Source organism: Cricetulus griseus, chromosome 9 (genome assembly GCF_003668045.3).
Source record: "Cricetulus griseus strain 17A/GY chromosome 9, alternate assembly CriGri-PICRH-1.0, whole genome shotgun sequence".
Taxonomy (NCBI): domain Eukaryota; kingdom Metazoa; phylum Chordata; class Mammalia; order Rodentia; family Cricetidae; genus Cricetulus; species Cricetulus griseus.
Genome location: NC_048602.1, coordinates 7,536,406 through 7,667,118, shown reverse-complemented (window position 1 = coordinate 7,667,118; position 130,713 = coordinate 7,536,406). Strand labels below are relative to the sequence as shown.

Below are 130,713 nucleotides of genomic sequence, written 5' to 3'. Positions count from 1 at the left end.
GGGCCCTTCCCCATGTGTCCAGGGCCAGAGTGTAACCCTTTACGTGGAATGGGCTCTCAAAGTACCTTCTTGCACCAGAGAAAAATACTAATCTACCTCCAGAGGCTCCCTGAAGTGCAGAGGCCTCCTTACTGACATCCATGTTCAGGGGTCTGGATCAGTCTTGTACTGGTCTCCCTGACAGCATCTGGGGCACATGTGCTCTCCCATGTTCAGGTCAACTGTTCCTGTGGGTTTCTCCAACCTGGTACAGACCCCTTCGTTCTTCTTTCCTCCCTCTCTTCAACTAAATTCCCGATTTCGGCTCATTTAATATCTGTGGATGACTGTCTCTGTTTCCATCAGCCACTAGATGAGGGCTCTAGGATGGCATAAAGAGAAGTCATCAATCTCATTTTAGGGGGAGGGTTTTTAGGTTATCCTCTCCACCATTGCCTGGATTGTCAGATCGTGTCATCCTTGTAGGTCTCTGAAGATCTCCCTGGTTCCAGATCCCTTCTCTAGCCTATAGTGGCTCCCTCTGATATTGTATCTCTCATCCTATTCTCTTTCCTCTATTCTTCCCCCAACTCAATGTTTCTGCCCCTCCATTTCCTCTCCTCTTCTCCTCTTCTCTTGCTCTTATTGTAGCAGCTCTTGCCCCCCCTCATACCCCCAATTAGTTCAGGAGTTCATGCCACTTCCATTCCTGGGACCATTTATCCCTTAGAGTCCTTCATGTTTCCTAGTTTCTTTGGTGAAGAACATGATAGACTGGTAATCTTTTGCTCTATGTCTAAAATTCATATATCAGTGAGTACATACCATGTTTGTCTTTTTGTGACTGGGTTACCTCACTCAGGATGGTTTCCTCTAGTTCCATCCATTTGCCTGCGAATTTCAAGATTCCATTGTTTTTTTCTGCTGAGTAGTACTCCATTGTATAGATGTGCCACATTTTCTCAATCCATTCTTCAGTAGAGGGGCATCTAGGTTGCTTCCAGGTTCTGGCTATGACAAACAATGCTGCTATGAACATGGTTGAACATATGTCCTTGTTGTAAGTACATGCCCTATTTGGGTATATACCCAAGAGAGGAATGGCTGGATCTTGAGGTAGACTGATTCCCATTTTTCTGAGCAACCGCCATACTGATTTCCAGAGTGGTCTTACAAGTTCGCACTCCCACCAGCAATGGAGGAGTGTTCCTTTTTCTCCACATCCTCTCCAGCATAGATTGTCATTGGTATTTTTTATTTTAGCCATTCTGACAGGCGTGAGATGGTATCTCAGAGTTGTTTTGAGTTGCATTTCTCTGATGGCCAATGATTTTGAGCACTTTGTTAAGTGTCTTTCAGCCATTTCAGATTCCTCTGTTGAGAATTCCCTATTTAGTTCTGCACCCCACTTTTTAATTTCATTGTTTGGTGTTTTGGTGGCTAGCTTCTTGAGCTCCTTATATATTTTGGAAATCAGTCCTCTGTCAGATGTGGGATCGGTGAAGATCTTTTCCCATTCTGTGGGTGGTCGTTTTATCCTACTGACTGTTTCCTTTGCCTTGCAGAAGCTTCTCAGTTTCAGGAGGTCCCATTTATTAATTGCAGACCTCAGTGTCTGTGCTACTGGCGTAATGTTCAGGAAGTGGTCTCTTGTGCAAATTTGTTCAAGGGTAGTTCCCACTTTCTCTTCTAGAAGATTCAGTGTGGCTGGGTTTATGCTGAGATCTTTGATCCATTTGCACTTAAGTTTTGTGCATGGTGACAGGTATGGATCTATCTGCAATTTTCTGCATGTCCGAATCCAATTGTACCAGCACCATTTGTTGAAGATGCTATCTTTTTTCCATTGTATAGATTTAGCACCTTTGTCAAAAATAAGGTATCCATAGGTGCGTGGGTCGATATCAGGGTTTTCAATTCGATTCCATTGGTCTATCAGTCTATTTTTGTGCCAATACCAAGCTGTTTTCAGAACTATGGCTCTATAGTAGAGCTTGAAGTTGGGGATGGTGATGCCTCCAGAAGATCCTTTATTGTAAAGAGTTGTTTTGGCTATCCTGGGCTTTTTATTTTTCCATATAAAGTTGAGTATTGTTCTTTCAATGTCGGTGAAAAACTGGGTTGGGATTTTGATAGGGATTGCATTGAATCTGTAGATTGCTTTTGGCAGGATTGCCATTTTTACTATGTTCATTCTACCTATCCAAGAACATGGGAGATCTTTCCATTTTCTGGTATCTTCTTTAATTTCTTTCTTTAAAGTATCAAAGTTCTTATTGTACAGGTCTTTCACTTTTTTGGTTAGTGTTACCCCAAGATATTTTATGTTGCTTGTGAATATTGTGAAAGGTGATGTTTCCCTGATTTCTTTCTCATTGGATTTATCATCTGTATATAGTAGGGCTACTGATTTTTTTTAGTTAATTTTGATTCCTGCTACCTTGCTGAAGGTGTTTATCAGCCGTAGGAGTTCCCTGGTAGAGTTTTTCGGGTCACTAATGTAGACTATCATGTCGTCTGCAAATAGTGAAAGTTTTACTTCATCCTTTCCAATTTGTATCCCTTTGATCCCCTTTTCTTGTCTTATTGCTATAGCCAGAACTTCAAGTACAATATTGAAGAGATATGGAGAGAGTGGACAGCCTTGTCTTGTTCCTGATTTTAGAGGAAACGCTTTGAGTTTCTCTCCATTTAGTTTGATGTTGGCTATTGGTTTGGTGTATATTGCGTTTATCATGTTTAGATATGTTCCTGTTATTCCTGTTCTCTCCAAGATCTTTATCATGAAGGGATGTTGGATTTTGTCAAAGGCTTTTTCAGCATCTAGTGAGATGATCATGTGGTTTTTCTTTTTCAGTTTGTTTATATGGTGGATTACATTGATGGATTTTCATATGTTGAACCATCCTTGCATCCCTGGGATGAAGCCTACTTGATCATGGTGGATGATTTTTCTGATATGTTCTTGGATTCGGTTGGCCAATATTTTATTGAGTATTTTAGCATCGATGTTCATGAGGGATATCGGTCTGTAGTTCTCTTTCTTAGTCCTATCTTTGTGTGGCTTGGGTATCAAAGTGATTGTAGCCTCGTAGAAAGAGTTTGGCAATATCCCATCTGCTTCTATTGTGTGGAACAGTTTGAGGAGTACTGGAATTAGCTCTTGTTTGAATTTCTGGTAGAATTCTGCAGTGAAGCCATCTGGCCCTGGCTTTTTTTGGTTGGGAGGCTTTTGATTACTGCTTCTATCTCATTAGGGGTTATAGTTCGATTTAAACTGTTTATCTGATCTTGATTTAATTTTGGTAAGTGATATTTATCCAGAAAGCTGTCCATTCCCTTCAGATTTTCCAATTTTGTGGAATACAGGTTTTCAAAGTATGACCTAAAGATTCTCTGGATTTCCTCAGTGTCCGTTGTTATATCTCCCTTTTCATTTCTGATTTTGTTAATTAGCATGCTCTCTCTCTGCCTTTTGGTTAGGTTGGCTAGAGGTTTGTCTATCTTATTGATCTTCTCAAAGAACCAACTCTTTGTTTCATTGATTTTTTGTACTGTTTTCCTAGTTTCTACTTTGTTGATTTCGGCTCTCAGGTTGATTATTTCCTGGCGTCTACTCCTCCTTGGTGAGTTTACTTCTTTGCTCTAAAGCTTTCAGTTGTTCTGTCAATTCTCTAATGTGACTTTCCTCCAGTTTCTTCATGTGGGCACTTAGTGCTATGAACTTCCCTCTTAGCACTGCTTTCAGGGTGTCCCATAAGTTCGGGTATGTTGTGTCTACATTCTCATTAAATTCTAGGAAGTCTTTAATTTCCTTTTTATTTCTTCCTCAACCCAGGAATGGTGCAATTGGGTATTATTCATTTTCCACGCAAATGTAGGTTTTCTGCAATTCGTATTGCTGTTGAATTCTAGCTTTAATGCATAGTAGTCTGATAAGATACAGGGGGTTATTTCAATACTTTCATACCTGTGGAGGTTTTCTTTGCTGCCAACTATGTGGTCAATTTTTGAGAAGGTTCCATGTGGCGCTGAGAAGAAGGTATATTCTTTTGTGTTTGGATGGAATGTTCTATAGATATCTGTTAAACCCAGTTGTGTCATAACTTCTTTCAGATCCTTTGTTTCTTTGTTAAGTTTCTGTCTAGTAGTTCTGTCCAGTGGTTAATGGGGGTGTTGAAGTCTCCTACTATAAGTGTGTGTGGTTTTATGTGTGGTTTAAGCTTTAGTAATGTTTCTTTTACAAAAGTGGGTGCTTTCGTATTAGGGGCATAGATGTTCAGGATTGAGACTTCATCTTGATGGACTTTTCCTGTGATGAGTATGAAATGCCCTTCTTTATCACTTTTGATTGCTTTCAGTTTAAAGTCTAATTTGTTAGATATTAGGATTGCTACCCCAGCTTGTTTCTTGAGCCCATTTGATTGGAAAATTTTTTCCCATCCTTTTACTCTGAGGTATTGCCTGTCTTTGAAGTTGAGGTGTTTTCTTGTAAACAGCAGAAGGATGGATTCTGTCTTTGTATCCATTCTGTTAGCCTATATCTTTTTATGGGTAAGTTAAGACCATTGACATTTAGGGATATTAATGTCCATTGTTCATTGGTTCTTCTTTGTTTTGGATTTATTGTTGGTGGTATCATTGCGTGTGGATTTTGCCCTCCTGTTTCTTTTTGTGTTTGGTGAAATTAGATTAACTACTGCCAGTGTTTTTGTGAGTGTAGTTATGTTCGTTGGGTTGGAATTTTCCTTCCAGAGCCTTCTGTAGTGCTGGATTTGTGGATATGAATTGTTTAAATCTGTTTTTGTTGTGGAATATCTTGTTTTCTCCATCTATAGTGATTGAAAGTTTTGCTGGGTACAGTAGTCTGGGTTGATATCCATGCTCCCTTAGTGCTTGTAGGGTATCTATCCAAGACCTTCTGGCTTTCAGAGTTTCCATTGAGAAGTCGGGTGTGATTCTGATATGTTACTTGGCCTTTTTCCTTTGCTGCTCTTACTATTTTCTCTTTATTCTGTAGATTTGGTGTTTTGATTATTATGTGTCGGGGCGACTTCTTTTTGTGGTCTAGTCTGTTTGGTGTCCTGTAAGCTTCTTGTACTTTCATAGGCCTATCCTTCTGTAGGTTGGGGAAGTTTTCTTCTATGATTTTGTTGAGTGTGTTTTCTGTACCTTTGAGCAGTGTTTCTTCACCTTCTTCTACCCCTATTATTCTTAGGTTTGGCCTTTTTACGGTGTCCCATATTTCCTGGATATTTTGTGTTAGGGTTTTGTTGGACTTGAGGTTCTCTTTGGTGGATGAATGTATATCCTCTAGCGAGTCTTCAGTAGCTGAGATTCTTTCTTCCATCTCTTGAATCCTGTTGGATATACTTACATCTTTAGTTCCTGATCGTTTATCCAACCTTTCCATTTCCAACATGGTCTCATTCTGTGTTTTCTTTATTGTGTGTATTTCAGCTTTCATGCTTTGAACTATTTCACTTGCTTGGATGTTTTTTCTTGGCTTTCTTTAGATTCTTTAAGAGATTTCTTTATTTCTTGATTTTTTTGGTTTGTCTTTTCCTCCAAATCGTTTAATTTTTTGTTTGCTTTCTCTTCTATTTCTTTAAGGGATTTTCTTGTTTCCTCTTTAAAGGTCTCTATCAACTCGCTGAGATAATTTTTAAGGTCCATCTCATCTTCATGCTCTGTGTTGGGCTTTTCAGCTCTTGCTGGAGTGGAGTCCCTAGATTCTGGTGGTGTCATATTGGGTTTCTGTTGTTGGGTGAAATCTTATTCTGTCTTCTCCCCATATCTTCTTTTAGTGGGTTCTCTCTATCTTCTCTTGTGGCCCAGTGGTGCGTGGGGGCTAGGAATTCAATGTCCACAACTCTAGATGATCTTGACGCTCCTGGAGGTCTCCTCACTAGTTCCTAGTTCCTCGGTCGTTCAGCGGAATGGAAGAGTGGGGTGCTAGCAGATTTGGGACGCAGGGAGCTCCTCCATGCCTGGGCGTGTCTGGCCCAAGCCCGCAGGCACAAGCGGGGGTGGGGGGATGGGGGTGGTCGGGGTGTATGCTGTTCTGACCTGGGGTCGGGAGCGGGCAGAAACTCACTCACCTAGTTCCAGGTCTGTCGGCGGCGGAATGGAAGAATGGGGTGCTAGCAGATTGGGGCGCAGGGAGCTCCTAGAACACTAGCTTTCAATTTATATTTTTCCTGTGCTGAGGCTAAATTTCAAGGCCTCTAGCATGCTAGACATGGGAATGCTATGTTGAGATATACAAACCCCCAGCTCTTGTGGTGATGTCCTTCTGTGGGGTGTGAATATATGTTTCCATCATTGGTTGAGGAATAAAGCTGTTTTGGCCAATGGACAGGCAGGATGTGGCAAGGCAGAAGCATAGGCGGGGTGCCCACACTAGCAGAAGGCTGACAAAAGGAACACAGATTCACCAGAGAGAGGAACACAGAGTCACCAGAGAGATGCCATGTAGCTGCTGAGGAAGAAAGAGGCCCAGCATCACTGGTAAACCAAGACCAAGTTAGGATACATAGATTAATAGAAACAGATTATTGGGTGGTGGTGGTGCTGGTGCTGGCCTTTAATCCCAGCACCAGGGAGGCAGAGGGAGGTGGACCTCTGTGACTTTGAGAGCATCCTGGTCTACAAGAGCTAGCTCCAGGACAGCCTCCAAGCCACAGATAAACCCTTTCTCAAATTAAAATAAGAAACAGGTTAATAATTAAGAGAGAGCTAGCCAAATAAGCCTGAGCCATCAGCCAAACAGGTCATAATTAAAACAAACCTCTGGGTGTTTATTTGGCACTAAACTGCTGTTGGACCAGGTGGAACAGAAACTTCATCCACATAGCTCCTCATGGGGGGTCTAGGCAGGGGCTCTACCACTGAGCCATGACTCCAATATCCATTCAGTATTCCTGGAAGGAGTTTGTTTCTGAGTGTCCTGACATTTATAGCTTCTATTTGAGAGACTAAACCTAGATCTGAAAGTGGATAGTGTAACTATTACAGCTTGGATTGAAAGGTATCCTGGCAGTTGGGAGCCAAGAAATCCCACAAAACCACCCTGAACAACAAACCACACACGAGATTTATTGGGAGGGAAAGTCCCAGGAGGGTGGTTATAGAGAGAAACCCTGTTTTGAGGTCCCACTGGTTACACCCCCTTGGGCATGGTCCAGCTTACCTAACAAGGGTTTAGGAAAGAGAAAGGAGGCCAGAACTGTTAACTGACTTTTACAAAGACTATCCAGGGCTGTAGAGTTACCGATAGCAGATTCCAACTCTAGAAAAATACTCATACCATCTCTGGATTATGAAAATGCAAATTCATTTTGCAAAAGGATACTATTGCCTTTAAAGATCAGATCAGCACCACTGGAAGAGTGGGTCTTGCATACAACTAATCTCAAATATAATGCCCAAGATACAGAAGCTTGGGTAGGAGAGGCAATCTCAAAAGGTTTAAAAAGACACCAAGAGGCCAAATGTCTTAAAGGTGATGACACAGAAGCTTGGGAAGCAGAAGCAAACCCCAAAGTCGTAAAAAGACACCAATAGGCCAGATGCTCTGACTGTAACAAACCAGAATCTTGGGTAGGAAGAGCAATCCCACAGGCTTCGGTCAAGAAGGCATCAGGATGTTTTAACTGTGGCAGAATAGGACACATAGGAGAAATTGTAGGCAAGTAAACTCCAACAATGTCTCATATAGAAGGCCTCCACCTCCTGGATTATGCAGGAGATGTGGTAAGGGCAGACACTGGACCAATGAATGTAGATAGGCCAGAGACATACAAGGAAACATGTTACAATTGGAAAACTCCCTGAGGGATCTCTCGAAAGCCCCCAAGTCCAGAAAGATCCTGTCATTCCCAATCACTGTGGAGGATAATCTCTCACAAGACAAATACCTAGTACATTGCTTATTGTAGAGAATAGTACCACTCTAGATGGTAGTTTAGTTAGTGAGGAGGAATCAAACGTGACTGGAGGAGACAAAAAACACATATTTTTGGCAAACTTCTGTAAAGGAACAGATGCCTCATGAAAGTAAGAATAAACAATAAAGTTATTACTGGTTTGGCGGACACTGGGGCAGAAGTGACTATTATAACCCAAAAGTCCTGGCCTCAGAGATGGCCCCTAAAAGAGGTGAATGTTCAATTTTAGGGACTGGAACTCTATCTAGAGTATGCCAGAGGGTTAGGTGGGTTGTCTGCATTGGACCTGAAGGACAGAGAGGAAGATTGAAGCCATATGTAGCAGATATCAAAATATATCTCTGGGGTCATTGCCTTTTAAAGCATGGAATACCCAGATTAACATTGCTCAATTATCAGATGCAAATCATATACAACCTCTAGATGGTAGACAAAATATAGTAAGACATTTGAGGTTTTTGGGTTTTTTTTTTTTTTTTTGGTTTTTTCGAGACAGGGTTTCTCTGTGGCTTTGGAGCCTGTCCTGGAACTAGCTCTTGTAGACCAGCCTGGTCTTGAACTCACAGAGATCTACCTGCCTCTGTCTCTGCCTCCTGAGTGCTGGGATTAAAGGCAAGTGCCACCAACTTCCGGCTAGTAAGGCATTTGAAAAACAGATACCAACCATCCAGGCTGTGCATAGACAAAGTACAAATGGTAAACCTTCAGAGAAAGCCAAAACACTAACCTTAAAATGGCTTTCAGATGAACTTGCCTGGGTAGGACAATGGTCTATGACCTCTGAAAAGCTAGAGGCTTTAGAAAAGTTAAGGCAGGAACAGCTACGTGCTAGGCATATAGAAGGATCTACCAGCCCTTAGAAGCCTCTTGTATTTGTTATCAAAAAGAAGTTTGGTAAATGGAGGATGCTGGCAGACCTGAGAGCCATCAATAAAGTGATTCAGCCTATGGGCACTCTACAACCTGGAATGACTTTGCCTTCCTTGATTCCTAAAGGATGGACTGTAATGATAAGTCTTTACACTAAAGCTGCCCAAGCCCTGCTGCCTCAGGGGCATTTTCCGACAGGCTGCCCGAGTTCTGCCCACCGACAAATAAAGGCTCCAAATAACACACAGAGACTTATATTAGTTACAGTGCTGCTGGCCAATGACTAGGATTTCTCATCTGCTAGCTCACTCTTAAATATCAACCATAATCATAAGATTATGGAGGATGCCAGCAGAAGGTGTCCTGTCTTCCTGGGCTCACATGACAGCTCCACAGAGAGGAGGAGGAAGAGCAAGAGCAAGAGAGCAGTAGGATGAAGAAGAGAGTGACTTCCTGTTTGTTCCTGCTTATATATGAGACTGCCTGCCATGTCACTTCCTGCTTGTACTACATTTCCCAGAATCCTCCTTGACTCCTAGTCCTGCCTAACTTGCTTCTTCATTGGCCAACAGAACTTTATTTTTTTAAGATTTTATTTATTTATTATATATACAGTCTTCTCATTCAAGGCGGTTGTGAGCCACGATGTGGTTGCAGAAAATTGAACTCAGGACCCCTGGAAGAAGAGTCAGTGCTCTTAACCACTGAGCCATCTCTCCAGCCCCAACAATACTATATTTATCAACCAATAAGACAAACATATACACAGAAGGACCTCCCCCATCAATGGCCAATCATAGTCATTGATCTAAAGGATTGCTTCTTCACTATATCATCACAAGAAAAGGATAGGGAAAATTTGCATTCACAGTGCCCACTTATAATAATTCACAGCCAGTTAAGAGATTTCAGTGGAAGATTATGCCACAGGGGATGTTAAATTGTCCCACCTTGTGTCAGGACTGTGTACAAAATCCTTTGGAGATAATTCATAAGAAATGTCCACACAACACAATATATCATTATATAGATGACATATTATTGTCTGATTCTAAGAAGGAAACATTAGAACGGATTTTTGAGACAGGGAAGGAAGTTCTCCCTTGTTGGGAATACAGATTGACCCAGAAAAGATATAAAGAAGAGATTCTACTAAATATTTAGGTTATAAAATAGACTTATAAAATCAGGTTGCAAAAAGTACAAATTAGAAGAGATTGTTATCAAACTCTTAATGACCTACAGAAATTGCTGGGGGAAATTTCTCAACTACAGACAACAATTGGAATAGAAGGACATGACTTAAAGAATTTAAAAATGCCCCAACAAGGCAACAATGTTTTAAATAGTCCACACATATTATCAGCTGGAGCAGAAAAAGAATTACAATGGGTGGAAAGGAGAATAGGGGATGTGCATGTAGACAGTGTGGACCCTAATTTAGACTGTAATCTTGTTATTTTACCATCCAGAGAATACCTTTCAGGGGTAGGTATTCAGAGGGGAGATATTATATTAGAATGGATATTTCTGCCACATAAACAGAATAAAAAGCTAAAGACATACATAGGAAAGTTTTCTGATTTGATTCTAAAAGGCAAATTAAGACTTTGTCAACTGACTGGAAGGGACCCAGCAGAAATTATATGATCTTTAAATAATGAGGAAATTTCCTCCTTATGGAAGGACAATGAATACTTCCAGACAGCTTTTACTAACTTTTTGGAAAAAATTATCAACAATTATCCCAAAACTGACAGAATTAAAATCATAAAAAAAGACAATCTGGATCCTTCCATGTATTGTAAGAAAAACACCTATTCCTGGAGTTCTTACCTTCTACACTGATGCCAACAAATCAGGTAAGGCAGGATATAAATCAGGAGAGATAAGTAAAGTAGTTCAAAGTCCATATAACTCTTTACAGAAATCAGAATTATAGGCAATTCTTATGGTACTTATGGATTTCACCGAGCCTCTCAATATAGTTTCTGATTCTCAATATGGAGAGAGAGTCGTTTTACACATCGAGACTGCTGAATTTAATCCTGAGGATATAGAATTAACTTCACTGTTTATACAATTACAAGAAACAATTAATTGGTGGCCCATACCTTTAATCCCAGCACTCGGGATTCAGAGGCAGGCAGGAACTCTGTGAGTTTCAGGTCAGTCTGGTCACCAGAGTGAGTGCAAGGATAGGATCCAAAGATAAACAGATAAACCCTATCTTAAAAAAACAAAAACAAAAACAAAAACAAAAAAGAAAACACAAAGAAAAAAAACCGAAACAATCATGAACAGGACCAATCTGACATATATAACACACATCATATCCCATACCGGTGTGCCAGGCCCAATAGCACAAGACAATAATGAGATTGATCATTTATTAATAGGAAGTGTGCTAGAAGCCTCAGAATTCATAAGAAACACCATGTAAATAGCAAAGGCTTAAAAAAGGGTTTTTCCATCACTTGCCAACAAGTCAAGGAGACAGTGAGAAACTGTCTTACCTGTTTGTTCTATAATCAAGCTCCATTGCCAGCAGGGTATAATCCTAAGGGCATTTGGAGGACAGCAAGGGTTTTTTCATAATTCTTTTGGAGACAAGCAGAGAAACTTTGGGAACTCCATCTGGATATTGGGTGTTTGTAATCCTCCAAGTGTTCTGGGATTTCTGCGAGTTTGGCTTCACTAACAAATATGTTTACCAGCAATAAAGACCTACAGAATATGGCATTTAAAATGGTTTATTAGGGTTTTTCATGACAATGAGACACAACAGTTCCTGGCAACACCAATTACATCAGAGAGGAAGAAAGACTTTGAGGAGAAACATTATGGAGAGTTTGCCTTCAATATGATAGAAATCGCCATTTGGGCAAGAAACTGCTCTTCCCTGGACTGTTTGACATTATGCTGTATAAAATGGACAGGAAGGACCCACAGGAAAGTGACTGCTGAACTTGAAAAAACAAGATGGGGCAGTTCTGCAGGGTTCCTGCTTCATGGAAGAATCTGCCAGACATTCTGCAGGACACAGAGACAAATGACTGACAAATTGCCAATCTGCCAATACAGGTGGGGCAGTTTCAAATTTCCTACTTCCCTGAGAAGTCTGATCGACACCCTAGACCTATAGGCTGAAGATGGATGCCCCAATGTTACACAATAACTTTGGGTGACTGCCCAGGCAGTGAGATGTCTCTGTCAATTCTAGAGTTTATAAATTATCCTTCAGTGGTCTTTGATGGAATTGAAGACAGATAGCTATGGTTTTCCTTAGTTATGATAAATGATAACTTACACATAAAACTTTAGACTCACAAAGATAGGATGGATGATAGGAGATTTTCTATAAATTTTGCTAAATGTTAATGGACTAAATATTGTTAACTATAGTTCTTGCTAGATAACTATTTTGTTACATATAATTTTACTATGTTAAGGTTAAAAGCTTTATTTAGACATAAAAGAGGAGATTATGGGGGAATGTCCTCCTGTATATGTTTCTCTTATTGGTTGATTAATAAAACTCTGTCCAGTAGCCAGCCAGGAAGTATATATAGGTGGGCCTACCAGAGGAGGAGAATTCTGAGAGAAAATGGAGAGAGAACCCACCAGGGAGACACCAAGTAGCTATTGGGAAGATAGGACCATTGGCATTCTCTGGTAAGATAAGGCCATGTACAAATACACAGATTAAAGGTTATGAGTTAATAATTCAGACACAGATAGACAGTAAGAATCCCAAGCCATTGACCAAACAGTTAATAATTAACTTAAGTCTCTGTGTGTTTATTGGGGGCAAATGGTTTGGGACCAGGCAGAACAGAAATTGGGTCTACACATATCAAGTTGTATGATCTTGTGTTTTCCCTCCCTGACTGGTTGACATAGAAGCAAGGTAACCCCTGAGGAACAGACAAAGACCACCTCTTTCTGCTTTAAGTAAACCTAATCCTCACTGACTTTCTAGCACTTATGTTGGCCCCAAAGTCTGTTTGGCCCTGGAGGGTAAGGATGGTCTGAGCCACCTGTTGGAGACCCTGAATGAACTGAGAAGAAAACCAGTGGGAAATAGCTTGGGAGGTATTCAGTCCAGCCTCTCCAGTGGCAACACCGGCGTTTACACCCAGGACTGGTAGGAAGGTTCTGATGGCAATTGATCCTTTGTCATGCTGCTATAAACCCTGTAATGGGAATCAGGTCCCACCCCCTAGTTTTGGGAAAAGGCACACTAGTACACATATCCCAGACCACCCAGCAGGTAGGTAGTGATAAACTTGAGTGCCACAGAGAATTGAGGCATTGAGAATGATTTGGACATAGGGGGCTGGGTGGTAGTATTAAGGGTATGGTATTATTGCAGTCTGCAGAATCCAGGGTGTCCACAAGGTGTCTCCTGAGGAGTTAAAGCAGTCTGTGATACCAAAGAGAGGTGTGGGAGAAATAAGGGGTGATGTGCTATTTGGTTTAGAGCAATCAATGAGAGCCGAGGAGAGAGTGTCTAAGCAGACAACAGTTGAGGTCACAAATGATGGTATTGAGTTTGACCCAGAGACACACAACCAGCAGCATTCTCCAAAGTAGTCAGGCAGAGAGGTACTCAATAGCTGAGATGCAGGGTTGAAGTCTGAAATAAGGGCTGGTAAGGGAGGTGTGATCAATATCCTCTAAAAGAGGTGATACTAGGGATGTAAGGACCACAGCCTCTACTGTGCCTGTATCTAGAGCTGTGCTTGTGCCTGATGATCAGCTGTGAAATTGCCACAGGAAAGTTGACCACTGGCCCTCCTCTCTCATCTAGGGTGCCATACTATGTTTGTCTTTCTGTATATGGGTTACTTTACTCAGGACAGTTTCTTCCATATCCATCCATTTGCCTTCAAATTTCAAGATGTCATTTTTTTTACTGCTGAGTAGTAAAAAGAAAAATGGGAATTTTTTACTCCATTGGGAATATGTACCACATTTTCTTTATCCATTCTTCAGTTGAGAGGCATTTAGGTTGCTGCTATGAACGTAGTTTAGCAGATGCCCTTGTGTTATGAGTGTGCATCCTTTGGGGATATACCCAAGAATGGAATTGCTAGGTATTGAGGTAGATTGATTCCCAATTTTCTGAGGAACCACCATACTGATTTCCAAAGAGGCTATACAAGTTTTTATTCCCACCAGCAATGGAGGAGTGTTCCCCTTACTCCACATCCTCTCCAACATAAACTGTCAGTGGTGTTTTTGATTTTAGCCATTTTGACATGTGTAAGATGGTATCTCAGAGTTGTTTTGATTTGCATTTGTGCCTGAAAGCTAAGGATGTTGAGCAATTCCTTAAGTGCCTTTTGGCCATTTGAGATTCTTCTGTTGAGAATTCTCTATTTAGATCTATACCCCATTTTAAAATTGTATTTTTTTGGTGTTTTGGTGTCTATTTTCTTGAGTTCATTGTATATTTTGGATATCTGTGAGGTATGTGTCTGTGCTATTGGGGTTATGTTCAGAAGTGGTCTCCAGTACCAATGTATTCAAGGGTAACTCCAACTTTCTCTTATGAGAGGTTCTGTGTGGCTGGATTTATGCTGAGGTCTTTGATCCATTTGGACTTAAGTTTTGTGGCTGGCAGTAGAAAGGGATTTATCTGCAATCTTCTACATGTCAGCATCCAGTTATGCCAGCACCATTTGTTGAAGATGCTTTCTATTTTCCATTGTATAAATTTATCTTCTTTGTCAAAAATCAGGTGTGTGGATTAATATCAGGGTCTTCAATTCGATAACATTCCTCCACCTGTCTGTTTTTGTGCTAATACCAAGCTGTTTTCTTTACTATAGCTCTATAGTAGGGCTTGAAGTCAGGGATGATGATGCCCTTGGATGATCCTTTCTTGTTCAGGACTGTTTTAGCTATACTGAATTTTTTGTTTATCCACATGAAGTTGAGTATTGTTCTTTTGAGGTCTGTGAAGAATTGTGCTGGGATTTTGATGGGGATTGCATTGAATCTGTAGATTGCTTTAGAGAAGATTGCCATTTTACTATGTTGATTCTACGTTTTCTGGTATCTTCTTTATTTTCTTTCTTTAAAGACTTAATGTTCTTGTCATACAAGTCTTTCACTTGTAAGAGTTACCCCAAGATATTTTATGTTGTTTGTGGCTATTGTGAATGGTGATGTTTGTCGAGGGCCAAAAGGGGCCTCATACTGAGTCATGAGTTAATCATTGTTAGATGTCCTGACCAGATCCACTGCGACTACAAGATGTTCTTCCGGATGGTCTGCACAATACATGTTGCAATATGTTCTCCCTTTTTTTCAGAAATAGCTGCGGTTCGCTAACCATGGGACCATGGGCTAAGATTTACCTTGCCTCTATTTCCTCTTGAAAATTTTCCATTCCTCCTGCTCCCTTACCCCGCCCTGAGTAAAAATCCCCTGCATATAAGCAAGCTTTACCTTTCAATAAACGAGACCTTGACATTGCACAGACGGACTCTTGTCCTTTCTTGCACCGCTTGGTCTCCCTCCTCTCTCGCCCCCATTGACCCCCTTTTAGGTGATACCCCCTCGAGACCCACAAATAACCTGGCCTGCTGGACGGGTCAAGTGGCGCCAAACGTGAGGCTCGAGGTACAGTGGTCGCCGGACAGCACCAAGAGAAGAAGAGACTAGTCGACCCAAAGTGGAGACGCCCTGCATCGCTCGTGCACTGCTCCGTCTCGAGGTAAGTACTGCTGTCCCATTATAGTCATGGGCAAAACAGCCTCTAAGGAGGCCCTCTTTATCAGAGAAGTAAAGAGTAGTCTAAAGGAGAGAGGAATAAGAGTTAAAAAGAAAGATAAAAAGGAGTAAGAATTAAAAAGGAGAAGATAAAAAGAAATGAGTTAAAAAGAAAGATTTAGTTCATTTTTTGTTTTATTAATAAAGCTTGTCTATGTTTGATTTTAATGGGACCAGACATAGCTCCCCAGACCTGGGAAAAGTTTGGGAGAGATTTAGGTAAGATGTATGAATTAACCCCCCCAAAAAAAATGTTCCTGAAGTTATTCTTAATTATTGGGCTCTTCTCAGGGACGTCATTCAGAGCCCTGAACTCGTTGGTGAGAGGTCTCGCCTCTTGCTGACTGTTAAAGACTTCCTTCAGAAGTCGTGACCATTGTCATGTACAGAAGCCAATGACTGACCTTCCCCTATTCCCTCAGCCTGTGCTCTCACCCTCCCGGGGCTCTGCATACTTGCAAGCCACGGAGGACTCACTGGTCTGCTCGTTGCTGGCAGCATTTCTTAGAGGCGGTCAAGCTTGGGGGCTGCAACTTACAGCCTTGGGAGATGCCGCCATGGTTGATGGCTAATTAATGTATATAAATGCTATTGATACAGCCAGACAGAAACTGTTTTTGAGACTTATAGAAAAGGCAACATATTTAAACTTAGAATTGTTCAAATTTTGGATGCTCATATTTCAATGATTGACTATAAGCTACTATGTTAAAAATTTCAATTAGGATTTTTTTTTCAACAAGCTGATCATAACCTAAGCAAAAGGAGAAATGTGAGACGTATGCAAGTTATGAATGAACAGTGTGGCCACACCTGGATGTGTGATGTGATTGTGAATTTATGAATGCAGATGAATGGAAATGCCTAAATTGCCTTGGATATGATTAGAGATATTTACATTGCCTTGGATATTGTTTAAAAAAATATCAAAATCACTTTAATAGAGTCAAAAAGAGCATCCAGTTAATGAGTCAATGTCTTAACAGGAAAAATTATGATTTGAGCCTTAGGAGATAGTCAATTAAAAAGTTAGCAAAAGTTTATAGCATTAGCTTGGAGATATGAGGAATCTATGATACTATAAAATTTGGCAGATGAGAGGATGTAGGTCTTACTAAAATTTTATGGTTAAAAAAGGACATCTAGAAAATAAAGGTTGATGCATGATTTTGAGAAGGATTTATGAGAAGCCTCAAAAAAGAGCCAACCTGTTAGATTCACAGCTTGGCAGGTCAGCTAACATGCAAGTGAGGTCTTATCAGCTTGTCAGCCTCAAAGATTAGATTGGAAAAGGCTACTCAAAAACTCTAAATAAATCTAGAGAACTGTTAAAGACATATGTTATATTCTAAAGAAATTGGGGCTTAATAGATAACAATTAGAAAAGATAATTTAAAAATCTTTTAAATGAGTTTTTTAGAAATTGTTATAAAATATTCATTGGTTAAGTATTTTTTTTTTGGGGACATCTAATGATGATTTAAATCCTTTAAGTAAAATTCTATAAGGAGATAATGATCCAGATATACCTAAACAACTAACTAGAAAGGTAGACAAGTTCATATCTCTCACTCCCTGATGGGGACGCTGGAGAGACAACAATTCCATGATTACTCTATGCTGCCCTAAAAGAGGAGTGCTGTTTCTATGTTAACCATTCTGGAGTTATTAGGGATTCCATGACCAAGCTCAGAGAAAGACTCAACCATCGGTGAAAGGAATGGGAGTTCCAACAAGGCTGGTTTAAAGGAATCTCCACCCTCTTAGGACCCCTACTTATTCTTTTACTGCTGCTTACTTTTGGGCTATACATTTTTAATCACCTACTCCGATTTATTAAAGAATGCTTATCCATAACCCAAGCCCTAGTTCTTAATCAGCAATATCAGGCTGTCAGGCAATAAGCAGGACCATGGGTTTTAGGATTAAAACCTCACAAAAAAAAGATGGGGGAATGAAATATTTTAGTTTGCTGAGAAAAAAAGTTTTAAAAGATTTTAGTTCACAGAGAGAAAAAGTTTCCCACAGGCCTTGGCCATTACAAGGGGGTTGGCCCCAACCCCGGGCACATCCTATGGTTTAGACAGGGGGCAATCGCCAAGACAATCCTCTTTGGGTCACACGTGGCTGGCCAACAGACAATCAAGGACTTCCCAGGGTACATTCTATGGTTTTTCCTTTGTAGAAAAGCAGGTCACACCTGGGTGACCACTCTAACATGAGATCATACTTTGTAATCAATCACTTTATGCCCCTTGCCTGTATGCTGATCTGCGGTGTTTTTCTGTATAAGGAGCCTGTAACCCTTGCTGGGGTGTGCAGCTTCCCCGATATTGCTGACACCTTTCTGAACCAATTGAACGCATTCGTTCAATATATTAAAAAGTATTTTAAAAGAGAACCAAGTATGATACATGTCTCCTACTCTAAGCAACAGTTTAATTGATGGTTTCAGAACAATGATTTATGGGTGATTGTCTTTGCTCAGTTTTCAGGAAGAATTAATAATCAGTTTCTAGCTCATGAACTGTTACAATTTGCACTAATGCATTTTTGTATTTCCAAAATTGTAAAAAGCAGTCCTATAAAAATATGCTATGTTAATTTTTTACCAATGGTTCTATTGGGAGAGTCACTTATATAGGTTATTAATAGAAAATAGAAAGAAATAGAGCAGACAGCTCTGGCTTCAGCTCAAATAATTAAACTGCAAGCTGTTATAATGGTCTTTTAAATCCTGGTAAATAATTCATTTAATTTATATACTGACAGTCACTATGTCTTCAAGGATCTTATGGTAATAGAGACAGTTCCATACATAGGGTCCAATATTAGATTAATTTGAGCAAATTCAAAATGTTATTCACCTAAGAGAATTATCATGTTTATGGGTCACAATGGGAACCTATTAAATAGGCCTTTCACTGATTACTGGCCAAATGGAATGAATTAACTGATTAACAAAATCAGTTGATTTGCCTCAAATAGAAAAAGCTTGACAGGCTTGTAACTTTCTTCATCATGACAGCAAGTCTAAGTAAGAAACTTGGCCTAACCAGAGAGACTGTTGGTCAAATCATCAAACAATGTGAAACAGGTCCACAATATGGCTATGGCTAATTTAAGGATGAATCCTCAAGGCCTGCTCCCCAACCATTTATGGCGAATGGATGTGACTCACATTACAGAGTTTGGCAAGTTAAAAATGTGCCACTGCACAAACAGGAGAAGCCACCAGGCATGTTATAAGTCACTGTTTAAGATGTTTTGCTTACATGGGAATGCCAAAAGCTATAAAAACAGATAATGGGTCTGGATATACTAACAAAGCTTTCCAGCAATTTTGTGCTTAATTCCCGAGACCGGTGCTACCACGACAGCCCGTGTGGCCTAGTCCCGCCCACTAGCGTAGCAGCGGGGATGGCTGGGCCTTTGGGGACGCAGCATGCTGCTGACTTGGGGGAGTGAAACGCCTGCCTCCATGCTTCTGTAGCAGCGGCCAGACACGAGGCTAGCCCACAAGCCAGGCAGTGGTGGGGCATGCCTTAATCAGCCGAGGATAGCCTCTGGCATCCATCAATGGCTCAAAATTATACTCAAGCCTTATGGAAAGATCCCCTAACTTACAAATGGCACGGACCAGATCCTGTCCTCATTTGGGGAAAAGGACATGCATGGAATTTTGATACTCAGGCCAATGGTGCTAGATGGTTGCCTAAATGCCTTTTAAAACTATATAATCCACCCAGGGGAAGCCCCTGAGAAGCCTTCTAATTCTGCTTAATTCTAGATAAAAGATGCTGTCTTTTTGGCTACTTGTGTTTCCCACCTTCAATTGCCATTGCCGCTGGAAGCCCTTATCAGATCTACAACTACACCTGGATGATCCTCAACCAAGCCAGTGATGCTGCCAATGCTTCCACAACTATTACGACCACCCCCTCCTATTCCCCCTTGACAGTTGATTTATGTGCTTTAGCCCTAGGGGCCTTTCCAGACTAGGGAACCCCTGACCATTTTTACCTTATTCTCTCCTTAATTAACCCTACTGTTTAGGCCCTTCATCAAGCCAACCACTCCCTTATAGAGGACTGTTGGGTCTGCTATTCTTCCACCCCTCCCCTTTATCAGGGAATTGCAGGCACTTACTAATTCCTACCTTGCCTGTTCTACAAGATTAACTACTTAAATTGTCACCTCTACCTTTTCAAAAACTAACCAGATTCATTAAGTCTCAGATTGATGCCATCCTCGAAAAACTGGTTTTGGTCCACTACCATCTCCTAGAGGCATTAGATTCTGAGCTGCCTGACGACTATAAAAACCCCCACAGTCCTAAAGGACTGGAATTCTCAGGCCTTAAATCCATGGTAAATGCTTCTTTCTGCTTTAGCCTTACAGTCCCTTAATAATTCTCGCTATCAGGAATGCTGGATTTGCTTTTCCCCTAGGCCGCCCTTCTATGAGGACATGCTAACTTTCAAAAATCTTCTCTTCACTAATGAGACTTCCTCACTAAGATGGCATTCCGTGAATCATGAGGGCTTGACCTTAAGTCAGGTCTCAGGCAAAGGCTTCTGTATTAGAGGACCTGAACTCCATTTCCCAGAACCCTTACAGCCAATATGCAACCAAACTGTCATTATTAGCCAGTCATCTACATATGTAGCTGCACTTGATGGAACTTATTTTGCTTGCTCTCAGGGACTCACCACCTTTTTTCCACCTTTCAGTTTCTAGAGAATAAAGATTATTGCGTTTTGGTACAGCTGTTGCCCCGCCTAACAGTACATGCCCCGGAGGAGCTGCTCTCTAGCTGGGAGGAGAGGCCCCGTCACAAGAGAGAGTCCATTTCAGCCATCACCTTAGCTGTCATGCTGGGCTTAAGGGCAGCTGGAGCCGGAACAGGAATAGCTTCCCTAATAACTTCCAAACAGCAATATGCACATTTGACTCACTTGTCCCAAGCAGTAGATAAAGATATAAAAGAACTACAAACAGGACTCCAAAATCTAAAGGACTCTCTGGTCTCCCTGTTAGAAGTGGTACTACAAAACAGGAGAGGACTGGATTTAATTTTCCTCAAAGAAGGCGGACTCTGTGCAGCTCTTAAAGAAGAGTGCTGTTTTTACAAAGATAAAACTGGGTTAGTACAAGATAATATAAAAAATAAAGAAAAATCTAGAAGAGAGAAAGAAACAAAGAGAGCAACAAGAGTCCTGGTATAAAAATTGGTTTTCAACCTCCCCCTGGCTTTCTACTTTGCTACCATTTCTCCTGGGACCTCTTATAGGACTATTGCTTCTTTCTTTTGGCCCATGGGCCCTTTTACGGCTAACCCAGCTTATTAAAAGACAAATCGATTCGGCCTTACCTAAAAATATTTTGGTCCATTACCACAAATTAGCAGCAGCTGATCCGGGGGAGGAGCGAGGGTCGCAGCAAGAGCTCAGGTTCAGTAATCAAGGACTCAGGCTTAATGACTCAACATGCTAAGGCTGATGCAGCAAGGGAGTACTCAATGACGGGAGTATGCATAGGTCCTGGAACAGGGGGCAACAACGTACAGAGGTCGTCAAGACCTGCTCAACAAGGCATGTTGCCTGTCCAGGGGCGCAGCCTATGCAGCCTAAGACAGGGGATCTCTTGATATAAGGTTCAGCGTCCCTTCTTGTATGCAGAAGGGGGAATTGTCGAGGGCCAAAAGGGGCCTCATACTGAGTCATGAGTTAATCATTGTTAGATGTCCTGACCAGAACCGCTGCGACTACAAGATGTTTTTCCGGATAGGCTGCACAATACATGTTGCAAAATGTTCTCCCTTTTCTCAGAAATAGCTGCAGTTCGCTAACCATGGGACCATGGGCTAAGATTTACCTTGCCTCTATTTCCTCTTGAAAATTTTCCATTCCTTCTGCTCCCTTACCCCGCCCTGAGTAAAAATCCCCTGCATATAAGCAAGCTTTACCTTTCAATACACGAGACCTTGACATTGCACAGACGGACTCTTGTCCTTTCTTGCACCGCTTGGTCTCCTATTCTCTCTCGCCCCCATTGACCCCCTTTTAGGTGATACCCCCTCGAGACCCACAAATCACCTGGCCTGCTGGACAGGTCAGATGTTTCCTTGATTTCTATCTCAGCTCATTTATCATTTATGTATAGGAGAGCTACTGATTTTTTGAGTTAATCTTGTGTCCTGCCACTTTACTGAAGGTGTTAATGCGCTCTAGGGGTTCCCTGGTATAATATTCAGATTACTTATGTAAACTATCTTATCACCTGCAACTAGTGAAAGTTTGACTTCCTCCTTTCCAATTTTATCCACTTTGTCTCCTTTTGTTGTCTTTTTGCTCTAGCTAGATCTTCAAGTATAGTATTGAATATATACCAGTGAAGTTTAGAGGAATCAGTTTGAATTTCTCTCCATTTAGTTTGATGTTGGCTGTTGGCTTGTTGAATATTGACATATTATGTTTAGGTATGTTCCCTTTATCCTTAATGTTTTCATCATGAAGGGGTATTAGATTTGGTCAAAGGCTTTTTCAGCATCTAATGAGATGGCCCTGTAGTTTTTTTTTTTTTTTCAGTTTGTTTATATGGTGGATTAGGTTGACAGATTATCGTATGTTGAACTATCCCTGTATCTTTGGGGTGAAGCCTACTTGATCACACTGAATGACTTTTCGAATGTGTTCTTGGATTCAGTTTGCAGGCATTTTACTGAGTATTTTTGCATCTACGATCAAGAGGCAAACTGATTTGTAATTCTCTTTCTTAGTTGTGACTTTGTGTGGTTTGGGTATCAGGGTAACTGTAGCCTTGTAAAATGTGTTTGGCAATGTTCCTTGTGTTTCTATTGCATAGACAATTACAGTATTAGCTCTTCTTTGAATTTCTGGTAGAATTCTGCAGTGAAACTATATGGTCCTGGCCTTTTTTGGTTGGGAGACTTTTGATGACTGTGTGTCTATTTCATTAGGGGTTATAGGTCTATTTAAGTTGTTTATCTGTTCTCGGTTTAATTTTGGTATGTGATACCTATCCAGAAAACGGCCCATTTCCTTTAAATTTTCCAATTTTGTAGAGTACACGTTTTTTGAAGTACAACCTGATTGTTTCTGGATTTCCTCAATATCTTTTGTTATGTCCCCTTTTCATTTCTCATTTTGTTAATTTGGATATTCTCTCTCTGCCTTTTAGTCTATCTTGTTGATGTTCTCAAAGAACCAACTTTTCATTTCATTGATTCTTTGTATGGTTTTCTTTGTTTCTATTTTATTGATTTCAGCCCTCAATTTGATTATTTGCTGGCATCTACTCCTCCTGGGTGGGTTTGCTTCTTTTTGTTCTAGAGCTTTCAGGTGTGCTATTAACTCACCAGTGTGGGAGTTCTGCAGTTTCTTTATGCAGGCATTTAGTGCTGTGAACTTTCCTCTTAACACTGCTTTCAAAGTGTCCCATAAGTTGGGTATGTTGTGTATTCATTTTCACTGAATTCTCGGAAGTCTTTAATTTCTTTATTTTTTCCTTGACCCAGGAATGATGCGATTGAGCATTGTTCAGTTTCCATGATTCTGTAGGCTTTATGCCATTTGTTTTATTGTTGAATTCTAACTTTAAACCATGGCTATCCAATAAGATGAAAAGGGTTATTCCAATTTTATTTATTTTACTTTATTTTTTTTTTGTATCTGTTGAGGTTTGCTTTGCTGCTGAGTATGTGGTAGATTTTAGAGAAGGTTCCATGGGGTGCTGAGAAAAGCTTATCAATTCTGAACAATTCTGAACATCTATGCCCCAAATACAAAAGCACTCACATTTGTAAAAGAAACATCACTAAAATTTAAATCACACTCAAAAACCCATACACTAATAGTGGGAGACTTTAACACCACACTCTCACCACCAGACAGGACGACCAGATGGAAACTTAACAGAGAAATAAAGGAACCAACAGAAGTTATGACTCAGTTGGGTTTAACAGACATCTATAAAACATTCCATCCAAAGGCAACCTCAATTCTTAACCTTATTCCTTAGCCAGCTTTGGGAACCCATGATCACCACTCAGTGAATGCAGATAGAAAATCAGCAGTGTGCAAAAGCAACCACTGGGAGGGAGCAAAGGGCAACACCGGGCCTAGAAGCATGAAGAACTCTCCAAAATGTCCCATTAGACTTCCTATTGATGCTCAGGAAGAATCTAAGGGAAGTGAAAAGAGAGGGATTTGGGACATTGCTAGATGGCAGTGGGTTGTTTGGGATTCTTAAGGATTGTGGGATGGAGCCACAACTGACTGGAGTTTGGCTATAATCCCAGTATTGGGAAGAAGAGGCAGGATTACCAGTTTGGGGCCAATCTGAGCTACAAAGCCAGACAATTTCTCTGGGCTGGAGAGATGGCTCAGCGGTTAAGAGCACCGGCAGCTCTTGCATAAGACCCCGGTTAGATTCCAATGCACACATAGCAGTTTACACCAAGCATTTGTAACTTCAGGAGATCTGACACACTCTTCTGGCCTCTGAGGGTACTGGATGAACATGAGGGCAAAAGACCCGTGCACATAAAATAAATAAATCCTGGTGGGTGGTGGTGGTGCACACAGCACTCATGAGGTAGAGGCAGGTGGATCTCTGTGAGTTCGAGGCCAGCCTGGTCTCCAGAGTGAGTTCCAAGACAGTCAAGGCTACATAGAGAAACCCTATCTTGAAAAAGAAACAAGCAAACAAACAACAACAACAAAAAAAAAGAACTAAAAAAAGAAAACCACCTACACACCAATCAAGGGCTGGAGCTCGGTGTGGTGGTGCATGTCTGTGATCTCAGCACTTGGATGGATGAATTAGAGGACTCACTGTGAGTACCAACAGAAAAGCCAGGGCTACAGAGTCTCAAAAACAAATAAGCTAGCAAGCAAACATAACAAAACAAAGAGCTGAGGGCTGGAGACGTACCTCAGCAGTATTGCATGACTTAGGGTCCCATCTTCACCACCACTCAAAACAACATACAACAAAATGCCGTAACTGGGGGCCCGGAAATGACTTGTTAGGTAAAGTATGCTCTGTAAGCATGAGCTTGGGAGTTTGGAGTCCCACATATGGGGGCGTGGAGTCAGAAGGCTGTTTATCGCCTGCTGGCAAGCTAGGCTAGCTTCATTGGTGACATTTAGCTCCAGTGAGAGACCCTGCCTCGAAAAATAACAGAGATTCCAGAAAGTTCTCAGATGTCCACAGAAGGAGTCATGATTTTCACTGTGGTTATGTACAACACTTGGCAAGTATTGTACATAAAAAGTCACTATATTTGATACTCTAGCTCTAGACTGTGTGATTTCACTGAGGGGAAATGGGCAGAGCAAGGACGACCCACACAGACAATGAGAATACATGGCTTTCAGGCTGGGGTTGGGAATGACTGGTCCAATGAGCCCAGGATTTGTTTTGGGTGAGTGAGGGGTGGTGAGAGAATGGTAACATCTGGAATTACTGCTGAGGGAGGCAAGACTCTAGGACATCTGGAATTTAATGGTGGTGTGTGTGTATGCATGTGGAGGCCAGAAGTATCTTTCATTATTACTCTCTGAAAGACCACATCTCAGTCCTAGAGGTAAGGTGCTGTGATCTAGGGGGACGAGCCAGGCTCCAGCAGATAGGCTGAGGTGCCATGAACATATATGGACATCCCCTCCAGAGTGAGGGACACAGACAGGGCTGCGAGGAGAAGGGTGAGCTTTAGGGAAAGAGCTTCAGTTTGGACTCATCACTGCTAGTGGCAAAATTTGCTTTTTCAGAGTGGGCAAAAGGTCTCATAGTGCTACTGGCTGGGAATTGACTGTGTAGCCCAGGATGGCCTTTGACTCCTGGCAGTCCTCTTGCTTCAGTCCTCTAGATGCTGAAATCTTGGGTGAGTGGTGTATGGCTTTGGGGATGTGTGTGCATGTGTTCATGTGTGCACATGCCTGTGCAATCCATGTATGTGCTCCTGGAGTTGATGGTGAATGTCTTCCACTGCTCTCTACCTTTATATTTGAGACAAGGTCTCTCATTCAACCTGGGGCTCACTAGAGGCTAGGCCTGGCTGGCCACCAGGTTCTAGGAATCCACTTGTCTCTAACCTCCAAGGCTGGGATTACATAGTTGTTCTGCCACCCCTAGTTTTTATTCGGGTGCTGAAAATCCAAACTCAGGCAGCCTTATTTTGTTTTGTTTTGTTTTTTTGGTTTTTTGGTTTTTTTTTTTTTGAGATAGGGTTTCTCTGTGTTACAGCCAGGCTGTCCTGGAACTCTCTCTGTAGAGCAAGCTGGCCTTGAACTCACAGAGATCTGACTGCCTCTGCTTCAGTGCCCGGAACCAGCTATGGCCTTGTGTATTACAAAGCCCTTCCTTCCAACAAAAGCCCATCCCTTCTGTCCATTCTAATTCAGTCCAAAAGCCATTCAGATATTTTTCAGATTGTCTCCAGACCAATTTAACCATCTGTAGCTAATGCTGTGCCACCACACCCGGCCACATGTGCCACCTGTTGGTTAAACACAGTTACTGTGACAGGAAGGGAACTGACACAGGTAAATTTACATTATGGCAGAAAATCTGACAATGCAGACAATTGGGAATATTCTTGCTTCTTAAGTGAATCTGATGTTAGAGCAGGCTTATGACTTATTGGTAACGTACCTATGTACTATGTTAGTGGTCAGCTTCATGGCTCATGTGGTATCTCTAACCAGAGGACTTCGACACAGGGAAAAGGAAAAGGAACCTGTAGGAATTATGGGCAGCTTAGAAAGTTGGAAGCCACAACATAATTCTTCACAGACCTTCAAAGAACAATTCTCAACATTATATGGAGAAATAAGAAGACCCAAGATAGCCAAAACAATTTTTTACAATAAAAGAACCTCTGGAGGCATCACCATCCCTACTTCAAACTCCATTACAGAACCATAGCCCTTAAAACAGCTTGGTATTGGCACAAAAATAGACAGGTAGACCAATGGAATAGAGGTGAAAACCCTGGTGTTAACCCACACACCTACGAACACCTGATTTTTGACAAACAATCCAAATGTATAAGCTGGAACAAAGAGAACATCTTCAACAAATGGTGCTGGCATAACTGGATACAGACATGCAGAAAACTACAGATAGACCCAATCCTATCACCATGTACAAAACATAAGTCAAAATGGATCAAAGACCTCAACATAAACCCAGCCACACTGAACCTACTAGAAGAGAAAGTAGGAAATACCCTTGAATTAATCGGTACAGGAGACCGCTGCCTGAACATTACGCCAGTAGCACAGACATTGAGGTCTATGGGACCTCCTGAAACTGAGAAGCTTCTGTAAGGCAAAGGACACAGTCAGCAAGACAAAACGACAGCCCACAGACTGGGAAAAGATATTCACCTACCCCACCTCTGACACAGGGCTGATCTCCAAATATCCAAATATGTGGGCTGCTCATAATTCCTACAGGTTCTTTTTTCCTTTCCCCTGTGTCTCAGTCCTCTGGTTAGAGATATCACATGAGCTGACCGCTAACATAGTATATAGGTATGTTACTGGCAACTCATAAGCCTCCTCTAACACCGAATTCAGGTAAGAAGCAAGAATATTTCCAATTGTCTGCACTGTCAAATGTTCTGCCATAATGTGAGTTACCTGTGTCCATTCCCTTCCTGACGCAGTAACTGTGTTTGACCAACAGGGGGCTCAGGAGGCCATTTGTGGTGACACGGCGTTGTTGCGGATGGTTAAATTGGTCTCAAGACAATCTGAAAAATATCTGAATGCGTTTTGGACCGAATTAGAATGGACAGAAGGGATGGGCTTTTGTTGGAAGGAAGGGCTTTGTAACACGCAAGGCCATAGCCAGTTCCAGGCACTGATGCGGTATCCGGCGTGACATGGCTACCTGCTGGGCAGTGGCAACGGTGCCTACAGTGGAAGGAGAGGAGCCTCGGCTTGGGAAACCTGCCAAAGGCACCAGGCTGAAACGGGCTGGGAGACAGAACCTGGAGGGATGATATCCCAGGTATCAGCAGAGTGGGAAATCAGGGAGGCCGAGCCCCCAAATGGCTGAAGACTGAAAATGCCAGCAACCACCATGGAGGAATCGGCTCTTCTCAGTGCCAGCAAGCAATGCTGGAAAGACTGCATGGTGATGAGTGTTCAAGGGTGTTTCTCTCAGCAGGGCAGGAGGGAGAGGGCAAGGGTTACGCAGGCACAGAAGCGGCAGGGGGATAAAGCCCACGGGCCACCGGTTAATATTAGTTCCCCAGGTCAAACCCACCCGTGGGTTCAAATTCAGTCCCGAAACTTATGACACCAGATATACATGATTACAAAGTGGACTCAGAGATATGTTGATAAACGGTAGTTTATTGGGGAAAATTGCTCACGAAGGGGAGCCAGTGACCAGGTTTGCACCTGAGCAGGATGGACCCAGAAATGCTTACCAGTCTTCTCAGCCAAGCGAAAGAGAGAGCCGCATGTGCTCCTCTCTCCTCCTTTAATCCTTCTTATGTAAGTCTGACCATCCCCAAGCAGGCGTAGCCAGCGAAACCTCAAATCAGGGTTTCTCCCTATAGCCACCATCCTGGGACTTTCCCTCCCAATAAATCTCGTGTGTGGTTTGCAGTGCAGGGTGGTTTTATGGTATTGCTTGGCTCCCAACTTCCAGGATACCTTTCCATCCAAGCTGTAATAGTTACACTATCCACTTTCAGATCTAGGCTTAGGATTCAGTCTCTCAGACAGAAGCTATAAATGTCAGGACACTCAGAAACAAACTCCTTCCAGGAATAATGAATGGATATTGGAGTCATGACTCAGAGGGAAAGCCCCTGGCTAGCCCCCGCCCCCATGAGGAGCTATGTGGATGAAGTTTCTGTTCCACCTGGTCCAACAGCCATTTAGTCCCAATTAAACACACAGAGGTTTGTATTAATTATGAACTGTTTGGCTGATGGCTCACGCTTATTTGGCTAGCTCTCTCTCTTAATTATTAACCTGTTCTTTTTTTCATTCAAGAAGGGGTTTCTCTGTGGCTTTGGAGGCTGTCCTGGAATTACCTATTGTTGACCAGGCTGGTCTCAAACTCAAAGAGATCCACGTGCCACTGCCTCCCAGGTGCTGGGACTAAAGGCCAGGACCACCACCACCACCACCACCACCACCACCACCACCCAATCATCTGTTTCTATTAATCTATGTATCTTCACTTCGTCTTGGCTTACCAGTGATGCCCGGCCTCTTTCTTTCTCAGCAGCCACATGGTGTCTCACTGGTGACTCTGTTCCTTTTGTCAGCCTTCTGCTAGTATGGGCACCCTGCCTGTGCTCCTGCCTTGCCACATCCTGCCTGTCCATTGGCCAAAACAGCTTTATTACTCAACCAATAAGAGAAACATATATTCACACCCCACAGAAGGACATCACCATCAGAGCTGGGGGTTTGTATATCTCAACAGTAGCATACCCATGTCTAGCATGCTAGAGGCCTTGAAATTTAGCCTCAGCACAGGAAAAAATAAATTGAAGGAATGTATCTTAGTTACTCTTCTATTGATGTGAAGAGACACCACGACCAAGGCAACTCTGAAGAAAGAAAGCATTTTATTGGGGCTTGCTTACACTTTTAGAGGTTAGTCCATAATCATCATAGGGGAAACAGGCAAAGTGCTGGAGCAGGAGCTGAGAGCTTTACATCCTGATCCTCAGGCAGCAGGCAGAGAGAGAAACTGGATGGAATTTGAAACTTCCATGCCCACCCTCAGTGGCACAATCGCAGGAAGGCCACACCTCCTAATCCTTCTCTAACAGTTCCACTAACTGAGGACCAAGCACTCAAACCTAGGAACCTATAGGGGCCATTTTCATTCAACCACCACAGCAGGATCATTCAGTACACCTGTGTCTATGCTTGAGTTGGCCAAGGAAGAAATTCTAGGAATTGTCCAGCACTGCTCACACCTCTGGGGTCTCTACTTCCCCTGCCCTGTTAACTCCCTGAAGAGGCAGTTTGGGAATTCAGACAGAAGAAGAGTGTGAGAGCGGAATTCTGGTAATTTCCCTCTAAAATACAGAGAGCTGTGAATTTTCAGGTCTTTCTTTGAAGCTATGGATGCATTTGTAGGTCAGTCAAGGCACCTGGGGTAAAGGTACTTATCAAATTCATGGGGGTCATCATACCCAGGCAACTCATACACTTTCACTAATGTGTCTATGTCTAAGGGCATAAATGCCCAGGGAGGCTGGACCAGCCCCAGGCTGCTTTGGTAGATGGCCAAATGCTTAGAATGTTCCACATACTTCCCTACAGAGGCACCAGACTCCTCAGGTTGCTTTGCTCCAAATTTCTTCCATGATTCCTGGTAACTGTTGTCTGAGCTACTGTATGAACCCCTGGTACTCAGTAGCTGAGCAGAGTAAGCCTTGGGTGCAAAGACCTCATCATCGTTCAGGGATTTCTCCTGCATCAATGGTACTCCTCTCACTGTCTTGGCCTGGTTGGATGGTGCACCCATCTGTCTTGGTGTCTGGTTGGATGAGGCACCCATCTCTCTCAGTTCCTGGTTGGATGGTGCACCCATGTCTCTTGGTGTTTGGTTGGATGATACATCCATCTCTCTTGGTGTCTGGTTGGATGATGCACCCATCTCTATTGTTGCCTGGTTGGATGATGTACCCATCTCTATTGGTGCCTGGTTGGATGATGCATCCATCTCTCTTGGTTCCTGGTTGGATGAAGCACCCATCTCTCTTGGTGTCTGGTTGAATGATACATCCATCTCTATTGGTGCCTGGTTGTATGATGTACCCATCTCTCTTGGTGTCTGGTTGGATGATGCATCCATCTCTATCATGGCCTGCTTGGATGACACTCTTCTCCCCCACTTGGCATGGTTGGAAGATGGTTTTCTCACTCTCTTGCCCTGGTTGGATGATGCAGCCATCTCTACTGGTGCCTGGTTGGATTCTGCACCCATCTCTCTTGGTACCTGGTTAGATGGTGCACCCATCTCTCTTAGTGCCTGGTTGGATGGTGCACCCATGTCTCTTGGTGTTTGGTTGGATGATACATCCATCTCTCTTGGTGTCTGGTTGGATGATGCACCCATCTCTATTGTTGCCTGGTTGGATGATGTACCCATCTCTCTTGGTGTCTGGTTGGATGATGCATCCATCTCTATCATGGCCTGCTTGGATGACACTCTTCTCCCCCGCTTAGCATGGTTGGAAGATGGTTTTCTCACTCTCTTGCCCTGGTTGGATGATGCAGCCATCTCTCTTGGTAACTGGTTGGATGGTGCACCCATCTCTCTTAGTGCCTGGTTGGATGATGTACCCATCTCTCTCAGTTCCTGGTTGGATGGTGCACCCATGTCTCTTGGTGTTTGGTTGGATGATACATCCATCTCTCTTGGTGTCTGGTTGGATGATGCACCCATCTCTATTGGTGCCTGGTTGAATGATGCATCCATCTCTATCATGGCCTGCTTGGATGACACTCTTCTCCCCCGCTTGGCATGGTTGGAAGATGGTTTTCTCACTCTCTTGCCCTGGTTGGATGATGCAGCCATCTCTATTGGTGCCTGGTTGGATTCTGCACCCATCTCTCTTGGTACCTGGTTGGATGGTGCACCCATCTCTCTTAGTGCCTGGTTGGATGATGTACCCATCTCTCTCAGTTCCTGGTTGGATGGTGCACCCATGTCTCTTGGTGTTTGGTTGGATGATACATTCATCTCTCTTGGTGTCTGGTTGGATGATGCACCCATCTCTATTGGTGCCTGGTTGGATGATGCATCCATCTCTCTTGGTTCCTGGTTGGATACTGCATCTATCTCTATCATGGCCTGCTTGGATGACACTCTTCTCCCCCTCTTGGCATGGTTGGAAGATGGTTTTCTCACTCTCTTGCCCTGGTTGGATGATGCAGCCATCTCTCTTGGTGCCTGGTTGGATTCTGCACCCATCTCTCTTGGTACCTGGTTGGATGGTGCACCCATCTCTCTTAGTGCCTGGTTGGATAGTGCATCCCTATCTATCTTTGCCAGTTTTGATGATGCTCTTTTCACCCTCTTATCTTGGGTGGATGATGGGCTTCTCACCTGTTTGGCCTGCTTGGATGATGATTTTCTCACCCCCTTGGCCTGGTTGGACGATGCACCCATCTCTCTTGGTTCCTGGTTGGATACTGCATACATCTCTATCATGGCCTGCTTGAATGACACTCTTCTCTCCCCCATGGCATGGTTAGATGATGCTTTTCTCACTCTCTTGGCCTGGTTGCATGAGGCACCCATCTCTCTTGGTGCCTGGTTGGATGGTGCACCCATATCTCTTGATGCCTGCTTGAATAATGCATCTATCTCTCTCGGTGCCTGGTTGGATGATGCATTTCTCAGTGTCTTGGCCTGGTTGGATGAGGCACATATCTCTCTTGGTGCCTGGTTGGATGATGCTCTTTTCACTACCTTGACCCAGCTGAATTCTGCCAGAGATGAGCTCCCATGATGGTTTTGCTGCTGTATCTGACATTTGTCTCGTTGATTTCTAAACCACATCTGAGAATAAGAAAGGATGGTTTAGGATCTTTTTTAAAAACCTTTCATTTCTTTTTATAAATTTTATTTAATTTAGAAACAATCTTGGGGTTTTTTGTTTTGCTTTTGGGGTTTTTTGGGATTTTTGAGACAGGGTTTCTCTGTAGGTTTGGAGACTGTCCTGGAACTCTCTTTGAAGACCAGTCTGGTCTGGAACTCACAGACATCCACCTGCCTCTGCCTTTGGCGTGCTGGGATTAAAGGCGTGCGCCACCACTCTCCAGCCTATTTTTGTTGTTGTTTGTTTGTTTGTTTGTGTTGTTTTTGTCTTTGTTTGGAATTAGGAACAATTTTATTTTACTATCAATCCCAGTTCCTTCTCCCTCCCATCCCCCCATTCCCGATTCCATCACTGTGCACTTTTTGTAAGATAGTTTAACATATACAATATAAATCAATATATTTTCTGTGTTGTCCTGTAACTCTGTAGACCAGGATGTCCTGTAAATCACAAAGATCCAACTGCCTCTTCCTACTGGGTGCTGGGATTAAAGATGTGCACTACCATGCCTTGTTTTTTATTGTTATCTTTAATTATGTTTCTGTCCACATGAATGAAGAGTCTATTGAGACCAGAAGAGGGCATTAGATCCCCTCAACCTGGAGTTACAGATGGCCCTGAACCACCTTATGGGTGCTGGGAATTAAACCCATATCTGTTGCAGCAACAGCCAGTACTCTTAACCACTGAACCACGTGTCCAGCCCCAGAAATTCATCTCTTATTCATTTATTTTTTGAGAATGGATGAGTAGATTCTGTGCCAGGGATAGAACTCAAGACTTTGTGCATTCAAGGCAATCACTCTACCAACTGAGCCCATTACCATTCGCCTGACAGCAGGTTAATTGAGGGACAGGTCCAGAGGAGAAATGCAGGATCCTCAGGAATGGGGTGTGGGTATGAGAAGCTAGTTACTAATCACCTCAGGTGTAGCTAAATATGTTCTTTCTAGACTCTCCTATCCTGGATCCTGGAAGGTAGGTGGTATGGGACTCTCAGTGGCCAAAACAGGCAACATTATCCAACCCCAGGTCACAATACACTAAGACAGTTCAGAACATTAAGGACGATATTCTGGGACATATGTGGTAGCACACACCTGTGAGCCCAGCACTTTGGAGGTGGAGCCAGGAAGGTCAGAAGTTCAGTCCTTAGCTATATAAGTTTAAGACCAGCCTGGGCAAAATATATGTTTTATCAACACAACACAGGAGAATATAGAAACCAACTCCTTTAAGAATGGGTCTTTTTTATCTCTGTGGGCTGGGGTCAGAGAAGCTTGGGTTGGAACTGCAGATCTTGTATTTATAATCTTCTAGGAGAGTCTCAGTGTACTACAATAAAATGTGTGCTCTTGAAATAAAACCACCCAGTGTCCAGCATCCATGCCTGGGTAATACCACTGTCAATGAACAGGAACTGTTAAAAAACATTGAAAGATGCCAGACAGTGGTGGTGCATGCCTTTAATCCCAGCACTCAGAAGGCAGAGACAGGCAGATCTCTGTGAGTTCAAGACCAGCCCTGGTCTACAGAGTGAGTTCCAGGACAGGTTCCGAAGCTACTGAGAATCCCCGTCTCAAAAAAATTCAAAAAACATTGAAGGTACTGTTGGGGACCAAGAAAGTTCCATTACGCAATGTCTTAAGGTCCAGCCTCCAGTTTCAGTAAACAGGAGCACTCAGGAGCTCCAGCCTACAATTGTATTGCTAATGTGAGCAAGTCTGCTATTGAATACCATGGCCTCAGTGTAGAAAGCTTCCTAGTTTGCATCTCTATGGGCCTAAGCATTTGAATAGGCCTGCACCTGGAAGGTTAGGTGTGTGAGTAACAAGTGAGGATGGAGAGTTAGCAGCCATCTAGCAGAGAGGAGTCAACTGAAGGAGACAGAAATGGCCTTGTCGCCTTGGAAGCACGGTTAGAAAACATCCAGGAAGATGCTCAATGAACAAGAGACTCCAGTTTTGCAGCATGGAACTCAGAGCTCTCTAAAGATGACAAGATGCCTGTGTTTGGTCTTTATCCCCATTGGGTTGCTAGAAGTTTCCACGTCCATGCTCCCCGACTCAGGCCGAACCTCCTGGCTACCGTGGCTTGGAGCTGAGACCGGCCGGGCCACGACAAGGTACACCTATAATCCCAGCACTTTCGAAAGTGGAAGATCCATCCGGAGATCAAGACTAGCATTAGATACAAGAGATGTTCTCTCATCAAACTGAAAGGGTCAGGTAGTGGTTGTGCACTGGAGAGGCAGTGGCAGGTGGGTCTCTTTGAGTTCAAGACTAAACTGCCCTACAGAGTGAGTTCCAGGACTCCCAGGCCTACACAGAGAAACCCAGTCTCAAAGAAACAAAAACAAGAACAAAAAACTGGAAAGGAAAGGGGTGCAACTGGAGAGATAGCTCAGTGGTTAGGAGGACCTGCTCTTCTTGCAGAGGACTCAGGTTCCACTCCTAGCACCCACCTGTAACTGGCTCTGTGGGATATGACAACCTCTTTTGGCCTCCTCAGGCACCAGGCATACACATGGTGCACACACAAACAAGCGAGCATACACATAAATAAAATAATCTTAAAACTTGAAATGACACCAGGCAGTGGTGGTGCATGCTTTTAATCCCAGCACTCGGGAAGCAGAGGCAGGTGGATCTCTGTGAGTTCGAGACCAGCCTGGTCTACAAGAGCTAGTTCCAGGACAGCCTCCAAAGCCACAGAAAAACCCTGTCTCAAAAAAAGCAAAAAAAAATAAAAAATAAAAACTTGAATTGACAACGGCAAAGCCAACATGACGCCTTTCTTAGCTGACCATGGTGAGCGACGCTTAAACACAAACCTTCACCACCACGTCCTTAAGCTGCAGCCTTGAAGCCAGTTCTTGGCTTTCTTCCCTCGATGGGAACATGTTGCTGTCAAAAGCTTCTTGGAGGACCCTAATTTGTTCCAGGCTGAATATGGTACAATAGTTATGGTCATGATGTATATGTCCTGCTGAAGAGAGAGGTAAGAACAATTGTTTTAAAATGTTTTGTTTGGCTTGTTTTTGTTTGTTTGGTTAGTTGGTTGGTTTGGTTTAATTTTTCAAGACATGTTGGAACTCACAGAGATTCACCTCCCTCTGCCTCTGCATCCCAAGTGTTGGGATTAATGTAAGCACCACTACCACTAGGCACATTTTAAAAATTCTTAAATTAGGAGAGGGGCAGTGTTGGCACATGCCTTTAATTCCAGCACTCAGGAGGCAGAGGAAGGGGATCTGTGTGAGTTTGAGGCCAGCCTGGTCTACAAAGCTACACAGAGCAGCCTTGTCTTGAAATAAATCAAAATAAATAAATCAATAAAATTTCCTAAATTACATTTATTTCTTTATACTTGTGTATGCATACACATACCACTGCACACATGTAAAGGACAGAAGACAACATGCCAAAGTTGGTTCTACCCTTCTACAGTATGAATTCCAAATCCCCAATTCAGGTCACCAGGCTTGGTGGCAACACACTTACTCACAAGTTATCTCGCCCCTTTTATTTTTAAATACCCCGGTGTGGGCAGAGCATGGAGTACATGTCAATATCTACAGCACTTGGGAGGCTGAGGCAGGCATCTCAGATGACCGATATGACCAACAACCAAATGGAAACATAGTCAGCATCTCTAGCCATCAGGAAAATACAAATAAGAATTACAGTGATGGGTTGGAGAGATGGCTCAGTGGTTAGCAATACCTACTTGCACTTAGAGAGGACCAGAGTTCAGCTCCCAGCCCTGACTGGGTGACTCACACTGCCTACCTTTCTCCAGCCTTCATGGGCACCTGCGTTCACACACACTTAGGCACAGACATGCATACTAACATCAAAAGTTTAAAAATAATAAAAATTGGGCCTGGAGAGAGGCAAACCCTCTAGAAACTTTGCTAGTTGCTGCTTGTTCAGAGGACCCCAGTTTGGTTCCCAACACTGGACATGTTGGATCATAGCCATCTACAACTCCGGCTGCAGAAGTTCTGATGCACACGCAGTGCACACACAGATGCAGGCCAACACTCCATACATCACCTGACTGATAATCTTGGTGTTCAACTTGACTACATCTGGAATTAACTAAACTCAAGCAGCTGGGCACACCCATGCGGGATTATTAGAGATACACTCTAAATCCAAATCATTTGAGGTGACAAAAACTCATCCTGCCCAGGCTGTGGTGACTCACACCTCTAATCCCAGCACTTAGGAGGCAGAGAGGAGGAGGGGGGTGTCTCTATGAGTTTGAGGTAGCCTGGTCTACAGAGTGAGTTCCAGGACAGCAAAATCACATACTGAGACTCTGTCTCTGTTTTGTTTTGTTTGAGACAGACCCACTGGAACTCAGGGGTCTGCCTGCCTCTGCCTCCCAAGCACCGGGATTAAAGGTGTGTACCACCAGGACCAGCTAATGAAAATGATTAGGGGAGGGAGAGAGAGAGAGGGAGAGAGAGAGAGAGAGAGAGAGAGAGAGAGAGAGAGAGAGAGAGAGAGAGCAGATTATGGTGAGGACAGGGATAGGGTCTCTACACTATCAGTGGAAATGTAAATCAGTGAGACCACTAAGAAAGCAGTATGGAAGTTCTCAGAACATGAGAACTACTGATTACTGTGTGGTTCAGCTGTATCTTTCCTCCCCACAGGCCAAAGGGATCTACATCAGGATGCTGGAGGGTTATCTGAACAACCTGCTGACTGTGGACCTATTCCCAGTAGCCAAGAGATGCAATCAGCTTAGATGTCTATCAGAGAGTCAGTGGATGAAGGAAACAATTACATTGGATAATCTGGTGTGTGGGCAACTGAGTTGAACTGCAGACCATTCCGATAAGCTAAATAAGCTGAACTCTCAAAAACAGATTCTCTCGGAAGAGAGGAAATAAAAATTTTTTTAAAAAAATTAGAGAAACTAAAAATAATAACGAAACTAAAAATTATGATAAATAAGTGGGATATGGTGGCACACCTTTAATCCTAACACTAGGGGAGGGGCAGAAACAAGAGGCTTGGTCTACAGAGTGAGTTCCAGAAGAGCCAGGACCACACAGAAAAACCCTGTCTTAAAAAACAGGAGAGAGGGGCTGGAGAAATGGCTCAGAGGTTAAGAGCACTGACTGCTCTTCCAAGGGACCTGAGTTCAATTCCCAACAACCACATGGTGGCTCACAACCATCTGTTGTGAGATCTGGTGCCCTCTTCTGGTGTGCAGATAGACATGGAAGCAGAATGTTATATGCATAATAGTAAATTTTTTAAAATCTTAAAAAAAAAAAAAAAAAACAGGAGAGAGAGCCGGGCATTGGTGGCGAACGCCTTTAATCCCAGCACTCGGGAGCCAGAGGGCAGCAAGAGTTACAGAGAGAACCCTGTCTGGAGAAACCAAAATAAATTAATAAAATGTGATGACAGTTGTACACACCCAAGTTCTAACTACCAAGGTGGGGACAAGGCAGGATAGACAGAGTCCAGCATAAGATAACTACTCCTCTCTGGGCGTCGGTGGCGCACGCCTTTAATCCCAGCTCTCGGGAGGCAAAGGCAGGTGGATCTCTGTGAGTTCAAGGCCAGCCTGGTCTCCAGAGCGAGTGCCAGGATAAGCTCCAAAGCTACACAGAGAAACCCTGTCTCAAAAAAAAAGAAGAAAGAAATAATCAAAAGAACTGACATATTATTGGGGGCTGGAGAGATGGCTCAGAGGTTAAGAGCACCGACTGCTCTTCCCCTAATGAGATAGGGCGCCCTCTTCTGGTGTACATATATACATGGAAGCAGAATGTTGTATACATAATAAATAAATAAAATCTTTAAAAAGAGAGAGAGAAAGAGGGAGGGATGGAGAGAGAGAGAGAGAGAGAGAGAGAGAGAGAGAGAGAGAGAGAGAGAGAGAGAGAGAGAGAGAGGGAAGCACCATAGGAAAGAGGTGGGAAAAAAGATGGAAAGTGACTTGGAGACAATATAGGGGAATAAATACGACCCAATGTCTATAAAAATATGAGAATTATTAAGGTTAATACCCACTAATGAATAATACGATTGTTTTTAACTGTAGACCAGGAGATACAAAAATGTATTTTTAAATAAATGTACTTTTAAATATTTTGTAGGGCTGTAGCGACGGCTCTGTGGTTAAGAGCACTTGCTACTCTTACAGAGGATCCAGTTCGGTTCCCAGCACTCACACCAGCTGGTCCACACCCGCCTTTAACTCTAAGGTCACCGGCACAGATGTCACTCCCCTCTTCCAAAGAAGGCCAGTTCGGTTCCCAGCACCCACGACCTCTGACTCACAAGGGATCCCTTGCCCTCTTCTGGCCTCCAGGGACACTTGAAATCACCCCTCACAGACACATACTTGTGATTCATTAAAATGTTTAACAGAAGGCAGGTAGGGACTTCACAGGTGGAATCTAGCTGTGAACTCCAATTTGAACACCTCCCATTGGAAGCAGCCAGGGACGTCCGCACCCCAACCCCCTCTCCCACCGAGGCGCCAACCCTTAGCTTACCTGACATCGAAGCCCTTGGAGCAGGAGACGCATCCCTAGACTGTGCGCACTGCGATGCAGGGCTTGGAAATTTAAACAAAATAATCACAGATCCTCTCCGGGAAGGTAAATCTGCAGACCTGGTTTTGACTTGGGTTGTTCCCTAGGAAGCAGACCAAAAATGTAAACTCTCGAGATCAAGGACCCACTGCTCCAGAGTGGGAGAGCCTGGGTTTTTGGGTTTTTTATACATTATCCATGGAGTTTATTAAAGTGGAGGTGGGGCAAAGAGAGAGAGCAAGAGCTAGCCTGGGTTTTTATGCTGTGATGACGTCTCAAATTTTCTTAAATAAGAACTGGGTAGGGGCGACACGCCTCTAATCCCAACATCCCGGAGGCAGAGGCAAATAGATTTCTGCTTGATTCAGTAGTTACATGGAGAAATCCTTTCCAAAAATGATTGATTAAATGAAGAATATGTTAAAGATAATAATAATAATAATAATAATAATTTTAATTTTAAAAAAACTTCACCAGGGACAGGTACTCACACTATGTACGCCTATGTGACCTGGACCTCTCCTCGTAGCCCAGACTGACCTCAAATTCTCAGATATCCTCCTGCCTCTGCCTCTATAGCGCTGGGATTAAAGGTGTGTGCCACAAGGCCTGGTGTGATGCACATTTTTAAAAATTTCTTTGAGGCCCAGTTGGGTTTTTGTTTGTTTTACCTTGTTTCCGGTGTGCTTAGTGATTTGTTTCATTTTTGTTTGTTTGTTATTGTTATTGTTGTTTTCTAGACAGGGTTTCGCTGTGTAGCTCTGGCTGTCTTGGAACTTGCTGGCTGGCCTGGAATTTAGAAAGATCTGAAGGCCTTTAGTGCGCTTGGATTAAAGGCATAGGCCACCTCCGCCCTGCCTCAACCCACCCCACCCCACCCTACCCCAATCCACCCTACCCCACCCAACCCTGGGAGGTTAGTGCTGTAGCTAAGTAACCACACCCAGTGTTCTAAATCTAGGCTCAGAAAAGCCACAGTTAATATTACATTTAAGGTTTTACTCTCTGGCTGGAAAAATGGCTCAGCGGTTAAGAGCACTAACTGTTCTTCCAGAGGTCCTGAGTTCAATTCCCAGCAACCACATGGTGGCTCCCAACCACCTTGGAGATGTCTTTGCCCCAGAGGGACAAGGGCAGGGGATAAGAGACAAAGATGGGAGACAGGATGAGAGAGAAGGGGAGGGGAACAAGGGAAAGGGAGAAGGGATATTTGTTCCCCAGTGGAGGACACAGAACTGTCTCTGGGTAGAGAGGACACAGAAGTGGCAAATAGACAAATGGCCCTTTATAAAGGGAAAGAGGGAAACTTCCGATTAGGATGAGGTGTTTAATTTTAATTGGGCATGTTAATTAGGGCAGCTATGGGGGCTTTGACTACTCGATTTCAATACTTTGATACCTGGGCCTTGGTAGTCAGCCTCAGGAGGAGGAAGAAGAGGCCAGATAAGGGAACAGACCTTGGTGCCCAGCTTCAGGAATGTAGTCTAATGGTTCTTAGCAGGGCAGAGGGAATGGAGAGAAGGGCAAAGCCTACCAGCCCATACTTGGGCTGGCTACAGCCCCTTCGACATCTCTAATAAGACAAAAATGCCTCTAGTATGTAAAGCCCTAGCTTGTACAAGGCAAACTCGGTCAGCACACTTCCACTTTCCTGGAATTGTTCGGCTATTCTTAAAAACTGTCTAGTCTTGTAAAATCTTTTACTGCCTCAGTTATTCTTACAAGATAAAGGATCTTAGGAGATAACTGAGAGGTCTTCATCTTGCTCAATATAACTGAAGAGAGTCTGCAAACATCCATGGCAAAGTCAAGTCCTGCTTACACAAACAGGATATGAGCTAACCCGACCCCCAAAGCTGTAACTTGGTAGGTTTTGCCTTTATAAACTCCTAACTGACATAGCTAGAGACTTGGTCTTGGGAGCATTCTCAGGTGTAGTCCTGGTACCAGATGCCAGTCAGTCATGGTTCCGATGTCTAAATAAAAGCCTATATTTGTTAAAATTTATTAACGGCAAATCTGAGTGATCTCCTACCCATAACATTGCAAACAATTTTTACCCCCTCCTTATAAAATGGAAGAAATAGAATCAAGCCCCCCCCCCCCCGCTGTGGGCTCAGCTACCCTTCAAGGTTATGAGGAGAAACAGCTTCAAGACCATGGTTGGTGCTTGAACTGGGAAATCACTACAGGGAAAAGAACGGTATATTTTCAAATGGCTCAACTTGACCTTCAGGGAGAGGAGAGGCATCCCTGAAAAGCCTGGAGATCAGCCTCATTCCAAGTGAGAATACAGCACTGGAGATCAGAGTTTGGTTTCCAACACCCACATCAGCGGCTCACAACCATTAGTGACTACAGCTCCAGAGGACACAATGTCTCCAGTGGCCCTCATGGGCACCAATGTGTGTGGGCAAAATACATACATTCATGCACAAGTGCACACACACAAATAATACAGTATTCTAAATTACTTTTATTGTGTGTGTGTGTGTGTGTGTGTGTGTGTGTGTGTGTGTGTGTTCAACCCTGTCTCGAAAAAAAAAAAAACAAGTTGGGCTGGAGGGACTGCTCAGGGGTTAAGAACACTGACTGCTCTTGCAGAGGTTCTGAGTTCAATTCCCAGCAACCACACAGTGGCTCACAACCATCCATAGTAGGATCTGATGCTCTCTTCTGCATAAAGGCATATATACAGATAGAGCATCCATATACATAAAATAAATAAACTTTAAAAATTATTTCAGATCTCTTTCCTTGTCTCTATGCTACTGTCATGGTCCAACCCACTTTCACCCATAGTCAGAATAAATAACCAGTTTCCAGAAAAGACTCCTCCCTTCTCCCTTATTTCCTTCCTAGGAAGGGGTGTCCTTTCCAGAATTGACATGAGTTTTGAAACTCCCGCCCACCTCATGGACAACAGCTTTCTTGACATTCCTTCATTCCTCTTCTGCCGTTCCTCAAAAGTCCCCAAAACTCTCTTGCCCTCTGGCCCCTTCAATATTTCCCAGTGCTCTCTCTCTGCTTCCCATCAATGCCCTCCCTGCTACAGTTCCTCTAGCTGGTGAGGCTTCAGACACCAAGTCCCGATCCCCACTAAGGAACACCTGTCCCTGCCATCTGAGCTTCCCTTTGGGAGCCAAAGATGGATTCTCTCAACCTCTCTACCCACCCTCAAAAATCTGCTCTAGACCATCCCTCTCATCATTTGGCCAAAGCCGCTCCAATTACCTGTGTTTGTGAAATATTTCAATTTCAGAACCTACCTGAACACCCAAGGAAAGGCTATTCTGTTGTAATAAAAACCTCAACACAACCAGACCCTGCTTTCAGATGCCAGTTATTTTAATTTAAATTTTCCTGGTTCCTCTCAAGAACTCTTGAGACTTGAGAGAAGACTCCAGATAAGTATGTGTGACAGCCAACAGTGTAAGTTTTCCTGCCTACTGCCTATTTCTAAGGGTGGGATTTATACCCAGTTCCCCGGTTGGGACTCATTGTCCCAACTACTTAACAGTGAACCTAACATTTTTAAATGTACGGACAAGGTTCTCCCCCACCCCCAAACTCCTTAGCTTCGTCTCTGTCCCTAGTCTACTGGTCCCAACAGATTTCAAATCAACTCCAGACAACTGCATTGCCAACCCTATTTTCTCCTCAAAGACTGCACTTTCCTGGCCTCAGATGGTCCTGCAGAACCTGGATGATGACTGACACAGCCTGATTTTTCAGACCTTGACCAACAACCCAGTTTCCTTGGGTCCCCTAACAACCATGCCCCAACATCAGCAGGAAGCAGACAGAGAATATCACAGCCATTTACCTGATACCCAGCCACCCAGTAATAAAACAAAAAGATGGGCCCTAGCCTACTCAAGCAAGTGACTCTGGCAGGCCTTGCCCTTCTCCTGATTCTCTTTGCCTTATTTTTTTGTTGTTGTTTGTTTGTTTGTTTTCTTGTTTTTTGGGGTTTTTTTTGGTTTTTTTTTTTTTTTTTTTGGTTTTTCGAGACAGAGTTTCTCTGTATAGCTTTGGAGCCTATCCTGGCACTCGCTCTGGAGACCAGGCTGGACTCGAACTCACAGATATCCACCTGCCTCTGCCTCCCAAGTGCTGGGTGTGTGTCACCAACACCCAGCCTCTCTTTGCCTTGTTAAAAAAACCATTAGATTATATTTCTAAAGCTGGCCACGTCCCTTATTTGGCCACTTCCTCCTCCTGAGACTGACTACCAAGGTCCAGCTATGGAAGTATTGAAGTCCAGCAATCAAAAATCCTCTTTGGCTCACCTAATTAACATGCCCAACTAAAATTAAACACCTTTCCGGGTTATATTGACGCGTGCCTTTAATCCCAACATTTTTGGAGGCAGAGGCAAACAGACCTCTGTGAGTTTGAAGCCACCATGGTCTACAGAGAGAGTTCCAGGACAGGCTGCAAAGCTACACAAAGACTCCCTGTCTTGAAAACCCAAATCAGAAAAAAATGGAACACCTCATCCTAACACAGGGTTTCCCTTTGTGCCTTTAGAAACTGTGATTTTCCTGTGTGGCTCATTTGTGTCCTCTCTATTCAGAGTCAGGCCTTTGTCCCTCTGAGACAAAAACCTCTGCTCCCCTCTCCTTGTCCCCTTCCCCTTCTCCCTTGCCCCTGTCTTCTTTACCACTACATCTGAGCCCATTCTCACACAGACCTCTGCTCATTCTCTTAAAAGTCACATCTGCAAGGTCATTGCTTCTGTTTTCTTCCTGAGCCAGAAAGCAGCCACTTTAACTTTTCTTCCCCACTTAATAAAGGATCTCTGTGTAGACAGTGGTTTGTGCCCAATCCAGGGTCAGAGAAGGAGCCCTGATATGCAGGGATCTCCTTCATGTAGGGACTGGGGTATGACTCGGTGGTAGAGTTCTTGCTTAGCATGTATGAGGCATGAATTCTATTCTCACCACTGGAGAAACAAAACCATGGGGACCTCTGTGAGGTGGGGATCTCTATAGAGTGGGGGAGATCACTACAGAGTGGGGAGACCTCTGTAAGATAGAGGATGTATCCCCATGGATATCTTTATGGAGTGGGGAGATCACTCTAAGGTGAAAACCTCTTCGAGTTGTACATGACCTCTATAAATGGAGACCCTTTTATATATTATCTATCTATCTATCCATCTACCTACCTACCTATCATCTGTATGTGTGTGAATGCTTGCATGAGTTTATGGGTACCATATGTGTGGTAGGTGCCCTCAGAGGCCAGAAGATGGCAGTGGATCTGGTTTGAGGCACCTGATATGTATGTTGGGAACTCAACCTGGGTTCTCTGCCAGAGCATGTCTCTAGTCTCTCTCTCTCTCTCTCTCTCTCTCTCTCTCTCTCTCTCTCTCTCTCTCTCTCTCTCTCAGGATTTCTCTGTGTAGCCTTGGATGTTCTGGAACTTGCTCTGTAGGCCAGGCTGGCCTGGAACTCACAGAGATCTGCCTGCCTTTACCTCCCGAATGTTGGGATTCAAGGCGTGGGCCACCACTGATTAGCTGGTTTCCAGCATCTCTTAACTGTAGAACCATGGCTCCAGCCCTTGCTTATGCCTTGGAAGCAGAGGCCTGGCTGCAATGCCAGTCAGCACCATGGACAGCGCCACAGAGGGCTCCCAGTTTGGGAGAGGACTCAGTATATTGTTACAGCAGGACTTACTGTGCAGATTGTACTCTGACCTTCCTGTGTGTGCATGCTCGCACACACTCAGGAACACTGGACGCTGGAGTCAGTAGCTCACACTTTTTTGTTGTTTCTGAGACAGGGTTTCTCTAAGTAGCCCTGGTTTTCTTGGAACACACTATGTTAACAAACTGGCCTCAAACTCAGAGATACGACTGCCTCTTCATCTCCAGTGCTGGAACTAAAAGCCTGCATCACTACATCTGGTTTCTCAGACCATTTTATCTGAGATATAACTTTTGGACATCACCAGCAGAAAACATTTGAAAGAAAGATGCATATAAGGAATAGATCTGGGTGTGACAGGGTACGCCTGTAATCCAGCATCCGGGTCAAGCTTGGTAACAAGGGACTTCACCCACTGACTCATCTCACTGTTCCCTTTTTTTTTTTTTTTTTTTTAGCAAACTTTATTTGAAACTAGCTATGCTGGTTTTTTTTTTTTTTTAATTTATTATGTATACAACATTCTGACTCCATGTATGCCTGCAGGCCAGAAGAGGGCACCAGATCCATTACAGATGGCTGTGAGCCACCATGTGGTCGCTGGGAATTGAACTCAGGACCTCTAGAAGAGCAGTCACTCTTTTTTTTTTTTTTTTTTTTTTTTTTTTGGTTTTTTTTTCGAGACAGGGTTTCTCTGTGGCTTTGGAGACTGTCCTGGAACTAGTTCTTGTAGACCAGGCTGGTCTCGAACTCACAGAGATCCACCTGCCTCTACCTCCCGAGTGCTGGGATTAAAGGCGTGCGCCACCACCGCCCGGTAAGAGCAGTCACTCTTAACCTCTCCAACCTCACTGTTCCCTTTTTATAAAACTTCATTTATTTCCCATATATGTGCCATGTGTGTGTCTGTGTGTCTGTCTGTGTGTGTGTGTGTGTGTGTGTGTGTGTCTGTGTCTGTGTGTCTGTGTGTGTGTGTGTGTGTGTGTGTGTGTGTGTGTGTGTCTGTGTGTGTGTCTGTGTCTGTGTGTCTGTGTGTCTGTGTGTGTGTGTGTGTGTCTGTGTCTGTGTGTCTGTGTGTCTGTGTGTCTGTGTGTGTGTGTGTGTGTGTGTGTGTCTGTGTGTGTGTCTGTGTGTCTGTGTGTCTGTGTGTCTGTGTGTCTGTGTGTGTGTGTGTGTCTGTGTGTCTGTGTGTCTGTGTGTGTGTGTCTGTGTGTGTGTGTGTGTGATTGTGATTGTGAATGTCCATGAAGAAGACATTAGACCTCCCGGAGCAAGAGTTGCAGTGCTCTTACTCCCTGAGTCATCTCTCCAGCTCCTTGTCAACTGACTTTGATACAGTACCAAGACCTTCAGTGGGTGAAGGGATAGTCCGATGAACAAATGGTTCTTCAACTGGATATCCACATGAGCTACAGAAGTCAGTCTTCCAAGCATCTTCGTCACATCAGCCATGCCAGCTTGCAGACCATCACAGCTAGGACCCATTGGAGTGGACCTGTTGACAATGAGGAGCCTTCCTCAGAGGAGGAGGCGTTAGGGAGAGTCACTGGACACTAACCTGAGACAGCACCTGATCCTCCCCGACAGTTGCCTGCCATTCTGCCCTAATTGTGTGTCCTCTAGATCTCAGCGGTTGTGGAGTTTACAGTGTGAAGTTAGTGGAGCTCCGTAAACAAGCCCACTAGATTCAAGGGCTCCCTGGGTTGAATTTTGTTGGAATCGTGACTTGGCTCATGACCAGGGCAACCAGACCTCACAGCCTGAAGAGATCAGGCCACACCCTTTGCCACTCACTTCCTCCCTCGTGGTACATAACTTCATTCCCAGGTCTTGGGAGGCAGAGGCAGGCAGATATCTGGGTTTGAGGTGGTGGTCTACATAGTTGCAAGTCACAGAAAAACCCTGTCTTGAACCCTCCAGTTCCAAAAGTCACCTTCTAGTGGCTAACAGTTCTTCATTTGTGGTACCTAGTAAAAGGGGTAAACTGAACTCAAAGGCTTCAGAACAGACCCTCACTCAGCCCCTGCTTTAGCTGCCATGACAGGCTACAGAAAAAACACATAGGCCTGTGACACAAGGAAACTCCAGATCCTCTGACCTCCTGGAGCCTAGGGCCAAAACTGGACACAAAAACTCCAGACCCCTATCCCCCATCCTCCTAGTTACTTAGTTTCTGGGGACTGTTTGGCCACAAAAGAAACTCGGGGGGGGGGGGGAGACCAAAACCTCCCCTATAGTCTCCAGGATGCACTTCTAAAAACTATTGGTATCTATGTACAACAGGCACCTGCAAGTAACAAGACAAAGCCATAGAAAGCACAGAATGTTCCCTCTCAGCACTGACCAATGAGAATACTTGGTACACAGGTATTTCATGCCAAAATTTGACTTTGAGAAATTTTCCTGATTGTTCCCAAATGTCAACCAATCAGAAACCTGTCCATACCTATTGATGTAATCCTGTGACTTTTGTCTTTAAAACCTAGCAGTAGACAGGGAACTTCACCCCCTCTGGAGGCTGCTGTGTCAGATTGCTAGACAGGGTCCCTCCCTAGGTAGGACAGAACAATCAATAAACATGCTGCATTTGCATTGGTGGTCTGTCTCCCTGGCCTCTTTGGGGATCCTTTTGACTCCAGCACAACACTTAGTTCCTTTTTTTGTTTGTTTATATGTTTTGGTTTTGAGACAGGGTTTATCTGTGTAGCTTTGAAGCCTACCCCTGGTACTTGCTCTGTAGACCAGGCTGGCCTCGAATTCACAGAGATCCACCTGCCTCTGCCTCAGGAGTGCTAGGATTAAAGGTGTGCACCACCAACACCTACTTCCTCTATGCTTTTTATTATTTTGAACTGAACTGCATGGTGAAAAACCTCCTACCAGTCTCCCCAAAACTTAAAACAGTCAGATGTTTCCTTTGGGGGACCTCTCTGAAGGCACTTTTCTGAGTGCCCCCATTCCTCTCATGGTGGTATACACACTCCTATGTTTCAATGTAAAAATATTGTTACTATTGTTTTGTTCTCTGTGTATCCCTGGTTGTCCTGGAACTCACTCTGTAGACCAGGCTGGCCTCGAACTCACAGAGATCCACCTGCTTCTGCCTCCTAAGTGCTGTATTAAAGGCATGCACCACTTCCACCCAGCTAAAAATATTAACTTTTTAGGACTACAGAGATGTCTCAACAGTTTAGAATATAAGTGTTATTCAGGCAGCTTACTCCTGCCTGTAACTCCAGGAGATCCAATACTTGGTGTGCGTGCGTGCGTGCGTGCGTGCGTGCGTGCGTGCGTGCGTGTGTGACCTTGAAGGAGAAAACTGACATCCAAAAGTTGTTCTCTGAACTCTTCCCATGTGCAAACACAAATAAAATAAAGGTTAAGAATGGAGCTGTGCCAGGCATTGTTGGCACACGCCTTTAATCCCAGCACCCGGGAGGCAGAGGCAGGCGGATCTCTGTGAGTTTGAGACCAGCCTTGTACAAGAGCTAGTTCCAGGACAGCCTCCAAAGCTACAGAGAAACCCTGTCTCAGGGAGGGAAAAAAGGATCAAACTGGGTAATAGTGTCCCACACTTTAATCCCAGCAGAAACAGGTGGGTTTCTGTGAGTTTGAGGCCAGTCTGGTCTACAAAGAGAGTTCCAGGACAGCCAGGGAAACCCTGTCTCAAAAACAAACAAACAAACAAAAAACCACAAAGAAACCCTGTCTCAAAAAAGCAAACAAAAATGAAAAAACGGAGCTGGAGAGATGGCTCATGGGCTGGAGAGATGGCTCAGAGGTGAAGAGCACTGACTGCTCTTTCAGAGGTTCTGAGTTCAACTCCCAGCAACCACATGGTGGCTCACAACCATCTATAACGAGGTCTGATGCAGGCAGAACATTGTATACATAATAAATAAAATCTTTAAAAAGAAATGAAAAACGAAGAAAGGAAACAAGCAAACTGAACATTAAGAGAGAGTCGATGTCTCCCAAGAGTCTGCAGCACACTCGTTACTCCAGAACTCTGGTGAAGCTGGGAAAACAATGGCTTGGCATTTTCCTTCACCGACATCACTATTTTCTTAGTTAATTATCTGTTTTCCTTTGTGGACTTTCAAAAATATCATTCTTTCCCAAAGTCAGATCCAAAGTTGAGAAAACACGTTTGGAAACTGCAGGGTTTTTCCGACCCCCAGACTGACTGATGCTTGCCATGTGGTACTTTAATGGCTACATCCAGCCTAGAAGACATAACTCAAGGAATAACACAGATGAAAAAGAGTTAGAGGGGTTAGAAGAACGTGATCCAGGGGATGACATACTGCTCTGTTTCTCCCAAACCATAGGAAGGCTGTCAAGACAGAAGAGGGCATTATATTCGGGGACTTTGGCAGTTTTGTGTATACCCACCCTCCCACAGCAGGGGCTCCCTCTGGGACCCCTGATCAGACACAAACCACACTCAAGCACCTGTTTTCACAGAGCTCCTTTATTAAGCGGAAAGAAAAGTTGTTGGGTTTTTTTGTTGTTTTGGTTTGGTTTGGTTTTGGTTTTGGGAGAAACGGTTTGTTTCTCTGTGACTTTGAACGCTGTCCTGGAACTAGCTCTTGTACCAGGCTGGTCTGTTTTTGGAGAAAGGGTTTGTTTCTCTGTGACTTTGGAGGCTGTCCTGCAACTAGCTCTTGTACCAGGCTGGTCTCAAACTCACAGAGATCCGCCTGCCTCTGCCTCGGGAGTACTGGGATTAAAGGCGTGCGCCACCACCGCCCGGCCCGGCTGGATTCTTTTTTTTTTTTAATTTTTATTTTATTTTATTAGTTCAAATTAGGAACAAGCTTGCTTCAGATGTCAATCCCTTCTCCCTCTCCCTCCCCTCCTTCCCACCCCCACCCACCCACCCACCCCCGCTGGATTCTTAACGTTTATTTTATTGGTGTTTGCACACGGGAAGAGCTCAGAGAACAAGTTTCGGATGTCAGTTTTCTCCTTCAAGATCATCCTTAGCTGTCTGACCAGCTATTTCAAAAACACAACCAAGGAGCTAGGGACAGCGGCTCGCAAGTTAGGAGGAGCACGGGCTACACGGGTGAAGGTTCAGTTCCCTGCACATGGATCCCAGAACTCCCGCTCCAGCGCTCTTTTCGGGCTTCTTCGGGCCTTGTATCTGACAACCATGCAGGCAAAAAAAAAAAAAAAAAAAAAAAAAAAAAAAAAAACACTCAGCGCCCACAAAATAAACAAACACGAACAAACGAATCTCTAAAGACAACGTCGAAACGAAAATTGCAATTAGAAGCCGTGGCTCCCCCACACTCCCCCCCACCCGCCCCCCACCAGGCAACCGACAACCGGCAACCGACAACCGACAGGGGTGCAACGGCTCTCCTGACCGCTAGGTGGCGAGCTCAAGGCTGGAGGAGACGCACGCGCACTGCTCCTCCGGCTTCGCCGTTGGAGCTGCGCCTGCGCGGGCGGGAGGGCGGGGCGCGCGACGCCCTTCCCCGTGCGCATTGCGCCCGTGGCCGCGGTGTCGCTCGCACACTCGCCCGCCCGCCCTCCCGCTCGCTCGATCGCCGGTCCCGAGCCTCTCCTCTGCTGCTCTGCCCTGCTCTGCCCTGCCCTGCCCTGCTCTGCTCGCCGTCCCGTGAGCCCCGGGGTCTCCGCGAGCGACATGTCCCAGCCGCCCGCAGTCAGCAGCGGCCCGCAGACGGGCGCGCCGAGCGGCCACCGCGGGCGATCGCGGCCCGAGGTAGGCGGCGGGCGGCGTGCGCTCCCGGGCCCGGCTCGTCCCGAGGAGATCCGAGGGGGCCCGATGGCGGCGGCCCGGGAAGGCCCCGCAGCCCCGGGAGGGGCGGCGGCCGGGGAGGCCGGGGAACGGCGGCCGGGAAGCCAGCGGCGGAGGCGGCCCGGGGAGGCCCGGACGGCGGCCGTGGAGAAGGCCGCGGCGGCGGCGGCGCGCGTCCGGAAGCCCGGATGGCGGAGGTGGCCCGGCTGCTGGGCGAGCCTCTGGAGGACGAGGCGCCCGATGGCAGGCCCCGGTCCCGGGCTGGCGGCCTGGCGGCGCTGCCCTACCTGCGCCTCCGCCACCCGCTCAGCGTCTTGGGCATCAATTACCAGCAGTTCCTGCGCCACTACCTGGAGAACTACCCGATCGCCCCGGGCCGGATCCAGGAGCTGGAGGAGCGCCGGCGGCGCTTCGTGGAGGCCTGCCGAGCCCGGGAGGCCGCCTTCGACATCGAGTACCTGCGCAACCCCCAGCGGGTAGACTTTGACATTTTGACGTTCACCATAGCCCTGACTGCATCCGAGGTGATCAACCCTCTCATTGAAGAACTGGGTTGCGATAAGTTCATCAACCGAGAGTGAGGGACGGAGGAGGCCGGCCAGGGTGGGCGCCTTGGCATCCTGCAAAGTCAGACCAACCCCCCACCCCACCCCCAGCCTGCCAACTTGGAAGTCCACAAGGATCTTGAGAAGAAAGCAGTGTGTGCATCGTTGGAGGGGGGGGGTTGAGGGTGGTGGGGAGGGGGTGTGGGGCTGGGACAGAAAGCGTCAGAAAATCAGGGGAGGGATTGTCCAAAAGCATCGTTAGACTCTTGTTAGCGTTTCTTGAGTTTTATGATCGGTTGAGAGTTGTTGTGTTCCCGGGGAGGGAAAGAAAAAAAAAAAGACGCCCATCCACGTGGCTTCGTTACTGAGTAAAGAAAGGATGGTTTCTGTAAAGTTTTGAGACTGGAAAGAAGATGTCCAGTAGTAGACTGTACGCCCGCGATGAAGGAAGATCACCGTCCAGAGTTAAAACTGGTTTTAGGACCAAGTTTCTGTCCAGCACTTGACCTTTGCAGAACTCCCGACTTCTCTTCATGTCGGAGTCAACGAAGAGTGGAGAGTGTAAGACTGAGTTTGTGTTTCTGGGACGTTGGGAATGGCAAACAGCATAAATATTGTATATAGTGTAGTGATAAATGTTGTTTTAAACGATATCAGACATCTGGAATGTTGTTTTCCATTTTCCGACATGAGTCCCAAGAATATGAAGATGGAAATCCTTTGTCCTTCCCTCCTTGTGTCTGTACCTAAAGCAGCCTCTGAAGCCAGTTTCCTTCCTAATTTCATTATGTATATACAATCTATTCTTTTTTATTTCGTTACAAAGTTGACATATTTTGGTTTACATATTGTGATTTCATTAAGTATCTTGAAGAACCTCCCCGACCTACTCCTAAAAAGCTCTATTTCTTTGCATTCTGTGGTTATGCTGTAATGAACCAGAAACGTGCTGATGGCCGCTTGGGTAGTTTCAAATCCTTTTCTCCTGGCAGTATAAAGGCCCCTCTCTGGTAGATTGTCTGTACATATCACCTGGCTCTGCTTTGGTTCTGAACGCAAGGCATTTTTCATGTTTACCGTCTCAAGTTGGAATATGTCATACGCATGATGGTGTATGGTGTAATCTTTTTTTTTTTTTCTTTTTCCTTTAGGTTTCCATGAAATTGATGGTGCATCTCACTAGCTCCTTAGGGTTTTTGTTCTTGGTAATATCTGTAGTCTGATTTCTAGAAGTGATACTCCTGGGCCAGAAGTTTGCCTTTGTAACTTTTCAGATACGGCCAACTGGCCTCTTTACAGTCCCACCAGTGATTGGTAAACGGCTAATTTCTGATTGTCTGGCCAGTATACTCAACCATCACATGTATAGTGCTTACCAGCCTGATGGTAGAAAAAAGGATACCAGTTTTAAGGTTTTGGGTTTTTTTTTCTACACAAAGTCCCCTTTTATTTTTTGAAGGTGGTTTTCCTTCTGTCTTCATGAAGCCATCCCTTTTTCTGTTTTTGTTTTTTGGGTTTTCAAGACAGGGTTTCTCTGTGTAGAAAACAGAGCCTGTCCTGGCACTCGCTCTGGCCTCTTAACTCACAGAGATCCACCTGCCTCTGCCTCTGCTTCCCGAGTGCTGGATTAAAGACATGCTCCACCAACGCCCAGCATGAAGCCATCTCTTTACATGGGCTTTGGTGGCAGTCGTGGTGCAGCACCAGCAGGTCTAAATCGTGGTGGGGGTGTTTGGTCCTTCTCTGCTTCCTGAGATGGATTCTTGACTATTTTGCTATGAATAGCACAGCTCACACAGTAATGCAGCTTGACATAGAGTTTAGAAAGCACGTAAGACACTTGCTTCATTTATGTCCCTGATAGCATCCTCTACAGTGTTCCAAATGACAGCCTTCTTAATGGCCTTGTCCTTGGGTACTCACTGGGCCCAGTTCATGCAGTGAATTGGCTGCACATGGCCGAGGCCTTATTTTGGCATGCCTGTTTTTTTGTTTGTTTTTGTTTTTGTCATCTTGGAGCCAAGACCAGAAAGACCAGTTTTTAGGTTTTGTTTTGTTTTTATGGTTTTTCAAGACAGAGTTTCTCTGTGTAGCTTTGGAGCCTTTCCTGGTACTCGCTCTGGAAACCAGGCTGGCCTCTGCCTCCCAAGTGCTAGGATTAAAGGTGTGCGCCACCAAGGCCCGGCCTAGTTTTAAGGTTTTTAATGTAAGCAGTCTTTTTCGTTTAAAAATGAAAAGAGGGCTGGAAATATTTGTCTAATGATAGCACACTCTCCTAGAAGAGCCTAGTGATAGCATGCCAACCCCAGAGAGGGGCTGAGTACATGGCTCAGTGGTAGAGCCCCTGCCTGGAATCCCCCAGAAAGGCTGGGGTGTGGCTCAGTAGTAGAGCCCCTGCCTGGAATCCCCCAGTGAGGGGCTGGGGTGTGGCTCAGTGGTAGAGCCCCTGCCTAGAATCAACCCCATGAGGGGCTAAGGGCATAGCTCAGTGGTAGAGCCCCTGCCTAAAATGCATAAGTAAGTCTCTGGCCCCCAGCACCACAAAAATTTAACTTCTTGACTGTCCACATTCCTTTTTTGTTTTGTTGTTTTTCGAGACAGGGTTTCTCTGTATAGCCCTGGCTGTCGTGGACCTCAATCGGTAGACCAGGATGTCCTCAAACTCAGAAATCTGCCTGCCTCTGCCTCCTGAATGCTGGCATTAAAAGTGTGTGCCGCCACACAGCTAACTGTCCACATTCTTCATCCATTTCTCCCCTCAATAATTCCTTTCATGACTGTAGTAGTTGACTATATGAGTGGCATTAGGTATGACAATGGTTTGTGACATGAGTTACAAATATATTTTTCCAGTTGTTTGGCTAGCTTAAAATTCTATTTTCACCCTTGATGTGGGTGGGTTCAGGGGACCAAATTCAGGTCGCCAGGCTTGTGTAGTAACTAGAGTCAACACATCTGCCTGGATTATTTATCCTATTTTCCCAAAATTTGCAAAATTTTAAATCCCAAAGTTTCCTTGCTGTGTTTGGGATTTCATTTTTTTTTTTTTTTTATTTTGCAGCATTTATTCAGAGAGCAGGGGGTGGGAGGTGAAACCGGTTCTCTGTGTGGCCCTGCCTATCCCAGACCTGAGTCTGTAGACCAGGCTGGCCTCCACCTCAAAGAGCACCTGCCTCTGGCTCTGGAGTGTTGGGATTAAAGGTGAGTACTACCATACCCAGCTAGCCCAGTGGTGATGCCTATAATCCCATAACGTGGAGGATGAGGCAGGAGGATCATGAGAAGTTTGAGGTCAGCTCAGACTAAATATCCTGGCTCAAAAAAATTAGGGCTGGGAGTCAGAACAGCCTGTAAAATGCTTGTTTCCCAAGAATGATGTCCCAGGTTTGTCCCCAAAACCCACCTGGAAAACTACATGAAGTGACATACTTGTAGGCTCAGCACTGGTAATGTAGGGAGAGAATTCCTGAGCTTCCCTGAGGAGCCAGCAATCCTGGGACCAGTGAGAGGCCTGTATCAGAAAACAAGGTGGCACTCTGTCACAAAGAGCACTAAAGGCTGTCCTCTGACTTCCACGTGTGCATGGCATCTGCACACACACGAACACAGGCACACACAAATTTTAAAAACTGCTTTGTAGCCTTGAGTTTATTGGAGAATACTAATATTGGTAAATGAATTTCCCTAAAATCGGTCTTTCATGGGTCTAGACATTTTTGCTAGATATTTTATCTTTTGTCTGCATATATGTCCGTGTACTTGAAAGTGAGGAGGCAGAAGAGGGCTCTGATCCCCTGGAGCTAGAGTTACAAAAGGCTACGAGCTGCCATGTGGGTGCCGAGAATGGAACCTCGGTGCTGTGAAGAGTATCAGTGCTCTCAACCACTGAGGTTACTCTTATCATATATTCTGAAGGCTGCTTTATCTCTTCAAAATGAGTCGTTTCTGCCCACATCTCAGATAGCCTGTCAGGGTACTCCATCATGTTAGTTTGCACTTGGTCACATGATTCTCCATGACTTTGGGGTATATGTGTCTTCTGTGTGGTGTACACACAAGTAGGTATATGTGTCCACGTGCATATATGCAGAGGCCAGAGCAGGGTATCAGGTGTCCTCTATCACTTGCCCTGAGACCGTCTCTCACAGAAACTGGGGCTAGGCTGACCCCCTCCTGTCTCTACCTCCCACAGGGGTGGGGTTATAGATACTTTTTTACAATGATGCTGAGATCTGCATTTCAGACCCTCATGGTTGCGGTGTGTGAAGCAAATCTTGATTGTCAACTTGATTTTCCTGGAGAGAGGGGCCTCAACTGAGGAATGACCTCCAGCGTATTGGCCCATGGGTAAGCCTATGAGGCATTTTTTTTGTTGCCGATTGATGTATGTAGCAAGGCCCAGCCCACCATAGGCAGCGCCATCTCTAGAAGAAGTAGCTGGACAAGCCAGAAGAGAAAGCCAGTAAGCCGCACTCCTCCATAGCCTCTGCCTCAGTTCCTGCCTCAAGTTTCTGCCCTGATTCCTTCCAAGATGGACTGTGACCTTAGAGTGATAAACTGAAATAAACCCTTTCTTCCCCCACGTTTGTTTTGGTTGGGTTTTTTTGTTTGGTTGGTTGGTTGGTTTTTTGTTTTGTTTTATTTTTTTGATTTTTCAAAACAGAGTTTTTCTGTGTAGCTTTGGAGACCAGGCTGGCCTCGAACTCACAGAGATCCACCTGCCTCTGCCTCCCAAGTACTGGGATTAAAGGCACTGGAGTTTCTTTCCAGCCTGGTCCTGTGGCCACTTTTCAGCCCCAAATAAGCACACAGACATATTATAAAACTGTTGGGTCTTATCTTACCAGTGAAGGGTCCAGACCTGTTACTTCTTTGGCGGCTACATGGTGTTCTCTCGAAGTCTCTCTCTGCCTTCCCTTTCCCAGCATTCTCGTCTCCTAGTCCTGCCTATCTTCCTGCCTCTACTGGCCAAACTATGTTTTATTCATCAACCAGTAAGAGAAACATATACAGAAGGACATCCCCCCATTGGCATGGACCACCACTGCCTGACTCTTCCCAAGTCTGTTTTGGTCAGTGTTTTATCACATCAGAACACCTGAGCCATCTGTCTGGCCCTCTGACATCTCTTTATTGGCTCCTTGACCACTGCATTCTGTATAACGTGGTGGGTGATCATGATTTGTGAAAGTTCTTTGCATAGTCATCCTCTCTCTGTCTCTCTCTCTCTCTCTCTCTCTCTCTCTCTCTGTGTGTGTGTGTGTGTGTGTGTGTGTGTGTGTGAATGGATGTTGGAGTGATAGCTCAGTGATTAAGAGCATTGTTGCTCTTGCAGAGGACCCAGGTTCGATTCCTAGCACCTTCGTGGCAGCTCAACAATCATAAACATCTGTAACTCCAGTTTCAGGGGATCTGACACCCTATTCTGTCCTGCACAGGAATCAGGCACACACGTAGTGCACATATACATGCAAGCAAAACACTCATACACAGAAACCTAAAAGGAAACTGAAAGAATGGCTGTTGGGATGGGGCTGGAGAGATGGCTCAGCTGGTGGGAACACTTACTGCTCAGTCTTGAGGACCAGAGTTTGGGTCCCAGCACCCTTGTTGGGAAGCTCACAACCACCTGTATCTCCAGCTCCAAGGGATCCTGTCCTTTTCTGGCCTCTGAGGTCACCCCAATGCATGAGTGCACACACATACACATAGAAACACATAAGCACACACATCTAAATGAAAATTAACATCTGTTTTTAAACAGAAAGGTGGCTGGGCTTTGTCAAAGGTTTCTTCAGGCTATGAACATGCTGGACTTGGTACACACCTGTAATCCCAGCACAGTGAAGACAGAGGCAGGAAGATGCTAAATTGGAGGCCAACTTGTGCCATATGGAAAGACTCTGTCACAAAACCCAAAATCTTCTGGGCAATGGTGGCTCATGCCTTTATCCCCAGCATTCAAGAGGCAGAGGCAGGCATATCTCTGTGATTTCATGAGTTCGAGGCCAGCCTGGTCTACATAGCGAGTTCCAGGACAGCCAGAGCTACACAGAGAAACCCTGTCTCAGAAAACAAAACAACCTATGAAAGTGATTTTAGGTTATATCAGATCCACCATGATGAATTGTGAAATCATGTTGAGAAAAACTAATACTGCATGACCTTTATATTTTTCAAATTTACTAACAAGCTGTGTGTGTGAGAGAGGGAGGGTATCACTTGTAGCCATGGCTGGGTTGGAGCTCATAGAGTTCCTCCTGCCTCACTCAGTCTCTCCAGTGCTGACTGAGTGCAGAGCATCACCCTGAGCAATACTCCCCGTCACAGGATGCAGATTGTCAGGGGACAACTTGCAGGAGTTGGTTTTCCTTCCACATGTGTGTCCCAGGGTCATAGCTCAAACAAGACATCATCTTTCCCTACTGAGGCATCCCTCGGCCCCCAGCCCTACTTTTATTTACTTTGACACAGGGTCTTGCTAAATTGCCCAGACTAGCCTTGAACTTAACTCTGTAGCCCAAGCTGGCCTTGAACTGTGTCTTCCTGCCTCAGGCACCTAAGTAGCTGCAGTTACAAGCTTGAGCCAGCAGGCTCAGCTGCTACAATGTTGACAGGTTGGTGATAGGTGGACTCTGGAGTCACCAAAGGCACAAGAAGGCAGGTGCAGAGATTGTTAAATGACCGTGGTACAGCTGCATTTCAGACAAACTGGGCCTTTCGAAGGTGACTGGATGCAAGTAGTTCTCACACACTTTCAACAGGTTTTCATGTAGCCCAGGCTGGCCTAGACTTGTCTCATAGCCATGGATGACTCTTCCTGCCTCCACCTCCCAAATACTTGGATTGCAGGTGTGCTCCACCAGAGACAGCTAGCTCTCTTGTACATTCTTTTAGATGACTGGCAGTTGTAACCAAGGGAGAGCTCCAAGACAACAGTGTGTTACACTCGAATAAACAAGGTGCCCCTGGATGGTGAAGACGGCTGTGTGAACCGAGAGAGGAGCAGAAAATGGAGGTCTTTCCTGAGAATCGAGAAAAGATGCCAGCCAGATGGATCCCTGGGTAGAGGTACTTGCTACCAAACCTGATAACCTAGGTTCCGTTCCACATGGTAGGACCAAACGGACTCCTAAAAGCCATATTCTGATCTCCATCCATGCACACGCCATGGCTTTGCACATGTGTGCGCACACAAACTTAAATGTGGCTCAGGAGCCAGAGGCATGGCACAGGAGGTAAAGAGCTTGTCAAGCAAGGCTAGCAACCTGAGTTCGACACCCCGACCTGACATAAGGGTGGAAAGGGAGGACTAGCTCCACAAAATTGACCTTGACCTCGCTAAAGGGCACTCGCTTCCATTTTGCACATACCAATAAAATAGGCGATAGGTTAAGAGCACTTGTTTGTTGTGTTTTGTTTTCGTTTGTTTTTTTGCAGAGGACCCAGGTTCAATTCCCAGCACCTGTGTGGTGGCTCATACCCACCTTGTATCTCCAGTTCCAGGGGATCTTCTGGCCTCCTCGGAACCCAGGCAAACATGGTGTGCATATACGCATATGTGACGAAACACCCATACACGTTTTAAAAAATGAGAAATTAGCAAGGCGTGGTGGGTGCCACACGCCTTTAATTCCAGTTTCCTGGAGGCAGAAGCCGGCAGATCTCTGAGCACACACACATATGAGTTCCAGGCCAGCCAAGGAAGGCTACATAGTGAGACGCTGTCTCAAGCAAAACAGAAATAATCTTTTTAAAAAAGCATGAGAGGGGGCTGGAGAGATGGCTCAGAGGTTAAGAGCACACTGACTGCTCTTCCAGAGGTCCTGAGTTCAATTCCCAGCAACCACATGGTGGCTCACAGCCATCCGTTATGAGAACTGGCGCCCTCTTCTGGTGTGCAGATAGACATGGAAGCAGAATGTTGTATACATAATAAAATATAAAAAAAAAAAAAAAAAGCATGGGAGGGAACCCTTAGTTCCGAGCCGCAGGCCCACCACGGTGGCCACGGCACACGGCAGCACCGCTAGGGGGCGACAGGCGGCCGCGGCACGGTGCCTGCGCAAGCGCTCAGTTTTTTTTCCTCCAGCGCGCGCCCAGGCCCCGCGCATGCGCACGGCCTCACCGGCGCGGGAGCCGGTTCCCGGCGCCCCTGGGCTGGCTCGGCGCTCGCTCTCCGGTGAACCCGAGGGACTCCCGCGACCGATCGGCGACGATGTCCGAGCCGCCCGGAGAGAGCACGGTCCCCGATCTGAGCCCCAGGACTGGCACCGGCGACGTCCCGCAGGGGGGCGTGGGCGGCGTGGGCGGAGGCAGTGGGCTCGCCGAGGCCCGGGAAGGCCCGCTGGCCGCCGCCGGGTCCCCGACCCCGGGCCCGGCTCCGATCCCCGCCCCGGGCCCGGGCCCGCTTCCCAGGCGACTCCCCGGCGGCGTGGCGGCCGGCCTGCTGGCCATGCCGCACGTGCACGCGCCGCTGCGCCTCCTGGAGCTGCACGAGCAGCGGATGTTCGAGCACTACCTGCACACCAACCCCCTGATCCCCAGCCGGCTGCTCCGCGACATCGAGGAGCGCCGCCGGCTCTTCGTGGAGGGCTGCAGGGCCAGGGAGGCGGCCTTCGACGCCAACCCCCCGCAGATGGACTCGGACGCCCGCGCCTTCACGCTGGCGCTCACCGCCGCCTCCGACGCCCGCGGCCCCGCCGCCCACTGAGGACGCACGGGTGGGGTGGGGTGGGGTCGGGTGGGGTGGGGTGGGGTGGCCCGGCTCGCCCGCTAACGCCAGCCCTCCGCAGGGAGGCACGGAGGATCGCCAGCTCAAGGTCTTCCCTCCTCCTTGGCTACCGAGCGAGACGGAGGCCAGCCTGGGCTACAGGAGACTCTTGCCTTTTTTTAAAAATAAATAAATAAATGAAAAAGATTGATGGCCAGGAAGTCAGGTGACTCTGAGGGTCACGGGCAAAGGCAGAAGAAGCCTGGGCAAATATCCTGAGGTGGGAAGTCCAAGCAGAGCTTAGGCACGGGCAGGGTGGGGTGAAGCAGGACCAGGAGGAGGAGGGGGACACTGGAGGCTTGAAGCTGGCCAGCAGAGAAGACTCTTCTGATGTCTGCCTTGTGACCGTTAGCGATCTTTCTCTTTCCCCACCCCACCCTGCATTTGTGGAAACTCAAGGTTGCATCACTATAAAGAATGATGGTTTTGCAAAGATGAAGTCTAAGAATTACCAATGGGAAAAGAAAAGAAAAGGAAAAAACCTAGAGATCAACAGATAACGGGGAGAAACTGTGGAGATCGGTTCAAAGTTGCCCCTGGGTTTGACTGGCGTCGCCGAAGGCTGTAGAGACAACTTGGACGTTTCAGAACTGAGGGGTCATCTCGTTGTCGGCTGTGCCGTTAATTCTTGTGTTTGGTGTTCCGTAGACAAGTTGTAAATATTCAGATAGGGGAAAACCATGTATGTGCTTGTGAGATGCATATTTCTCAAGACCATGTGTAATTGTATCTATGTGGGAATAGATTTCATATTTATTTTTTCCTCTTTTTTAAGTATTTTTATTTATTATGTATACAGTGTTCTGCCTGCGTGTATGCCTGCATGCCAGAAGAGGGCACCAGATCTCATTATAGATGGTTGTGAGCCACCATGTGGTTGCTGGGAATTGAACTCAGGACCTCTGGAAGAGCAGTCAGTGCTCTTAACCACTGAGCCATCTCTCCAGAACCAGATTTCATATTTAAATGATAGGTGTACAGTCACAAGGCTGTCTAAGCAAGCATCCATAGTGATTTGGGGTGGGGAGATTGGTTGTTCTCTGAAGGGTTTTCAAAAACCGTTTTCTAATGCATATACAAGTTGTGACCAACCTAGTTCTCTCCCCTAACCCTGGGTGCTGAGGACGGAACCTGGATGCTTACACATGCTACCCCTGCTCTACAGCTACATCCCCAGTCCTTTTGAATCAAGGTAGGGCTGGCAACATGGTTCAATGGGGATAAGTGTTTGCTGCTGAGCCTATCACTGAATTTGATTCTGGGACCCACGTGGCATAAGAGCCCACTCCTATTTCTTCTGACCACCTCTCATGCACACACATACACACATGCAATGTAAAAGAAAAAAAAATCTCGATAGTATGTATCTGTATCGGCGTCTTGGGTTTTTTTCGTTTCATTGGAAGTAATTCTATATTGTTTTTTTTTAATGACTTCTACTGTATCTTAGCATATTTAATGAACTAGTTGTCTTTTGGACATCTGGATTGCTTGAAAAATGTTTTTCTTTTTGTTCTTTTAAAGATTTGTGAGAGAGAGCTTGGGTGAGCACCTGTGTACCATGTGGGTGCAACAAGAGACTGAAGGGGCCGGAAGAGGGTGTGGGATCTCCAGAACCAGAGTTACAGGCAGCTGTGAGCCGCATGTGGGTGCTGGGAACTGAATCCACTCCACTGAGCCATCTCTCCAGTCTCTAGTTTTTGTTTGTTGGAAACAGGGTCTCTGTGTGTAGTTATGGCTAGCCTAGAACTTGCTATGTGGTAGACCGGGTTGGCCTTGAACTCAGCAAAATCCTCCTGCCTCTGCTTCATGCCTAGCTTGTGTTTGGTTGTTTTGAGAAGGGGTTTCACAGAACTAGGACTGATCATGAACTCCTAATCCACCCCCACCCCCAAGTTCTGGGACTCAGGGTGTGTATCATTGTGCCCAGTATTGTTTTGTAATGTTCTGTGCATGTGTGTGCTTGCTCTTTTCATGGAGAAAACTTACGAATGAATAGAAACAAAGGGCAAATGGGTTGGCATTTTCCATAGGTATTCCCAGCCCTCTTTGGGCCTCTGTTTACTTCCATTTGCTCCTGAACTCATGTGCCTCTTTCTCAATACCCAGCCCAATCCTTCAGACTCCTCTTTGGGAAAAACTAACAGTGAAAATGCACTTGGTACTGTCAGTTGTATTTGCGTTTCTCTACAGGGCCAGTGGGCAGGAGCAGGGCGGGGGGGGGGGGGGGGGGGGGGGAGAGACTGTTTTCCATGTGTAACGGCCATTTGGTTTTTATTTTTCTGTGAACCACCTGTCCATAGCCTTTCACCAAATCTACATATAAGTCACCAAAGAGTTAATCCTCAGTGGGTGAATGGGTGTGATGGCACACACCTGTAATGTAAATGCTTGGGAGGCCGAGACAAGCCAGTCCAGCTGTGGTGGCACATGCTTTAATCCCAGCATTCAGGAAACAGCAGCAAGCAGATCCCTGTGAGTTTGGGGCCAGCCCCATCTACACAAGTTCCAGGGCAGCCAGAGCTACATAGTGAGATCCTCAAACAACAGAACATCTAGAATTCTAGAGTTGAGACCCACGTGGGCAATTTAGCACAGGGCTGGCAAAATCGCTCATTGGATAAAGAGCTGACCAGGAAGCCTGGTGAACCCTGGAACCTAAGAAGCTGAGAGGACAAGCCCCTCCAAAGGTGTCCTCTGACCTCCCCATGACCCAGTCCCACACAATAAACCTTTCACGATACAAGATGGATGGTTTCTGGTGCTGACCACATTGACCCTTCTGCCCTGCAGGCAAGGGTTAATGCTCAACTTTTCTTCCTTTATGGTTCCCAGACTGACTCCTAATGGCTTTGTCACATGTGGCAGGTGTAGTCGACACCTGTAACCCCAGCACTCAGAAAGCTGGGACAGGGTAGCTGAGTTTAATTAAGACTATCCTGGCACTACATTATGAGACCATAAAAAGAAAAAGAAAAAAAAAAAACCACTGTGAATGATGAACAGACTGGCTGAGATGCCAGTCTTCTACTCACCTGGCACACTTCTGGTTCTAGGCGCACCCTTCTCCAAAGATCTGTCTCTTCCTTTTCTCTTTGGTTTTTCAAGTTGAGGTTTTTCTGTGTAGCCCCGGCTGTCTTGGAACTCACTCTGTAAACCAGGCTGGGCTCCAACTCACAGAGGTTCACCTGCCTCTGCCTCCCAAGGGCTGGGACTAAAGGCGTGTGCCACCACCGCCGCCGCCTGGCCCATTCCAACTCTTAACTGTTCCAATTCCAATACAATCAAAAGTTTCCCAAACACATCCTTTTTTGTTTGTTTGTTTGTTTTTTCGAGACAGGGTTTCTCTGTGTAGCTTTGGAACCTACCCTGGTACTTGCTCTGGAGACCAGGCTGGCCTCCAACTCAAAGAGATCCACCTGCCTCTGCCTCCCGAGTGCTGGGATTAAAGACGTGTGCCACCCACCAATGCCCGGCCCCAAACACATCTTAAATTAGGCTGTTGGAAATGAAGACAAAAGTAACAAGCTAGTCTATCTAGCCTTATATTCCAAGGAGGCTGTATTAGTCAGTCTCATCACTGTCATGTAATACTTGAGAAAATCAATTTACCAGGAGGAAAGGCTAATTTTGGCTCATAGTTTGAAAGACCTCAGTCATAGTCAGCATGACCGTTTGCCTTGGGCCTGTGGTGACATGGTACATCCTGGCTCAGCTGATGGTGGCAGGAAAGCAAGGCAAGAAAGGAAAGGTCTAGGGTCCCAATATCCCCTTCTGGAACACACATCCAATAATCTAACTTCCTCCCACTAGTCCTCACCTCCTGTTGTCTCCACCACCTCTCAAAAGCAGCCCAGCTGGGGACCAAGCCCTCAGCATGTGAGTCCCATCCTTCCTCCCACGATGCTGAGAGCACGCAGACCCCAGGTGTGAGTGTGGTGACAGCAGACATTCTCAGAGACCAACACAGGGAAACAGAACATATTCTCTTTACTTTTCCCAATCCCAACCAAGCCCCAGCCACCATCAGAAAAGGACCTGGTTTGGCAGCATTTCAGTCCTTCTCATCATCCAGCTGAGGTTCCTGAGATGGGGAGAGAAACAAAACAGTAACAATTCCCCCATACAAATGCTAGTGTTTCTGCAGAGCTTAGTGGTCTAAGGCAGTCCGTGGACCGCATTACTGAGTCCATATATTCACAGAGGGCATCTTTGACCGTGTGTGTGTTTCTGTATGTGTGTGTGTGTGTGTGTGTGTGTGTGTGTTCTGTGCCTGTGCACATATACGTGAGGCCAGAGGCCGATGTCTGATGTCTTTTATCTCACTCCACCGAGTTTTTTTGTTAAGATTTACTTATTTTTGTTTTATATGTATGAGTATATGTCTGTGTACCATGTGCATGCCTAGCACCTGCAGAAGCCAGAAGAAGATGTCGGATCCCCTGGAGCTGGAGTTACATATGGTTGTGAGCCACCAAGCGGGTGCTGGGGATCAAACGGGGTCCTCTAGCAAGAGCAATACAGCGCTTAACCCCTGAGCCGTCTTCCCCCCCCAATCCTATTTTTGACACAGGATCCCAAGCTCATGGTCTCAACTAGACTGGTTTGGCAATGAGATGCTGGGATCCACACTGTCTCGGCCTTAAACAACGGAGTTACAGAACCCACAGCCATGCCCAACTTTATACCTGAGTGCTAGGGATTTGAACTCAGGTTCCCTTGCTTTCGCAAGCAGTGCTCTTACTCACTAAGCCAACTCTTTAGCCCCCCACCCTGTCCCCATGCGAATTTTTGGGTCTCTTGAGAAATGCTCTCTGGAACTCTCTGTAGAGCCCATGTTGGCCTCAAACTCCCAGTGAGCCTCCTCCTGCCTCAGTTTACCCACTGCTGGGATTACAAGCATGAGCCACCATGCCCATCTGTAAAAAAGATAGTTTTGAGACCCTTGACTGGATTTTAGACGGTACGATGTGTTGTGAATGTTATTTTAACTGGGCAAAGGTGTGTTACATTTGCAGACTATTATTCCAGCTGTCACACCCATCATTCATGTGAAAAGTGAGTGTTCAGCTCTACATCCTTAGGCTCTTCCGATAGCCACAGGGCCCCAGTGACACAGCCACGCCTTACCCATCGCTCTGCGAGCCCTCTCCTGGAACTATCTCCATGATCCCATTGACAAGCCAGGCTTAGTGTCGCTGGCCTGTCATCCAAGCTGACAGAAAGCCGAGGCAAGAGGATTGCAAACCCAAGGTTAGCCTGGGTAGCTTAAGGAGGAACCGATCTCAAAATAAGACAGGGAGAAGACTATGGCTGCAGCTCCGTGTACAGCCCTCGCCTCACAGGTGTGAGGCCCAGGTCAGTCCCTGGCACTGCAGAGGCAAAGGGGGTGCGGAGGTGGCTCAGCCGGCAGAATGCTTGCCTGGCACGCCACAAGGCCCTCCCTTCACTCCCCAGCCTAATGAACTGGGAAGGGTGGGCATGCCTGTGACCCCTCAGCAACTGGAATGTGGAGGTGTGTGCGTCAATAGCTTCATAGCATTTGAGGCCACCCTGAGCTACTCGATACCCTGTCTCCAAAACGTGGTGTGGATATGAAGAATTGAAGGGCTGCAGGGGGTTGGGGGGCAGAGGAGCTCAGACCTGTAATCCCAACACTTAAGAAGAGGCTGAGGCAAGAAGGTGGCTGGCAGTTCAAAGGCAGCCTGAACTACACAATGGCTTCTAGGACCACCTGGGCTATATACAGTCAGACTCTCTCTCAAAGGGGGGCTGGCGGGCTGGCAATCATGTTCACTGAGCAAAGGGGCTTGCTGCCAAGTTCAGTGACCCGAGTTCAGTCCCCAGAAGCCACACTGTGGAGGAAGAGAAGTGACTTCCACAAGTTGGCCTCTAACGTCTACATATATACTTTGGCATTCATGTGCAACCCCCGCCCCACCCCCCACCCCCGCACCCACAACGTGAACTAAGAAATAAAAGACGTGATGTGCTGTGGTTTTCAGGGTGAGGAGAGCTGGAGGAGGTCTGGATGCTGCTGCCCCGCGGCTGCTCGCTCACCTTCACGCCTCCTGGCGGCCTTCCGTTGCACCTCGCTCATCTCCAGCTCCAATGTAACTGCTACCTTTTCTTGATCTCCTCGTCGATAACGCCCCTGAGTTTCTTCATACTGGACTCATCCACAAACCCGTCACCTTTCTGGGTACGAGGAGAAAGAGTCCAGACAGGATTCTATCCTCCCAGTGCCCCGCCCCGCCCCCCGCCCCCGCCCCGCCCCGCCCCCGCCCCCGCCCTACCTCTGACCCTTTGAGCCCCCTGGCCCAGTCACCTTCTTGGAATGGACCAGCTTGCCTTCCACAAACACTTCAAACTCCCCTGTTACCCGGGTAGCTCTTTCCTCCTCCTGGCAAAGGCATGGCGTGGGTGGAGGAGGCTTGGAGAGCTCCTCCAAACCCTCAGGGGTCTGGGAACCCCTGACCACTCCTTCTCCCCAGGGTACCAGAACACTTACAAACTCCAGAAGGTTTGGAAAATGATGTTCCAGGGTCTTTTTCAGAAGAATGTACTGAGAGGGAAAAGATGGGGTCGTGGGGTCACAGGAGAGCAAACAGGGACACCCCCCCTCCCCACTTCGTCTTCAAATCACATGCTCCCTTATAGTCTGGAGAAGAAACAACTCACCCGAAGGCCATAGCTTCAGAGGCCACTGGAAGTAGCAAGAAAGGGGTGGAGTGGAGAGAGACATCATAGCGTCAGTAAGCCTGAGTCAGACCACATCCCTGCCCTGCTTGGAGCACCCCACCCACCCATGGTACCATCTCAGAGGAAAAAAACCACCATCCTCCTCATAGTCCCTGAGTGGCTACAAAACTGTCATCCCCACCTTGTCCAGCTACGGAACCCTTCTCGTTGGTCTTTCAACAGGGCACACACTGAGGTGTGCTGCCTCAGGGCCTTTGGACTGGTAGGTGGCTGCACAATACTCCTCCCCCAGGACGAGCAAAGCTCCTCTCTTCCTTCAGGCCACCTCCTCAGGAAGGCCTTGACCCTCCTATATGCCTTCCTGTGCATCCTCGCTGCGGCCTATTGTCAGAGCCACAAGGGGCAGAGTCTCCATCTTGTTTATTGCCTGGCACGCACAAGGCCCTCCCTTCACTCCCCAGCCTAATGAACTGGGAAGGGTGAGCACGCCTGTGACCCCTCAGCAACCGGAATGTGGAGGTGTGTGCGTCAATAGCTTCATAGCATTTGAGGCCACCCTGAGCTACGCGATACCCTGTCTCCAAAACGTGGTGTGGATATGAAGAATTGAAGGGCTGCGAGGGGAGGGGGTTGGGTGTCACCTGATGAGTTGTTTTGTTTTGTTTTGTTTTTCAAGATGTATTTATTATGGATAGTGTTCTGCCTGCATGTACCAGATCTCATAACGGATGGTTGTGAGCCACCATGTGGTTGCTGGGAATTGAACTCAGGACCTCTCTCTGGAAGAGCAGCCAGTGCTCTTAACCGCTGAGCTGTCTCTCCAGCCGCACCCCCCCCATGAGTGTTTTTTTTTTTTTTTTAAAGCAAAACAAAAAAACAGCTGTTGAGCCAGATGTGGTAGTAGTATGTACTCTAATGCGAGCACTTGGGAGGCAGAATTGGGAGGATCTCTGGGTTCAAGGCCAACCGGGGCTGCATGGTGAGTTCCAGGACAGCTAGGGCTACATAGAGAGACCCAGTCTAAGAAGAAGAGGAGGAGGAGGAGGAAGAAGAAGAAGAGGAGGAGGACGAAATGGGGGGGAGAGGGAGAGAGCAGAAGGGGACCAAGCTTGGGGAGAGGAGAAAAAGACACCATGGGGCAGGAAGAGTCAGAATGGGCTGATACAAATGGCCTGGCAGAGCCAGAGTCAGCAAGCGACGGCGTGAGACAAGGACTCGGGAGTCCCCTCAGAGCGCAGTGCAGGGAGGAATGGGAATGGATTCCCAGTCATAAGAATCAAAGACAAATCGGATGGGTGGATGGATGGATGGATGGGTGGATGGATGGATGGGTGGGTGGATGGATGGGTGGGTGGGTGGATGGATGGATGGATGGATGGATGGGTGGGTGGATGGGTGGATGGATGGGTGGATGGATGGTGGGTGGATGGATGGTGGGTGGGTGGATGGATGGGTGGGTGGATGGATGGGTGGGTGGGATGGATGGGGTGGGTGGATGGATGGGTGGATGGGTGGATGGATGGGTGGGTGGATGGGTGGGTGGATGGATGGATGGTGGATGGATGGATGGATGGATGGATGGATGGGTGGGTGGATGGATGGATGGATGGATGGGTGGATGGATGGATGGATGGGTGGATGGATGGGTGGTGGGTGGATGGATGGATGGGTGGGTGGATGGATGGATGGGTGGGTGGGTGGGTGGATGGATGGGTGGGTGGGTGGGTGGGTGGATGGGTGGTGGGTGGGTGGATGGGTGGATGGATGGATGGGTGGGTGGATGGATGGATGGATGGGTGGATGGATGGATGGATGGATGGATGGATGGGTGGATGGATGGATGGATGGATGGGTGGATGGGTGGATGGATGGGTGGGTGGATGGGTGGATGGATGGATGGATGGATGGGTGGATGGATGGATGGATGGGTGGATAAGAGTAACTGCATTTGTGAAGTTGAGAGGCAGGACTCACACGGATCAATGAATTAGTCTGACTGCCAGCGGGGACATGCCCATCGATGAAAAGGGAACGAACGCAGCTCAGTCGGTCACTCACACAAATGTTTGCAGGAACAGGAGTGAATGAATGAAGCCCAGAGCCAATAAACATGCAAGTGGGAGTGAACGAGTGAGTGAGTGAAGATCAAAGTCAGAGTCAGAGGTCGTGTGGGAGTGGATGGAAGAAGCGGAGAGCCAGGGTGGGGAACTCAACAAAGCTTTCTAACCTCAGAGGGACAGAACAAGCGGGAGGCACAAGCGGGATCTGCCTCGCTGCTTAGGGCACACTCCGGCCTGCACATAAATGCCCAGAGCCCCAGCACCCGCCAGGTCCAGCTTTCACGGATGGGGAAGGGGGGAGCCCCTCACCAGTATACCACACGAATCAAAATTCTGTTGGTCGCTGGGAAGTTCTCGCTGGTCGAGGGGACCTCCTTGGTGGAGATGAAGCTGGATGATGGGGAAAGTGATGGGAGCCGGTTCCGACCAGGGGCCTCCTTTAGCTCAGAGGTCAAGAACGGTAGTCCGGGGATGGGGCCCAGAGTGGGGCCCAGTGTGCTGGGGGCGTTGTCATTGGAAGCCTCCTCTAACTGAGGAGGGCTGTAATCCGAGTTGGAGGTCTTGGAGACGCTGGCAGTGAGCCCCGTGTCACTGAGCCCCGGAAGGGGACCGTGGATGACCTCTCCTAGGCTGTAGGTCGAGGGTTCCTCTTTCAAGAGAGAGCTGGCAGGCCTGGAAGAAGAGGGCTGAGCCACGGGTAAGGTCGAGTTCAGTTTCGGGGCCAGGACTGGTATTGGGATTCGCACCGGTGCTGGGGTTCTCACCACCGGTACTGGGGTTCGCACCACCGGTACTGGGGTTCGCAACACCGGTATTGGGGTTCGCAACACCGGTATTGGGGTTCGCACCAGTGTTCCTGGGCTTCGCACCGGTGCTGGAGTCCGCACCGGTGCTGGGGGCCGGGCTGGAGCAGGAGTTGGGGCTGGGGCTGGGGCTGGGGACCAGGCTGGAGCAGGAGTTGGGGCTAGGCCTGGGGACCAGGTTGGAGCGGGAGTTGGGGCTGGGGCTGGGGCTGGGGACCAGACTGGAGCGGGAGGTGAGGCTGGGGTTGGGAACCAGGCTGGAGCAGGAGTTGGGGCTGGGGCTGGGGCTGGGGCTGGGGCTGGGGCTGGAGCAGGAGTTGGGGCTAGGACTGGGGACCAGGCTGGAGCAGAAGTTGGGGCTGGGGCTGGGGACCAGGCTGGAGCAGAAGTTGGGGCTGGGGCTGGGGACCAGGCTGGAGCAGGAGTTGGGGCTGGGGCTGGGGACCAGGCTGGAGCAGGAGTTGGGGCTGGGGCTGGGGACCAGGCTGGAGCAGGAGTTGGGGCTGGGGCTAGGGACCGGGCTGGAGCAGGAGTTGGGGCTAGGACTGGGGACCAGGCTGGAGCAGGAGTTGGCCCTAGGACTGGGGACCAGACTGAAGCAGGAGTTGAGCCTGGGGCTGGGGCTGGGGTTGGGAACCGGATTGGAGGAGTGGCTGGGACCCGGGTGGAAGTTCGGACCGGAGCCGGGATCCTGGCTCTGACTGGGGTCGCGGTTCGGACGGGAATCGGCGTCCGGGTCGCCCGGGTCGCCCGGGTCGCCCGGGCTGGGGAGGGAGCGGGGATCCGCGCCCGGTTATTCATGGGTGACCAGGTGAGACCCGGGTACCCAGGCTGAGCGTCCAACCTTGCCCAGCTCCTTGAGCAAGGAGAGCATTCGCACCCCGGGGTTCTAAAACGGAAGCGACCCCCCAAGCAGGCACCGTTACACGCCGGGTTCCAGTCAGGAGGGGATTACAGCGCTCCGCTCCCGGGGGCCGTGCTGCCTCCCGGGTCTCTCCGAACGGGCCCCGCCCCTGCTCCGTCCCCGCACTGTCCCATCGCCTGCATAGCAAGCAGATGCTTCCGAGAGCTTCCCACCGCCACCGCTAAATGCGCCCTTTGCGCTGGGCATTGAGCATTTCCTCCTGCCCTGCTTCCAGCCAACGGTAGGAGGCCACACCCAGTATCAAAGAGAGATAGCCTTAAGCCGGCAGAGCAGGGGAGGAGGACAACCAGGACCCATAGGATACCAGATCCCATGGGGTCTGCAAGTTCAGAGAGGACCTCTCAGAATAGGGTATAGCTACAAGATCCGGAGAAAAAATAGCCCCAAACAAACGATGCAATTTACATACAACCGGGAGCTGCCACGGTTCTCAGACCAGATTGTGGGTGCCTGGGGCCTACGGTTTCACCACTCTAAGAATGGTCCCTGAAAGTTGACAAAATGAGGCCCTGTCTTCATGTTGTAGCCCCAGCAACTAGAACAAGACCTGGATCAATAAATGCTTGTGGAACCTGAAAAGGAAAACTTTCTGTAGTTGGTTTTGTTTTTACTCTACTCTTTGGGGACCCACCCACCCAGCTCTCAAATAAACATGCCTTCTTCTCTCATGCCTCTCTCTTCTGTAGGTTTCTCCTCCTATTTATTCTCTCTGCCTGCCCTGCCTATTTCTCTCTCCAGCCTAGCTACTGGCCATTCTGCTTTTTATTAGACCAATCGGGTGTTTTAGGCAGGCAAAGAAACACAGCTTTGCACAATTAAACAACTCTTCCACAGCATAAGGGAATGCAACACATCTTAAACTAATATTCCACTACAGCTTGCATGAAGTAAGGGGACAGGTTTGGGAGCTGAGGTATAGGCAAAATCCAGAGGTGACAAGGAGTGGAGCCAGGAACCATGACCATGTAAGCCAGACAGTCCCACTCTGAGGCCATGGACTCACAGGATGATTTAATAGGGGATGTGGCCAGTTGGTGGTTTCCTTAGCATGCGCAATGCCCTGGGGTCAAGCCCTAGTACAGGTTGTGGCGACACAGGACTGTAGTCCCAGCACTCAGGAGATAGAGAAGCATAATTCCTGATAAGTGATGGTGGGAGGCCATGTACCGGACAGTCCATGATGACAATATGGACAATAGCTCAGCTTTGGGAGGGTGATTAACTATGCCTGCCTGACCAAGATCCCGTGGAAACGATGGGCTTCCTGGTATGCTGTAATCATGTCCACTGTCACACCATGTTGCCAGGAGAAGTCACTGAAGCCTGTGCCTTCACCAGCAAGGACACCCAGATGTTTGTGCTAGTAACTTAGCTGGACCCTGGCCCACATCCTTCTTCTAGTTGACTGAGTTTTGTTTTTTGGTTTTTTGTTGTTGTTGTTGTTTTGTTTTTTTTTTGGTTTTTCGAGACAGGGTTTCTCTGTGTAGCTTTGGAGCCTATCCTGGCACTCGCTCTGGAGACCAGGCTGGCCTTGAACTCACAGAGATCTGCCTGCCTCTGCCTCCCGAGTGCTGGGATTAAAGGCGTGCGCCACCAACACCCAGCGACTATTTGGCTGAGTTTTACATTTATTTTTGTTTTGGGTTGCTTTCTGTTGTCTTTGAGAAACAGCCTTGCTATGTAGCCTAGGCTGGCCTTGAACTTAGTATCCTCCTGCCTCTGACTTTTTTTTAATCCTTTTTCCTGAGACAGGAAACAGGGTCTCACTATGTAGCTCTGGCTGGCCTGGAAATTGCTATGACCAGGCTAGCCTTGAAAATACAGAGATCCACCTGCCTCTGCCTCCCAAGTGTTGGGATCAAAGCCTGTGACACCATACCAGACTTCCTTGGCTGATTTTAATCTGTCTTTCCCCTGTGCTACCATAACCATGAGCCTAACTTTTGATAAACCTTTCTATCAAAGGATCAAGCCTTTCCCAGAGGGTGGTGTGTGCCTGTAATTCCCAGTAAGAAGAAGCAGAAGCCAGAAAGTTAGGGCAAATTTGATGCTAGTTTGGTTTACAATTTAGTGGTTCTCAAATCTTTCTAATGCCGACACCCTTTAATACAGTTCCTCGGGCTGGAGAGATGGCTCAGAGGTTGAGAGCACTGACTGCTCTTCCCGGGGTCCTGAGTTCAATTCCCAGCAACCACAAGATGGCTCACAACTATCTACAATTCAATTTGGTGCCATCTTCTGGCATGTAGGCAGAACACTGTATATGTAATATATAAATAAATCTTTAAAAAAATACAGTCCCTCATGTTGTGGTGACCCCCAAACATAAAATTATTTTATTTCTATTTGATGACTGTAATTTTGATGCTGTTATTAATCATAATGTAAATATTTCCTATGCATAGGATATCTGATGAATGACCCTAAGGGGGTCTTGACCCACACACTGAGAACAGCTGGTTTACATAATAAGTTCCAAGCCATAGCATCCTGTCTCAATTTTTTAAAAATGCCCAGCATGGTGTCCCTCGTTTTGGGAGGCAGAAGCAGGTGAATCCCTGAGTCCGAAGCCAGTCTGGTCTACAGAGTGAGTTCCAGGACGGCCAGTGGCTACACAGACAGACCCTATCTGGAGAAAACCAAAACAAGAAACAAAAACAACCACAAAAAGTCTATTATTCTCCCTATGAGACATCTCTTTTCCTTAGTTCCCACATCAAAAACAGAGTTCTCAGCCTGAAGTAATTGACCAAAATAAGAGTCTTTATAGATGTCTCTTGGGAGATGAGAAAAGTTAGGTTATAAATAAGTATTATGTACAACTTCCAACAGCACACTCCCCAGCCTCCAGTCAGTGTGGGGAAGCAGAGACCGGGTTCCCCAAAGCAAACGAATGCTCCATCTCCAGGCGATGACAAAGAAGGGGCAGGATTAGGCCTGGAAAAAAAAAAAAAAAAAAAAAACACGAAATGAGAAAGAAGTATTAGAGGAGGCATGGGGCATGGGGCAGGGGGCTGCCTCCCAGCCAGATGCCCAAGAGCACGAGACCCTGGGGCTCATGTACCTCTCGAGCATAAATGGAAGGGGCCGGTATAACATAAATGGATCGAGAGTCTCCGTCTTCAGGGTGATTCCAGTCAGTCGAACTGTGGGAGGAGAGAAAGCAGGGACGACTCAGACCCCATGAATTGTCCCGTTGGTCTGGTTTGTTTTTCGCCCCCATCCAAGAGATGGACCGTGCAACGACCCCGTCGGGAGAAGGGTAGAGCACCGGGCTAAGAGGGTGCAACCAAGCAGGATGCATGGAGGAATTAGGCCAATCACATTGGCCACGGTGACAAGGTGTGCCGCCCTCACCTGGAGCCATCCCCGGCCCCGGCCCCGGCAGCAGCCCCGTCTTGTATCCTCAGATTGTTGAGTGCATCCGGGAGCGTGTGCACCGAGGGCTCCCGGGTTCCAGGCAGCAAGCGAGTGCCCGCATCCCGGCCAGAACCTCGGCCGTGGCGGCGGCGGCGCACGTGGACAAGCAGGAGCGCGGCGCCGGCCAAGCCCGCGGCCACCAGCAGCCCCAAAGCGGGAGGCACAAGGAGGCGCTGCGGGTCCGGTCGCCTCGGGCCCCGGGGGGCCTCGGGGCGCCCCGCGTCCGCGCCGTCGGGGCGCACGGCGACCTCGCATCTCACGCCCATGTAGCCGGGCGCGCAGGCGCAGACGAGGCCGGAGAAGTGGGCGTAGCAACGGCCTCCGTGCGCGCAGGGGCGGGAGGCGCAGGGGTCGGCGCGCTCCCGGCAGTCGTGCCCGCCGAAGCCCAGCGCGCACGAGCAGCGCCGCGCGCCGCCGCCGCCGCCGCCCTCCACGCACGTGCCGCCGTTGGCACAGGCGCGGCCCGCGCAGTCGTCCAGGCGGTGCTCGCAGCGCGGCCCCGCGAAGCCCGCGCGACAGCGGCAGCGCAGGGCGTGACCCAGGTCCAGGCAGAGGCCGCCTGCGGGGAAGCGGGGAAGAGGAGAAGCGGTGTCAGCGCCCACTGGTCCTGGTCCGTCTCCTCCCTCCTGCCTCCTCCCTCCTCCCTCCTCCCTCCTCCCTCCCCCTGTGGCTCCTCCGCCTTCCTCTTTGGTCTGACTTTAAAAATGCCCCCCCTCCCGACCCCACGTCCCAAGAGCCACGTCTTTGAGTCAGCTGGCCCTCGCCCAGGCTTTTTAAATTTGGAACAGGTCTCAGTAGGTAGCTAGCCTTGAGCATAGCTCCCAAGTCTGGGGCTGCAAGAGCAAGGCCATCAAGCAAGCAAGGTTGCCCGAGACCACGTCTACCTAGTCCTGTCTTCCTCCTTCCTTTCCTCCCCTGTCCCCCCATCTTCTCCCCCAGGTCTCTCTCTCTCTCTCTCTCTCTCTCTCTCTCTCTCTCTCTCTCTCTCTCTCTCTCTCTCTCTCTCTCTCTCTCTGCTCTCACTCTTCCTGCTGTTCAGCCCAGAGCCACTGGGCCCTGGGCCCTCATCACAGCCCCAAGGCCTCCGAGTTCTGAGTGAGCAAAAGAGGAGGAGCCCCTGAGATAAGGCAACCGCTGGAACTTGCAAAAGGGCAGAGTCTAGGACTGTCCCTCCGGTCACTCGGTCACTCGTTCCAGGAAACAATGGTTTTGTTTGTTTCGTGTTTGAGACGGCAGGAGTCCGCTCGGGCTACTTTCGAACTCAGGATCCTGTGGTCTCAGCCTCTGGAGTGCTAGAATTAACTATGCGACCATGCTCAACTGCAAACAGTATTTCGGCATCACATATCTCTTTCATCCATGGTCTCATTTAACCCTTTCTTCAGTCTGGGGGTTTTTGAAATGGCCATGAAGCCCAGGTTGGCCTGAAACTCATTATACAGCCCATAATGGCCTTGAACTCCTGATCCTCCTGCCTCTGCCTTCTAGAGCGTGGGATTTATAGGCATGGGCCACTATGCCCAGCGTGGCTCCATCTCATCATTTAATAATGTGTCAAATCAGGGTTCTCCCTTCTTAGAATCTTCCTGTGGCTCCGTCTCACTCAGGGAAAAAGCAAGAGAGTACCTTCCCAGCAAGTCCCCAGGGTCGGGCGGGCCCATCACATGCCTGATCTGACCACACTGGCCTCCCTCCAAATCGGCAGGGATTTGGGGTTCCCTCTCTGCTATGCCCTCAATGCCTGACAGGCAGCCAATTCTCAACAAATACCGGTTTCATAGAACGGACCAGGCAGTGGGAGGAGGGTCATGTCCCCAGCACATAGGGCCACACGGGACATAGAGGCAGGATTCCCACCCGGGGCCATCCGAGCCACGCAGAGACCCCACGCCCACCTCTCCCTCCCAACTCTGTCTCCCCACCCCTCTCCCTACCCCTGGCCAGTCTGGCTTCCCCACCTCACCGTTCTGACACGGCTGCAGGCTACACCGGTCCACCCTCTTTTCACAGTTGGAGCCTTGGAAACCAGGTGGGCAATGACAGACATAGGCAGAGTCAGGGTCTTCTCCACCAACGCACAAGCCGCCATTGAAGCAGGGTCCATCTGCGCATGTCACACCGCTCACCTCACATCGAAGCCCGTAGAATCCCCGCGGACAGGTACACTCAAAGGAGCCCGAGATTTCCTGAACAGAGACAAGCTGGCTTTGGGCAGGGGGATCCTGGGAGCCAAATCCCGGCCTTTTCTTTGACCAGCCCCACGTCCAGGGTACAGGGCTGCCCCAGGAGTGTGGTCCATGTGCCCTTCAATCTACTCTACGCTATTGTTTCTACACATGGATGCCCAGACTGGGTGAAGCTCTGGAAGCCCAGAAATCTGTTCCCACCACGCCTGTGCCTACCACATAACACCCACCTGTCCTGCCCACCCATCGACACACACACACACACACACACACACACACACACACACACACACCAGCTCTATGGTCACTTCCCTCATGAAAACAATTTTAAAAGACAGGGTCTCCCCTTGGAGCTCAGGATGACCTGGAACGCAGGATCCTCAGTGTTCCCAGTGCTGGGATTACAAGAGTGAGCTACCACACTACCCCCAGGAAGACTCCTTTTCTGCCCCTCACTTGAAGACCAAACTCGGCACCCTTCATGTGCAAGGCAAGCGATCAACCACCAAGCTACATACAGTCCTAACTTCCCACAAAACTCCTTTGTGTGTTAGGGATTGAACCCTGGGCCTCTCAAATGTTAAGAAAGTGCTTGACTCCTGAGCCAAGACCCCAAACCATCACTGGTGGACTCTAGGCAAGTGCACCATCTCTGGGCCACACCCCCAGCTCCTTATTGGAGGATTCTAGGCAGGCCCGTGTCTGCTGGTCCCTGCAAGCTCCCAGCCCCTCACTGGTAAATTCTAGGCAGGGGCTCTTACCACTCAAGCGATGTTATCTCCAGCAATGAAGGCTCATTGAGCTCCCTCTCTCTCTCTCTCTCTCTCTCTCTCTCTCTCTCTCTGTAATTTGAATCTCAGTGTCTCACCCACACAGAAAGCCCTCCCGCTCGCTGGATTCTACTGTCCCAGCATCTCCCTCCCCAGCTCTGCTCCTTTGCTCCCTCCATGCCGCTTTCCTAGCCTGCCTTCTCTAGTTGGCTCCTGTTGGCCCAGCCTTGGGCCAGACCTCAGGAAGCATTGTCTGATGCCGCCACCCTCCTCCGTATGTGCCCTGATCCCAAGCCTTCAACTCACACACCTTGTGACACTGTCCACTTACTGACTGCTCTTCAATTCTTCATTCCCGCATCCTAATCCTATTTTAAGGTCTGAGATGCAGCCAGGACACCTCCACGAAGACTTCCCAGATAGCTACTCCCTGGCTGGGGTTGCAGCCTCCCAGGTTGCAATGTTACAGAGCCCAGAGAGGGGATGCTCTGTACAAAGTTCTCATCAGGCCAGCCATGGTGACATGTAATCCTAGCACTCCAAGTGGCTGTGGCTGGAAAATTAGGAGCTCCAGGCCAGCCTGAGTTATTCAAAGTTCTTGTCAGGGTTACATAGCTAGAATCTATCTCAAAGAAATCGGTGTGGGGACCGGGCGTTGGTGGCGCACGACTTTAATTCCAGCACTTGGGAGGCAGAGGCAGGCAGATCTCTGTGGGTTGGTTCAAAGCCAGCCTGGTCTCCAGAGCCAGTTCCAAGGACAGCCTCCAAAGCAATACAGGGAAACCCTGTCTCAAAACAAACAAACAAAAATCGGTATGGGGTGGTTTTGCTAGACCTGGTAGCACACTCCTTTGATTCCAGGGCTCATGAGGCCTAGATAGATCTCTGTGAGTTCAAGACCAGCCAGGTCTACAGAGTGAGCTCTAGGCCAGTCAGGGCCACACCATGAGACCCTGTCTGGGGAGAGGGGCACTAGGAAGATGATTCAGGAGGTAAATGATTTCTGTGAAAACATGAGCGCCTGAGGTTAGATCCCCAGCACCCACGTGAAAAGTGGGCTCGGTGGTGCTCATCTGTAATCCCAGTAGTGGCGAAAGAGTAGAGACAGAAAAACTGGCTGACAGTCCAGCCCACCTGCCTGCTCTACGCTCAGTGGGAGTCCATGTCTCAAAAACTTAAGTGCAGAGTGATAAAGACACTGCTGTGTGATACACACACACACACACACACACACACACACACACACACACACCGTCAAGGTGAGGTCGGAAAGAGATACTAACACTACAACTGCCCCCATTGGCACACGGGTTCCCATCACAGGGCCCAGGCCCAGGTAAAAGGCATCCAGTGCTGGCAGGACCTGGGACCCTGGAGTTCAGGCAGCCGCTGGTGGAGACAGGGACAGTGCAGAGGGGTCCAGTCCAGCCCTCTCGGCAATGGCATTCACCAGGCTCTTCACAGTAGCCGTGCTCAGGGCTGCAGCCCTCTCGACACATGGCTGCGGGAGGCGGAGGAAGAGGCGGAGAGAACAAGACGTGAATGCTAGAGCCGGCCGGCCGAGATCCAGGGCCCTCAGTTCCCTGAAGGAGATCCATGGGGTGTGGGGAGGGGACCGGGATCGCGCTTAAGCGAGAAGGGCAGGGGAAAGCGGGCCTCGCAGAGGGGACTCACGCGGGGCTTCGCACTCTTCTGGGAACGGCGGCGCGCAGGGGCGCAGTCCCGGTCCGCACCGCGAGGGGGCGCTGCGCGGGTGGCACAGGCGCACACAGGCGGCCCCTGCGGCGGGCGGCTCGCAGCGCGCGCGGTAGGAGAAGCGTAGCTCCCAAGCGCCTGCTCGCTGCACGTCGCGGGCCCACGGGCCCCCAGCCGCCAGGCGTCTGCGTCCCGCCACGCGTGCTAGCAGGTTCCAGGCGGGCCCTGCGGAGAGAAGGGAGGATGCTGGGACTCAGGGCATCCCCACCCTGGGAGTTCCTTGTCCTCCAGAGCAGAAGGACAGAGTCCCTCCTTAGCAAGCCTGCCTGGCCTGTCCCCTCCCCAATGCACCCAGGGACCTGCATGTCACGATGACAGGTTTCTCAGAAACCAAATCACGCCCGTGTTGACCCCAGAATGCTTGAATATTAAGATAGGAGCCTTGTAATCGTCTTTTAACATCAATATCTATGGACAAGGTCCCTGGTGGTGAGGTCACAGCGCCCCTGCAAGGTCTTCCTGTGTGTGGTGGCTCAGCTCACTCCTGTAATCCCAGCAGAAGCCTCAAAAAGAGCAAATAGTAGGGCAGACAGATGGTCCAACGCCTGGTACCAATAGAGGAACCTTATCTAGAAAGCCGAGAACAAGCCCAAAGTGGTGGCTCATGTTCATAACATCGGCACTCAAGAGGCTGAGGCAGAATTGTGAATTTCAGGACAGCCTGGGCTACACCACAAGGCCTGTCTACATTATTCCAGACACTGTTTCAAGAAAAAAAAGAAGCATAAAATTTAAGCCCAGGATAGTGGGGGGCAATCTCTGTAATCCTAGTACTTGGGAGGTAGATGGGGAGAGCCAGAAATTCCAGAACACTTCCGTTCCATGGAAATTTCCAGGCTAGCCTGGACTACAGGAGACATCTCAAATACAAAATCTGGGCCAAGGAGATGGCTCAGCAGTAGTGTGCCTAGACTCTACCAGTAAGGGGCTGGGAGTAAGGCTCAACGGTAGAGTCTATCTATGCCTAGCATATGGGGAGTTCTGCTCCATTATAAAAGATAAGATAAAATAAATCGATTTTGGAGCACTTTGGATGTCTCATTTTTGAATCAGAGATGCTCAACCTGTACCAGGACATGGTCCCCTCCCCCCCACTGCTTCCATTGGGACTTTGAAAATACATTATTTTATTTTATGTGTATGTATGAGTGTTTTGCCTGGATGGATGCATGTAGGTGGTATCGAAATGAAAAGCACAGGAAGAAAGCATAGGGCCCCCCAGAACTAGAGTCATGGATACAGGGAACTGAACCCAGTTCTCCACAAGGGCTACAAGAACTCCCAACCATTGAGCCACCCCTCGGACTTTCCTATACCCAAACTGCCCACAGCTTTAGAGCCCAGCAGCACCTCCCAGGAGCTGTGATGACATCATAGGCCCAGCGGTCTCAGCCATGTCTGTTCTGAACCCCACATCTCCTCCTACCAAAGCTGAAGACACTCACCTCCAGTCCGCTCTCCCAGCTGCTCTCTCCAAGTTTCAATGATGAGGGAGAAGGTGCCCTGGTGGATGGAGAAGGAAGAGAAGAAAGAATGGAGGGGTCAGAGGAGCCTCTCAGTGAAGACCAGGACACAGGGTGGGGTCTGGAAGCCGTTCTGGGACTGAGCAAGGAAGCATTCCCAGAAGGAGCGGCCCCAGGAGCCAGTCACATATTGGCCTCACTCCAGATACCCTACTGAGTCTCTCAAGAGACATCATTGTGCGAGCTGTGTTTGCACACGCCTGTAACCCCAGCACTCAGGAGGCTGAGGTAGGAGGGTTTCAAATTTGAGGTTAGGTTGGGGTATCTAGCAAGACCCTGGCCAAAAGGCAAGTACCAGGATGTCCCCACCTCACAAGTGAGGAAATTAAGGATGGAAAAAGGAAAGTCCCCAAACTTGTCTACATTCCAAAGATGGGCCTGCTCCTTTCGGAGCTCTGCAAGGTGTGGGATGGACACGGATTCTGAGGGTGATCTGATGAGGCAGGTCCCAACCAGAAGAACTGAAGTTGAAAATAGAAGGAGAGATTAGGGGATCCCAAGAAAGCACTTGGGAGGATCCCCGCATGCAAGGAGATCTAGAATAAAGACAAAGACCCCCCACCCAAACCCAGCTTGCTGATTGCATTCCTGTAAATCCAGAATTTAGGAGGTAGGAGGCGGGGTGCGGGGGTGAAGGACAGAGGACCAGGAATTCAAGACCAGACTCAGGAACATAGTGAGCTCAAAGACAGCCAGGCCCGTCTCTGGAAACAAAACACAGGATGCGGAGATAATTCCAGACAGCGCCAGAAAGCCTGAAACCCTGAGTTCAATCCCTGGGTCCCACAGAACTGGCATGACTCCCACAAACTGTCCTCTGACATCCACTCGTCACTGTGGCACGTGTGTGTCCCCCCTCCCCCAACTAAATACATACATACATAACCAAGCCAACAGAACCACAGACGGACGAGAATCCCAGTCTTTAGACGGCCCCAAGGAGGTGTGCTGAGGGTCCTGGGAACGTGGGTTCCAGGGCTAGTTAAGGCTGTGAGACACAGAGCGTGTGAGAGCTGGGGGGCAGGAGGAAGAGGAGGTCGAGCTCACCGGCCAGGCATCGCGGAAGGGCACACGTACGAGGCCGTCGGGCAGCGGCAGGGCAGCAGCAGGCGCTCCGGGCTGCTCTGTGTAGACCGGGCCACGCGTGCTCAGCGCTGCGCCCAGGGCGCACAGGGACTCGGCGGCCTCCTGGGAGACTCCGGGCTTCAGGCAGACCCTGAAGAAGAGACGGCAGGGGCCTCGGGCGTTGCAGGGGGACCGTGGGGCCCCGGGACCTGGTCCTGGCCCGAAAGAGAGAATCTGCAGCTCGAAGACACCGGCCGGTAGTGCCTGGAAGGAAGAGCGCCACAGGGTTAGGGGACCTAGGGGGCCTAGACATCTGCCCCACGAAACCTCCCTAGGATCCCAGGTCTTAGCCCGGGTCCCATCTGTCCCTTCTTTTCTGTAGCCCGCTGGGTCTAACCTGGGGAAGGAGAAGAGCCAGGATCAGCGTCTGGGAAAGCAGAGCCACCTGCAGGGAGACCATTGCTTTTGGGGACAGGATGGGGGTGAGCCTCCAGGCGCAGCTGCTGGATCTCAGAGCCTTATATCTGAGGGGACGCCCCGCCCCCTCGGCCAGCCTCCTGGCTCCTGGGGACCTAGGGGGAGAGGGTCGCAGGGGATGTGGGCGGCTTGATGGGGTTCATCCTGAGTGGGATTGCGGGCGTCAATCTGAAAGTGACAGGAGATGACCCTCTGTGCGCCCTGCGTCGCAGGGAAGGCCTGCTGGAAGGTGAAGGGGCTGCGTGTGTGTGTGTGTGTGTGTGTGTGTGTGTGTGTGTGTGTGTGTGTGTGTGTGTGTGTTGGGGGTGATGTGGCTCACCGGGTGTGGACAGTTAACACGGATGGATGCGGGTTGCAAAGAATTCTGTGTGTTCCCGCGTGGGAGAATTGAAGTCCAGGTGACTTTACTGCGTGGCTGCGCGCATCCCTCTCTACCGTGGAAGTAATTGTGTGAGGTCCTGTCCACTGTGGATGACCCTGTGAACTTGTGAGTGCTGTATGCGTCCCCAGCTCTGTGTGTGTGTGTGTGTGTGTGTGTGTGTGTGTGTGTGTGTGTGTGTGTGTGTGTGTGTGTGTTGTAAGCTGTGTTTGGGGGGCCCAAGGATGCAGCAGCTCTGAGTAAATACGATGAAGATCCTGGGCTCTTTGTGGAAGGCCCCATGTATGCATACATCGTGCGTGTGTCCCCTCCTCAAAACAAAGCCCCTCTTCCCCAAATCCAGCGTTACCAGACTCACCAGACGCCAGGCCAGGAGCCTCGCTCGCCTGGCCTCCGTGGGGCCTCCCAGCTGTATGTAAATGTCGCCATCTGCCCGGCGGCCGCGCCCCTCCCCCTCGGGACGCAGCTGGGCCTCCCGTTTGGGCTCAGGAAGGTGTGAGGGGCAAACGGGCAGGAAATGAGTCTTCAGGCACCAGGGGCCCGATCTCCACCCCAGATGAATGGAGCCCCCCACCGGGGGTGGGGGAGGCAGGAGCCCCTTAGTGTTCCCGGATCCCGGCAAATAAAGCCACTTGGGTGTAAATGCCCACCCAGTCTTTGGTCATAGTGCTTTGGTGGTAGGCGCTGAGCAAAGTTACTTAAATGGAGGAAACCCATCATAAACGCCTCCCCCCACCACGCACACAGTGAACAAGAAGTTAATATTCAGAGCTGGTAATCTCAGGGAAGACACAAGTTGCACCTAGCCCCACGTTTGTCTGTCTTGTAGAGGGGAGGCAACTGTAGTCCTGCTCAGGAATTGTTCAGTAGAAAGAGCCATGGGTGGACAGGTAGGGCAGGCCTCTAACCCCAACACCGTAGAGCAGAGGCAGGACAATCAGGAGAAAGAAGCCAGCCTGGACTGCATGAAGCCTTTGTCAGAAACAATACAGCACATACCACAAAAACCCACCACACCTGACTCTGCGTCACTCACAAGGCTGTGGGTTCAGTCAGTCCCCAACACAGTCAACTCGACTACAAGGCAAGACAGTGTTTCCAGAACTGGGTCATGCAGGAGACTCCTGCAACAGAGGCCATGCTGAGGTAACATTTCGCTAACTTCTGAAGCATGAGGAGGATCCTGGGGAAGAACACACTGTGCACAACAAGTGCAAAGGCCTTGGGGTGACCGCACCCGCACACTTGGCCATCCCTGTAGCTTCCTCTCTCATTTCATCCAGGCTACGCTCACCCATGCTTTCCCAAGGGGCCCTCCAGATGATTCCATCTAATTTAGAACAGCATCTTCTGGTTGGTTTGGTGGCTTAGCCAAGGCGCTTGCCACCAGGCCTCTGATCTACATGATGGGAAGAACTGGCCCCAAATGTTACCCTCTGACCACATAGGTGGCGTGGCATGTGCATACCCACCCTGACCCCATACAGATAAAAATGTAAAATAGTAATAAATAAAATAGCATCTCCAAGGCCCCAAACCACCGCTTTTCAGCGTTTCCTCCCTTTCACTTTCCTTCTGTGCTGCAGACTGACCAAGCACTCCGTGACGGAGCTATACTGCTGGCTCTTCCATATTTTGAGACAGGGTCTCACTAAGTTACCTATGCTGGCCTAAAATATCCCATCCTCCTGCCTCAGTTTCCTGGAAAGCTAGAATTACAGGCTTGTGTGTTTACCCTGCTCCTCCCTTTAAAACATTTTTTATCCATATTTTATGTATGACTGCTCTTTGTGTCTACCCATAGCATCCTATTGTGTGAGAAACCCATCGAATCCTATTGTACATGGTTGGGAGCCACCATGTGGTTGCTGGGAATTGAACTCAGGACCTCTGGCAGAGCAGCCAGTGCTCTTAATCTCTGAGTCATCCCAAAACCCCATACCCTGCCCTCCTTCTCATCTTTATCTTTGGGTCCCTGAGAATTGCCTGCATCCTATCTTCCCGGAGGGAACAGCAGCACAGTGGGACTGTGCCTCCCATACATTCTTATTCACTGCTGCCTTCCGGGTGTCTCCACCAGCTGGCACCAGCAAGTACCAAAGCCAGCAGATGCAAGGAAACAGGACCGGACTTCCCAGAGAAAGATGCTCAGGCCTTGCCCAAAGGGCTTCTGAGTGGTGGAACCTGGGAATTCAGACCCCATGGCAGGGTGTGGGGAAGGGGCCTGGTTATACACAAATAACCCCCACAACAAAGCAGTCCTTGAGCTCAGGGCACTCAGGGTTAAATTCCCAGGCCCCATCACACACATCTGCACCTGTGCCCAATTCCCCCCTACCAGTGTGAGTGGACAGGACACAGGGTCTGGTTATCACCAAGGTGAAGGGATGCTGAAGCAGGCAGCACCCAAAGTACCAGAGCCCTGGTCACCAGGGCAACGGAGGAAATACATCTTCCTTAATGCTGCAGGAAACAGACTCAAGTCATATTTCAAATCCATTCTAAAAGGGTATGTGGCACACGGCTGTAATCCCAGTACTCGAGGCTGAGGCAGGAAGATCACTCAAGGTCAAAGCCAGTTTGAGCTACACAGCAATGCCCTCCTCAGAGGAAGGGTTCTGTGGGACAGTGCCCCCCCTACTCCAGCAGGTAAGTACACTGGGCGAGTTCTCTCCATCACAACCCACTCCACCCGGGACCGTTAGTCACACCAAGTTTTGTCCCATCACTGCTCCTTTAGACACAGCCTCCAACTCGGGGCCTCCAGATGCAAAAACAAGCATTCCTTAAAACAGCGACTCTTAGCCAGATGTGGTGGCACACAACTTTAATCACAGCACTCCGAGGCAGAGGCAGGCTGTTTTCTGAGAGGTGGTATCCAGCTTGGTCTACATAACAAGTTCCAGGCCAGCAAGTCACACAACACAGTGAAACCCTGTCTTACATTTTTGCTTGTGAGCCTAGCCTTTAATGGCTGAGTCATCTCTCCAGCCCAGTGAAACCCCCGTCTTAGGAAAATTAAAGGGAAGTCTTTAGGACATGGCGGGGCACTCCTCTATACTGCCTAGTTCCCTAGGCTGGGAATCTTGGTGTTACTTATAACTCTTTTTTTTTTTTTTTTTTTTTTAAGATTTTATTTATTATGTACACAGTCTTCTGCCAGCAGAGGGCATCAGATCTCATTCAAGGTGGCTGTGAGCCACCATGTGGTTGCTGGGAATTGAACTCAGGACCTCTGGAAGAGCAGTCAGTGCTCTTAACCACTGAGCCATCTCTCCAGCCCCCATAACCCTCTTTGAATCTTGCTACATGACCAGTCTTGCGTCAGACTCATCGACTCTCCCACATCTAACTTGAAACTATGGCACTACCCTTTACCCTTCCCTCCATGCTACCACCAGGGAAATTTAAACAGTCTGGAGTGCAGAGTCTCAGCTGGCCCATGGCTTCAAATTCATGAAAGCACCATTATAGTTTAAGCTGGGCCAACGCTAGATGCTGGCTAGAGCAGAGAGCTTGGGGAAGAGATAAAAGGGACACCTTCAATGCACTTTAGACTACAAGAAACTAAGACAGAGGTACCTTGCCCAAGGTTTGTGGCCCCTACATGAGAGTCTATCAATTTGCTAGGAACTATTATTGGTGGGCTGGAGAGATGGCTCAGCAGTTAAGAACACTGGCAGCCTCACCAGATGACCAGCACGCACAAGGCAGCTCATAACCTCAGGGGATCCAGTGCCCCTTCTGGCTCTGCCCCATGAGCACTGTAAGTACGTGGTTCGTTGACAAAGCACCCATCCATATATGGAATATAAAAAAGAACAATCACTGGGGCCAGATGGATCAATCAGCAGTCACGAGTACACACTGCTCTTCCAGGTGACCCAAATTCAGTTCCCAGCACTATGTTGGGTAGCTCACAACTGTTTGTCAACTCCATCTCCAAGGGATTGGATGCACACTTCTGGTCTCCACCTGTGCTCATTTGTGCACTGGCACACAAACACAATCAAAAATTTTTTTTTTCTTTCCTGAGACAGGGTTTTTCTCTGTGTAGCTCTGGCTGTCCTGGAACTCACTTTGAAGCTCAGGCAGTGCTCGAACTCAGAGATCATCCTGCCTCTGCCTCCCAAGAGCTGGGATTAAAGGCATGGGCCACCATCATGGCTCAGTTCAAAAGTAAATTTTTTGTTTTTGGTATTAGTGCTCTGCCTGCATGTACACCTGCAGGCCAGAAGAGGGCACCAGATCTCATTATAGATGGTTGTGAGCCACAATGTGGTTGCTGGAAATTGAACTCAGGGCCTCTGGAAGAGCAGCCAGTGCTCTTAACCTCTGAGCCATCTCTCCAAACCTCAAAAATAAATCTTAAAAAGAACTATTAGTTTAGAGATACAGAAACTGATCTCCAGAGAGGCTAAGTAACTTGTCTAGAACCACAGCCAGCCAAGAAATCAAAGACCATGGATTTGAACCCAGAACTGGAACTCACATGCTTAAACAGCACACAGCTATGCTGTTCCAAGCAGAATCTAGTGGACACACATGGCTGTTACAAGGAAGAGGCTGGGGTGGCTCAGGGGGTAGAGTGCTTGCTTAGCATGGAGTGGACTGGTCCCCAGAATCACATCAACTAGGAATGGTGGTGTACATAGTAATCTTGGCACTCACAAGTTCAAGGTCATTCTTTACCACATAGCCAATCCAAAACCAGGCATGACCTGCCTCAAACCAACAAACCAAAAGCCACAAAAGAAAACAAACAGAACAATGGCTCAGCAGGGGAAAAGAACTTGCCATTCAGTAATGACTAGAGGTTCATCTCCAAGACCCACATGGTAGAGAACAGATTCCCAAGTTGTCTTCTGACTTACACACTACACACGAACTTCATACAGACTCTCTCTCTCTCTCTCACACACACACACACACACACACACACACACACACACACACACACACACACAGGAGCTCCAGGATTGGCTAACTAGAGAAATCCATCCACTGGGTTTTTGCTCTGTTTTTTAAAATCCTGATTTCTAGCAGGGCACAGTGACACAGACCTCCAGTCCCAGCTACTCAGGACATCTGCTTAAGCCTAGGAATTCCAGGCTAGCCTGAGCTATGCAATAAGAACCAGTCTTCAAAAGAAGAAAAAACAGGGGGGCATAGTTATGCACCCCTTTAATCCCAGCCCTTGGAAGCACAGGCAGGCGGATCTCTGAGATCAACACCAGCTAGGTCTATACAGAGAGACCTTGTCTTCAAAAACAAACAAGGAATCCCGCCTTCTGAGTTGTATGAACAGCTCCAGGAGCACCTTCCCAGGGAGCCACACGCAGCAAAGTCAAGCAGCCCTTGAGACGGGACCATTTCTGGCTCTCCAGAGGCCACACTTCTCTTTATTTCCATAGCACACAAGGAATCCAGAGCAGAGAGAGGCTTTTCTTTGCAGCTTATACAGTAAGTGGGAAGACATGGCGCAGCAGAAACCCAGGCTCTCAGCTTCTCAGGCTGGTAAGAGCCCGGATCCAACAAGGCACTCACTGTGCCTGGTAGTGGTGGTGGTGGTGGTGGTCACTGTGGATGACGACCTGAGTCCTGGCCTCACCCCAACGCCCCATCTGGACTCTCTGGACACAGGCATTGTGGCATCTGGGATGCGCTTTATTGGACACGTGGCGGTCCAAGCCTTGCTCTGTGAGGACTGGGGCCTGGGGCCCAGACACCACGTCAGAGGAAGCCTAGCAGTCAGGGCTGCTTGGAGCGAGGCCACAGGCGGCTGGTGAGCGAGCCAAAGAAGAGGCTCTGCTTGTTGCACTTGGAGAGCTCGGCCAGGCGCTGCTGCTCCTCCTAGTGTTGGGGACAGGAGAAGATAGAGTCAGCACCGACAGTCCTTCAGACTTGGGCCCAGTGCAGAAGAACACTAGTCCATAGGCAGGATCCCAACCCTGGCAAGAGCAACTCCAAGCCCAGGGGTGCTGGACTAGAATGCAAGAGACACTACTTTATCTGCAGCACAGTCAAATGCTCCCAGCCAACACTGTCAGGTGTGGTGAAACAACACCTTTAACCCTCAGAAGACTGAGGCAGGAGGATTGAGAGCTCGAGGCCAGCCTGAGCTATATGTGAGATACTGTTTTTTTGTTTTGTTTTGTTTTTTGAGACAGGGTTTCTCTGTGTAGCTTTGGAGCCTATCCCGGCACTCGCTCTGGAGACCAGGCTGGCCTTGAACTCACAGAGATCCTCCTGCCTCTGCCTCCTGAGTGCTGGGATTAAAGGCGTGTGCAACCAACGCCCGGCTGAGATACTGTCTTAAACCAACTCTTTCCCAGACTCTGAAGCCAGGCGTGTACACATCCCTATAGACTTGCTCTAAACCCCTCAGTCTACCACAAAAGGCCCAGAGTCACCCAAGGCCATGAAGGACGTTTCCTGTCTCTCACTTCTAGCACAGGCTGTAAGATCATTAGAACAGCCCCGCAAGGCAGGCTGTGTGAGAACCCCACGTTAGAAGCCGAGGCCAACGGAGACACAGAGGCTGCTGCTCCAGGGCCCCTGCTTCTTCTGGGAGCCTCAAAGTGACCAGTGGGGACTGGAGCCTAACCTGCTCAAGCCGACTCTGCCGTTGTTTGAATGCTTCCAATGGGTCATCCTCTAGGGCATAGTGCTCCAGCACAGTCCGGACGTCCTCCACTTGGTTCACTGCAATGGCTACAGGCACAACAGGTAGAGGGGTACTGTTAGTCAGGGCCAGCAAGCCCTGAGATGCCATCAATGCTGTCCCATGCTCTGATAGGGCTACTCCAAACATGCCCAAATAAATAGTCCCTAAGCGGAATGTCTGGGCATTCTGGAAAGGTCCAGAAGACTTCAGGATACTCATAGGTCTCCTCCACCCTGCTTGCTCAGTTTGATACTAATGACAAGCCAGAATCAAGCATCTGCCATTGACTTCAGGGTCAAGGGTTCTACATCAGACCAGGGGTCAATCTCACTCTTGAGGAAGGCAGACAGGTCCAGCAAGACCCGGTCATCGGAGTTGCCGTCCCAGGGCCGCAGGGCGACACCGTTGTAGGGCTGTAGCCGGAAAGCTTCCTTCTTGCAGTCCACGACCACTACTCGGGCTGGGTCCCGATTCAGACATGAAATGTCCTGGAAGTGGGTGTTATAGATCAGGAATCACCAGTGCCCTTCCCTGCTGATCGCAGAGGGGACAGACAGACACAACACCATACATAATATTAGGGCTATCGTGGCTTGCAGAGTCTCCCGAATACAGGGTGTGGAAGGTGACCTCGGGCTTCTAGGAAACTGGGGAGCTGGTCACACGGACACCTAAGCCAGGGGTCTCTGGAGAGAATATGGGCTCTGGTGGGTTCAATGCCTACCCCAAGTCTGTGACAGGCTACAACTAGGCCAACTACAACCCAGGAATTACAAGGCCCTTTTCAAAGCCTAAGTTCTACTGTGCAATGCTATAAAACCTTGAGTCACCAAGACACAGGAGAACCTAACAACACACAGTTAGTAGGAGCCTGGACAACATGTCTAGATGCATGGCTGGTCAGAGGAACAAATTCTATGACAGCACCAAGCACAGCCTCCAGAAACAAAGCCTGTGTCCCTACCCCTTGCCCAAGCCGGAAGCCAGCACCAATATCAGAAGCAGGGCCCCCTTTCTCTTGACAATATAAACACCCCCAAAGCTATCCCAGAGGCGCACCGTGACCCCCACATGGCACCTTCACATGGTGTCCCTCCATGTATCTGGTGGCGTCCCGGAACAGACGGTAAGAGATGAAGCCGTGGGGATCCACGCTATCAATGAGTGGAAATGCAGTCTGCAAGGATGGAGGGACGGTGAGGCCGGGTCCCAGCCCCGTGTCTCACCCACCCGTCACTTCCGGCTCAGGGCCTCACCATGCCAGTCTCTGATGTGAAGATTACAATTTCATACAGAGGGGCGAGCTGCTGGAACAAGGTCTCGATGCCTGGACGCTTCTTAAACCTCCAGCCGGTGGCCAGCTGCAGAGCCAGTGAGGACAGGGGAGTGTTGAGACCAGAGAGCCCGAAGGGCCGAGACCTAGCCTGAGGGTCCCTGAGGAGGCTTCTGTTTGCTCCTGGGGACCTGGAGGCATGTGGCTGGGCTTTGCTCGTGTGGCACAACTACTCCGAGCCAAGGCACTCATGTCTGACAACCTGAAGTAGGTACCAAAGGCCACAAAGGCAGCAGGGGACATACAGCAGAGGGAGGCTGACCCCACCACTTCCGACCCAGCCTCCCAGAGGGCCTCAACCCACTGCCTTCCGCAGGACACACCGACCACTCCGGATGTAGGAGGACCCCGGTTAGCTCCAGGACCAGCGTATAGGGTGGCTGATAGTAGGGCTCCCGAAGAGGGTCTGGGAGAAGGCAGGGGCTGGTGGGCTCGATGATCATCTGCAGACAGGACAGCCACTCACTTAGAGACAGAGCCAGGCCCAGGGGACGGGGACTGAGCCCAGCACCGTCCCTGCCACTCACCTGCCTGTAATCTTTGAAATATTTGTACGTCCGCCGTAACTGCTGAACCAAAATTGGATCTAGAACACCAGGCACAAAGGGATTCCAAAGTAAGCCACTGCTCCACCTCCTGGACACATCAGTTTTTTTTTTTTGTTTGTTTGTTTTTCACTTGCTGAACAAACATAGATTTCTTAAGGAAAAGTAGGAAGAACTCCCAAGAATGGGAAGGTTAAGGGAAGAAAACCTGTTTTACTTACTGTTTTGTTTAGATGAGCCTTCATGTGGTTGAGGTTTGTCTAGAAGTCCTGATCCCGCTGCCTCTACTTCCCCAGTACTGAGATTACTGGTATGTACTAGCAAGCCCAGCTTTAAGCACAGACTTACAGTCTAACTAGACCCAAATGAGTCTGCACACACCCTGCTGTGTCTCATGTAGAAGGCAACAGGGGAGACAAAGACACGTATTGCCCCTGCGATCCTTGTATCTCCTGTGATTCAGTTACTGTGATTACTTCTATCTCCATACCATGACAGGTATAAAACAGAATGTTCATACCTCAGCCCACTTAAAAGCTACAAAGCCCTACGCCCCCCCCCAGACATTTTTTATTGCTCTTGTTTTGAAGGATGTTGAAATTTTTTTTTTTTGGTTTTTGAGACAGGGTTTCTCTGTGGCTTTGGAGAACTAGCTCTTGTAGACCAGGCTGGTCTCGAACTCATAGAGATCCGCCTGCCTCTGCCTCCCGAGTGCTGGGACTAAAGGTGTGTGCCATCACCGCCTGGCGGGAAAATTTTTTTTGACATTTGCGTGTGCACATGGCCTCAATATATAGCCTTGAACTTAAAGAGATCCCCCTGCCTCTCTCCCAAGTGCTAGGATTAAAGGTGTGCCTAGCTTCACAAAGATTTTTGGGTTTTTTTGCTTTTGTTTTTTGAGACAGGTTCTCTGTGTAACCCAGGCTGTCTTGGCACTCAACTCTGTAGATCAGGATTGCCTCGAACTCAGAGATCCACCTGCCTCTGCCACTGGAGCTCTGGGGTTAAAGGCACGTACCACCACCGCCCAGCCATGAGATATTCTGTATGATCATAATCTAGCGTCTTAGAGTGGATGACTAGAACACTGTTAAAGCATCCCACAATGCACAGGATAACCAAGAACTCCCTGTCCGAAGTGGGAACAGGGCTGGGTTATAGAACAGGCCTGCCATCCCAGCTACTGGGAATGTTAAGGCAGGAGAATTTACAAGTTCAGGGGCAGTCAGGACTACATGGTCAGCTTAAAATCAGAATAGGCAGTAAGACCCTGTCCCAAACTTTAAAAAAAAAAATAATTTTTTTAAAGGGGGGACATAACAGCAGGCTGGAAAGAAGGCTCAGCAAGCAGTTAAGAGTCTGCACTGCTTTTGCAGTGCACCTGAGTTGGGACCTTGGCACCATGTCAGGAGGATGACAAACACCTGCTCCAGTGCCACGAAATCCAAGGCTCTTATTTAGCCTTTGAGGACACCTGCATTCATGTGCACACACACACCTGCCATCCCCCCACGTGCCCCCCCCCAGACACACATACTTTGAAAATAAAACGGGGGGGGGGGGGGGGTGGAAATGTTAGTTAATCCCAGCACTCAGGAGGCAGAGGCAGGCAGATCTCTGAGTTCGAGGCCAGCCTGGTCTACAGAACTAGTTCCGAGACAGCTAGGGCTGTTACACAGAGAAACCCTGTCTCAAAAAGCCTAAACAAACAGACAAATAAATAAATAAATAAATAAATAAAGCCAGGCTGAGGGTGCATATGAGTGGGAGAACCCTTTCTAGAACCAATCCTCCCACCCCAGCACTCGACATTCTAATAAAAACCACCAGCATTAAAAGAGGCCAGGGTGAACACTCTTGGCTAAATGAACATATACTTCAATGGAAATGCCTTAATGTGGCATTTCTAATCTAGCTGTATGGGCCTGCCTCTTAAACATCTCAATTTTTTGTTTGTTTTTGTTTTTTGAGACAGGGTTTCTCTGTGTAGCTTTGGAGTCTATCCTGGCACTCACTCTGGAGACCAGGCTGGCCTTGAACTCACAGAGATCCTCCTGCCTCTGCCTCCCGAATGCTGGGATTAAAGGCGTGCGCCACCAACGCCCGGCACCATTATTTTGCCTATGGGTATACCTTGCCATGCTGGTCGTTATTGTAGCTAGCTTCAAGGTGAAGATAAGAGCAAAGCAGCCGGCCACTAGCCCTCAACTCTAGCTTAGGCTGAAAGGGCTGACCCAGGCATGCGCCACCAAGGCCGGGCCTAAAGGCCTCAACGTTAAAGCCAGTTTAAACCAGTAAACACACTTTAACCTCCCATGTCTACCTTCCCAATTTAAGTAATTTGCTTAAACCAGTGAGGAGCAGGGGATGGTGGCACACACCTTTAATCCCAGCACTTAGGAGCCAGAGACAAGTGGATCTCTGTGAGTTTGAGGCTAGCCTAGTCTACAGAGCGAGTGCCACAACAGCCAGGAATACATAATTAAGAAATCAAAAAATAAATAAGAACAAATAAACAACAGAAGCAACAACAACAACAACAAAAACCCAAGATAAGAAACCAAACAAACAAAAACCCAGGAGACCTGAAATCTGTGCACTTAGAAAAGCAGACTCAGTCTCCTGCCTGGCGACCAGTGACACAGTCAGTGCTTGTACTCACTGTTTACACATCTCACCCAGGGGGCTCTGTGGACCCAATAACTTCACTTTCTGTCAGGAAGGGTCAGCTAAAATTCACAGCTACTCTACTACCTAGTTTATCAGAAGTCCTCACCAAACTCTGCTGAACCTGGGGTATGTTTGGAGAAGGGGCAGGGCACAGACACTGAGAGGCATTGTTTTAGAAATGAGGCATGGGGTGGGATAGGGACTTAAGGATTTTTAAACAAACAAAAAAGAGGCTGTCATAAACACTCAGGGGCCACAGATGCCCAGATCTAAGGCCCGGGAAGCCGGTATCTGGGAGGGACTGCTGCGGCCCCCTGCCCCCATCTGTTCCTGACCATCTGCTCCAGGCTGAGGGGCTTTTGTTATGTCCCGCCCCCCCAAGCATCTAATTGTTGAACCTCCATGGAGGAGGAGGGGCTGGGGTACAGGACAGAGGAACTGGCACTCCAAACAAAACAAAATAGCAGAGATGGGGACACCAGGGACTCCCAAATCTGTTAAATCACTCACCATTGTCGAATTCATCAGGGATCTGAGAGAGAAAAGCAAAGGTTTGGGTTGGCAGAGGGGTCCCAGGACATCCACTCAAGGAGCTCCAGGCTCAGTAGGCAAAGGTCCCGGGGAGGGAGGGAGGGAGGGAGGGAGGGGCGGAGGGGCTCATTTCAGACTAGAAAGGAGCCTGAACCAACCAAAAGCAACCCACCCTAGCACCTCTGGGTCTAACGCCCCTCACCTTGGTGCCATTTTCATCCACCGAGTTGTTTCCTGCAAGGGAGACAGAGACGGATGAGAGAAACTTGGAGTCTAATCTGCTGGGTCTGGAAGGGTTAGGAAGTGAGGGGTTTGGACAACCCCGTCAGAGGGGATGTTGCTAGAGGCACAGCTCCTGGATTAAGGGAGGAAGAGAATGGGGGGAGAAGGGGCAGGATTCCAATATATTTAAGAGAAGGTGGGCTAGCCAGGCATGGTGATGAATGCCTTTAATCCTAGCACTCAGGAGGCAGAGCAGGTAGATCTCTGTGACCTGGTCTACAAACTGAGTTCCCAGGACAGCCAGGGCTGTTACACAGAGAAATTTACACAGAGAAATCCTGTCTGAAAAAAGAGAGAGAGAGAGAGAGAGAGAGAGAGAGAGAGAGAGAGGAAAGAGAGGGGGAGAGAGAGAGAGAGAGAGAGAGAGAGAGAGAGAGAGAGAGAGAGAAAGTGGTCCGAGTCTGAGATTACACACAAGGGGAAGGTTAGGCTTTTGCTGCTGAAGGGAGACACAAGACATAGCTTCAGACACTGGGCCAGCCCTATTCTTCCCATTGTCCCCTTAGTTCCTGACTTCAGGAGGGACAGGGACCAACTAGAGGCTAGAACTTTAATTAAGTACAAGGGGTAGAAGGGGACTTGTTGAGTTTCAAGGTGAGTATCCCCGTTGAAGGCCCTATTGAGGGAGGAGCCAGGGAATGAACAGTTTGAGGAAAGAAGGGGAGGTTTCCCAGTAGAAATCTGGGGGCCAGCAAGCCAGGGGTATGTCTCTCACCAAAGATATAGACGATGCTGACAGTCCCACTGGCCCCAAGCAAACCAGCAAGCCAGAGTGCAACTTTTTTGGCATAGCTGGGACCTTCTGAGCCTGGCTGATGCTGCGGCCCCTGGGCCTTGGAGCCTCCACGACTGGCGATCTCAGCAACCTGAGCGGAGGGGAGGAGGCGAGGTCAGCTAAGAGGAAAACAGCAGGAGGCTCTCTCTGACCTCTAACTCGGTCCAAGTAGAGTCAAGATCGAGGGACGTGGACATACACAGAGCCCCAGAAAAACGTGTCCCTGGAAGGGCTGAGTGGAAAAGTTGGTCCCCGCAGAGGGGCAAAACTATAAAACTGTGTCCGGAGGATCACAGGGGTTCGAGGGCTGACAGGCGGGGCTGCCCGGGATCCTGAAAGCAACAGGACTGCAGCAGGGTCTGGAGCCAGGGCGAGCAGGGCAGGGAGAGTCAGGGCTGGCGGGGAGAGCAAAACCAGGGAGCCGGAGGGCACCCAAGGGACGGGAGGAGCGGTTAAGACACCCGGACATCCCGGGCCGCAGAGGGAGGGGTGGGAAACCCAAGAGATCGGGGCGAGGCGAGGCGATCTCTCTCGCCTGGAGCTCAGGACGGCTGTCTCCGGCCAGCCTTCCCGGCTCGCCGCCCCCGAGGCGGACGCCGCCCGTCCCGCCCTCCCCCGGCCGGCCTGGGACCCCGGCGTCCCGGGCGGGCCGCTCCCGCGCCGGCATCAGGCGAGGGTGACCTCCCGGCAGCCACGAGGCTGGGACGCGGGCTCCGGAGGATGCACCGGGGGGCCCGCCGCGCCCCAGCCCGGCGGGCGGGCGGGCGAGCGGGCGGCAGGCGTGGTGCTCCCGGGAGGCTCGGGGGCGCCGGGAAAGCGGGCTCGGGGACGGTGAGCGCCCGGGACGCGGAGTTCCGGACGGCCCGAGCCTGACGGGGGGGGGGGGGAAGCCCCGGGTCGGGCGGGGTCCCCGGGGCCGACTCACCTGCTCTGGGGCGCGGGGAGGAGGCGGCGGCGCTAGCCGCGTGCACAGTCCCCGCGCGCCGACCCGGAGCCCGCTCCGCAAGCGCGAGAGCAGCGCCGCCGACGCCGCCGACGCCGCCATCTTGCGCTGACGCCGCGCGGCCCCGCCCACTCGCCGGCTCGCTCCCGCCCCCCGGGCGGGGACCGCGGCCAATGGGGAGGCTGAGGTGCGGCGTGTGGACGGGAAGGCGAGCGGGACAAAAAGGTGTGGGCGGAGTCCCCCTCCCCGGCTGCGCTCTCCGCGGACCGCTAGTCCGGGGCTGTCAGTGCCCTCGCCCCCGCGCCCGCGGAGCACGCTGAACTGGAATGGGGCCATCTGTCACCACGCCCCCCTGGTGCCTGCCCTAAGGACCTCCGCCGCCGCCCAGTCGCTGGGACATAGGCGTGAGAGATGGACAGATGCTCAAAAAGCGAGCTCAACCGGCAGCCCTCGCTTTTTTTTTTTTTTTTTTTCTTTTTTCCCCCCACGCTGAAGCGGTCTTCTCTCGCGTCTCCAGATCACTTTTTAACCCCTTCTACCATGTGTTTCTCGAAAGGGCTGGAGATCGTATCACTCACTTGGCTTCCTTCACTCACCCATAGGAACAGTGCGTGCTGACTGAAGACTGAATAAGAAATCAGTGAATCTGGGGTACAGGAAGACACCAGGAATGTCCCCCAAGTTGTTTTTAATGGTGGAAAAGCCAGGTTTTTACATTGAAACTTTTTTTTTTAAGATTTATTTATTTATTTATCATGTATACAGTGCGTGCCAGAAGAGGGCACCAGATCTCATAACGGATGGTTGTGAGCCACCATGTGGTTGCTGGGAATTGAACTCAGGACCTCTGGAAGAGCAGGCAGTGCCCTTAACCGCTGAGCCATCTCTCCAGCCCCTACATTTAATCTTTTTTAAAAAAAAGTACTAAGATAGTAAAAAAATACAAAGTTGGGTAAAGGAATTCAGAGAAATGGTTATTTCTGGGGTGGAAAGAAATGGATTGGGGCCGGGCACTGGTGGCGCACGCCTTTAATCCCAGCACTCGGGAGGCAGAGGCAGGCGGATCTCTGTGAGTTCGAGGCCAGCCTGGTCTCCAGAGCCAGTGCCAAGATAGGCTCCAAAGCTACAGAGAGAAACCCTGTCTCAAAAACAAAACAAAAAAAGAAGAAAGAGATTGGGGTTCTGTTAAGTTACATGTGTGTTTGAGTGTGTGCGCCCTTGTGCCACAGGGTGTGGAGGACGGCTCTCTCCTTCCACCCTGGGGGTCCGGAAATCAAACCTGGCTCATTTGAACCAAGGCTGTCTCCCTTATGGTTGACTTGGAGGACATGTTTCCAAAGTCAGTGGTTAGGACACTTCCTTGACACGGTGAGTTCCTGTTGGCCTTACATACTGTAAGTGGGTACAGGGGACATAGGACTTCATGTTATGTCTGAATTTTTAAAATTAGTTTTATTTCGAGACAGGGTCTATGTAGACCAGGCTGGCTAGAACTCATAGAGATCCACCTGCCCCTAACTCCCCTAGTGCTGGGATTAAAGGAGTCCAAGTGCCTTCACCCACAGACCAATCTCACCAGCTTTTGGTTTTTTGTTTTTTTTTTGAGACAGGGTCTCATGTAGCTGAGGCTGACCTATGCACCCGAGGAAGACTGATCCTCCTGCCCTGTCCCAAGTGCTGTGATTTGAGTCATATGCCTACCCTTTGTGAAGACTTGGGCCTATCAAATATGGAAAAGACCAAGGTACAAAGCCTAATTCTGTTAGGGCGCTCATTCCTGCGCCTGAGTTATCAGACTTGCTGAAACAATCCTGGGTTCACTGCTGTCAGCGTTCAAGATAAGACTGCAGGGCTGGAGACAGCCCAGTGGTAGAGTGCTGGCTTAGAATCCACCACTGAGGGGGCTGGGAACATGACTGCAGGAGCACAGGAGATCCCTGGGGAACACTGAGTTGATCTTCACTTAGCCCCAAGAATGTAACTTATCAGTCACATGGCAAGCTGTCTTAATGAAATCATAAAACTCTAGACAGTTTAAATTGCCTATCCAGTATAAGTTAATATTGTTTCAGCTTTTCCATTCTTCTGGCTGGCCTTCAATGGCTTCTGCTACTTGAGGACTCTCCATTGGGTACAAATTCCCTCTGACTCCACCTAGTTTGACTGGTGGAGTACTTCCTGGGGATGAGTCTCAGGTCTGGCACGCCCTGTCTTCTGACCAGGTGTCAATACCTTAAACTTACTTACACAGGGAAAGGATAACCCGGCATGCTTGTGGAGGTAAGGACAACCTAGAGTCAGTTCTCTCATCATGTGGGCTCCCAAGAGTGAACTCAGGCCACAATGCCTGGTGGCAAAGTAGTTACCATGTGAACTGGCTGGCTGGCGCTGGGTGAACTATCTTGACTCAGTTGGTGGCTGTTGTGGTTGAGGCAACCCATCACCAGAGGGCTCAGCAACCACAGGCTCCAGCAGCCAGACTCTTTTTTTTCTCCAGATCTTGACTTATTCCCTCACATTTCACAGGGCTGCACCATAGGTGGAGTAAGTTCTGAGCAGTCCAAACCCTACCCTGACCCCAGACAGGGTTTCTCTAGCTTTGGAGCCTATCCTGGAACTCGCTCTGTAGACCAGGCAGCTGGCCTAGAACTCAGAGATCCACCTACCTCTGCTTCCCAAGTGCTGGGATTAAAGGTGTGGGCCACCACCAGGACCAAATCCAATCTAATTAGGTTAATTTTTACATACAGTGTGTTAGACCCATGGCATCACCTAGCTGTGTCCCAGCTGAGTTATTCTCTAAGTGTCATGTGCTTCACCTCCCTCCTGGAACTCACTATGTAGACCAGAATGGCCTCAGAATCAGAGATTTGCCTCCCAAGTACTAGGATCAAAGATGTGCACTACCCACTAAGGCAGTGGTTCTTAACCTTCCTAATGCTGTGACCCTTTAATATAGTGTTCTGGTGACCCCCAATCATAAAATTTTTTCATTGCTACTTTATAATTTTGTTATGACTCATAATGTAAATATCCGCTACTCAGGCTGTCTGATATGTGACCCCTGAGTGGGTTGTTCAACTCCAAAAGGGTCAAGACAACAGGTTGAGAGCAGCTACACTAAGAGGACCTGCTGTCCTTGATACAGGCCATGACTTTGTGACCCTCCTTCCCCGGTCTTCTGAGCAGCTTGAATGACAGGCCTGAACCACAAGGCCCAGCTGTAATCCTTGTCCTGTCTTCTACATCCTCTGAAGAGCCCTTTGGAGTCCCAGAGGCATTATTTTCTAGATGGGGAAACTGAGAATCCAGTTATCTGCCCCAACTTAATAACTATACTTAAACAAGACAACCCTTCCCACTAACACACACACACACACACACACACACACACACACACACACAGACACACACGCACACGCACACGCACACACACAGACACACACACACACACAGACACACACACACACACACACACACACACACAGACACACACACACAGACACACACAGACACACACACAGACACACACACACACACACACACACACACACACACACAGACACACACACACACAGACACACAGACACACACACACACACACAGACACACACACACACACACACAGACACACACACACACACACACACACACACACACACACACACACACACACACACACACACAGACACACTTTTCAAACAGTTTCTCTTTATTGAAAGACCTGAACATGAAGGCAAGCTGGGGCAGCAGAAAGAAAAGGTGGGAACCTTTCTCAGACTCTACCGATGTCTAGAGTATCAGGGAAGGAGGAAAAGGTACTCCAGAATCATCACCCCGGCTTGCTCCAGATTCAGGGTTCCATGCCGGGCCAAGCAAGGCCAGAGGGTAGACTGCCCGCCCCACGCCTGCACTGCACACCTGGGCTTCAGGCCTCCAGGAGCTTCCCCAGGAAGCGGAGGTTCAGGATCTTGATCTGCTGGTCTTCCAGGTCCATCCGGATGATGCCGTCCTCACCATCAATACTCAGCAGGACCCCAGTGGCCTCCCGGTCCTCACCCAGAATCACTTTCACCTGCAGGCAACAGGGAGTGTCAGACCCAGCAGCAGCTGCCATGCCCGCCTGTGGACTCCCAAAGGCCCCACCCTACCTTGTTGTTCTTGGTGGGGGTGATGGGCTCCAAGTGCTCACTGGAAATGCTGACCACCTTCTCACTGTCTTTCAGGTACACGGAGCACATGCCTCCCTGTAGAGGGAGAAGAGCCTGCTCGGCCTGTCCTGCTCTCAGTACAATCTGGAGCCTACCTTCCAGGCACCACAAACTGTCAGGGTGAGCAGTTAAGGCAACTGAGGGACCCACTAAAATGCAGCTAAATCAGGTCAAAAGGGAGCCAGGTTTGTAGCACATACCTTAATCCCAGTACTTGGAGACAGGACAGAAGCAAGAGGATGTCTCTGGATTCCAGGCCAGCCTGGTCTGTATCTTTTTTTGTTTGTTTATTTTTGTCTGCTCCTCCCCACCCCCCAGACTGGGTTCCTCTGTGTAGATCTGCCTGCCTCTGCCTCTGAGTGCTAGGTTTAAAGATGTGTGCCACCAATGGCTACATAGTGAGACCTTGTCTCAAAAAACAAAACAAGGCAAACAAAAACACAAAAGTAGATCAAAAGAGAAGAAAACTTAAACTGGCAGCCCAAGCCTTTAATCCCTGCACTCAGAAGACAGAGGTAGGCAGATCTCTGAGTTCCAGGCCAGCCAGAGTGAGTTTCAGGAAAGCCAGGGCTACACAGAGAAACACAGAAAGAAAAAGAGATAACTTCTCACACATTTGACTCCTCATGTCCAAACCAGTCTCATCTCTTCACCTGCTGTTCCTTTGGAACCCTGGTCACCACAGGATCAGCCCTGACTCTAACCAAGCTCACCTGATCATGGTCACCACCCTCCTGCTCTGTCAGTCACCTGCCTTCCCCATTGCCCTGCCAGAGCACCCTGTCCTTCTTGACACCAGTGTCACCAGCCCAATCCATCCGTGCTACTGCAACATAGATCGTGTCCCCCGCCCTCCTGATGAGCCCTCCATGGCTCCTCAGTGCCCTCTGGACACTATTAGCTGCCCAGCCGCTCTTCCAGCCTCACTGCTCACCTCCCTCACCCTGGGTTTGTCTTTTGCTGCTGTTGTTTTCTAGGCTGGCACAATGAGCACACTCCAGCTGTCCTTCCGCCTATGCACATTTCTGCTTGGCTGACTTTTGTTATAGTTTGTTTGAGACAGGTTCTCTGAGTAGCCCTGGCTGTCCTGGCACTCGCTCTGTAGAACAGGCTGGCCTCAAACTCAGAGATCCTCCTGCCTCTGCCTCCCGAGTGCTGGGATTAATTAAATAAAGGCCTGTGCCCCCACTCCCAGCTCTTGATTTACTCATATCCCCCCCTTCAGGTCTCAGCGTCAATGTCTCCTCCAGAAAGTCCTCCCCGATTCCCCAAAGTTGGGTATAGCGCCTCCTCAGTTTTCCCTACTCCCCAAGCCTTTTGGGCTTCTCATGCCAACTCTGACCACTCTGGGGACATATCTCTCTACCCCAACACAAGGTGCACTGGTTCTGGTGTTTGATCAGTCCTGTCAGAACACCTACAGAGGGTTAACAAGGTGCAAAGCCTTCCTACAGAAGAATACAAGTGCTTCCCCCTCGAAAGTTCCGAAGGCTGAAGGACTAGCCAGACAAGACTGGATGGAAGGGGTGGGGGGTGGGGAAGCATGTGTACAGGGTGGGAATTTCTGCAAGTTCCCTCTAGAAGCTTGAGCCTAGGGGTGTGGATGCCTTGTCCAGGGGCCACTCAGCACACTACTAAGTTCATCTTTCCAAAGCTGTGACACAAAGTCACCATGCTCAAGTGTACCAGGTGCCTAGGCCTGAGCTGTGAGCACATGAGGCAGAACTACCTGAAGTCACAGCCCCCTCAGCCTTCCATATCTGTCTGTACAACTATAAACAAGTTGGGGATATAACTCAGTGGGATACAGCCCACTAGCCTAGCATGTATGAGGCCTAGGGTTCCATCCATAGTGCACCACAGACAAAAATAAGTAACTAGAGTTGGGGGGCCTCGCCCACCCGCTAGGACCCACTTACCGTGACACTGCGGATGACGCCTGTCTGCCCCACTACTTGTGTGTCCAGATAGGTGTCTCGCACCTTCACCTGGATATCAGTGGTTACCCAGTCACTGGAGCTCTGCTCAATGCCTGAGCCTGGCGTGTGTGGGTTGTAGCCTCCAGGAGAAGGAGCTCCAGGGGTCATTGGACTGTAGCCAACAGGGCTGGGGCTGGGACTGGCCTGAACAGAGAGAGGAATAGTGTCTGGAACAGTCACTGGGCCTGGCCATCCCAACTGAGGCCCACCGAAGTCCACAGCCTTCTATGACATGGCATACCTGATAGGCCATGGGTGAAGGTGTAGGGTGGTAGCTGGCCGGGGAATGGGTGTTCTGGTAGCCTGCTGGGCTTGGTGCCACTTGGTGGTAACTTTGGGGACTGGGACTGGGCTGGTAGGACCCCTGTGGAGAGGGGGCAGCGTAGGGAGAGAACTGGTCCGTGTTGTACCTGTAGACAGAAGAGAGGAGTGTTAGCACTGACAGAAGAGGTCAGGAGGTAGGGCGGCGGGCAGCTGTGTGCAGGGCTTTTCGGGCTCAGCCCTGGTGGACTCACATGGCTGGTGTCCCTGGTGTCTGCGGGTTGTACTGTGGATTGACCTGGGGGGATGATGGGTCTGGGTAGCCGGGTGTTTGGGGATTCGGGGTTCCCCCATATGCCTGTGGGGATGGGGTGGGCTCGTCGTCAAAGGCATACTCGTATTCCTCCTCAGCCCTGGTGGGACAGAAGTCTGTTGAGAATGACGGGTGGCAACAAATCTGACGATGCTTGAAGAACAGCACTACACACTGGAGCCGCAACTGAGGCAACTTCCTTCTGATAGAAGCCCCAGACAGAGGCTTTCCTGACACTACAGCAACACCACAGCTGAGTCGATGGCGCAGAGGGACAAGGTTGCCAGCTCAACATCACACACCCGGCAATGTCTCCAAGCACAGAGTAACTGCATGTTGAGGCTGGTGATGCAGACAGGACACTGTATTCCTAGCCTGGAGCAGTCACCACAATATTCAAACACAACCACTCACAACCTGGCCAACACAGCACATCTTAAAAATGGCCCTCACCTGGAAGGCGTGTTCGGGTTGTTGGGGTCCCAGGCCCCACTCTGAGCAGGAGTGCGGCTACCATCATGCAGGGGCGTCTGCGAACCATAATGTGGAGTGCGGCTACCTGGATAAAGTAAAGAAGCATGCTCTTTCTTCTCTCCTGCCTGCCGAGCCTCTGCTTCATCCTAGTATCGTGGACACACTTACCATCCTGCAAAGGTGTCTGGGAACCATACATGGGTGTTCGGGAGCCAGAGCCATACATGGGTGTCTGAGAGCCATACATGGGTGTCCGTCCATAGGTGGAGGTCATGCCACCTGGACGCTGGGAGTCCCTGTGGACACAGAACAGTGGGGTGGGTGGGATGCTTACCAGCATGCCCGTGTCCATCCTTCCTAGGCCCAGCCATCAACCCCACACTGGTCTTTCCTGAGCCCAGACATACACCGTGGTGAGCCGCTGGCGGTCTACAGAAATGGTCTGGCAGGTAGAGTGCAGTTCCACTCGGGCTGTGGACTCCGTGGCATCCTTCACCACACCAATGTAGCCTATAAGGAGTTGGGCAATCAGGTGGGTGGGACTCTCCAGCACAGCCCCTGGCTCCCCACACCCCATGGCTCACCTTTGTAGGGTCCCTGGGAGATACGCACAGTCTGGCCTATGAGCTCATTATCTCTTCGCCCTCGACCTCTGCTCATGCCACCACCTGGGCTACCAAAGCCACCATGCTGGCCTGTAGGGTAGAAGGATGTTGTGGGGCCCCAGGAATTATGCATTTCCCTCTTACACTGTACCCACAGCCAGGACACCCTTAAAACTTCTCTCTACCAGCGTCAGCTGCCCCAAGAGGGTCAGGGCCCTCCTCCACCCACTACCTAACCTTGGGGTCCTCCCTGACTCCACTCCGGCCACAAGGCTCTCAGGTTGAACACTCGTGGCTCCCACATTCTAATCTCTCAACTCTGACCCCATCTCACCTTCACCACTGGGGTGCATGGGACTGCTGATCCGAGGGCTCATAGGAGTGAAGCCACCAACAGTTAAATTGGTCACATCCCGGGGCTGGGAGAGGGATAACAAGTGAACAGCCAGGCAGGAGAGAGAGGTGAAAGGCCTGCAGTGCCCTCCCTACAATGACTGGGCTAGATCCTGCTTGCAGCAGCCCAGCAACCATCCCTCCCTTTTCCACGACAAAGCCTCCATCTCCTAGGTGAGGAGATGCCACCCCTCTACCTCTGTAGGCCTCTCCATCAAGAGGCCTGGGGCTCCCCCTCTTAAGAGATGCACCTTAATCAAAATGTCAGAAATTTAAGTCCCTAGCGATACAAAAATACAAATCACAGGTAAGCATCATCTTGTCTGCAGACACTGGGATCTCCTGTTAGCCCGGGTTTCCTTATTTTTTACTTTTATTTTGAGACAAGGCCTTGCGTAGCTCATGCTGGCCTTGCATTCACCATGTAGCCGAGAATGACCTTAGGCTAAGCTGCCTCCTGCTCACCTCCCAAGTGCTGGCACTACCAGTGTGTGCTAGCACACCTTGCTTCAGATTTCCTTTCCCAGACCTGGTTCTGCACAACTTTCCTGTCTCAGAGCCTGGGCAATGGCAGTCCCCGAGTTACATGGTGGCTCTGCATTCCTTCACCCTCATCTCCTCTCTATCAATCAGCAGTCCCCTCGTCACTGTACACTGTGCCATCATCAGCAAAGGAAGCCGTGACAGGGAAAGCCTGCCGCCACCACCTCCCTTTCACCTGGAGCCTGCAGTCTTGGCTCCTGGAGGGTGGAGACTTTATCTCCTTTGCAGTAACCCAGGGTGTCTAGTATCCAATATGCCACCCACAAAAGTGAATGACAAATGACAGGAAAGCACCTCAAAATCCCAAAGAAACCTTTTTTACCTTCCCCAAGGACTTGGAAGTAATATCTACTCCTAGTCCCAAGCAGCCTGGCCTTCTGCTCTCACCTTTGAGCCCCCAGCCAACACCAAGTGCCGTGCCTTGCAAACAAACATCCCGCCATTCTCTACCAGCTTCTTGCAATGCAGGAAGGCAAAGCTCCGATACAGATGGCGGATCTCACCTTCGCGGCCCTGGCAGAAGGGGTGGGTGGTGGTTCATATGCTGGGCAAGGAGACCCCACCACAATGCTCTCAGACTCAGCCCCAGAGCAGCTGACACTTACTGAGTGGGGGCCATCGATGACCTTGACAATGTCCTTCACATGGATGTTGTTCTGATCTGAGTCTAGGGCCACAGCGAAGCGGTTGTCCTTTTTCTGAGTCACGGCCTGGTGCCTGACGGTCACCACCTTCCCATGCATGTTCAGTACCTTTGAGGGGGGAGGGGGGAAGCAGAGGATGACATGGGATGAGGTGGTTTGAGGGGAGCTATCTCCTCCTTGGGGGAGGAGATCCTGAGCCCCTGAGCCCTATGTAGCACCCTGACTGCATGACTGTGAAGCAAAGTCAGAGCACCAACCACCAGGCACTAGGGCAGCCACAGATATTCTACATCATTCCAAAAAGTCCTTTGGAGGGTTGGGATGCAGCTCAGTTCAGAGTGCTGGCTCAGCATGCATGTCTGGTTCCCAGCACCACATCAACTGGGCATAGTGGCAAATGTCTATAATGTCAGCACTCAGTGTGGCGGCAGGAGGGTGGGGAGCTCACGATCATCCTCGGCCACAGGGAGACAAAAGGCTCTCAAGGGAGGAGACTACCTTCCTGACTGAGCATCAGGGGCATGAGAGGAGGAGTCCACTGATTACCCACCCCTGCTAACCCTTTCACACGTCCCTCTGAGAGGAATACAATCACAACTCCTACCTTACAGTGGCCCCGAGAGGACAAGTCATAGAGTATATGACAGGGTCACAGAGTATAGAGGCATCAGAGCTGACACAGACTCAGGGTTCTAGGTACTATTACGCTAACACACACGTGGGGTGGAGAGGGAGGGAGGGAAGAGGTGTGGCCAACTATAGCATGACATCTTTGCAGAAAAAGCTCCAAATACTGGGGCATATATTCAACTTCTCAGCCAGTAGGGCAGATCTCCACCTAACTAGGTGTGAAACTTGAGGCAGACGGGAGAAATGACAGCCACTTGCCAGCATTACACAGACAGACTTCAGGGAGCCTTACCAGGCCTATAACCCAGCACAATTTGTGAACTTGGTCACCTCCTGGGATGTGGGACTCTTGGTATAGGAGCATAAAGACACACCTGGAAGGTTTCTCGCTCTAGCCGCACGATGACACCCACAGTGCGGGGATCCAGCTGCACCAGCTCACCCCACTCATGCTGGCCCCCGACATCCACACCTGAGGCTGTCTCTGAGCAGAGCTGCAGGTCCCGGGGAAGCACCTTCAACTGTGGAGAGACAGCAGAAAGGGTGAGGCAGGTCCCGGGGAGTTACCCACCAGAGTTCTCTCTGCATGCTCTTCCAGGCACTTACCTCATGCATGGTGAGATCCGAGAAGAGAATGACAAAGTTCTCCTCGACCCGCACAATGAGACCCGTGTCACCCTCGAATCGGCCAGCAATCACTTTCACATGGTCCCCCATCTTGAAGTACTTCCGAAGTTCCTGGGCTGGGAACTCCAGCATGTCCTGGAAGATTTGGCCATGGAGACAATGAGTATGTAAGGGAAACCACAATCGCCTGCCCCACTCACTTTTAGCATCACCTCAGGCCTAACTGAGACCCTAGCAGACCCACTGCAGCTTCCCCACCGCCCACTACCCACCTGAGGCACGAGACACGTGCATGGCTCCTCCAGAGACAGCTGCCCCAGGTGGGCCTCTGAGCTAGACAAGCCTCCAGCACACAGAGGGCCAGCCCATGAACCATACACACATGCCTGAACCCATAGGCAGCTTGTCCTCAAATACACGGAACTCTCCTGGGCCAGTCTTTTAATGCCATTCCCTAGCCCAAAATACTATATACTGGCACCAATGACTCGGTATACAGGCAGGCATGTACCTCTATGACTAAAAGCAGGCACTGGCCAAGTTAACACTATAGTCAAACCCTAACCCAACAAGACTGAGATATGCTGATCCTCAGAAACAACCAAGGCAGACAGACTATGCCATTATGGCATGACAGACTGGAAGTCAGTCCTTCAACAACATAGGAGGAAATGTCCCATAAAGGGGACCTAGTGACTGCAAGCCAGTCAGCTACTAGAGAGGATGAGGCAGGAATACCACAAGTTCAAGGCTGGCTCGGATAATTTAGCAAGTCCCTGACTCAGAGAGTAAAAAGAAAGGGAGACTGAGAGATGGCTCAGAGGTTAAGAGCACTGGCTGCTCTTCCAGAGGACCTGGGTTCAATTCCCAGCAACCACATGGTGGCTCACAACCATCTATAATGAGATCTGGTGCCCTCTTCTGGTGTGCAGGCAGACATGCTGGCAGAACACTGTATACATAATAAACCAAATGTTAAAAAAACAAAACAGTGAGATGACTCAGCTTGGGTAAGGAAGCTTTTTGCCAAGACTGACAACCTAAGCTCTATCTCTGCCCTCCCCCCGCCACCACCACACACACACAGAGAAAAACAGAGAGACATTAAATACAATTTTTGTAAACTAGAAAGAGTCTGGACATGGTGGCAAATGCCTTTAATCTTAGCACTTAGGAGACCAAAGCAAGTGGATTTCTGTGAATTAAGGGCCATCCTGGTCTATATAGTGAGTCCCAGTTCAGCCAGAGCTACATAACAAGACCCCACTTAAAAAAGAGAGAGAGAGAGAGACAGAGAGCAGAGGAGATCAGCAAGATGATTCAGCGGTAAGGGAGCGTAAGCCAAGTCTGCTAGCCTGAGTTCAATCCTGAGTAAAGACCAGTGAAGGAACAGACTCTGACTTCCATTTATGTGTGGTATATGCACACACAAAATAAGGAAATGTAAAAAAAAAAAAAAAAAAAAAAAAAAGGACCAGGCAGTGACGCCAAACTCTTTAATCTCAGCACTCAGGAAGCAGAGGCAGAGGCAGAGGCAGGAGGATATCTGTGAATTCAAGGCCAGTCTGGTCTACAGAGTGAGCTCCAGAACAGCCAGGACTACACAGTGAAAGCCTGTCTTGAAAACCAAACAAGCAAAAGCCATAAAGAATATGGCTCGGTGGTAGAAGCCATCAGTGAGGGTTTGGGGTGAGGCTAAGGAGTAGGGGCATTTATCTGGTATGTGCAGAGACCTGGGTTCTGAGTGCCACACACACACCAAAGAAGAAGGGGGTGGGGGCATCCCTTGGATGCATCTTCCTCTACTCTAAAGTCACACAGAGGTGGACATCACTATCGGGCTGCCCTTCCTCATAAGCAGGACAGCCCAGACCACAGCATGTACTCACAAAGTCCCCTACAGACAGGCGAGATCAGGCCGGAGAAACAACCAGACAGAAAATAGGTCTAAATCCTCTCAGTAGAACATCAGCACAAGTAGACACCAAACAGTCCAGGGACAGAAACCACTGCCTGGGCCTACACACAGCCTGCCAGGCATGACCAGACAGTGTCACCTTCAGGTCCTCGTGCTTCGGCATAATGGTGATTTTGTTGCCATCCACGCTGAGGACCTTGCCTTGCAAGTTGATGAGCTCCCCTTCGCACACCTCCACATTGTCCCCAGGCTGGAAATTATGCTCCCGTTCCTTCCCTGAGGGAACAGTGCAGGGTTGACTGGGCAGCCACCTCCAGGGCCACCCTCCTCCTCAGCCAGGCGCAAGGCCAGGACCAGATACCTGTGCCTTCAGTCACCACCTCCAGGTCGATGCCCTCAGGCTGATCTTCAAACTTTTCCAGTTCTGACAGGGTGGGCTTCACACCCTCTGTAATCTGAGACCCAGGGTAAAGGGAAGAGGTAGAGAGGGTCAGGGTTACCATCAGTGAGAACCACTGCCGACCACTGGCGACCACGGCTCCAGAAGCTGCACCACCCATGAGCATACACTCTGGGCCTTACCACAGCAGACATGGCGAAGCTCTTGAACAAGAAGCCCTTCCGGCTGTAGCGGTTCCCCTCAAAGATGAGGAAGTCACCATCAGAGGCAACATCACCTCCCAAGGACCTGAGATTTGGGGGAGGACAGAAATGGTAAGGTAGGGTGTGTGTGTGTGTGAGTGTGTGTGTGTGTGTGTGTTGTGTGTGTGTGTGTGTGTGTGTGTGTGTACCTGGTAAGGTAGGGTGTGTGTGTGTGTGTGTGTGTGTCTGTGTGTCTGTGTTTCTTTTCCTGAATGGAAAAAGGGTTCAGGACCCTCTAATACACAACTTTGGTGTCTTAAATGACTTTTCATACCCCACAGGGCAGCTAAATGAAGGGACTCCCTGCCTTAGTGATCACCAGACAGGGGAGAAGATGCCCTTTAGCACCTGCTGCTGTCCCAATTCTCACTGGACAGTGAGTCCTGAGCACACAGCAGGTTCTCAGAAACACCGATGAATAAGCACTGTTCTTCAAGGGCAGGGGCAATGGTCCCTGCATGTTCACAGCTGTGCTAGTGCCCCAAGCCCTGTGACATCAGACACAGGGCCTCATTCTCTAGCAGAGGGAAGGTGGACTCAAGATTGCTGAGAGCAAGGCTGATGATTATAGATGGGAGCCAATCCTGTGCTGTAGCTCCAAGCCAGACATGTCAGGGTCCCTCACCCTGCAAACAGGGTTCAAACACTTAGCTTAGGCCCCTAGTATAGATAGATGGTGGCCACTACAGCCATCTTTGCCACATGGTGAGTCTGGGCAAAGGGAGCAGTGTGCTCTGATGGGCACCAGGGGCCCTCTGCTGAAGCATGTGGACAATGTGCCCGATACCCTTAGGTTCTACCCCAGAACCAAACCAAAAATCTGCCTGACTGCCTCACACACAGTGGGTTCCAGAGCAGGTCTAGAAAAACCTGTGTCCTCCATCTCTTTTGCCTGTTGCCAGGAACCCCAGCCAGTCCTAAACACACACACACACACACACACACACACACACACACACACACACACACACACACACACACACACACACACACACACACACAGAGTGAGAGAGAGAGAGAGAGAGAGACTGACTCACACTCACAGAGTCAATGACTATTAACTCTGGGAGACTGGCTTAGTTAGTTCATCATCATTAGTAACATTCGACAGACTGAGATGTGGTTTTCAGTGGTGGAGCACTTACTTAGCACGTATGGGACCGGCCATTCAATCCTCAGGACCAAAGAAAGAGAAGGAAAGGCAATGTGCAGCAGAGGAAACCGAAGTCCCAAGACAGAAAAGAAAGTGCCTGTCCGAGGCTAGACTGCCCAGCTAAGTGTGCACACAAAGCACCTGAGGGGGGACTGTCCCTAAAGAGGCCAGCACACAGTACCACACAACCAACAGCCAAGCCTGGTCCCTAGGCATGCTCACCTGATCTTCTCAGCATCAAAGAGCCTCTGTGGAGGCCGCTTGAACTTCTTCCTTTTGGCAAACCAGTCTTTCTGTGGAGAACAAAACCCCCATGGGAGAGGTGAGGGAGGAGGGCTGGCCACCAGCAAGGATACAGCTCTCCCCCAGCAGGCACCACAGCGTGCAGTACCAAGCTCATCCGGGCTTTGATGCGGTCATAGTCGATGCGTGGGATCATCTTGAGGGAGATGGTGTTCTGGCTGGGCTCCACGTAGTCCACCTATCGGGAAGCAGCAGGTCAACGGGGCTCAGACGGACTGCAATGGCCCTAGCAATCTGAAGGAAGGTGCTAGAGCAGCCAGAGAAGGACGTGGATGACTCCCGGAAGCCTCTCTGTCCTGCCCAACACTTGTTAGCACTGGAAACGGACATACCCCACCCACCTGCCTTCCCCACTTGGACGTCTGAAAGGTCCCACAAATACAAGACCACAGCCTAACGGCTGTTTTCTTTGAACTGCCCTTTCCCATAACCTCCCACTCTTCTCTGCTCAGAGTAAATTTTCTTATCTTCTAAAGACGGGGTCTCACACAGTCTAAGATGGCTTTAAACTTGCTGAATAGCTATGGATGACCGTGGCTTTTGACTCCCCTCCACCACCTGAATCCTGGGATTATAGACACGAACCATCATGCCTGGTTTCATGCAAGGCTGAACACTGAAGCCAGAGCCTCCCACGTGCTAGGCAAGCACTCCACCAACTGAGCTGCATTCCCAGCCCTTCTTTTCCACTCCACCCACCAAACCCAGTGCAGGGGATCAAACCCACAGCCTCAGACCAGCAAGACAGTCAATTCAGTTTAGAAGCCCTGACAGTCATTTGTAGGAGCCCATAAAAATGGCTTCACTTCATCTTGGCTTAAGGTCAGAGAGTTCAAAACTATCCATATTCTAACAAGGTTAAAGTCATAAGCCCTAAAAGGTCTGAGGCCTGGCTACCATAGGATGTTTGTTGGCAGGCATGGATGTCTTATCTAAATAACTAGAGACTTGGTCTGAGGTGTGGTTACTCTTAACCCTCAAGTCCAGAAAATGACAGATTTAGTCTAAGGAATGGTTACCAAACATTTGGAGAATTAAGGAAGAAAGTCTGTCTCTTCCTTATATCTTGATAAAGAAGTCCTTTGCCATTTTCCCCTTTTTGGTTGGGGTATTTAAGAATGTGGAAGAATAAATTGGCATGTTCAGTAGTCACTGGATAGCCCTCCTGACTCTATCCCGTGTCTCTATCTTTTCCTTAGTGTCTTTACCTGCCATTTCTCAATCCACACTCCCCTTCTCAGGCACGAACCAAGTAAGTTGGCTGGCTCCGACTGTAGCCCCACAAAGACAGGCTACAACAGATGGCACCCAATGTACGGCTACTACAGATAGCTACTACAGCCATTCTCAATTCCTTCATTCTTACACACTCACAAATGCCCTCAGCTGTGAATTTTAGGATCCCAACCTTCCCTGCTGGGGGAAGCAGTAGAGCATTTGCCTGAATCTACCAGTGGGGTGTAGCTCAGTTGAAGAACATTTGCCAAGAATGTGTAAGGCCCTATGTTCACTTGCCATTGCATAAGAAAATTAAAAATTGAACCACATTCCATAGAATCATCCCATCTCTCTCCAGTGACATGAAAGACTTACAAGCCTTTAATCCCAGCACTCCAGAGGCAGGGGTAGGCAGATCTCTGTGAGTTTGAGGCCAGCCTGGTCTATGTAGTAAGTTCCAGGCCAGTCAAGGTTACATAGTAAGGCCCTGTCTCAACAAAATAAAACAAAAATAAAACCAAACAAACAAAAAAAGGACCTGCAATGGACCACGAGGCCTGTTACCTCCAAACTCAGCTCTGTATCACTCCCTACTCTAGACATTTTGATTTTCTTTCTCTTGTGTGTGGGGGTAAGAGTGGGCGTCTACAAGTCTCTCTGGCATGTTGTGCCTGGTTTCTTCAGAGGCCAAACTGCGTCAGATCCCCAGGGTTGGAGTTACAGAAGGTTTGAACCACCACGTGGTACTGGGAATCAAACCCACTAGAAGCAAAACCGACTTTACTCAACTTGCCTTTGAATGTCCTAGCACCAGCCATCCACCTCCTGTGTGCTCAGAGCTCAACCCTCACTTTGCTTCCCGGCCCTGAGGAAAGGAAGCTCTGCTCTTGGCTCTTGGAAAGGGAGGAGGGCAGTTTACAGGAGCCTGGCCCACTCAGCTGCTCCGTCACCTCCTACCTGAGCGATGTCATCTTTGTAGATGCCTCGCTTGAGGCGGACCCAGGACTTGGGCTTCAGGTTGGCCACCTCCTTCACCACCTTGAGTACATCAGTCATCTCCTTGATAGGCACCATCTGCTGGTTCCAGTAGCCAAGCCGCAGGTTGCCCACCCCCTCAATGGCCTGCTTCACATGGGTCTGCTTGTAGGCCTCCACGTAGATGTAGCCCTTCACATGCTCTGGGGCAACCACTGACTTAATCTGCAGGGGCTGGAGACAAAGAAGGGAGAGGGAGAATGAGGAAACAGCCAGCAAACGGTCAGGACTGCTAGGCCCTGGCTCCTCAGGTGAGTCTGCAGAAGCAAACCCACACACCAGCAAAGACACTGGGATGGCCACAGCAGCCACAGTGAACGCTTTAAAAACAAGACTCCTTTTGTTCAAGGCTGGCCTCAAATTCTTGTTCCTCCTGCCTCCACCTCCTTGATGCTTAGACTATAGGAACACACAAGCATGGAAGGGACTGATTATGTTATAGTAATTACACTGCAAAGCACAGTGTAACCATGAAAAAAACGGTGTAGTTCAGTCATCAAGTAGGAGTGGACAGCAGCCGCTAGGAGTGTTAGTTTTCTTTTCTTTCTTTCTTGTTTTGGTTTTTTCAGACAAGGTTTCTCCTCTGTATAGCCCTGCTGTCCTGGAAATCACTCTGTAGACCAGGCTGGCCTCAAACTCACAGAGATCTTCCTGCCTTTGCCTCCTGAGTGCTGGGATTGAGGGCTTGGGCTACTAGGATTATTAGTTTTCATGACACACTCTGGAATTACAGCACGATGATGATAGTGAATATAAACATGCCAGGCTTTATGCACACCTACAACTCCAGCAGACTGAAGCCGAAGGATTACTATATGAATTCAAAGCCAGTCTGAACAAAAAAAAAGGAAGACTTTTTGCTTTTTTCCAGACTGGGTTTCTCCAGCTCCAGGAGATCTGATGCTTCTCAGACTTCCTCAGACACATAACACAGGTGCATATGTACACACATAGGTAAGCTTATTTTTTGTTTTAGTTTAGTTTAATATTTTTGAAATAGGGTTTCTTTGTGTAACAGTCCTGGATGTCCTGGAACTCACTCTGTAAACCAGGCTGGCTTCAAACTCACAGAGATCCGCCTGTCCCTGCCTCCTGAGTGCAAGAACAATATGCATATTGTAACCACTGAGCCATCTCTCTAGCCCTTGCAAAAAGCTTTAATTTACACACACAGCACTAGAGAAATGGTTCACTCAGTAAGAGCATTTGCTTCACAAGCATGAGGGCCTGAATTTGGATCCCTAGCATACATGTAAAAAGTCTGGGTGTAAGGAGATATGGAATAAGACAGGAAGATCTCTGGGGCTTGCCAGCCAACTAACCTAGCAAAAAAACAAAACAAAAACTCCAGGTTCAGGGAGACCTTGTCTCTCCAGCTAAAAACAAACACCACCAACAAAAACAAAGTCCCAGGAAGGAGGAGCATCCCTAAATCCAGGCAGCAGTTTTATTCCCTTGTTCTAGTTCATCTGCTCGCTCGCTCACTCGCTCACTCGCTCACTGCTATGCTTGCCCAAGGGCACCTAGTGCCTATATATGTCTTTCCACCTGGCTCAGTCCAGTTCCTCAACCACAATCTGCCCACTACCCAACTTACTGTGTCTGTGAACTGGTAAGCGATGAATTTGCGCATCAAGGAAATTGCTGTGGCTCGTTCCTCCCCAATCTGGAAAGAGAGATGGATTTGGAGACCTGAAGAGGAAGAGAGCAGGACACAAGAAAACTGGCAGGAAAAAGAGTCGGGCAAGTGGAGGGCAGGAAGATGTAGAGGAGAGACATAGACTGCAAGAACAAGACACTAAGGGAGAAGAAAGGGAAAAAGCGGGGTGACAGAGAGAGACAGACAAGGAAAGGAGCACAGAGAGGCAGCTACAGAGAAGGACACAGAGACTAGCTGTCCAAGAAGATCCAGAGAAGACAAATGGTCCTCCCCTACCACAGCCCAAGGCCAGAACACTCACCTTACACTTGACCGTCCACAGGTTGGGGTCCCTACAGAGCACAGGATTAGCAGGACAAAGTTACCAAAACTGTCTCCTCAGTAATACACAATCCACACCATTTGCCCTGCTTCAGCCCAGGGCCCAGCTCTCATCAATTACACACAGGGGGTCTTACTTCCCCCACCCTCCTGCATGTCTGCACCCCACCTTCGGCCTTCTACCCTTCTCCCACTCTCTTACTTGACTCCGGGGAGCAGCTGCTGCTGGGTGATGTCGTCCGAGAGCTCATCAGACCCTCCATACACCCTAGAGAGAGCAGGGTTGAGAAAGAAGGGGATGGTGCTCCACCAGACCCCCCATACACCCTAGAGAGGACAGTGTTGGGAAAGAAGGGGATGGTGCTCTAACAGATCACACCTGCTTACCACCCAGGACCGCCCGCGCCTGCCCACCAGGCACTTACGTCTCTCCCACAGATGACTTAGCGTATTTCTTCATATAATACTCGCCCAGCTCTTCTTCTCTCTGGTCCCTTGGGTACGAGGGGGGGAAAACAGACATGGAGAAAAGTGGAGGACCGGAGGGCAGGCTGACCTGCCCCACGTCTGTCCAAGGAAGCTGGGTTCCACCCAGGTCTCCTCACTTGCTTACCTCCAGAGATTTTGCAGGCGGCGAGCCCCAGAACGGTCTTCATCCAGAACAACGTTATCAATATTGGAGGCTGGAAACAGAGGTGCAGGGAGCGTCAGGCTAGAAATGGGCTTGGGGATTTTGGGGCCAGAACTGGCCCTGGGGCAGGAGATACCGGGCTGAGTAACCCCCACCCTCTTCCCCCACCCTCTGTCCTCCTCAACTCCCTGCTTCTCAGCATATGTGCTCAGGGATAGGTCCAGTTGCTGGGGGGAGGGGACATTCATCAGTTCTTCATCTCACAGTCACCCTGCGCTCCCCTGCTTCAGACTCCTGCCTGCACTACATCTAGACCTATGGGCACAGGAATGTCTAAGCTCCCTAGGTCGGACACCCAAGACTGCCTAGCCCTGCACCCAGGTGAGTCACAGCCCCAGGGCCACAAAGGAGATGGGAGGAGAGCCACAGACCACACTTGCCCAGTTCTTACCTTCAATCTCTTCTACTTGGAGGAAGAGGAGAAGGTGGTGGTGGTGGTGGTGGTGGTGGTGGTGGTGGTATGCAGGGTAGACAAAGTATGAGCCAAATTATAGCAGCAAAATCAACCAATGGGGTGGGGCAAAGGGAGGGACACAGGAAGGTCAAAAACCAAAAGTAAAGGCCAGGCATCAGGTGGGTGAGGAGAAGCCGAAATGTATGAGGCGCACAGAACGGAAACTAACAGGGAAGGGGGCACTGGCCCAGCAAGTGGGGGGTATTGTGGGACCGAGCCCACCCACCCTACACCCCACAAAAGGGATACCCAGAATACTCTCTCTGTACCACCACCCACCCAACAGTCCCCGCCCCCCACTCATGGGCCTAAAAGGAAAAGGATTGGGGGAGCCGTCTCTCTGGCAAGGACAGAAAGAAGCAAGGTGAAGAGAGTGAGAGTTGGGGTGGTTGCAGGGCATGGGGTATGGGGAAGGGCTTAGAAGACACCCTCCCAGGCACAGCCACACCCCACGTGATCTCGCAGGCAGGTCCCACACACACCTTTCTCCAGGATGTCTTCAGCTCCATCTTCCCACTGGTCCTCGTCCTCATACTCATCGTCTACATCTGAAATGGGAAAGCCAGGTGGTCAGCAGGGATGAAAGGTGACCTCAGAACAGCAGCTCCGCTAGCAAGAATTCTTTATACAAGGTCATGCCACAGACTGGTACAGTGGAGGCGGTGTCATGTGGACCCACCTATCTCTAAAGGCCATCTCCTCCTCCACTCTACCCCAACCACACATATCCCTTCTAAACAAATACAACCAGAGCTGGCATGGTGGCACACCCTGTAACCACAGCATTCTGAGTCAGGCCCCATAGTACAGGCCAGGCACCCCGACTACATGAGAGGCTAAGCAGAAAACTGCAAGTTCAAGGTCAACTTAGGCTACACTGTCAGTTCAAGGCCAGCCTGAGCAACTTAGCAAGACTCTGTCTCAGAATAAAAATAAAGAGGGCTGAGAATATGGCTCAGAGGCTGTAACACTTGCCTAGAATCCACCAGTGAGGTTCTGGGGATGTGGCTCTGGAAGAGTCAACCCCACTACCTCATATGCATGTATATACACATACACAACACTGGAGCCACACACAGTCTCATGTCTCGTGTACTTCAAGCTTGCTCAATGCTTCCAGGCCCTATGACATACCAGCCTCATCCAAAATGAAGCCCCCATGGCGTGGTTTCTTTGGGGGCCGGTCATCGTCTTCCTCCTCTTCCTCCTCATCGTATTCCTCCTCTTCCTCCTCCTCCTCCTCCTCCTCAGGCTCCTCATCCTTTTCACTGCCTGCTGCACTCCGCCGTCCATCTTGACCCTGTAGGGTCAAGCAGAGTTGGGGCACCAGCGTTCTACTCTCCACAAATCCAGAAACCTTGATGTCTCACTCACACACACACCTCTCTCTCTCTCCCTCTCTCTCCCTCTCTCTCCCTCTCTCTCTCTCTCTCTCTCTCTCTCAGACACACACACACACACACACACACACACACACACAGAGAGAGAGAGAGAGAGAGAGAGAGAGAGAGAGAGAGAGAGAGAGAAAGAGAGCTCACAGTCCCTACCTGGCCAGGCCTTAGGTTACTGTCCTAACTCAAGTGACAGCACAGCCATGTCCCAGACACCCAACCAGCCCCTGGGAGCCAATCCCTTCACTGGATCCCTTGCTCTGAGGGTCATTAAGCGGCTGTACCTTGTGATTGGTCATCAGCCCCACTCTGTGCTTCCTGAAGAGTCCCTCCCTCTGGATCTGTTTGAGGTAGTGAATACTTACCCATCGATGGTCTCTGGTGCTTCCCTTGCACTTCCTCTACCACTAACCCAAGGTCAAATGCTACCTCTGGTAAGGCAGACTGCCTTGGAACTCACTGTGGCCTGGGCTAGTCTTGAACTTGTGGCAGTGTTCCTGTTTGTTTCCCAGCAGTGGGTTACAGGTGTAACCAGCACACCTGGCTTCCACTCACCTCTTAAAGGCAGCTTTAGATGGAGTTAGCGCTCTGTCAGGGCCATGATTCTCCTTCCTCCCACACCTCTGTCAGTGGGCCATTTACCCTTCATTACCACAGCTCCCTCCCTTATCTGCTGCTGATGCCCACATGCCGCTACCTCTCCACTTTCTCCACATACAGAGTCCGTGCCACGTGCAGCAGTCTCTGGGTCACCTCCCTAGATACCCTCTGGGTACACCAGACCAACAGTCTCTGTCCTGTGTCCACTGTGACCACAGTGCTGTCCCCAGAGCCATGCTGGCTCCAGCTCTCCCTTTCTGCCTGTGACTGTCACTGCTCCAGGCCCTTCCACTCAATGCGTCCCAAGCCTAGACCAGCACATTGCCCTCCAGCACTGGACCCTGGCCTTGCTCTCCTCTGAACACCCCCTGGTTTCTTCCTTCCCTTCCCTTCCCTTCCCTCCCTCCCTCCTTCCTTCTCCCTGAGACAGCATTTCTCTGTGTAGCTCTGGCTGTCCTGGAACTTAACTCTGTGGACTGGGCTGTCCTGAAATTGACAGCTCCGCCTGCCTCTCTGAGTGCTGAGATAAAGGTGCATGCCACCACCATCCAGCTCACTCCCTGGTTTTTTGTTTTTGTTTTTTTTCCCCCGGTTTTTTCAAACAGAGTTTCTCTGTGGCTTTGGAGGCTGTCCTGGAACTAGCTCTTGTAGACCAGGCTGGTCTGGAACTCAAAGAGATCCTCCTGCCTCTGCCTCCTGAGTGCTGGGATTAAAGGCGTACGCCACCAACGCCCAGCTCACCCCCTGGTTTTTAATCCCTGTTCTGTAGATGGATTTTTCTCTGGGCCATCAGCTCACAAATAACTTCACAGAGACTTATTATTAATTATGAAAGCTTGGTCTTATCTTAAACTTACTCCACTAGCTCTCGTAACTTAAATTAGCCTATTTATATTAACTTTTCTTTCCCCTTCTGTATGTCCCACTTGTTCCGTGTTTCTCTCAGGCCTAGATTCACCTCCTCTTCCTTTCTCTCCCTGGGAATCCTGCCCCTCCTGCCCAGCTATTGGCCATTCAGCTTTTTATTACACCAATCAGCAAATACACCTTCACACAGTGTACAGCTATCCCTCAACACTATTCCTGTACCAGCCACAAACAGATCCGCACATACTCTGCTGCCCAAGCATCAACGTTAACTCACCACCTCCAGGTTTCCTCCATGTCCACACTGCTATAACCCATTTGCCCAGCATCTTTGTATATTTCTGTTTTCATTTTAAATCTGCTGATTATTTTGTGTGAGTAAACGTCATATATTTGCAGGGGCCCTCAAGTATAAGATGCACTGAAGCAAGAGTTACAGGCAGCTGTGAGCCACCTGACCTGGGTGCTGAGAACCAAACCCAGAACCTCTGGATTAACAAGTGCTCTTAACCACCAAGCCCATCTCCCCCATCCTGTTTTTCTTTAAATTCACTTAATTATTTCTAAATAGCTTAAGAGACAACAATTAAAAATATATACATGTTAGCCGCCGGGCGTTGGTGGCAAATGCCTTTAATCCCAGCACTCGGGAGGCAGAGGCAGGTGGATCTCTGTGAGTTCCAGGCCAGCCTGATCTACAAGAGCCAGTTCCAGGACAGCCTCCAAAGTTACAGAGAAACCCTGTCTTGAAAAAAACAAACAAAAAATATATATACAAATACACACATATACATGTATACATTTACACACATGTATGTGTGTGTGTGTGTGTGTGTGTGTGTGTATCCATCCATCCATCCATCCATCCATCCATCCAACCATCCATCTGTATCAAGGCTGGGCTTGGCGGTGCATGCATTTAATCCCTGCTCTTAGGAGGCAGAAGCAAGTGGACACTGTGAGTTCAAGGCCAACCTGGTCTACATAGTAAATTCCAGGCCAGCCAGGGCTTTACAGTGAGACTCTGTAGGATACTGCTGCAGTCTACAGGTTGAGCCTTCCCCTGTAACACCCATGCTCCACAATCTCAAAGAGAGATGGTCAAGACACCAAAGCACCAAAATGCCACTCCGTGTTAATCAGGCACAGAGCTGCAAAACTGCAAAGGAAGTGAAGCATGCCCTATAGCAACAGTGTGGCCTAGGTCTTACCCTACAGTAGCAGTGGGGCCTAGGTCTTATCCTATATCAGCAGTGTGGCCTAGATCTTACCCTACAGCTGTAGTGTGGCCTAGATCTTATCCTCATTCTGCCTGAAAGCACCTCTAGTCACCTGGCCCTGAACCATGTTAAGTGTTGGGAAAACAGCAACTAACCCTGAACCTGAACCTAGGCTGCGGTGGGGCACCCTTGATGGCTGAGTGTTCAGTGACAAAAGACATCTACATCAACCCCACAAGGCCCAGGGAGCACCAAGAAAGAGAAGGTAGAAATAATGTAAGAGCCAGAGGATGAGAGGAGTGTTGGGAAATGCTGTGCTTTGGATATGATGCAGCCACTACATTTGTGAACTCACAACAGTGTAGAAAACTGCACAAGATCAGGCCAGTTAACAATTCCAGCATATTCAGGTGTTGGTGGCACACACCTTTAATCCCAGCAGGCAGAGGCAGGTGGACCTATGTGAGTTCAAGATCAGCCTGGTTCCAGACAGCCAGGGCTTCACAGAGTAACCCTACCTCACCACCCCCCCACCCCCCCAAAAAAAAATTCCAGCATAAATGGTGGAGTCATGGCATTAGCTGAGGAGTTACTGTCAATTAATGGTGGCTGGGGGGTAGAGGGGCAAGAGTCAATTTTCTTGACACTGCTAGAAGGTTGTCTATGCTCATGAAGGCAGCAGTAATTGGATTCAGTGGATTTAAAAAAGAAAGAACACAAAGTTGGGGGGCATACTGGCAGGGCAGTGGGGGAGACACAGGGGGTTTGGGAGTGGATATAATCAAGAGCAAGTATTATGGCCAGGTATGGCAGAGCATGCCTTAAAAAAGCCCAACACTGGGGAGGCAGATGCGGAGCTTTGAGTTCCAGGCCAGTTAGGGTTACAAAATGCAACTCTGTTTCAACAAAGTATGTTTAAAAGATACAATATATATAGGTGTGAAACTGTCAGAGAATAAAGAAACATTTTAAATACAAAAGTAACTAATACACATCATCTCTGAATCAATATGCACATTTAACATTGCTCTGGGCTGAAGCCATGGCTCAGCAGTTAAGGGCATATGCTGTTCTTCTAAAGTTCCAAGGTTCAATTCCCAACACTCATATACTGGGCAGCTCACAACCATGTAAGTCTAATGCCAGGGAATCAGAGCCCTCTTTTGTTGTTAAGGGCACACTGCCCAACACATTAGCAGGATACAGACAGACAGACAGACAGACACACACACACATTTACTTAAAAAAGAAATCTTTTAAGCTTTTAAGCTGGGTTTGGTAGGATATACCTTTAATCTCAGCACATTAGAGGCAAAGAGGCAGGTGGATCTCTGAATAGTTGAGGCCAGCCTAGTCTCCAGAGTGAGTTCCAGGACAGCCATAACTACAAGGTGAGACTCAGTTTCAATAAATAATAAATAAATAAATAAATAAATAAATAAATAAATAAATGTTTAAAGCTCAATCTAGGTGTAGCGGCACATGCTTTCAATCCCAGCATTCAGGAGGCAGAGGCAAGCGGATCTCTGGGTTCCAGGCCAGCATGATCTACAGAGTGAGTATCAGGGGGGAAAAAAAAATCTTCAAAACTAAAAAAAAAAAAAAAAAGTTGCTCCATTCCACTTTAATTACATGCTCAATTATAAATTTTTTTATTTAATTGTTGTTATTATTTTGCCTACTAATAAGGGTGATCAAAGACATAAAAAGCATACACATTCATAATGAACCCTAAGTCTGATAATTTGTTTCCCTACCATGACTCCTCAGCAGGATCAGCAGTAAGCACACACTGCTCTTTCCAGGGCCTTCCTCCCAAACAGTTCCTCTAGGCACAACTTGGTACAAAGTGAGTATTTTGGAAGTTTCTGTTTGGATTTGGGGCTGACTGGCTGGAACCCAGGGCAGTGACAATGCTAAGCATAGGCTCTTCACTGAGAGCCAGCCCCTGCACCACACTCTGCCGTCTCAGTGTGACATCACCGTGCCAGTGCTCTTTGTGAAGAGCTGTTCTAGGGTGTGGGCTTGGTAGGTGGATGGAACCCTGGGAGTATAGCCAGCACAAAGTGGACTAAGTGGGTTATTAAATTAAAACAAAGAAAAAGAAAAGCAGGAAGTTGGAGGGGATGACAAGGTATAGGGTGGACCTGGAAGGAGCTAGGGGCAGAGAGTAAGTATGATCAAACTACACTGCATAAAATTCTCCAAGAAGTAAGAAAATTAATATATAATTAGGTTTTTTGAGACAAGTTTTCTCTGTGTAACAGTCCTGGCTGTCCTGCAACCTACTTTGTAGACCAAGCTGGTCTCGAACTCACCGATTAAAGGTCTAAGCCAGCATCGCCTGGCTTACAGCTCACATTTTAAAAAGTGAAGCTTTACAGGCCTGTTTCAGGCCACCTTGCCACTGTGTCCCTGGATGGTTCCCAGAGAAGCCTTCTTTCCTCTTCTAGAGCCTTCTTCCCTGAGGCAAGGGCTCTGGTGTTCCCTGGGGGCTAGACCAGCCTTTGGTTTGTGTTCTGCTGTTTTTGGAAACAATCTGAAATTGTAAGCATAAACTGGAACGGCCAATTCTTAGGAGGTCTCATAAACCATGACCATCTAGTGAAAGACTCAAAGACACCAAAGAACTCAGGAGCCTGGTGGGCAGCACTGCACTGCGGATAGCTCGCATTCTACCACACTCTGACCCTGCTCTCCACACCCCTGCAGTGACTGTGTGGACTGTGTATATACAAACACTCTCTGCCTGCAGACTTAGCTCAGGAGGGGAGGCTGTGAGCCACCATGCCCAGTCGGAGGGAGGGAGTCCTTGCTGAATGAATGAAGGGGCTAAGAATGGGAAGCCAGATGGTTTCCTCCCCAGCAAGCAAATACCTATCCTCAGAACACAGGACACATCTGGCCCAGTCTCCAGCAGCTGGGACAGGCCTCACACCTGCGTGGTGTAAACAGCCAGCCAGCAGGTGACTCAGGGATCTGACTAGGTGCCCAGTGAAAACCTCTGCAAGGACGGAACCAGGGACCCTGGTCTCATTACCACCAGATGTGACCTGAAGCCATGAGTCACTAAGAGCTTGGAACAAAGGCTAGTCCTGCCACCCCCACCTGCCCTACATCACCATGGCACCCTGATGCCTGCCTGGGAGCAGAGGACCACCCCCAAAGGCACACAGACTGGCAACTAAATACCTACACAAGACAAGCAGACCATGCAAGTGGATACATCAACAGAAACCCATAATCCTAAGCCTGATGCCCTCCAGGACACAGATCCATGACACCTTCCCTTTTCTAAACTCTGCCACTTTGAGATAAGCACAATGGTACATCCCAGTACTGGAGAAAACCCAAGTGTACACAGAGCAGGCAGGATGGAAATACTGCTTAACAGTAGGACATTTGCCTAGCATGCCCGAGGCCAGAGGTCAGTTCCCACTCCGGGAACAGAAGGGCACTTCTGGGCAGAGATGCTGTATTTCCCACTAAAGAAGGGAAGAATAACTTGTAGCTTCAAAGGGTTAGTGTCTGGCGGCTGAAGCCTGATGATGTTAAAGACACCAGGCTCCCAAGTTCGTCACAGATGTTTTATATGGTGCAGGATGAAATCTTTGAAAGCATAGACAACTCACTTAAGAAATTAATTTATACCAGTGGTGGTGGCTCACTCCTTTAATCCCACCAGCACTCCGGAGGCAGAAGCAGGTGGATCTCTGTGAGTTCAAGACCAGCCTGGTCTACAGAGCGAGTGCCAGGACAGCCTCCAAAGCCACAGAGAAACCCTGTCTCGAAAAACCAACCTCCCCCCCAAAAGCAAATATACCTCTGGGAGAACTGAACTGGGCATACCTAAAAGCAAACACACACACACACACACACACACACACACACACACACACACACACACAAAAAAAAAAAAAAAAAAAAAACACAAAAAAATACTAATGGCTGAGGCTGGACCTCCACATGACTGAGCCCTGGATCCAATCCTAGCCCCTCAAACAACAGTCATAAAATGAAACCAATGGGATATGTGATTTCTAAAGCACAATAATCAACAAGATGAAACCGATGGGATGCGTGATTTCTAAAGGACACTAATAAGCATTTAAAGAATAATAATAAACTGAAACCGATGGGATGCGTGATTTCTAAAGGACAATGATAAACAAGATGAAACCAATGGAATACTTGATCTCTAAAGGACAATAATACGCACTTAAAGAATAATAACAAAATGAAACCGATGGGATGCGTGATTTCTAAAGGACACTAATAAGCATTTAAAGAATAATAACAAAATGAAACCCATAGGATGCGTGACTTCTAAAGCACAATAATCAACAAGATGAAACCGATGGGATGCGTGACTTTTAAAGGACCCGGTCCCTCCGCTGCATCCGCGTCGCCCGCTCGCCCGCGGCTCCCACAACCCGGACCCCCCGAGCCGGGCGTCCCGCGCCCCGGCCCCGGCCCCCGCGGGGTCCCCCGCGCCCGGCGGCCCCCTGACCTCGGCCTCCTCGGCCTCGCTGCTGCGCTCGCTGTCCTCCTCCTCGGAGAAGTTGCTGTCCTCGCTGTCGGACATCTCCGGCGCGCGCCTGCGGAGGAGACGGCGGCCTCAGAGCCCGCCCGGGGCCGGAGCCCGGAGCCCGGAGCCCGGAGCCCGGAGCTCCACCCGGGGCCTCGGCCCCCCGCAGCCTCCGCCGGCCCGCGGCGCGCTTCCCGCAGCCTCGCTCGGGCGACGCGCGCTAACGCAGGCCCCGGCTCGGCCCCGGCCTTGCCTCCCTCCCGGCGCCGCAGCCCAGAGCCTCTCACCGATCGATTACCTCACACCTGAGGCTTCCGTCCGCGCCGGCTGCCGAGCCCACAACGCCCGGCCCGGCTGACGCGCTCGCTCTCCCGCGAGAGCTGACGCGCGCGCGAGCCGCGCCTAACGCGAGATTTCTCCCAGCCCGCCCTCCTGAGGAAGGAAGAAGGGCATGGGCGTCGCCATCTTGGAAGCGGCTGAAGGCGCTGAAGCGGCCGGCGGCGTTCCCGGCGACGCCGGAGACAGTCTCGAAGCCTGCCCGTTGAGGGCAGCGGGGCTTATTACTGACGCGTTCTTGCTTTCTTGCTTTCTTTCTTCTTTTCTTTTTGAGACATGGCCTCGGGCTGGAGAGATGGCTCAGTGCTTAAAAGCGCTGACAGCTCTTCCAGAGGATCCGAGTTCGATTCCCGGCACCCACAGCTGTAATGACGCGATCTGGTGCCCTCTTCTGGTCTCGGCAGGCACCGCGTTCGCGTATGCAGTCACACAGGGTGTCGTGCGGGCTTGATGGCCACATACGTAAAATCATCACATCATCCGAATTTGATCCCTGGAGCCATGCAGAAGGAAGAATGCCCAGAAGTCGTCTTCTGACCTCTGCATGCATGCGCTCTCTCTCTCTCTCTCTCTCTCTCTCTCTCTCTCTCTCTCTCATGCATGTTCTCTGTCATGCATGTTCTCATTTATGTTCTCTCTCTCTCTCATGCATGTTCTCTCTGTGTGTGTCTCTCTCATACATGTTCTCTTTTTCATGTATGTTCTCTCTCTGTCTCTCATGCATGCTCTCTTTCTGTGTCTCTCTCATGCATATTCTCTCTCTTTCTCATGCATGTTCTCTCTGTCTCTCTCTGTCTCTGTCATGCATGTTCTCATTTATGTTCTCTCTCTCTTTCTCATGCATGTTCTCTCTCTCTGTGTATCTCTCTCATGCATATTCTCTCTCTCTTTCTCATGCATGTTCTCTCTGTCTCTCTCTCTCTCTCTCTCTCTCTCTCTCTCTCTCTCTCTCACACACACACACACACACACATATACACACAAAATAAACAAATGCCAGGCGTTGGTGGCGCACACCTTTATTCCCAGCACTCAGGAGGCAAAGACAGGCAGATCTCTGTGAGTTTGAAGACAACCTGGTCTACTGGTCTACTGAGAGAGTTCCAGGACAGCCTCCAAAGCTACAGAAGAACCCTATTTCAAAAACCAAAAAAGAAAAAAAAATAATAATTTTAAGTATCACATGCTTCAGCTACAAGGGTGGTCCCCACCTTGTACTCCTAGCACTTGGCAGACTGAGGTAGGAGAATCCAAGTGTCCTGGATTACAAAATGGGACCCTTTCTCCAAACAACAAAATGACACCCAACTACTGGAAAACACAAATTAATTTCCAAAACCATTTATGGACGGCGGATGAAGCCAGACAGCTGGATTTAGCAGAGCCTGTGATCCCATTCACACAAAACTCTGAGTCAGCAACACGGAGCTATTCATAAGGAAAGCAGATTAGTGGGTGCCTAAGGCTGAGCGTGGAGCCGGCCCGGGAGGGAGCACACATGTGTCCGCCTGCGTCAGTCAGAATATGCTCTCTGCATGCTGCCTTTCACTGTGTGTGAAGCACGCCTTAATAAAGTGTAGTTCGGGTTTTCTTTCCTTTTTAAAAAAAAATGTCTGGCTTGTTTTGTTTTACAAAGACAGGGTCTCACCAAGTGGTTCTGGCTGGGCTCCAACTCATTATATAGACCAGGCTAGCTTTTGAACTTGAATGAATCTCTGCCTGGGATACAAGCATGATTTTTTTTTTTTTTTTCCTTTTGGAGCTCAAGGACAAGTTTATTAGATTTTTCCTTTTTTTTTTTTTTTTGGTTTTTCGAGACAGGGTTTCTCTGTGTAGCTTTGGAGCCTGTCCTGGCACTCGCTCTGGAGACCAGGCTGGTCTCGAACTCACAGAGATCCACCTGCCTCTGCCTCCAGAGTGCTGGGATTAAAGGCGTGCGCCACCAATGTCTGGCACATGGGTTGTTGTCCTTACAGAGGGCTCCGGTTTGATTCCCAGCACCCACCTGGAAGCTGACAACTGTTCCTATCTCTATTTCTAGGGGATTCATCCCCTTCATCTGGCTCCTAAAGGCATTGTACACATGTGATACACAGATATCTGTGCAGGCAAGACATAGATAAACAAAAAATACTGAAAAGACAAAATGAAAAACAGGCAGGAAGCCGGGTGTTGGTGTCACATGCCCTTAATCCCAGCACTCGGGAGGCAGAGGCAGGCAGATCTCTAAGTTTGAGACCAGCCTGGCCTACAAGACCAAGTTCCAGGGCAGCCTCCAAAGCCACAGAGAAACCCTGTCTTGGGAAAAAACAAGAAGAAAAAAAAAAAGGAAGAATGTGGCTGGGTGGTGTACACCTTCAAACCCGGCTTTCAGGGCTCTGGGGCAGGAGAATAAAAAGTACAAGGTCCAGGGCTAGAGAAATGGCTCAGTGGTTAAGAGCACATTGAAAAAAAACAAAATAAGCCAGGCAGTGGTCGCATGCCTTTAATCCCAGCATTCAGGAGGCAGAGGCAGGCAGATCTCTGTGAGTTCGAGGCCAGCCTGGTCTACCAGAGCGTGTTCCAGGACAGGCTCCAAAGCTACACAGAGAAAACCTGTCTCAAAAATAAATAAATAAATAAAGCTTAAAACACAAAGAAAAAAGACACCCTTTCCTTAAGATACTTTTGTTTCTCAAGACAGGGTTTCTGGCTGTCCTGGAACTCACTCTGTAGACAAGGCTGGGCTTGAACTCCCTGAGATCTGCCTGCCTCTGCTTCCCAAGTCCTGGGGTAAAGGTGAGGGGCACCACCTCTGAGCCTAGGACAATTCTAATATTGGATGTATTGCGAATTTATAGTCCCAGAACTGGGGAGGTGGAAGCAGGAAGATCATGGGTTCAAAGCTGTCTTCTCATTAGTTACATTGTGAATTCCAACCTGCCAACCTGGACTCCCAAAAGAAACTGCAAGACTGAGGGGGTGAGGGGGGGGGCAGTAAAGGCTGGCAGTCAGAAGGACCAACGGATCAGGATTACTGCCATCTTTTGAAAAGTTGACAAATATGAATCTACAATGTCCAGGACAAACACCGTCCCTTACAGACGCCATCCCTATACAGAGTGGCCCTGCCCACCTCATGGAATTATTGTGGAGAGTACATTACCCAACGCAATACACTTAGATTAGACCATCACCTGGTACAGAGTAAGCACTATTTAAATGTGAGTGTAATCACCATAATTAGCACTTATGTGTCTGAAATATATTTATCTTCCAAAGTGGAGTAGTGGGTCAGAATATGACAGCCAGAACACCAGCTGTACTGTTTTCCTGTGGACCTGTTCAGGCAAGCCTAAGTGCATACAGGCAGAGACTGCTGGTCTCTCCCTCATTTTCCAGCTTCAGGAAGGAGTTACCAATACCAAGGGTGTAGATCATTCAAGTGGATAGTCTCGTGTTTTCATGTTTCGCTTTGTTTAGACAGTGTCTCATTACATAGCCCTGGCTGACCTGGAACTCTCTGTAAACCACACAGTATCTAATTCACAGAGAACTACTGCTGTGTGTATGTGTGTGTATGTATGGAGTTTTCTCTTTTTATCTCGTGGGTTCCCTGGAATCAGTTTTTTTCTTTTTTTCGAGACAGGGTTTCTCTGTAACTTTGGAGGCTGTCCTGGAACTCACTCATTAGAGCAGGCTGGTCTCGAACTCACAGAAATCCACCTGCCTCGGCCTCCCGAGTGCTGGGATTAAAGGTGTGCACCACCGCCCTGCGTTTGTGCCTGACTTTTTTTTCCAGACAGGATTTCTCTGTGTAACAGCCCAGAGAACTTGCTCTGTAGACCAGGCTGGCCTTGAACTCACAGAGATTGACCTGCCTCTGCCTCCCTGGGATTAAAGCCACCACTGCCCAACTGTCCAACCTGTTTCTGAGGCAGGGTCAGATGTAGCCCAGACTGGCCATAAACTCATAAGGTATTGGAGGATTGGGGAAGTTTCCCACGTGATGATGCTACAACTCTATATGACCACACGTAGTCTTCTGTGTGGCCTGCCCTCCAACTCCCTGACAAGGGGAGGCCCTGCACCCTGTGCTGCTAGAGAAAGGAAGGCAACTGTTGAGACAACTGTTACCCTGTGAGAGAATCCTCTTGAATTCTGAGAATTCTGGGCGTGGGCACTATGGAAAAACTAAAACCTGGATTTCCTCACATAGGACTGGTAGGCTGGAGAATACTGTGGGGTAGGAAATTAGAGCGGAGGGTTTGGGGGGGGGCATTACACAAATTGAAGGCCCGAAAGTTGGCTCGATGGGTAAAAAAAGCACCTGCTGCTTTTGACAGAGGACCTGAGTTTGGTTCCCAGTACCCTGTAACTACATTTCCAGGGAGATCGGAGGCCTCCCTCGGGAATCTGCAGTCACAAAAGTATTAAATCTTTTTTTTTTTTTTTTTTTTTAAAGATTCATGGTGGCTCACAACCATCTATAATGAGATCTGGTGCCCTATTCCCACCTGCAAGCATACATGCAAGCAGAGTATTGTATACATAATAAATAAAATAAACCTTAAAAAAAATAAATATTTTATTTATTTATTATGTATACAGCCTTCTGTCTGCAGGCCAGCAGAGGGCACCAGATCTCATAACGGATGGTTGGGAGCCACCATGTGATTGCCAGAAACTGAACTCAGGACCTCTGAAAGAACAGTCAGTGCTCTTAACCTCTGAGCCATCTCTCCAGCCCCCAAATTATCAAATCTTAAAAGGAGACGATGTGGAGGGTTCCCGAGAAAGATCTTCTATGGGGGGGAGGTGGGCTGGAGAGATGACTCAGGGGTTAAGAGCACTGGCTGCCCTTGCAGAGGTCCTGAGTTCAATTCCCAGCAACCACATGGCGGCTCCCAACCATCCGTTATGAGATCTGGTGCCCTTTTCCCGCCTGCAGGCAGAACATTATATAGATAATATTGCATAGATATAATAATAAATAAAAAGGTCTTCTATGAGGGTAGCTTCTCTAGGTGCAGGCCATCCTGGAGGAACAGTTTCCCAGGAGCCAGCACAGAGTCAGTCACCCTGGCGAAGGCGGGTGTGGGACGGGCACTGAGGAGGAGGCCGGGGTGCAGAGGAAAAGGACTTTTGAGGTTGAGGCTCCGGGAAGGGTGGGGGTCAGGGCCCCTAGAAGGGGAGACTGGGGCAGGAAGGCAATTCTAGGGAAGGTCTGGGGGGAGGGGGCAGGATTCTGGGGAGGAGGGATCTGGGGTGCAGGATGCTGGGGACCCCGCTTGATTCAGCGCGGGATGGCGGGAGGACGACCGCAGCCCCGGGGGTGGGGAAGGCGACGATCACTGTGGAGGAGGCCCCGGGACGAGCGTCAGCGAGCAGGCTCGCCCAGCGCCGCGGAGGCGCCGCCCGAGTCCCCGCCCCTTCCGCCCTCCGAGGGCGTTCCCTCCGCCCGTGGGTCCGACGTCAGCCGTAAAGCCGGCTTCTGTCGCGAGGCGGCGCTCACGGCGCCTGCGCAGACCCTGAAAATCGGCCGGGGCGGCCCCGAGCCTTCCTTTTCCGGTGGCGGCGCCGCGCGGTGAGGAGCTCGCGTGGAGAAGAGTCGCAGCCATGCCGTCCAAGGGTCCGCTGCAGTCCGTGCAGGTCTTCGGACGCAAGGTGAGCCGGGGGCCCGGTGGAAGGGGCCGGGGCGGGCCGGGGCTGGGGCCGGGGGACGTGGGAGGGCCGGGGGCCCCGAGCTCACGCCGCCCCGCCTCGCCTCGCCTCGCTTCCCACAGAAGACGGCCACGGCCGTGGCGCACTGCAAACGCGGGAACGGGCTCATCAAGGTGAACGGACGCCCCCTGGAGATGATCGAGCCGCGCACGCTGCAGTACAAGGTGCGGGCTGGGCGCGGGCGTCTGGGACGGAGGCCCTGGGAGATTGGGGAGCCGCGGTGGGGCAGGGAGAGCGCTGGCTCACCCGAAGATGGGGCTGGGGAAGCCGGGTTTCCTAGTTGGGAAGAGTAAGGAGAGCTGAAGGCACTCGGTCTGCAGCGTCTGGAGACCCAGCCAGCCAGCCCCCAGGAGCAGGCGGCCAGGGGACTAGCGCGGTGCATGCTAGCCACCCCGATTGCCGACCTCTGATAGCGCAGAAACGTAAGTTTGCAGGCTCACGTGCGTGATCCTAGTACCCCGAGGAGCAGTGCCACACGAGTCGATCCTAACCAAGCGCGGTTTAGGTCAGTGTGAAAGAAAAACCCAGCGGCAGTTCTCAGAAGTCTCAGGAGATCGGTAGCACCTGTGTGGGTTTTTGTTTACTGGTGGGCAAAGACTTAAGAGACAGGTGCAAAAATAAATCCTCTTTTGCAACCCAGAGCTCATTGTTGTATGAGTTTTGGTAC

The 130,713-nt window shown here is 48.9% G+C and overlaps 7 protein-coding genes, 1 long non-coding RNA gene and 1 other non-coding gene across 10 annotated transcripts in view; 5 read left to right on the top strand and 4 right to left on the bottom strand.

Moving 5' to 3' along the window:
- The first annotated feature begins 49,938 nt into the window (after nucleotides 1–49,938).
- LOC113837207 (EP300-interacting inhibitor of differentiation 2-like) lies at nucleotides 49,939–51,395 on the top strand. The gene is given in 2 exon segments (XM_027430490.2): nucleotides 49,939–50,269; nucleotides 50,272–51,395. Coding segments are annotated over 2 exon segments (693 nt in total). The 5' UTR covers nucleotides 49,939–50,083; the 3' UTR covers nucleotides 50,779–51,395.
- Nucleotides 51,396–52,273: 878 nt separating this feature from the next.
- On the top strand, nucleotides 52,274–55,325 carry LOC113837208. Its single transcript, XR_003487886.2, has 2 exons — nucleotides 52,274–53,943; nucleotides 54,986–55,325. It is a non-coding gene; the product is annotated as an uncharacterized LOC113837208 (long non-coding RNA).
- Nucleotides 55,326–58,960: 3,635 nt separating this feature from the next.
- On the top strand, nucleotides 58,961–59,455 carry LOC113837218 (EP300-interacting inhibitor of differentiation 2B-like). The gene has a single exon (XM_027430605.2). The coding sequence runs from the start codon at nucleotides 58,961–58,963 to the stop codon at nucleotides 59,453–59,455; it is 495 nt and encodes a 164-aa protein (XP_027286406.1).
- Nucleotides 59,456–65,635: 6,180 nt separating this feature from the next.
- Nucleotides 65,636–70,191, bottom strand: LOC113837219 (selenoprotein V-like). Its single transcript, XM_027430606.1, has 9 exons — nucleotides 70,036–70,191; nucleotides 69,907–69,969; nucleotides 69,759–69,844; nucleotides 69,024–69,481; nucleotides 68,587–68,926; nucleotides 66,197–66,221; nucleotides 66,027–66,080; nucleotides 65,844–65,918; nucleotides 65,636–65,713 (listed from the first exon to the last, which is right to left on the bottom strand). Exons 1-9 carry the CDS (start codon nucleotides 70,189–70,191, stop codon nucleotides 65,636–65,638), a joined length of 1,335 nt encoding a protein of 444 aa, XP_027286407.1.
- A 2,567-nt stretch (nucleotides 70,192–72,758) lies between these two features.
- On the bottom strand, nucleotides 72,759–81,431 carry Dll3 (delta like canonical Notch ligand 3). Its single transcript, XM_027430491.2, has 9 exons — nucleotides 81,122–81,431; nucleotides 80,707–80,988; nucleotides 79,582–79,639; nucleotides 78,056–78,301; nucleotides 77,665–77,882; nucleotides 75,389–75,611; nucleotides 73,363–73,984; nucleotides 73,070–73,151; nucleotides 72,759–72,942 (listed from the first exon to the last, which is right to left on the bottom strand). The coding sequence occupies exons 1-9, from the start codon at nucleotides 81,182–81,184 to the stop codon at nucleotides 72,937–72,939; spliced, it is 1,800 nt and encodes a 599-aa protein (XP_027286292.1). The 5' UTR covers nucleotides 81,185–81,431; the 3' UTR covers nucleotides 72,759–72,936.
- A 5,518-nt stretch (nucleotides 81,432–86,949) lies between these two features.
- On the bottom strand, nucleotides 86,950–95,662 carry Timm50 (translocase of inner mitochondrial membrane 50). Its single transcript, XM_027430492.2, has 11 exons — nucleotides 95,309–95,662; nucleotides 94,324–94,474; nucleotides 93,529–93,560; nucleotides 93,306–93,327; nucleotides 90,108–90,166; nucleotides 89,904–90,023; nucleotides 89,504–89,608; nucleotides 89,326–89,424; nucleotides 88,579–88,735; nucleotides 88,188–88,294; nucleotides 86,950–87,433 (listed from the first exon to the last, which is right to left on the bottom strand). The coding sequence occupies exons 1-11, from the start codon at nucleotides 95,660–95,662 to the stop codon at nucleotides 87,332–87,334; spliced, it is 1,308 nt and encodes a 435-aa protein (XP_027286293.2). The 3' UTR covers nucleotides 86,950–87,331.
- A 3,355-nt stretch (nucleotides 95,663–99,017) lies between these two features.
- Nucleotides 99,018–124,456, bottom strand: Supt5h (SPT5 homolog, DSIF elongation factor subunit). Of its 2 annotated transcripts, none has more exons than XM_027430493.2 (30): nucleotides 124,306–124,456; nucleotides 123,990–124,077; nucleotides 116,536–116,701; nucleotides 115,884–115,949; nucleotides 115,339–115,350; nucleotides 114,870–114,939; nucleotides 114,682–114,750; nucleotides 114,459–114,524; nucleotides 114,237–114,267; nucleotides 113,873–113,941; nucleotides 112,198–112,449; nucleotides 110,111–110,200; nucleotides 109,942–110,012; nucleotides 108,507–108,612; nucleotides 108,286–108,379; nucleotides 108,064–108,200; nucleotides 105,986–106,141; nucleotides 105,754–105,900; nucleotides 104,711–104,857; nucleotides 104,493–104,618; nucleotides 103,504–103,588; nucleotides 103,149–103,259; nucleotides 102,972–103,074; nucleotides 102,733–102,860; nucleotides 102,544–102,649; nucleotides 102,032–102,190; nucleotides 101,758–101,926; nucleotides 101,457–101,660; nucleotides 99,478–99,573; nucleotides 99,018–99,401 (listed from the first exon to the last, which is right to left on the bottom strand). In XM_027430493.2, the coding sequence occupies exons 2-30, from the start codon at nucleotides 124,062–124,064 to the stop codon at nucleotides 99,255–99,257; spliced, it is 3,258 nt and encodes a 1,085-aa protein (XP_027286294.1). In that variant the 5' UTR covers nucleotides 124,065–124,077; nucleotides 124,306–124,456; the 3' UTR covers nucleotides 99,018–99,254. The 2 variants fall into 2 exon arrangements, with proteins under 2 accessions (XP_027286294.1, XP_027286295.1); XM_027430494.2 differs by having other exon boundaries at nucleotides 124,295–124,364.
- Nucleotides 124,457–129,828: 5,372 nt separating this feature from the next.
- Rps16 (ribosomal protein S16) overlaps nucleotides 129,829–130,713 on the top strand; it is a 2,158-nt gene continuing 1,273 nt past the window's right edge. Inside the window, exons 1-2 of the mRNA XM_027430495.2 lie at nucleotides 129,829–129,989; nucleotides 130,109–130,210. Coding sequence (XP_027286296.1) covers nucleotides 129,942–129,989; nucleotides 130,109–130,210 — 150 coding nt within the window. The 5' untranslated portion in view covers nucleotides 129,829–129,941. The remainder of the gene's footprint in view (nucleotides 129,990–130,108; nucleotides 130,211–130,713) is intronic.
- Nucleotides 130,606–130,713, top strand: part of LOC113837232 — a 125-nt gene continuing 17 nt past the window's right edge. The window contains exon 1 of the small nucleolar RNA XR_003487895.1: nucleotides 130,606–130,713. This exon is cut by the window's right edge and continues 17 nt beyond it. This is a non-coding gene — a small nucleolar RNA (small nucleolar RNA SNORA40).

What these genes read in the sequence shown, in the direction of transcription:
- Supt5h (XM_027430493.2), bottom strand. Translation starts at nt 124,064, where the DNA reads ATGTCCGACAGCGAGGACAGCAACTTCTCCGAGGAGGAGGACAGCGAG. An exon ending in ACAAAGATGACATCGCTCAG is followed by an intron (nt 110,201 to 112,197) that starts GTAGGAGGTGAC and finishes GCTTCCCGATAG; the next exon opens with GTGGACTACGTGGAGCCCAG. An exon ending in TCATCGATGGCCCCCACTCA is followed by an intron (nt 104,619 to 104,710) that starts GTAAGTGTCAGC and finishes CCCTTCTGCCAG; the next exon opens with GGCCGCGAAGGTGAGATCCG.
- Timm50 (XM_027430492.2), bottom strand. Translation starts at nt 95,662, where the DNA reads ATGGCCCCATTCCAGTTCAGCGTGCTCCGCGGGCGCGGGGGCGAGGGC. An exon ending in TGGATGAAAATGGCACCAAG is followed by an intron (nt 93,328 to 93,528) that starts GTGAGGGGCGTT and finishes TTTCTCTCTCAG; the next exon opens with ATCCCTGATGAATTCGACAA. An exon ending in GGCAGAGTCGGCTTGAGCAG is followed by an intron (nt 87,434 to 88,187) that starts GTTAGGCTCCAG and finishes CCCCAACACTAG; the next exon opens with GAGGAGCAGCAGCGCCTGGC.
- Dll3 (XM_027430491.2), bottom strand. Translation starts at nt 81,184, where the DNA reads ATGGTCTCCCTGCAGGTGGCTCTGCTTTCCCAGACGCTGATCCTGGCT. An exon ending in AGAAGAGTGCGAAGCCCCGC is followed by an intron (nt 77,883 to 78,055) that starts GTGAGTCCCCTC and finishes CGCCTCCCGCAG; the next exon opens with CCATGTGTCGAGAGGGCTGC. An exon ending in GGGGCCGGGGATGGCTCCAG is followed by an intron (nt 73,152 to 73,362) that starts GTGAGGGCGGCA and finishes CTCCTCCCACAG; the next exon opens with TTCGACTGACTGGAATCACC.
- LOC113837218 (XM_027430605.2), top strand. Translation starts at nt 58,961, where the DNA reads ATGTCCGAGCCGCCCGGAGAGAGCACGGTCCCCGATCTGAGCCCCAGG.